The 130,866-nt window shown below is 41.2% G+C and overlaps 1 long non-coding RNA gene across 2 annotated transcripts; it reads left to right on the top strand.

The window, feature by feature from the left end:
- Positions 1-24,516: 24,516 nt before the first annotated feature.
- LOC133249710 (uncharacterized) lies at positions 24,517-98,477 on the top strand. 2 transcript variants are annotated; one of them, XR_009737068.1, is made up of 3 exons: positions 24,517-24,985; positions 94,770-94,873; positions 98,232-98,477. It is a non-coding gene; the product is annotated as an uncharacterized LOC133249710 (long non-coding RNA). The 2 variants fall into 2 exon arrangements; XR_009737067.1 differs by having other exon boundaries at positions 94,770-94,960.
- Positions 98,478-130,866: the final 32,389 nt, after the last annotated feature.

The following is a 130,866-nucleotide window of genomic DNA, read 5'->3' as shown; positions in this document are numbered from 1 at the left end:
GAAATACCATGCAAGGAGCCTGGAGGGCTACTGTACTTGGGCTCGAAAAAGAGTTAACATGACGTAACAGTTAAACAATAACAACAACAATGTAGCATTTGCATCACATTCAGTTCAGTTCAGTTCAGTTCAGTCGCTCGGTCGTGTCCGACTCTTTGCTACCCCATGAATCGCAGCACGCCAGGCCTCCCTGTCCATCACCAACTCCCGGAGTTCACTCAGACTCATGTCCATCGAATCAGTGATGCCATCCAGCCATCTCATCCTCTGTTGTCCCCTTCTCCTGCCTCCAATCCCTCCCAGCATCAGAGTCTTTTCCAGTGAGTCAACTCTTTGCATGAGGTGGCCAAAGTACTGGAGTTTCAGCTTTGGCATCATTCCTTCCAAAGAAATCCCAGGGCTGATCTCTTTCAGAATGGACTGGTTGGATCTCCTTGCAGTCCAAGGGACTCTCAAGAGTCTTCTCCAACACTACAGTTCAAAAGCATCAGTTCTTCGGCACTCAGCTTTCTTCACAGTCCAACTCTCACATACATACATGACCACTGGAAAAACCATAGCCTTGACTAGATGGGACCTTTGTTGGCAAAGTAATGTCTCTGCTTTTCAATATGTTATCTAGGTTGGTCATAACTTTTCTTCCAAGGAGTAAGTGTCTTTTAATTTCATGGCTGCAGTCACCATCTGCAGTGATTTTGGAGCCCCCCAAAAATAAAGTCTGACATTGTTTCCCCATCTATTTCCCATGAAGTGATGGGATGAGATGCCATGATCTTCATTTTCTGAATGTTGAGTTTTAAGCCAACTTTTTCACTCTCCACTTTCACCTTCATCAAGAGGCTTTTTAGTTCCTCTTCACTTTCTGCCATGTACAAATAATCTAGAGATAAGTTAAAGTATATGAGAGGATGTGTGTAGGTTATATGCAAATACTATGCCACTTGATATAAAGGACTTGAGTACCCATGAGTTTTTGTACCCATGTAGTGGGGGTGGTGATGGTGGTCTTAGAACCAACCCCTGCAGATACCAAGGGATGATTGATAGTTTCAGAGTGTGTATGGAAAGACAGATGATAAACAGGTAAATGCGATAATTTCAGACACTAATAAATATTGAGTTGGCTTAAAATGTCATTTGGGTTTTTCCGAATGAACTTTTTGGCCAACCCAATACTGTGAAGAAAACATAGCATGGAGGGGCTGCTTCAGAAAGAGTAGCTGTTTATGGGAGTCTGGCTAGAGACTAAGTTTGGAATAGTTGGAAGTATGCAGAACAATGATGAAGCAGAAAATAGGATACCAAAGTGTGCAAACATTCTATTGGTAGAAGAGAGAACAAATATTTTAGAATTAAAAGAAGTGATCTAGGACTTCCTGTGTGGCACAGTGGATAGGAATCTGCCTGCCAGTGCAAGGGACAAGAGTTTGGTCTCCAATCTGGGAAGATCCCACATGGCACAAGGCAACAGCCTGTGCCCCACGACTACTGAAGCCCATGTACCTAGAGCCTTTGCTCTGCAACAAGAGAAGCCACCGCGATGAGAAGCCTGCTCTGCAATTAAGAGTAGCCCCTGCTTGCCTCAACTAGAGAAAACCCACACAAAAGCTACGAAGATCCAGTGCAGCCAAAAATAAATAAATATTAAAAAAAAAAGTTCCAAAAAGAGCCCCAAAGTGAGTCTGCTGGTTTAAATCTGCCAGCCACATAAGAAGACTCTCCATATTCTCCATATATTCTCCACAAGGGCTACCATATTACCCAGCAATTTCACTCCTAGCAATTTCACTCCTAGAGAAATGAAAACGTGTTACACAAAACTTGTATATGAATGTTCATGGTGGCTTTATGCATATTAGCCAAAGGTTGAAAACAGCCTAAATTCTATCAGTTGGATAAACAAAATGTGGCCTAGCCATGTAATGAAATATTATGCAACCATCAAGAGGAATGAAGTACTGATCAGTCCTACAACATGGATGAACCTTGAAAACATTAACCTACAAAGGACCACATATAGCATGGTCCCGTTTATATGAAATGTACAGAGTAGACAAATCCATAGAGATGGAAAGTAGATTGGTGATTGCAAGGGGCTGGGAACCTGTGGGATGGGCAGTGAGTCTTAGTGGTTATGGAACTTTGTTTTATTTTTGGCTGCACTGTATGGCACGCTGGATCTTATTTCCTGACCAGGGATTGAATCTGTGCCCCCTGCAGTAGAAACATGGAGTCCTGTTTCCACTGGACTGCCAGGGAAATCCCCGAAACTTCTTTTGGGAGGGATAAAAATATTCTAAAATTGATTGTGGTAAAAATTGTGCAACTTTGTGAACATACTAAAAACCATTGAGTCATACATTTTTTTAAAAGGGTAAAATTTATGATTATGTGAGTTCTATTTCAATAAAGCTGTTATTGAAAAAGATATGCTGATACCCAACTCAAAAATGTTTCCAGATATTATGATATCTGGGATTTTCTTCAATATAATCAATTATTGAAGACTAAGGTTCTAGATGAAACAAGATTGGCCATAATTTGATAATTATTGGAGCTGAGTTATATGTTTGTTATACAGTTGTCTCTGGATTTTTATATATTTGATATTTTTCATAATTAGCATTAACAATGTATTTTTTATTTAAGAACTGATTCTGGGGTAGTAATTTGCAGGTCATAACCATGAGAATCAGAATGGCTTGGTTAATAGCCAGGTCTCTGGAAGTAGTCTTCATATTTTATTTTTTTTAAATTTAATTTTATATTAGTGTATAGTTGACTTAAAATGTTGTGTTAGTTTCAGATATATAGCAAAGTGATTCATTTATACATATACATATATCCATTCTTTTCCAGATTCTTTTCCCATATAGGTTATTACAGAATACTGAGTAGCATTCCCTGTGCTATACAGTAGGTCCTTGTTGATTATTTTATAAACAGTAGTGTACATTTGTTAATCCTAAACTCCTAACTTATCCCTCTTGCCATGTTTCCCCTTTGGTAACTGTAAATTTATTTTCTAAGTCTGTGAGTCTGTTTCTATTTTGTAAATAAATTCATTTGTATCATTTTTTTTTTTTTAGATTCCACATATAAGTGGTATGATACTCATTTTTCTCTGTCTGAGTTACTTCACTTAGCATGATAATCTCTGGGTCCATCCATGTTGCTGAAAATGGCATTATTTCATTCTTTTTTATGGCTGAGTAATATTCCATTGTATATATGTAGTGCGTCTTCTTTATCCATTTCTCTGTTGATGGTCATTTAGGTTGTGTCCATGTCTTGGTCATTGTAAATAGTGTCTGATGAACACTGGGATGCATATATCTTTTTGTACTGTGGTTTTTATGGATATTTGCCCAGGAGTGGGATTGCTGGGTCATATAGTAGCTCTATTTTTAGTTTCTTAATAAACCTCCATACAGACTTTTATTTTCTTGGACTCCAAAATCACTGAAGATGGTGAGTGACTGTAGCTATGAAATTAGAAGGCGCTTGCTCCTTGGAAGAAAAGCTATGATCAACCTACAGAGCATATTAAAAAGTACAGACATTACTTTGCCGACAAAGGTCCATCTAGTCAAAGCTATGGTTTTTCCAGTAGTCACGTATGGATGCGAGAGTTGGACTATAAAGAAAGCTGAGTGCAGAAGAACTGATGCTTTTGAACTGTGGTGTTGGAGAAGACTCTTGAGAGTCTCTTGGACTACAAGGAGATCAAGCCAGTCAATCCTAAAGGAAATCAGTCCTTCCAATGAATATTCAGCTGAAGCTGAAACTCCAATACTTTGGCCATCTGATGTGAAGAACTGACTGCTTAGAAAAGACCCTGATGTTGGGAAAGACTGAAGGCAGGAGGAGAAGGGGACAACAGATGATGAGATGGCTGGGTGGCATCACCAACTCGATGGACATGAGTTTGAGTAAACTCCGGGAGTTGGTGATGGACAGGGAGGCCGGGTGTGCTGTGATTCATGGGGTCGCAAAGTCGGACACGACTGAGTGATTGAACTGAACTGAACTGATTCTGACTGGTGTGAGGTAATACCACATTAGAGTTTTGATTTGCATTTCTCTATTAAAATGTTGAGTATCATTTAATGTGCTTTTTAGCCATCTGTATGTCTTTGGAGAAATGTCTATTTAGATCTGCCCATTTTTTGATTGGGTTGTTTGTTTATTTCAATATACAGCTTCAATATACCGTTTGTATATTTTGAAGGTTAACCCCTTGTCAGTTGCTCTGTTTCCAATTATTTTCTCGCAATCTTCATATTTTAGATCCTGGTTTTCCTCTTTTACTCTGGGAAAGCCATGTAACTTCTTTGTGCCTCAGTTTCACCATCTATAAAACAGAGTCATAAAACACTCTCACCTAGGGATGTTACAGGATTAAATGAGTTAATATTTACAAAGTGCTTGAAACACTAATACTTGGTAAGCATTATGTATATTTACCTTTTCATTAAAAACAAGAAAGGGATATGCGTTGCAACCATCAAAAAGGGATACGGATTGTAACCCATTAAGTTTAATTTTATGACAAAGAGTTCAGTTTTGGCAACATCATTGCCATCTTGGAACTTGGCTATCTCCTTCCGAAAATCCATTTTATTTGATTAAATTAATTAATTACTTAATTTTTGGCCATGCCACATGGCATGTGGTATCCTAGTTCCCCAACTAGAGGTTGAACCTATGTCCTCTGTGTTGGAAACACGAAGTCTTAACTACTGGACTGGCAGGAAAGTTTCCCATTTCACTTTGTATTTCTGGTATCTTGTGCAAAGGGATGGTGTTAGCACCTGCACCTCCATCCTCTTGCTTCCCTGAGTGTGGGTGTCCTCAGCAAAATGAAATACATTGGTATGGGGACAGGACCATCTCACTCAAGTGAAACTCATTTTGATTGACCACGCATAGTTGATCACAAATGGGATGAATTCTTTCCTCTTTTTAAAGAAAGAACTTTATCTTCCCTCCTCTCTCACTTTAAAATTGAGAATATGCTTTTGCTTTTGAAACTCATCTACGGGGAGACAAGTGCTGCTGACATGCCCCAAATGACATGCTGTTCAGATGCTAATACAGATCAGGAACTGATGGGCGGCTTGTCCTCCTTAGCCTGCTGTTCCCAGACACTTAGCATCATTTGTCAAACGCTCTGGGAATGTGTTTACACAAACTGTGTTGAAACAGGTCCCCTCTGGCTGCCTCTCACTGCTGCCTTACACATACAGTTGACCCTGGCAGCCATTTTCCTGCCTGCCATGCAGTGGGAGGAGAGAGGAGATAATCGTGCTGCTCAGCCTCTCATTATGTTAAGAGTTTTCTGCTTTGGTGCTTGAAAATTCTCTCTCTGCCCTGAAAGCATGCAGTAGCTCCAGTTAGAGGGCCAGGTTCAGGTTTCCTCTTCTCTACATCAGTAAGTACTTTTGGTGTCATTTTTTTCTTGTCAGGAAAGATTTTCCACTGGTTTTTCTTCCGTGGCTGAAGTTGTGACTCTTGGTTCTGACTCTGGTCTTGGGTTGGGTCCATGAATGACCTGCATGGAGACGGTCTTTATTTTGCAGAAGGAGTTATTAACTTTTCCTTGCTATCCACAAACCCACCTCACCCACTTTCAACCCCTTGAACCCTAGACATGCATCCATTCCTTTAATTGTTCAGTAAGCATTATATCTACTACTATGGGCAAGAATCCCTTAGAAGAAATGGAGTAGCCCTTATAATCAACAAAAGAGTCTGCAATGCAGTACTTAGGTGCAATCTCAAAACCAACAGAAGGATCTCTGTTCGTTTCCAAGGCAAACCATTCACTGTCACAGTAATCAAAATCTGTGCCCCAACCAGTAATGCTGAAGAAGCTGAAGTTGAATGGTTCTATGAAGATCTACAAAATCTTCTAGAACTAACATCCAAAAAAGATGTCCTTTTCATTATAGGAGACTGGAATGCAAAAGTAGGAAGTCAAGAGATACCTGGAGTAACAGGCAAGATTGGCCTTGCAGTATGATATGAAGCAGGGCAAAGGCTAACAGAGTTTTGCCAAGAGAACACACTGGTCATAACAAACACCCTCTTCCAACAACACAAGAGAAGACTCTACACATGGACATCACCGGATGGTCAATACCGAAATCAGATTGATTATATTCTTTGCAGTCAAAGATGGAGAAGCTCTATCAGTTCAGTTCAGTTCAGTTCAGTCACTCAGTCATGTCCGACTCTTTGCGACCCCATGAATTGCAGCACGCTAGGCCTCCCTGTCCATCACCAACTCCCGGAGGTCACCCAAACTCCTGTCCATCGAGTCGGTGATGCCGTCCAGCCATCTCATCCTCTGTCGTCCCCTTCTCCTCCTGCTCCCAGTCCCTCCCAGCATCAGAGTCTTTTCCAATGAGTCAACTCTTTGCATGAGGTGGCCAAAGTATTGGAGTTTCAGCTTTAGCATCATTCCTTCCAAAGAACACCCAGGACTGATCTCCTTTAGAATGGACTGGTTGGATCTCCTTGCAATCCAGGGACTCTCAAGAGTCTTCTCCAACACCACAGTTCAAAACCATCAATTCTTCGGCGCTCAGCTTTCTTCACAGTCCAACCCTCACATCCATATATGACCACTGGAAAAACCATAGCCTTGACTAGACGGACCTTTGTTGGCAAAGTAATGTCTCTGCTTTTGAATATGCTGTCTAGGTTGGTCATAACTTTACTTCCAAGGAGTAAGCGTCTTTTAATTTCATGGCTGAAATCACCATCTGCAGTGATTTTGGAGCCCAAAAAAATAAAGTCTGACACTGTTTCTACTGTTTCCCCATCTATTTCCCATGAAGTGGTAGGACCAGATGCCATGATCTTCGTTTTCTGAATGTTGAGCTTTAAGCCAACTTTTTCACTCTCCACTTTTACTTTCATCAAGAGGCTTTTTAGTTCCTCTTCACTTTCTGCCATAAGGGTGGTGTCATCTGCATATCTGAGGTTATTGATATTTCTCCTGGCAATCTTGATTCCAGCTTGTGCTTCTTCCAGCCCAGCGTTTCTCATGATGTACTTTGAATATAAGTTAAACAAGCAGGATGACAATGTACAGCCTTGACGTACTCCTCTTCCTATTTGGAACCAGTCTGTTGTTCCATGTCCAGTTCTAACTGTTGCTTCCTGACCTGCATATAGGTTTCTCAAGAGGCAGGTCAGGTGGTCTGGTATTCTCATCTCTTTCAGAATTTTCCACAGTTTATTGTGATCCACACAGTTAAAGGCTTTGGCATAGTCAATAAAGCAGAAGTAGATGTTTTTATGGAACTCTCTTGCTTTTTTGATTATCCGGCAGATGTTGGCAATTTGATCTCTGTTTCCTCTGCCTTTTCTAAAATCAGCTTGAACATCTGGAAGTTCGCAGTTCACATTTTGCTGAAGCCTGGCTTGCAGAATTTTGAGCATTACTTTACTAGCGTGTGAGACGAGTGCAATTGTGCTGTAGTTTGAGCGTTCTTTGGCATTGCCTTTCTTTGGGATTGGAATGAAAACTGACCTTTTCCAATCCTGTGGCCACTGCTGAGTTTTCCAAATTTGCTGGCATATTGAGTGCAGCACTTTCACAGCATCATCTTTCAGGATTTGAAATAGCTGCACTGGAATTCCATCACCTCCACTAGCTTTGTTCATAGTGATGCTTTCTAAGGCCCACTTGACTTCACATTCCCGGATGTCTGGCTCTAGGTGAGTGAGCACACCATCGTGATTATCTGGATCGTGAAGATCTTTTTTGTACAGTTCTTCTGTATATTCTTGCCACCTCTTCTTAATATCTTTTGCTTCTGTTAGGTCCCTACCATTTCTGTCCTTTATCGAGCCCATCTTTGCATGAAAATTTCCCTTGGTATCTCTAATTTTCTTGAAGAGATCTCTAGTCTTTCCCATTCTGTTTTTTTCCTCTATTTCTTTGCATTGATTGGTGAGGAAGGCTTTCTTATCTATACAGTCAGCAAAAACAAGACCAGGGACTGACTGTGGCTTAGATCATCAACTCCTTATTACCAAATTCAGACTTAAATTGAAGAAAGGAGGGAAAACCATTAGGCCATTCAGGTATGACCTAAATCAAATCCCTTACAATTATACAGTGGAAGTGAGAAATAGATTCAAGGGATTAGATCTGATAGAGTGCCTGAAGAACTATAGACAGAAGTTCGTGATACTGTACAGGAGATAGGGACCAAGACTATTCCCAAGAAAAAGAAATGCAAAAAAGCAAAATGGTTGTCTGAGGAGGGCTTACAAATAGCTGAGAAAAGAAGAGAGGCAAAAGGCAAAGGAGAAAAGGAAAGATATACCCATTTGAATACAGAGCTCCAAAGAATAGCAAGGAGCAATAAGAAAGCCTTCTTCAGTGATCACTGCAAAGAAATTGCAGTGACCAATTTCATGGTGACTGCAACCACGAAATTAAAAGATGCTTACTCTTTGGAAGAAAAGCCATGACCAACCTAGACAGCATATTAAAAAGCAGAGACATTACTTGCCAACAAAGGTCCATCTAGTCAAAGCTATGGTTTTTCCTGAGTCATGTATGGATGTGAGAGTTGGACTATAAAGAAAGCTGTGTGCCAAAGAATTGATGCTTTTGAACTGTGGTGTTGGAGAAGACTCTTGAGAGTCCCTTGGACTGCAAGTAGATCAACCTATAGTCAATCCTAAAGGAAAGCAGTCCTGAACAGTCATTGGAAAGACTGATGCTAAAGCTGAAACTCCAGTACTTTGGCCACCTGACGTGAAGAACTGACTCCTTAGAAAAAACCCTGATGCTGGGAAATATCGAAGGCAGGAGAAGAAGGGGATGGCCGAGGATGAGATGGTTGGATGGCATCACCTACTCGATGGACATGAGTTTGGGCAAGCTTTGCGAGTTGGTGATGGACAGGGAAGCGTGCTGCAGTCCATGGGGTTGCGAAGAGTTGGACAAGACTGAGTGACTGAACTGAAGCATTTATTGGTTTTCACTATGTGTGGAATGCTGCACTCACAGCTTTGGGGTCTCCACCAAAATGAAGAAAGGAGGAAAAGTGGTTCTTGTCTTTGTGGAAAACCAAATTTCTAGTCGGAGAGCTAAAGTGTATATGCAAAAGTTCTCACAGCAAGTTAGCAGTGTCTTTTAGAAAATTCTCTTGCTTGCTTGTAACTCTTACATCTTTTATCAGGCATTGTAATTTTCCATGTGCAATAGAAACTTCCCCTGTATTCTATTCTACTTCTCTTTATTTGAATTCTCCTCTATAAGAAGCAAAGGACTTTATTTTGATCCTTTTGTATCCTTCACCCATCCTGGCACACATGGCAAGTGTGTTTCCCTTCCATCTTTTCTTCCTTTCTTCCTCCTTCCCATCTCTCTCCCTCCCTCCCTCCTTCTCTTTCCTTCTGCCTTCCCTTTTTCCTTTCTTCCATCCTTCCTAGTTTTTGGATTGTGATAAAGATTTTATGTGAAGCATCAATAGAGTTAGGGTTACTCTTTTTGGTTTATCTTCTTCATATTGACTCCCAGTTGCATCCTGGATAGCAGATGCAAAGGACTTGAAATGGAAGCAAGTTTGGCATCTTCAGGAAGAGAGAAAGAGGGCAGAGTGGTCGGACCATGGTGACTGGAGTATGAGTGAAATGTATTTGAAGAGTTTGAATGGTGGCCAGTTCATGTAGGGCTTTGAATACTGTATTAAGTGCAGATATTTTTCCTGTTCAGTGGGAAATGCTGGAAAGTTTTAAGTATGATAGTTCATTTAATTTATACTATTAAAGAATATTCTCATGGCTGCCCAGAGGATAGACAGTAGTGGGGCAAGTTGCACGGGGACCAGTTAAAAGACCATTACAATTCAGGGATGAGATTAGAATGGCTTAATCAGGGTCATAGCAGAGGGTCACATGGTCAGTAAGTGGTGAATAGATACTCACTCATGTCTGATCCATTCCCTGACCAGCCTAGAGCAACAGTTGAAGGCTGTGCAGGATCTCAGAGTGATGATGGAGAGAGTAGTCTCCTGCTGCAACTAGGAGAGAAGCTGCTGGGTTTGAGGCCTGCTCTCATTTTATTTCTCTGTTGTAACTCATGAGCATGCAATTTCATTATGAAAAATTTGAAAAACCAGAGGGAGTGTTTATTTCCTGAAAAATGTCAACAATCAAAATTGGAAAAAGAAGAAATGGAAAATTAGTATTGATGAGAGTAAAAAGATAATTCAAATGTATTGAAAAGACCCAGGCACAGATGGTTTCAGAGCAATTATCTAATCTTTAAAGAATGAATAATTCCATTGTTTTTCAAGTGATTCCAGGTCATGTAAAAAGACAGACATCTCTCCAAATGGTTTCATGAAACCATCATAACTATAATACTGAAACCTATGAAAGTCAGGAAAAATAGACAAATCTCATTTATGATATAGATTTAAAAATTATAAATAAAATGTTAGCAAAAAAATCTGGTATAAGGCAAAGGAATAATACATTTTGATCAAATATTTTTATTTTAGGAATTTAAGGATAATCAATAGCAAGAAATCTGACAACATAATTTTATTATACCAGCATATCATGATTATTTTACTAGATATGGAAGAGTATTTATTTAATAAAAGTTAACTTTCACTCCCAATTAAACTAGATGTAACATGGAAACAGAAGAGGATTCTTTGAGGTAGTACATTTTGGCTGACAACCATTATTTGTCCTATTATTAAAAAATTAAGCTTTCTTATCTTTATGATAAAATACAAGTATTTTGAACTTACTAACCAAGTTCAGATTGCAAACAGTTGGCCAGCTAACCAAATAAATTTTCAAAGAACTAGTTAGCCAGATGAGTTCTTCTTTTTTAACTAACCACCAAGCTCTTTTATGTTACAAAATGCTCAAGACATTCTCCTAATTACTATGATACAACTGTGAAGTGTTAGTTGTTTGCCTGAGAGCAGGACATTGTCTAGACAGAAGGTCAAGGGGATGAATGCAGCCTAATTTGATGAATGACTTTCCCCTGTGTTCCTGAGTCTTTGTTTACACACTAATTAACAGTGTGACTGGTTATTTCCAGTTTATTGCAGATTTAATTAAAATATAACTATGTACCAAAACCTGATAATCCTAAAACCAAATCATAACAGCTATTTCTATTAAAGTTTGGAACCGATTAGAGGTGTCCACTGTCACCATTATAACTGATGCTAGTGATGTGGTGAGACAGTGTGCACCTGCGCACTCAGTCATGTCTGAGTCTACGCGACCCCATGAACTGTAGCCTGCCGGGCTCCTCTGTCCATGGGATTCTCCAGGCTAAGAACACTGAAGTGGATCACCATGCCCTCCTCCAGGGGATCTTCCCAGCCCAGAGATTGAACCCGCGTCTCCTGCATTGGCAGGTGGATTCTTTACCTCTGAGCCACCTGGGAAGCCAGTGAGGCAATAATATACAGTAACTGATGTAAATTTGGGGGAAGAAAATAGTGAAAACTATCACTAAAAAAAACATTTAATTTTATATTGAAGTACAGCTGATTAACAGTGTTGTGATAGTTTCAGGTGGACAGCAAACGTATTCAGCCATACATATGCATGTATTCATTTTCCCCAAGCTCCCCTTCCATCCAGGCTGCCAGGTAACAATGAACAGAGTTCCCTTTGCTGTACAGTAGGTCCTTGTTGGTTGTCCATTTTAAATCTAGTAGTGTGTACATGCTCATCCCAAACTTCCTATTTCTTCCCCCAGCAACCATAAGTTCATTCTCTAAATCTGTGAGCCTCTTTCTGGAGAACTATCACTTTTGCTGATGATACGGCTTTGTATGTAGAAGACCCATGATACCAGTAAGTAAAAACACAAGAAGTAATAAGAAAGTTTGGTTAGTTGACTGCCATAAGATTCTTATACAAGAATCAGTCATTTCCCCTATTTTAATAATAAGCACCAAGTAAGGGAAATAGAAAAATAGCATTTATACATAAGTGACAAAAACTACAACATACTTAGGAATGAACTTTAAAGGAAAAGCATAGGAATACTATGAAGAAAATTATAAAATAATCTTATATGACCTAAAACAAGATATGAACAAATGGTTAAGACAATGTTTTTAAATGAGAAGGAAATGTAAGACAAATGTCAATTTCCCCCAAAGTAGTATAAGCTGATTAAATCTAGATTAGAATACCAAAGGGCACTAACTCTCTGGACTGGAAAAAATTATCTTAAAGTTTAGGAGTAAGAATAGGTGTGTGATAATAATCGAGACAAATTTGAAAACATAGACTAGCAAAGGAGGGACTCTAATCAGATGTTAGAACATCCTATGAAGCCATTCAAGTCACAACAATATGGCAATAGGAATAGGCAAATAGATAAAAGTGGGTCAAAGAAAGAATACAAAAATATATTTTAGTGTATAAGAGAATTTAAAAGGCAAGAAACCAGTATTTTACTATGTTGGGAGAAATTAGAATTACTTCAGTTCAGTTTAGTTCAGTCGCTCAGTCATGTTCGACTCTTTGCGACCCCGTGAATTGCAGCACGCTAGGCCTCCCTGTCCATCACCAACTCCTGGAGTTCACCCAAACTCATGTCCATCGAGTCGGTGATGCCATCCAGCCATCTCATCCTCTGTCGTCCCCTTCTCCTCCTGCCCCCAATCCCTCCCAGCATCAGAGTCTTTTCCAATGAGTCAACTCTTCACATGAGGTGGCCAAAGTACTGGAGTTTCAGCTTTAGCATCAGTCCTTCCAAAGAACACCCAGGGCTGATCTCCTTTAGAATGGACTGGTTGGATCTCCTTGCAGTCCAAGGGACTTTAAAGAATCTTCTCCAACACCACAGTTCAAAAGCATCAATTCTTCGGCGCTCAGCTTTCTTCACAGTCCAACTCTCATATCCATACATGACCACTGGAAAAACCATAGCCTTTACTAGACAGACCTTTGTTGGCAAAGTAATGTCTCTGCTTTTGAATATGCTATCTAGGTTGATCATAATAGTAAATCTAGAAGAAGAGTAAGATTAGTAACCCTAGAAGAAAGATTTGACCCTTACATTATACCATGTACAAATATAATTTAAAAATTTTTTAGTATTGTAAATGAAGAAAAAAATACTGTAATGAAAATTCTGGGAATTTAAAAGTTGTACTGTATATGTATTTTTTTGCTTAAATATTTTTGACTGCATTTACATATTTAATATAACTACCTATTTTAAGAGCATCTTTTATTGATGGTTTCTTTTAGTGTGCAAAAGTTTTTGAGTTTAATCAGGTCCCATTTGTTTATTTTTATTTCCATTACTCTGGGAGACAGATACAAAAAAAACATTGCTGCAGTTTCTGTCAAAGAGTGTTGTGCTTATGTTTTCCTGTAGGACTTTTATAGTATCCAGCCTTACATTTATGTCTTTAATCCATTTTGAGTTTATCTTTGTATGTGATATGAGAAGATGTTCTAATTTCATTCTTTTACTTGTAGTTCTCTACTTTTCCTAGCACCACTTACTGAAGAGACTATCTTTACATCATTATGTATTCTTGCCTCCTTTCTTGTAGACTAATTGACATATGGGCATGGGTTTATTCCTGGGCTCTTAATTCTGGTCCATTGATCTATGTGTCTGTTTTTGTATCAGTACCATGCTATTTTGATTACTGTAGCTTTGTAGGATGGTCTGAAGTCATGGAGTATGATACCTCTAGCTTTATTCTTTTTTCTCAAGATTGCTTTGAAAATTCTGGGTCTTTTGTGGTTCCATCTAAATTATTCATTCTAGTTTTCTGGGATTATTCTAATTCTTTGAGAAATGTCATGAATATTTTGATAGGCATTGCATTAAATCTGTAGATTGCTTTGGGTAGTACAGTCATTTAAATAAAATTCTTCTAATCCATGAACATGAGATATCTTTCCAATACATCTATTAATTTCTGTATTTATAAATTAAAGACCATGATTTTACACCAATATATTAATTTCCAATCCAACATCACAGATGTAATCTAGTTTTTTTTCTTTTCCATCCTCATTTAAAAGTTTAATTGTTTAAATTCCTTTTACACATATTTTTCATGTGAATTTTGAATAATATGTTTTCTAGTTTTCCCATTCAGTTATTTGCCATCTTCAATCAGAGAGACTGAAAAGAAAATTTAAAATTAAATATTTATTGTTCAAAATGTACAAGCTTAATTAAGCATAGAGGAAATTTAAATGCTCATTCAAATTGATTTTTTGTTTAAGTTTGTAGAATTTATGGTTCTGAAGTTATTAAAGCTGAAAATTTCATGAAGACTTCAGGAACATCCTTTTTTTATTTGATTAATCCCCCTTATGCAATCAATTTCTCATCCCTGCCATCATGCCCACTCCTGTGTGATGCCCTGTTCCTTGGACCCATCATTCCTATGCCAGGCTCCTCTTCCACAGGGATGCCCTGCTCACCCTGCTGGGACTCTGACTCCCTGTGTCTCAAGGTGGAGGTGACCTCTTACCCTGCCTGTCCTTCTTATCTTCCTAAGATGCCACCTCCATCCTCTGGGCTACCGTGTCCACCCTCTCCCTAGTCCTGAGGTGTAAACTCCTATATCTCTTAGAAGTGGGCTCATCTAATACATTTAGAACTGAATTATTTAGGAAAGGAAGACAGGGGGAAAATGGAAGTGAAAGGAAGAGGAAGAAGAGGAATAATTTGTTTTTAGCCTTCTATCAGTTTATTCAAAGATATAAATTTCCCTCTGTGTACTATTTAGATGCATCTCATAGATTTTAATATATGATACTTTCATTGTCATTTAGTTATAAGTAGCTTCTAATGTTTTGTTTAACCCAAGCTTTATTAATTTATTTAAATAAATGAGGCTTTCAATCAAGCTCTGTAAAATGAAAATCTAAAAGTCATTTTACTCTTTTTCCCTAGGAATGTTAAATGCCAGTGATCCCCTTCTGGCTTAACAAAGAAAGTCAACAAGTATTTATATCTTTAAGATGCCATTTTAAATATTATCACCAGGGCAACACATTATAAAATAACCCATCAGTGTTATAAGCCTCTTAGAGATGAGGAACTATTTCCCCAGGATATAACAACAGATTCTGAAGTCTGGATGTCATATAAATCTTTGTTAGATTAAAGTTGTCAGGTGAGTTTTATGATGCAGAATATTCTGTGCTTCTCTGGCAGCTTCAGGGGGAAGTGGAAATATTTACTTCTTATTTTGTAAAAACTTTTCACCAGAATTAAATGAGTCTCTACTTTTTCAAGGCTAAATGTTAAAAATGTATGAAAAGAAAAAGAGACAGTTCTGAAAAGCACCCAAAGTCAGTTTGGAATGGGTTATATAAATTTCATATCTACTTTACTATTTTAATTTTAATCTGAGAATTAAGTGTTCTATACTTTTGCTCTTTGTTTCCTACTTAAGCTATTAATTTCTGAAAATGATGACTTAAAAATTTCTAAGTAGACTAATTTATTACATTGTTGTCTCAATTCTTGTTCTATATGTTTTAAAGCTTTATTACTAAGTACATATATATTCATGATCATTATATCTTCTTGGGCCCTAGTTCCCTGATGCTAATATGTGCTACCCCTATGTATCCTGTATGTTGTTTTTCATATTATAATATTCTTTTTTGTCTCATATTAAAATCGCTATATTGAATTTCTTCTGGTTTATATCTTTTGTTTAAATCCTCTGGTTTATATCCTGTTTAACTCTTCTCATCTCTTTTAAAATATTAAAAAAAATTGACCCACCACCTGACTCAAGATCTAAAATAGTAATAATTAAATCTGCCTAGTACTTCTCTTGGAGAAGGCAATGGCAACCCACTCCAGTACTCTTGCCTGGAAAATCCCATGGACGGAGGAGCCTGGTAGGCTGCAGTCCATGGGGTTGCACAGAGTCAGACATGACTGAGCGACTTCACTTTCACTTTTCACTTTAATGCATTGGAGAAGGAAATGGCAACCCACTCCAGTACTCTTGCCTGGAGAATCCCAGGGACGGCGGAGCCTGGTGGGCTGCCATCTATGGGGTCGCACAAAGTCGGACATGACTGAAGCGACTTAGCAGTAGCAGCAGCAGTACTTCTCTTCCCCACCTTCCTATCCCATTTACCTCTTTCCCTCAAAGATAGTAGCTATATCATTACTTTGTTTTAAAAAATTATTTTATCACATGTACATAAACAAAGTGTTTTTTATTATCTGATTTTGAACTTTGAAAAGAGTGTACACACTGCATGTAGTGTTATGGGACTTGCTTTTATCATTCAGTACCATGCTACTCATATTCATCCATATTCTGTGTTACTGCAGTTCATTAATTTTTACTGCTATAAAGTATTTCACAATTTGAATATATCATCCTATCAAAGGATTTTAACTTTTTTTTGCTGTTACAAGCAGTGCTATCACAAACTCTTCCTGTGCAAGAATTTCTTTTGGGCATATACTTAGGAGTGGTATTGCTAAAGCATAAGTTATGCAAATATTCAACTTGGGAAGCTGATTTTATTTTGTCATCTATCTATCATTTATCTGTGCTGCATACAAAATGCTGTATGTAATAATCACTTTATTTTCAATCTTTTCACATCATTGCGCTTTCAGTATGCTTTCAGTATGACTCTTATAAGTAATAGTTGTTTGATTTTTTCCCCCCACAATCTAAACCAAGAATTCAATTTATGTAACTTATTATTTAGAACTTCTTGCTGTTTTATTTTATGCTTTCAGTATTTTTTTACTTTAGGCTTTCTGATGAGTATGCAGTATCTCATCATGGTTTTAATTTAAATTTCCTAATGGTTAATGATATTAAAGGGCTTCCCAGGTGGCTCTGGTGGCTCAGCTGGTAGACTCCACCTGCAATGCAGGAGACCTAGGTTTGATCCCTGGGTTGGGAAGATCCCCCTTGAGAAAGGAATAGCTACCCACTCCCAGTATTTTGGCCTGGAGAATTCCATGGAGTATATAGTCCGTGGGGTTGCAAAGAGTTGGACACGACTGAGCAACTTTCAGGCAGCTCAGTGGTAAAGAGTCCTTCTGCCAATGCAGGAGACTCAGGAGTCACAGGTTTGATCCCTGGGTCAGGAAGATCCCCTAGAGAAGGAAATGGCAACCCACTCCAGTATTCATGCCTAAAAAATTCCGTGGACAGAGGAGCCTAGAGGGCTATAGTCTATGGGGTTGCAAAGAGTCGGACATGACTGAGTGACTGAACACAATGCTATTAAACATATTTTTATCTGTTTATTTGCCTCCTGTGTGTCTTCTTTGGTGAAATGTCTCTTCATGTATTTTGCCAATGTTCTAACTAAATCTGGTCTGATCTGACTCATGTGCTTCCTCACTCAGTCATGTCCAACTCTTTGTAACACCATGGACTATATAGCCCACCAGGCTCTTCTGTCCATGAAATTTTTCAGGCAAGAAATACTGGAGTGGGTTGCCATTTCTTTCTCCAGGGATCTTCTCAACCCAGGGATTGAACCTGTGTCTCCTGTGTCTTCTGCATTGCAGACAGATTCTTTACCTGCTGACCCATCTGGGAAGTCTCTAACTGAATATTTTTTTATTTTTGATGTTTGTGTTTTCTTTACATATCCTAGACACCCATTCTTTGTCAAACACATGATTTTCAAATATTTTCTTCCAATTTGTAGCTTACTTTTTCATCTTTTTAACTATTTCTTTTATTTATTTAAAATAAAAACTGGGTGCTTCACACAGCAGAAGTTTTTTTAAAGTTTAATGATGTGCAATTTATCAATATTTTCCTTCATGGATTGTGCTTTTGGCTTGAAGTCTAAAAACTTGTTGTCAGCTCTAGATTCCAAGGATTTCTTCTTTTTTCCTAAAAGTTTTTGTAGTTTTATGTCTTATATTTAAGTCTGTGGTTTATTTTGCTTAATTTTTGTATAAGGTGTGAAAATTAGGCCATTATTTTGTCTGTGAATATCTAATTATTGCACCACCATTTGATAAAACAACTGTCTTTCCTCCACTGAGTGTTTTTGCACTTTTGTAAAAAATCCATTAGATATATTTGTCTACATCTATTGCTGGATTGTGTTTTCTGGTCCATTAGTGTATGTATCTTATCTATATATACAATAGATCTTGCTGAAATGTTTATAGGAATTGCATTAAATTTATCTTTTTGGGGAAAATTGACATCTTTACTATGTCACGTTTTCCAGCCCATGAACATGGTACGTCTGTATATTTCTTGAGTTCTTTGACTTCTTTCATTAGTGTTGTGTAGTTTATAGCATGGTTTGCTAGATTTATACCTGAATCTAAGTTTTTGAATGATTGTCAGTGTTACCATATTTTTAAATTTTGGTGTCTATGTGGTCATGCTAGTGTGTATAGAAATAAAACCAATTTTCAATATTCTGTACTCTGTGATCTTGCTGAATGACATACTAGTTCAAGGTCTTTTAAAAAATGTTGTAGATTCCTATGAAGTTCTTTTTCTTGAGTTCCTTTTCTTCCTTATTGTAATGGTTAGAACTTCCAGCACTATGTTGAATAAAAATGTTCAGAGTGGACATTTTTGGGTTATTCCTGATGTTAGGTAAAAGCATTCAATCTATTACCATTAAGTATAATGTTAGCTATGGGGTTTTTTGTTAGATGTTCTTTATTAATTTGAAGGTGTTCCCCTCTGTAGCTATTTGTCTAAGAGTTTTGATCATGAATGAGTGTTGAATTTCATCAAATATCTTTTATGCATTGATTGATATGATCATATGATTTTTCCTCTTAACCTGTTAATCTGTTGGTCTGCACTGACTGAATTTTGAGTATTGAACCAACCTGTATACCTGGAGTAAAATCTACCTAAACTTGTTGTATATGGGCTTCCCTAGTGGCTCACATGGTAAGGAATCTGCCTGCAACGTGGGAGACTAGAGTTCAGTCCCGTCATGCACTGTGATGGGACTGAACTGGGGTCAGAAAAATTGAATTGACGCCTGAACTGGGATCAGAAAAATCCCCTGGAAAAGGGAATGGCTACCCACTCCAGTAATCTTGCCTGGAGAATTCCACGGACAGAGAAGCCTGGCGGGCTCAGTCCATGGGGTCCCAAAGAGTTGGACATGATTGAGCAACTAACACACCTCCATACACACACCCCCACACATCCACACACACATCCACACACACGTTGTATAAATCTTTTTTGCATGTTAATTAATTATAAATGCTAATATTTTATTAAGGACTTTCATGTCTATATTCATGAGCAAAATTTGTGTCTAGTATTTTTTTTTTTTTTCGTACTGATTTGCCTGGTTTGGCATTAGGATAATTCTTGCTTCCTAAAATGAAGAGTTTTCTGTATTCCAGAAGAAATTGTATAGGTTTAGGGTAGAATTTTCTAAAAAGTCTGGTGGAATTCTTCAGATAATCCATCTGTGTTTTAAAATAGACTTTACTTTTAAGAGCAATGTTAAGTTCATTGTAATATTGTGCAGAAGTTCAGTTCAGTTTGGTCGCCCAGTCATGTCCGACTCTGCGACCCCATGGACCACAACACGCCAGGCCTCCCTGTCCATCACCAACTCCCAGAGTCTACCCAAACTCATGTCCATTGAGTTGGTGATGCCATCCAACCATCTCATCCTCTGTTGTCCCCTTCTCCTCCTGCCTTCAATCTTTTCCAGCATTAGGGTCTTTTCCAATGAGTCAGCTCTTTGCATCAGCTGGCCAAAGTAATTCGAGTTTCAGCTTCAACATCAGTCCTTCCAATGAACACTCAGGACTGATCTGCTTTAGGATGGACTGGTTGGATCTCCTTCTAGTCCAAGGACTGCAAGAGTCTCTCCAAGCACTCTCAAGAGTCTTCTCCAACACCACAGTTCAAAAGCATCAATTCTTTGGCACTCAGTTTTCTTTATAGTTCAACTCTCACATCCATACATGAGTACTGGAAAAATCATAGCCTTGACTAGACAGATCTTTGTTGGCAAAGTAATGTCTCTGCTTTTTAATATGCTGTCTAGGTTGGTCATAACTTTCCTTCCAAGGAGTAAGCATCTTTTAATTTCATGGCTGCAGTCACCATCTGCAGTGATTTTGGAGCCCCCCAAAATAAAGTCAGCCACTGTTTCCACTGTTTCCCCATCTATTTGCCATGAAGTGATGGGACCAGATGCCATGATCTTAGTTTTCTAAATGTTGAGCTTTAAGTCATTTTTTTCACTCTCCTCTTTCACTTTCATCAAGAGGCACTTCAGTTCTTCTTCAGTTTCTGCCATAAGGGTGGTGTCATCTGCGTATCTGAGGATATTGATATTTCTCCCGGAAATCTTGATTCCAGCTTGTGCTTCATCCAGCCCAGCATTTCTCATGCATATAAGTTAAATAAGCAGAGTGACAATATATAGTCTTGACGTACTTTTTCCTATTTGGAAAGTCTGTTGTTCCATGTTCAGTTCTAACTGTTGCTTCCTGACCTGCATACAGATTTCTCAAGAAGCAGGTCAGGTGGTCTGGTATTTCCTTCTCTTTCAGAATTTTCCACAGTTTATTGTGATCCACACAGTCAAAGGCTTTGGCATAGTCAATAAAGCAGAAGTAGGTGTTTTTCTGGAACTCTCTTGCTTTTTCAATAATCCAGCAGATGTTGGCAATTTGATCTCTGTTTCCTCTGCCTTTTCGAAAACCAGCTTGAACGTCTATAAGTTCACAGTTCATGTATTGGTGAAGCCTGGCCTGGAGAATTTTGAGCATTACTTTACTAGTGTGTGAGATGAGTGCAATTGTGCGGTAGTTTGAGCATTCTTTGGCATTGCCTTTCTTTGGGATTGGAATGAAAACGGACCTTTTCCAGTCCTGTGGCCACTGCTGAGTTTTCCAAATTTGCTGGCATGTTGAATGCAGCACTTTCATAGCATCATCTTTTAGGATTTGAAATAGCTCAACTGAAATTCTATCACTTCCAATAGCTTTGTTCGTAGTGATGCTTCCTAAGGCCCACTTGACTTCACATTCCAGGATGTCTGGCTCTAGGTGAATGATCATACCATCTTGATTATCTGGGTTGTGAAGATCTTTTTTGTACAGTTCTTCTGTGTATTCTTGCCACCTCTTCTTAAGATCTTCTGCTTCTGTTAGGTCCATACCATTTCTGTCCTTTATCAAGCCCATCTTTGCATGAAAATTTCCCTTGGTATCTCTAATTTTCTTGAAGAGATCTCTAGTCTTCTCATTCTATTGTTTTCCTCTATTTCTTTGCACTGATCACTGAGGAAGGCTTTCTTATCTCTCCTTGCTATTCTTTGGAACTCTACATTCAAATGGGTATATCTTTCCTTTTCTCCTTTGCTTTCTGCTTCTCTTCTTTTCACTGCTATTTTTAAGGCCTCCTCAGACAGCCATTTTGCTTTTTTGCATGTCTTTTCCATGGGGATGATCTTGATCCCTGTCTCCTGTACAATGTCACGAACCTCTGTCCATAGTTCATCAGGCACTCTATCAAGTCTAGTCCCTTCAATCTATTTTTCACTTTCACTGTATAATCGTAAAGGATTTGATTTAGGTCATACCTGAATGGTCTAGTGGTTTTCCCTACATTCTTCAATTTAAGTCTGATTTGGCAGCAGAGTCCCATATACCCCCTGCCCTGTACATGTATAACCTCCCGCATTATAACAATCTTCACCAAAGTAGTACATATGTTATAATTGACAAAGTTACATTGATACATCATTATCATTCAGAGCCCATAGTTCACATTAGTGTTCACTTATGTGTTGTACACTCTGTGGGTCTGGACAAATTTATAATGACATATACCGAAAAACTATAGTTATCATTGCCCTAAAAATTTATATGACTTACCTCTTCATCCTTTCCTCCTCCTTAACTCTTGCAATCCCTGATGTTTTTACTGTCTCCATAGTTTTACTTTTTCCAGGATGTCATATAGTTGAACTCATATAGTATGTAGAATTTTCAGGCTGGGTTATTTTACTTAGTAATATATATTTAAATTTCCTCCATGTCTTTTCATGGCTTATAGCTAATTTCCTTTTTAGCACTGAAAAATGTTCCATTGTCTAGATGTATCATTCAGTTTTTGATGGATATCTTGATATCTTCCAAGTTTTGGCAATTGTGAATAAAGCTGTCACATTCATCTGTGTAGAGATTTTTGTGTGGACGTAAGTCATCAATTCCTTTGGATAAGTACCAGAGTGTGATTGTTGGATCCTGTGGTAAGAGTGTGTTTAGTTTTATTAGGAACCACCAAACTATTTCCCAAAGTAGTGATATTTCTTTAAGTTTTGAAATTGTGAATTCAATTTCCTTAATAGTTATAGGGCTATTTAAATTGTTTCTCTAATAGTGGATGAGTTGTGATTTCTTCTTTCTCTGTCCGCTCCATTCTGCTATGAACCATTCAATGACTTTTTATTTTGGTTTTTGTACTTTATAATTCTAAAATTTGCACTTTTTTTATCTTCTGTATTTTTGCCAAGGCTTATTTTTGCATTTGTTTTAGTTGTGTTAATAACTCTTTGATGAAGCATTTTTACAATGGTTGTTTTAAAATCCAACATCTCTGTCATCTTATTTTTGGCATCTGCTGATTGATGGTTTTCATTCATTTTGAGATCTTTTTGGGTCTTGACATCATGAGCAATTTTCAATTGTAACAAGACATTTTTGTGTTATGTCATGTGACTCAGGATCTTTTTCAAGCCTTCTGGTCTAGATAGTCTTTTTGACACTGTGCTGTGGATGCCACCCTATTGCTTCTCACTAGAGTTGGGAGTCCAGTTCTCCATCTGGTCTCCATGAGACCCAAGGTGCGGAGGAAGCTTTTCTTTACTGCTGGATGGTAGTGGGAGTTTTATCACCCAACGTGGTCTCCACTGACACAGTGGTGGGATGTCTATGTTATTAGTGGGTGATGAGGAAAGTTTTGACTCTCCACTAGGAGATACTGCTGATACCAGTCCCTATGGGGAAGATGGGGATACCTTGTTACCGCCAGGTGGATGTGGAAGGTCTGACTCACTCACTGGCACAGTGTGGGAGAGGGCTTGTTATTGCCTGGCTCTCTAGTTGGCTTTCTACCCCTGGTGGTGGTGTTGGGATGCCTCATTACAACCGTGTGAGGATGAAAGTCTAGACTTCCCACTTTACATCTGCTTACGTCTGCTAGCATGGATGGTGGTGGGGCCACAGTATTTTTTGTCGCATTTGGCTGGACTACAGTGTCATTGTCTAAAAGTTTTCTCTCTTGTTTGATTGCCTCTTTCCTGGTCCTTTGGTAGAAAGAGCAAGCTTTTGTTTTATTTTTATTTATATATTTGTCTGTTCTTATTGGTGTTTTCAGGTTGCTCTTTTCTTCAACTCCAAATCTAGGGTATATGAGGCAAAAAGAAAACCCATGAAATTCACCACTGTGTCATTTTTTAGGTCATGAGGCCCCTAGCTGGTCTACCTTCTCTCCACATTTCAGTCATTTTATAAAATGTTCATTTTATATCTAATATCCAGGATTTCTAGTCATACTGACTGGAAAGAATAGAGAAAATGATGTCTACTCCATTCTCCCTGAAGTGGAGTCTAACATTTACATTTTACAGAAAAGTGGGCTGATATTGAAAGATGTTAATAGGTTTAAGGTAACACGGAAAGTGAGAGAGAGAGCAGGATCAAATTCAGGCTGTGTAGTCCTGAATGTTAGAGTTGAGGAGTCATCCTTTTCTAGTATCTTTTCCAATACTTGAATCCTCTCTCTAACATCCCTGTCAAGTGATGTGAAGCATCAAGTGTCAAGAGACCATGCAAAAAAATTATGTGACTCCTAACTTCCTGCCGCTTGTACCAAAACATGGACCCTCGCTGGGCAGCATACATCTCAGTTTATTGTATGGGATAATAAACCCTGTTATTTGATGTTTTCATAATTCCTACTCCTGTGAAAAGCACAGTGTTGGTAATCAGTAGCTGCCAGTTGACCTTGGTGTTAAATCCCAGTGTAGAAAACTCTAGGCAAACACTGTCTGAGATGTATGAGAAAGCAAGTATGGTCAACCTCACCTTTTCTTCTGTATCTGTCTCTCCACAGTTCACTTGTCTTCTCCAGTGCAGAGGATATTGGTGGTACTCTGCTCAACCCCCTGGGGTACCATTTTACTGTTTTTGTGCACCACCTGGGTTTCCTGTGCTTTCCAAAGACAGTATTCATAGCCTTTCTCTGGACTTTCTGGCTCCCAGAGCCCGGTTTTCCTAAAAGGTATAAAGCTGAGAGTACATGGGAATTATGTCTCCTGGGGTGACATTTAACTAATGACATTTGGGAGCAGACAATTCTGTGGTGAAATCTTATACTCTGATTTCCTCTCTGGGAGCAGGCTGAAGCTACTCTCTGCAGGATTGTGCCCAGGAGGATGTTGCTGCTTGGGTCTCCTTCCCTTTCCCCTCCCATCCCTGCTTCCTTCCCCTTTCCCCTCCCATCCCTGCTTCCTTCCTGGTTTCCCTTGGGAGCACTTCTTTAATAAATCATACAAATCCTCTTCTCAGGGTCTACATCTGGGGAACCTGACCAAAACGACCATCAAAGAAATTTCAAGGTGGACGCTTGTCCACGTGTTGTGTGAGGATGGTCACTACCAGTTACTGTGGTCACTACTGAGGAAGAACAGGGAGGAGTCATGGCCAAGTTGCCTTGATCTTGTCGTTATGGAGACAAACGTGCTGGGCTTTGTCACAAGGCTGCTCTCCTCCAGGTATGATGTTGCTGTGGAAACACAGAGCCTGAAGCCTCCAAGAACACTCTGTGCTAATCCCAGCTGCTTTATCCATCTGCTTTGTGTCTCAGTAGCAGACAGAGCCCAGAAAGACGGGAGGCTTTGACCATATCTCTGTTGAACCCAGTTTTCTAGAGAGGGGCCCCACCCCTGGACTTTTTCCTGGGTGAGTGAGCATCTTGGGGGTATTTTAAGGTAATATTCGCTAAATTAGATGGAAACAAAATCTTCTTGCGCTGTATGGTTTTCAAAATGACTACCGGGATTTGCACTTACTGCATATTTGTTTCAATCTACATTCAAGTGGGTCCGTCTGAGATGCAGTCTTATTTTGAGCTTGTAGATTCTTTTAGTATTAACTTCCCTGTTCCCAGATGTTGGAATAACGGTCCTAACTCATGGTTAATGATTCCTGTGGTCAAGAAAGCAAAAATTTAAGCACATAGATATGGGTTATGTTGTCTCTACATGATGATGGCGCTGATGCTGGACTCTGACCACAGGTATCAATGTGGCCTGAGGCTGTCTTCCCAGTGGGTGACAGTGGTTCTCAGTTACAGTGCAATGTGGTAGATACAGCCTCATGGTTAAGAGCATGGGCTTTGGTGTCTTGGTATGAGCAGCAGCTATAACAAAACAATATAGACTAGGTAGCATATATTACACATATTTACTTCTCACATCTTGGAGGCTGGGAAATCCAAGATCAAGGTGCTGGCAAATTTAGTGTCTGATTAGAGCCCTCCTTCTGGTTTGCAGATGACTGCCTTCTTGCAATATTTTCACACTGGGGAAGGAGAGAGGACTATGGTCTCTTCCTCTTCTTATAAGGACACTAATCCTATCGTGGGAACTCTAATCTCATGACCTCATCTAAACCTAATTATCTCCCAAAGGCCTCATTTCCACATACCATCACATTGTGGATTAGGGCTTCAGTACGTAAATTTTGGGGGGACACAGCATTCAGTTTGTAGCAGATGGCTTTAGGTTGACTCGAGTTAAGGAGAGCATCATAAAAAAAGAGATCTCTTTTACTGTAAAAAGTTATTTACTTTGTCATTTAGAAATGGCAATGACTGTTATGTTCATTATTATTGTTTCTGTTGTTAAAATCAAATTTTGCCAATGAATTAGATTCCCTGATAGCTCAGTTGGTAAAGAATCTGCCTGCAATGCAGGAGGCCCTGGTTTGATTCTTGGGTTGGGAAGATCTTCTGGAGAAGGGATAGGCTACTCACTCTAGTACTCTTGGGCTTCTTTTGTAGCTCAGCTGGTAAAGAATCCGTCTGCAATGCCAGAGACCTGGGTTTGATCCCTGGGTTAGTAAGATCCCCTGGAGAAGGGAAAGGCTACCCACTCAAGTATTCTGGCCTGGAGAATTCCATGGACTGTATAGTCCATGGGGTTGCGAAGAGTCGGACAGGACTGAGCGACTTTCACTTCCACTTTCAAAGTTAATTCCTGACATTCTGTTGCCTGCATCTCTTAGAGACATCAGCTAGATCTGGGAGTCCACATTAATTTTCAGAAAAATGAAGCAATATCAGTTAGGGTTCAGGTGGGAAAAGAAATCATTCTAGATATTTCAAACAGAGCAATATTTAATATGGGGAATAAGCTGCCTACAGAAATTGATGAGAGGAATGGAGACACCAAAGTCAAGAGGGCAATCACAGGTATGGTCCATCCAAAGGGCCAAAGAGATTCTGATGCTTCCCAGTGGTCAGGAACTGATGGGAAACTACTGCTGGTCTCAGAGCTTCTCTGTAGGCCTAAGGGGGTGAATTTCTAGGAAACATGGAAACTATTTATTAAACCCCCCTGTTTATGATGCCCACCATATCTGCTAAAGCTAGAAGAGGAAGAAGGGTAATTCTGTCCCCATTCTGCCTTCTCTGGCTTGCTTGAGTGTTGTAGACTAAACCATAGCCAGTACCCTGCTGGCAACTGAGTATGTGACATTTAGTTCCCAGTCTTTCAGCCTTTGTGATTCAATGGAGAACAGAGAAGGGAGTGCAGAGTGTACAGGGCCAATAGACAATATTTGGTGGTGGTTCATTTTATATGCCTAGTCTCCAACATCATAATTTTATTTCTTGGCACTTATAATTGTGAATGGGATTGTGATGTTTGTGAATTGGATGTTTCTAACTAGGGTTCTGTAATTGTACTTTTGCCCTTATGTGGTTTTATATACTGAATACAGAAAATTCATATTTATAAGCACAATGGATTGTTTGATTTTAGGTCAACTGAAAGTCAGCATGTGTGTGTGCTGCATGATAAGTCGCTTCAGTTGTATCTGACTCTGTGTGACCCTATGGACTGTTGTCCATCAGGTTCCTCTGTCCATGAAATTCTCCAGGCAAGAATACTAGAGTGGCTTGCCATGCCCTCCTCCAGGAGATCTTCCCAACCCAGGGATTGAACCCCGGGTCTCTTACAGTCTCCTGCATTGGCAGGTGGGTTCATTACCACTAGCACAACTGGGGAAGCTCCAAAGGCAGCACATACTTAATTAAAGCTGAGGACCTGAGACCCAGAGATTACACTTGCCATTCACCATCTGGGATGGTAGAATAACAACAGCAGTAATGATACTGATAGAGACTTTCCTGGTGGCCCAGTGGTGAAAACTTCATGCTTCCATCATAGGGGGTGCAAGTTTGATCGCACACACCGTGGGCATGGACAAAATGTGAAAAAAAAAAAAAAGTGACGATGATAATTACAGCTACTGCTTGTTTTTACTTTTGAATTTCATTCTAGGTGCTTTACATCTACTAACTCATTGTCTCTCACCACAGTCATATGCGGTACTATTCCCACCTTACAGATGAAAACACTGAAATATCAAGAGGTTAAATAAATTTCCCAATTTCAAATAGCAAAACAGGATCTGAATCTCAAACTAGCTTTTAAGTACTACAAAACACACAGAAATTCTGTTACACATGGTTTTTATTCATGTTTTACTTATTCTAAATTATTTTATTGTGGTCTACCAAATTATGAGTTTTCTCTGACTCTCCCTTCTGTTCACCCTTGTATTTTATGATAAAATTAGTGGTTAAAGTTTATTGAGAGCTTTCTATGCTTCAGACCATGCTAAAGGATTTGCAGGTAATATATCATTTAATACACAAGACAGCTTTATGAGACCTGGAGAGGTTAAATAATCAATTTAGCATCCCACAGTAAGGAAGTGGCAGAGCCTGGATTCAACCTGTAAAATTGCACTGACTGGCCAATTCAGTAGCCAACAGCCAAATGTCATGACTAAGCACTTGAAATGTGGTAAGTCTGAATTATGATGTGCTGTAAGTATAAAGTACATACTGGATTTCAGAGACTTTACACTGTGGTGCATCTGGGAGATGCTGTGCTGTGAAATAAGACTCAAAACCTTGCTTCCAGCCTCAATCTTTTCCTAGGAGTTCATCTAAGAGTTATTGAGGCTACTCAATAGAGACTGGAGAAAACTGAGTGAAAGGGACTTCAGTTGGAGGTGGGGCGAGCTTGGGCGGGGGTGGGACACTGAAAAGAGAGAATACACTGCATTTCTTAAAAATGCCAATGGCATTTTGGGATTTACATAACAAATCAGTCTTGCTGGAAGGATGTGTTGTAGTTGATTATTATTTACGACAAATCATTCACCCTGAGTTGCCAAAAGGGTAATTATGGAATGGATGCAGGACTGTTTCCTACAATGCAAGCAGATAGTACAGCTGGGTCTTAAAGGGGAGTGACACCAGGGCTCTGAAACCTACCAGGGACAAAGGAGGCCACTCTTTCTCTCTTGCCTACTCTGGCAACTCAGTTTCTTTTTCTGCTTTGATGTCTTTTTTCTATGTTGACTGGCTTTTTCTTCCTCCCAGCATGTGATGGAAAACCCTTGATTGACTGGAGTTGCTGGGTCCCCATTCAAAATTAGCTAAGTAGGAATCTGATTTGTTGGGCTTTGCTCAAATATTCTCCTCTAGTCTGAACAATGAGTCAAAATAAGCAAATTAAATAATATGACTGCTACAGAAATGACTGCCTCTCTACTTTTTCCCTGCTCCTCTACCATACATGGGTAACTTTCTTCACTGTCCTGCCTCTCAAAATATTTTAAAGAATGCTTTTATTGCTCCATAATCATGTCATAGCTGTTAACCTAGTAAAGCAATATAGTTAACTATTTTATTTAAGGATGTTCCCAACACAGGTGTTCTGAGAAATTCTTTTGGGTTTGGTCAATACAAATTCTGTTTATTGTTTCCATCTTTTATGTATAAAACTCAATCAGACTCCATAGCCCTTTTCTCTCTATTTTCCCAGTATTCTTACATTATGTTTATATATGAAGATGGTTTTATGACATTTTATCAGTTTGTCTTTAGATAGCGTGCAGGAAGGCAAGGATATGTTTTGCTTGTCTGTACCTTCCTAATGCTGGTGCATAATTCACTTTCCATAAACATGTATGAATGAAAGAAAGAATGAATGGCACTGCATTTTCTTTCCAAAAAGACAAAGAGTTTGTATTTTTGTATTCTCAGTGATCCTTTTCTAACCTACCAGTATTGATTTTTAAAATAACTTGTGTGTTGGTCTGTCTTTCTTAGGTGGAGAAAATATTCACCTAATTTTTAAATACTCAAAATTCATTCATGTAAGTGATGAGACTTGGCAGTTTCATTGCACATTCCCTCTGGAAGGACTTTTCTCAGTGGGGATTACCCCTATAGCTATGCTCTACAAATGGTTTCTCTGAAGGGAGCCTTTAAACCAGAGAACACTGATTCAATCCCCCTGTGGATCTCTGTCCTGTGAAAGGTTTCTGAACTTCCTGTGAAAGGTTTCTGAACTGTATTATACAACCATCTGTTATGGTCTGGTCTGGCTACTCTAAGCCTTCTTCTCAGCCATGTTCCTGGGCATGATTATTCCCCAGAAAAATTCAGGACAGAGTGTCCAATTCAAAGTCTGCTGCCACAGGTTTAGCTACAGAAGTGGATGTTTTGACCTATTTTCTGACTACAGGATCAGATTCTCTGGACAATAGCCAAATGTCTGCTCCATGTTATACTATGGCTCAGAAACAAGAGAAATATGGCACTCTTGCCAATTTTGGAGCTCTGAAGCCTCAACTGTAATTATTAAAAACTATTAACAGTCCAAATTCTTTGACAGTTTAGTGCCACAAAAGTTAAGCTGAACCGCAGTTAATATCATCTCTCTTGCAAGCTTTGTGGTTAAAGAATGAGTTTAACTGCTTCACATATTATACGTAAATTAATTAGGTAGGAATTGCTATAGTATTACTATGAGAAATTGGCTTATTTTTTCCTCAAAGTAAGGAAATTTCCATCTAGACCAGTAAATTGAATTATTTTTCTGGTTTATACTAAATATACAATATTGATAATTGCCAGTGCTCATATACTGTTGAAAGAGGTGGCTCAATTGTTTAAATAGTGAAAAAATGGGTACAGGTAGCTTGTATCAAATGCTTTCTATGAGCTAGGAGTTTTACATACTTTATATTGATTAACATTCCAACATCTAACAACAAGATTTCCCCCATTTTACAGATGAAGAAACTGATACCCTCAAGGCTAACAGTCAGTAAGTAGCATGGCTGGTGTTTGAACCTTCATTTATGTGGTTTTAAAGCTTTTGCTCTTTCTAATTTCCTACGTTATTTCCTTTGCCAGTTCTCCCCCTCTTTTTTATATTAAACTCCTCAAAAATTAAAATATAGAGATTTTATATATATATATAAAGAAGTCTAAGGGTAATTTTTTGGATATGATGAAGATAATTGCATACTTAAAAATATAATTCAAGCTACAATGAAAGGAGCTTCCACTGGATTTATGGCCAAAGTCATAGTGTTCCCAAGCTAGTTATGCATGTCCTGGAAACAGAGAAGGGCACATGGGTTCTTCTGCCCCCAACCCCTGCTGTGTCTCCATGCTGAGTCTCTTGTATGTCTCAAGGTCCCCCTCTCTTCACATCAGGCCCTGATTTCGACATAGAAGACTGTTGAGACTGTGCATTCAGTTTCCTCTGTAGCTCTGCTGCCCTTACAGTTAAATCGTATACCTGAATTTCAGCACAGATTGTAGGATTTCTCTCCCTTAAAATCTTCCAGTTCAATTCAGTTAAGTTGCTCAGTCGTGTCTGACTCTTCGTGACCCTATGGACTGCAGCATGCCGGGCTTCCCTGTCCATTACCAACTCGCAGAGCTTGCTGGTTTGATCTCTTTGCATTTTGGGGCTAGTTTTGGTAACAGCTATTGGTGTAGGCTTGATCCTTTCAAGATCCTTTGAGGAAATGTGTGAAATGTACTCTGGGATTATCTCCCTGAGGAACAGACAAGGGGAGAATTTATTTACTCCTTTTCATTCCCAGCTGGCCAAGAATTGCTTTCTGATGTTAACTCCTTCCCACTTCCAGATGCCTGTGGGATCAGGAGGGCTGGCTGGTCTGCTGAATCTTACGTGGGCTGAGAATAGCAGAGAAGCCTGGGGGCAGGAAATGGGCAGTGTATTGGGGACAGCTGCATCTGCATGTAGTTAGATCGCATCTGAGCACAGTTGATCACATCAGGAATGCCTGGAGTAAAAAGTGCACTGAGAGCATGTGATGTGCGGCACATGTGGTGTCAGATGCAGATACGATCTGTTCTAGGGCTCCAACATATCATCACACAGCTGTCAAACAATGATATATTTCTAAAGTCTGAATTGGTGGTTGGTGGTTTAGTCACTAAGTCACGTCTGACTCTGCCACCCAATGAACTGTAGCCCGCCAGGCTCCTCTGTCTATGAGATTTTCCAGGCAAGAATACTGGAGTGGGTAGCCATTTCCTTCTCCAGGGCATCTTCCTCACCCAGAGATCAAACCTGGGTCTCCTGTATTGCAGGTGGATTATTTACCAACTGAGCCACCAGGATTAGTTGGCATCAAATCATACCACGATTAGGCATTTGTGACACCATCTTGGCTGGGGTACTCTAGCTCTTCCTCAGTTCCTCCCTTGGAGCATTCACCAGTGTGGTACAGTAAGTCCCCTACATACAAATGAGTTCTGTTCTAAGAGCACGTTTGTAAGTCCAAAAAAGTTAGCCTAGGAACCCAACTAACATAATTGGCTATATAGCACTGTACTGTAACAGGTTTATAATACTCTTCACACAAATAACACAAAAACAAACAAAAATAAACACAAAAATAAAGAAAATGTTGGTAATCTTACAGTACAGTAGCTTGAAAAGTTTAGTAGTACCAGCTACATCACTGCTTTTGCACTTACTTCCGGACATCCTGGACTTGAAATAAAGATATTTTACTACTGTCCTCTATGAGTAAGTGAGTGAGTGAGTGAGTGAAGTCACTCAGTTGTGTCCAACTCTTTGCGACCCCATGGACTGTAGCCTACCAGGCTCCTCCATCCATGGGATTTTCCAGGCAAGAATACTGGAGTGGGTTGCCATTTCCTTCTCCAAGAGATCTTCCCAACCCAGGGATTGAACCCAGGTCTCTGCATTGCAGGCAGACGCTTTACCATCTGAGCCCCAGGGAAGTCCTCTATACAGCACTGTAGGTACATAAAAGCACAACCCCTTGTAGAGGACACATGCACGAGGCAGTGCATGCCAGGCATGTGAACTAACTTAAGTGATCGGACATGCAAATGCACTTTGCATCTTTGAAAGTTAGCAACTTGAAGGTTCATAGGGGACTTACTGTACAGGTTCAAGGTCACGTCGAACACACATATCTGGTTTGGTTCAGTTCAGTTCAGTCACTCAGTGTCTGACTCTGTGACCCCATGAACTGCAGCATGCCAGGCTTTCTTGTCTATCACCAACTCCCACAGCTTGCTCAAATTCATGTCCATTGAGTTGGTGATGCCATCCAACCATCTCATCCTCTGTTGTCCCCTTCTCCTCTTGCCTTCAGTCTTTCCCAGCATCATGGTCTTTTCCAGTGAGTCAGCTCTTTGCATCAGGTGGCCAAAGTATTGGAGTTTCAGCTTCAGCATCAGTCCTTCCAATGAATATTCAGGACTGATTTCCTTTAGGATTGACTGGTTTGATCTCCTTGCAGTCCAAGGGTCTCTTAAGAGTCTTCTCCAACACCACAGTTCAAATGCATCAATTCTTCAGCACTCAGCTTGCTTTATAGTCCAAAAATATCCAGTGCTCTATCTGAACTAAGACTTATGTACATTCCTGTGGCTAATGCCATGTACCTGTTTTTGACATAAAACTTATGTGGTTGCTGATGCTTTCTGAGTAGTGGTATAACGTGTGCTCCTCTCTGGGTCAGAGGAGGTAGACATAGACTTAATTGAACTCCAAGTTGTGAGAGAACCCAGAATAAAGATGTATGGCTCCAGTGATGGGGGTGACTTTCAGTCCGATCTACTTTGGGGACATTTTTTTTTTTTTTTACAGTATCATGCTCTCGGCAGAGATAAATGGGAAGGAATCAAAGTGGGAGAGTAAGTGTTGCTTGTAGTTGCTTCATAGGTGATTCTGTGACACCCTACCCATTTTCCACTGAGAACACTGAAGTGAGTTAATTTGCCCAGTAGTTATCTGGCATTTCACAGGAGGGTTGGCATCTCTTACTGCTCCATCAGATGCCCACAACAATATCCAAGGCCAGGAGAGGCCATGTGGAATGAAGGCGGCTGCAGACAAAGCTCACGGAACACGGAGTGGTGGATTTGATTAGGAAGTGGGCAGGATGCTTGCACAGACTTACACATTAGTCAGTTGAAAAAACCCTCAACTGCCTTCGTGGCCTCTTAGGTACAAGGTCTCCTCAGTCCTCACCGCTAAAAGAATGCTTTCCTAAAGCTGATCTTGAGGCTGGCGGCAGGCCATCGCTCCACCACAGACCATCTGCGTGCACTGGGAGTCCTGCCTGCCATGTACCCAGCTGGGGTGGCCTCCTGGGATGCTTCCCTTGGCAGGAGTGTCTTACAGCTGGGCTGATTATTAGTGAGTTTCTGAATTATTTATGTCAGTGCTTCCTTTCATTAGTGTGAATTGTCATAAATTGGATATAATCAGAATGATTTAGGTTTGAGGAACAATAGTGGGGTTCCACTTTTAGTTTAATATTAAACTTGGGCTTTGTTATTGCTCTTAAACCTCCTACCAACATTGTTAGGAGAAAGCCATTTGGTGTGTTGGAAGACCCTAAACTTGGAATCTGGAGACCCTGTTTCCTGGACCTGCTCTCTTGCCCTGGACTAGCCTGATAACACCTTGTGATCACCTGTTTAATGTCCTGATCCTTCAGTTGAGCTGAGGCCCAGAGAGCCTAGTGGTAGAACTAGAATGAAAAGCCAGGTGGCGGAGTTCCCTCTTTGTTCTGCTCTAGGTGATCTTGTTGACCTGTTGGGCATTTACTTGTCAGGTCATAAGCTAGAAGGCAGCAGTCTGCAAACTGGAAGAGAGTCCTCACCAGAAACCTACCATACTAGCACCCTGACTCAGACTTCAAAAGTGAAAGTAAAAATCACTCAGTTGTGTCTGATTCTTTGCTACTGCATGGTCTATACAGTCCGTGGAATTCTCCAGGCCAGAATACTGGAGTGGGTAGCCTTTCCCTTCTCCAGGGGATCTTTCCAACCCAGGGATCGAACCCAGGTATCCATCATTGCAGGTGGATTCTTTACCAGCTGAGCCAGAAGGGAAGCCCAAGAATACTGGAGTGAGTAGCCTATTCTTTCTCCAGAGGATCTTCCTGACCCAGGAATTGAACTGGGGTCTCCTGCATTGCAGGCAGATTCAAAAACTGGGAGAAAATCAGTATCTGCTGTTCAAGCCACCCAGTCTATGGTATTCTGTTATGGCAGCCTAGATAGACTAAAATAGGGGCTAGACTAGAAAGGATTGACTATCAGAAGTGCAAGGCAACTTGTCTTAGCTTGAATTCTTCCAAAAACATCCTGAGAAAGGATTAGAGTAAAAGCAGTTTGTTTGGGAGAAGAGTCCAGAAAGCAATGCTGAGAGTGTGGGGAAGTGAGATAGAGGAAGATAGGAAAGCCAATATGGATTATTTCTATGGGCAACTGAACTTAGTACTCCTGGGTACACTCTGAAAAACAATGTGGAATATGTCTTGGAATTTCCCTATTTAAAGCCAGGAAAACTGTGATGGTCATACAGCAACTCACCATTTCCACAAAGACATCAAGTTCCTAGCACTTCTGGCTGGCCTGGCATGTTCCAACCTGGCAGCAGGGGTCCTGGGTCAGAGAGAGCCACCAGGGAAAGATGTGTAGCAAGGTATGCATGGGAACTGACTCAGGTCACCTCCAGGGTGGACTGAAAGGATGAGAATGCAGCATAGATGACATCTGCTACAGCAGGACTCTCACACTTTAAAGTGGACACCGAACATCTTGTGGGGGCGGGGGGCAGGGGGGGGTTCTTGTGAAAGTACAGTCTGTTTCCTAGGTCTAACTGGGACCTGAGAATCTGCATTTCTAAAAAGTTCCCCATGATGACAAAGTAGCAAATCCATGGACAAGGTTTTGAGTAGAGAGTTACAGACTCTTTCATGAATTCAGTTCAGTTCAACATGTATTTGTTGCTCACCTGTTGAGCTGGATCCTGGGGCTTCCTGTGCTTGTCATGGGGACTAGAGAGATCAGAATATGGTACCAGCAGGGCCCTGTGGGGCTCCTGGGCACAAAAGCCTTTCTTTGGCCCCCATTTCTTGATTACAGAAAATGGGCTTTATTTTGGCCTCCATGACCTTCCCTGAGTTGCAGCAAGCAGGTTCAAACAATTGCTAATTAGGGAAGGGAGGGGATACAGAGACAAGGGAGGAACAATCAAAAGAAACAGTAGTGGAGCCTTGGGTTCTCCCTCAAGGGATATACATAATAGTATTTTTGAGCTATTTCGCAGATACTGGAACCTCCACCAGGTGGGAAAAGTTACTGTGCCCCTCACAAGCACGCAGACCCCAGACCCATTGGAACCAGAAGGTTGATGATGCTGATTCCCACTTACCTCACCACCAACCAATCAGAAGAATGTCCCTGAGCTGATTACACCCTCTTTGAACCATTACTGTAAAACTCCTCACTACCCCTCCAAGTGGGGACACGGTTTTGCAGGCGTTAGCCCTCTGTGGCCTCTTTGCCTCGCAAAGCAATAAAGCTATTCTTTTCTATTTTACCCAAAACTATGTCTCCAAGATTTAATTTGGTAGTGGGTGTGGGGGCTGGATTTGGTTGCAGACAGAAGGGTCAAGTGTTGCATGCATTTTACAGTTTATCTATCCTGTTTCAGTTGTCCAGGATTGGAAGTGCCCCCTACATATTTGTATTAAGAAACAGGAGAAAGTACAATTCTTTCTGTCTCTTGGACAGAATTTTAGCCGATAAAAATAGTAAAACCATTAGCATAGATTTACCTTTAGGTATGCTCCCAGTGTCTTAGTAGCAGCCTCTCTGGAACCATGGGAGGGCTTTCATAAAGCCATTGCTCACTTTAATGTTTTAAAATTTAAAAAAATTTAGAGTTTTAACCAAAATAGCAACATTTTTTGTGGTACTTTACAGCTTACAAAGTGCTTTCCACCACATTATCTCATTATGTCCTTTGAAGGCTTGAGAGAAATCATCTACAAATGGCATTTAAAAATAAATGCACATTAGGGCAGGTACATTACACAGCTGGGTACATGATATCCTAGATCCAAGATAATGAAAAATGACCGGGAAGAAGCCTGCATATAAACATACACCATGTCCTAGGGCACTTAAGTAAACTGCACTAGCTGTTGTTGCTGGTTTCTCACTTAAACTTTTCATGAGAGTCTTATGAACATCTTTGTTCTCTGTGCTAATCTTCCAGCTTGACCACTTGGCTTTTCTTCCTATTGAGATTCTTTGGGCCATCTGTATGCCCCACTCTGAAGTCAAGCACCAAGAGTGTGGCTCATACACAATGGACATGTCACCAGGCTGTCAGTTGCTTTGGCTGGACAGTCAATGGATTCAGCCAGTCAGATAAGAAAACGAAAATGAGATGGTAAAGGCTTTCTTTAGGCATCGTAAAATGACCTGGGTATGAAGACCTTTCTAAAGATTTAGCCTCATATACCCAAGAACTCTAATTATACCTATCAAATGTTATCAGTAGAAATTATGAATTCTATCCAATTTATAATTATACATAAATAAAATTGAAGATTCTATCATAATATTCAATGAATTCATTTATAACAACTTCAATAACCTTGAAATATTGAGTGAAAAGGAAGCACATTGATGTCATTCTTGAATATTTTATCAATTATAATGCTTTTTGCTATATGAAATGGAATATTTAATCACACCTAAAAGTTAGAGTTTATTGTTTACATAACCTGAATCTGGAAATAATGGTTCTGAATTTTGTTAATTCAGCAGCACAGTTGATGTGTGGGTTGTGGGTTCTGGGTCAGCTTCTCTGTGATTCTTTTAATTTTAATTTCATGGTCACAAAATGGCTGCTGCAGCTCTAAGCATCATGTCCCCTCACAGCTGAATCTAAACAGGAAGGAGAGTTCTTCCTTTATGCCTTTTTTTTTATACAATCAAGGAGAAAAATCATTCTGAGAAGTCCCTAGTAAGTTTCCCTCAGGCCCTTTTGACCAGAAGGGGTCATAGGCCCACTTGCACAGCAATCACTGGTAAAGGAAGTGGGATTAGCATGACTGACTTGACTAATCATACTTAATCTTCTAGGGCTGGAGTGGGGTCCAAACTTCCTGGAGCACATTGCTTCCTCAAATCTGAACAAAATGAATGTCATTCATAAGGGGAAAATGGAATGGCTTTTGAGGAGGAAAGTAATATTGTCTGATACACATATTTTCTGTTATTTCTTTAGAATTTCTTTGGTTACCTATAATTCAGGGGTTAGAATCAAAGATTAAGATTGAAAATATTACCTCTTACTGAATTCTAAAGATGTATAAAAGTGTTTTGTAGTACAAATTGAGTTTCTTGTTAGTTTTGTTAGGGAAACCACTGTCTGAAACTGCCCACCCTGGCTAGGCTTGACGATAATCATTTGCAAGATTTAGCTTAGAATAGGAGGCCCTGGTAAGGAATGCGGAACAAGCTACCACCAACGGCAAGAATTTGGGAAAGGTCAAAAGAAAGAGGAGACATCAGTCCGCACGTCCTACCAACCTCCCAGAATCCTTCTCGGTGGCATCCATCTTGGCTGAGTGATGAATGTGCCACCAGGAAGGACCCTGAGTCAGAATGATTGGCCAGAGACAACCTGGAAATGAACCCCATCACTATAAAACCTGGTACATGGCAGAACAGTTCTCCTGGGTTCCCTTACCCAGCTGCTCTCCGCCTGGGCACCATTTCCCAATAAAGTCTCTTGCTTTGTTAACTTGTGTGCCTCCTGCTGCTGCTGCTGCTAAGTCACTTGAGTCGTGTCTGACTCTTAGTGACCCCATGGACTGTAGCCCACCAGGCTCCTCCATCCATGGGATTTTCCAGGCAAGAGTACTGGAGTGGGGTACCATTGCTTTCTCCTAGAACAATTCATTTCTGAGTGTTAGACAAGAGCTCACTCTTTAGCCCTGGAACAGGTCCCCTTTCTTCGAATAGCTTGGGTTCCTTATGGAATAGAAACCTTCCTGTACAGAGCTCAGCCTCTGTAGGGTGGCATGTGTCCCCGTCATACTGCTACCTGCCTGGGGTCTTCAGAGGGATAGAGGGAGAAATGGCATGAGGGCTAAAGCTACTGGACGAGATTTTAGGAGGGAATTTTTGGGGAAATTTAGAGTTTGAGGGCGAGTAGAACTGTGGGGAGGAAAGTAGACATGAGGGGAAGGAGGATTTGAACATGTGTGTTACTGTGAGCAGATATCCACTCTCTTCATATACTCAAAACACACAGCTGAGAATGTGGGCTAACCTAGGACTGATGTCTGTTTGGTAGCCTGTGTCTCTTTTCAACATTGCTCTGAGGGTTGTGGCTTCAGTAGGGTACATTCTCATCATTGATAGTAAGGGGTAGGCATAGAATTTTCCCCACAGACCCCATTCCCAACTGAAAGCCTATCTAGATCCATGGGGAGGTTCTATAGGATATATATTCTATATATGATATATGTATTCTGTATATTCTATAGGATATAGGAGGTTCTGTAGGATAGAATGTTGGTACCTCTATGCTCCAGGTCATCTCACATTCCAAGATGGCAGCTCTACAAATGGCATTTAAAAATAAACGCACATTAGGGCAGGTACATTACACAGCTGGGTACATGATATCCTAGATCCAAGATAATGAAAAATGAGCTTTGGCCACTACCTTCACATTCCAACATGCAAGAAGAGAGAAAAGGGAAGAAGTAGAAGAGGCCAAAGGCAGTGCTAATTGGTTTCTTAATGATGATTCTCAGGAACTTGCTCATGATACATCTGCACACATTCCATTAATCAGAATTTAGTCTCATGGTCCATCTAGGCCTTTGGGAGTCTGGAAATGTAGGCTTTAGTTTGATCAGCCAGGTACTTAGCTAAAGATTCTATTACTAAAGAAGAAAGGAAGAATGGATATTGGGGTAACAAGGAAAAGGAGTCTTTTCCAGACTGATATCCCTTTCTATGAATGGGAGATGGACCAGCATTTTATATCTGTTTACTTTTGTCACTTATTTAGTGTTGAATGTCCTCCCCCCACCTCCACTTAGATCTCATCTATCTCCCTAATTCCTTTGTTGTCTACTGAATTTTTTCTCACCTTTAAGCTTAGTTCAATGTCACTTCTTCAAAGGAGTCTTCTTGGATTCTACCAGTTAGAACTAACTTCTGTCTTCCCTAGGCCACTTTTCCTTCTTTCATTATAGCAAAATGTTGATTCTGTTTCCCATTATCAGGAGTTGTTTAGGTTTCTCTTTAGATAGCAAATTTCCTGAGGGCTGGATCCTGGATTTAGTCATCACCAAATCCATAGAGTGCATACATGAAAGAGAAGTAAACTCATGTTTTGTTTAAGCCAATGTACTTTTGTACTTTTAATCACTCACAGCCAAGTGTAATCCTAACTAATGTAAGATTCTTCTCCTTTGCCTTTACAGAGTTGAATACTGCTCTATTTCTGAACAGATGATTATACAGATACCATATAAAAAGGGCTAACACATTAAAAGAAGTTTATGAATGGAAGAAAATTGGGAAATAGTCTTAAATTGGTGCTATGTTCTCAGTTTTCAGTGTTAGAAGGGTTTGTAGGGTGTGGAGGCAGGAAGAAGGCTTTGTAATTTGACATATCTGATTTCAAATATTGCTTGAGTGACTTATAAATGTGTGACCTCAGGTAAGGAAATTATTCTCCCTAAGCCAGAGTTTCCAGATCTGTAAAATGGTAATGAAAGTATTTACTTCGCAGGGGTGTTTTGAGAATTAGGTAGAATGTCTGCAATGAGCCTGGTACTTAGAGGATACTCATTCCCGGGTATTATTATAATCATCATACAGCAGATTTGGAATGATTAAGGTAAAGCTCTATGTTGCCCTGTCCCAGAGCCACAAAGCTGATTACATATGGGTCAGGGGTTCTTGGAAAGAGCTTTGCTACAGAAGGCAAGGAATGTTATTACTGGTAACAGAAATTGAGAGCATATCATTTATACCCCTGTAATTGAGATGAAATTTGGCATATTGACATCAACAATATTCCTCCAACATCCATTTTAAAAGTCTCCAGATGAAAAATGTAGACACAAAAGTACAAGCATTCATTGATGCTGTTAATAGTCATAGCAACATGTAAGATAATAGTAAAAATGATGAAAGTGGCCATTTTACTGAAATGTGGGCTGAAGCGTACCTATTAAATTGAATCCATAGTTAAAACAGCCTGGGTTTTTCATAGTTCTCTAAGGAAGAGCAGTTAAACCCCAGATTTTGTCTTTATTGACAGCAGTATAGAAGTTATACCTTTCACAGACCAAAAACAATCAGTGGACACAGCTGTTAGAACTTCAAGGTCAGAAAAAAAGAGTAGATACTATAATTTTAAGGAAAATTGGAGATGTTTATGTGATGACTTGGTTAAAAAAATGCCTTGTGAACTCCTCAAAGCATATGAGTAACTTTTTTGACTTTGTACTGTGTGAAATCTCCATGAAATTTTTGATACTTTGAGCCTAATACCTAGCATGTATTTCCAGTTTGATGCTGGGAGGGATTGCGGGCAGGAAGAGAAGGGGACGACAGAGGATGAGATGGCTGGATGGCATCACTGACTCGATGGACATGAGTTTGAGTGAACTCTGGGAGTTGGTGATGGACAGGGAGGCCTGGTGTGCTGCGATTCATGGGGTCGCAAAGAGTCGGACACGACTAAGCGACTGAACTGAACTGAACTAATTTAGTTATTGTATTCATTTCCCATTATTGTATAACAAATGACAAATGCCTGTAAACTTGACTGATTATTCTCTCATAGTTTTCATGGGTCAGAAGTCTGGGCACAACTTAGCTGGGTTCTCTGCTTAGGGTCTCACAAAGATATAATTAAGGTGTCAGCTAGGCTATATTCCCATCTGGAGGATCAACTGGGAAAGAACTTGATTTCAAGCTCACCCAGGTTATTGGCAGAATTAATTTCCTGTGGTTGTAGGACTGAGAGCCCTGGTTTCTTGTTGGGGCCTGAGCTACCAGAGACTCAGCTCCTGGAAGCTGCCCATAGTTCCTTGGCACATGGGCTTTTCCAGCTTGCCCACTGACTTCACCAAGTTGCACAAAGAGTTTTAGGGAGGGTCTATTAGCAAGATGAAATCTAATATAATATAATCATGGAGTAACCTGTAAGTTTCACCATATTCAACTGGTTAGAAGTAAGTCACATGTCCTGCCCACAGTCAAAGGTAGGGGATTATAAACAAAGTCATGGACATTAGGAAGAAGGGATCGTAGTTGGTCACCTGGAGTGTGTCAGCCACAATTATCAACACAGTCCTTTGATAAGGCTGAGTAAATGTTCTTACTTCCATTACAAGAAAGAAGGCATTGATGTTCATTTAGAGAGGTTAAATGAGCTCATACTGAAGATAACACAGTTACAAATAACAGGTGGTAAGGTTAAACCCAGGATCCCTAGGTCTTAATTCTACACTCTTGTCTACAAAAAAGATGCATGACCTGAGAATTAAGTTTTGTTTGGGGCAAAATGAGGACTGCAGCCCAGGAGACAGCACCTCAGAGAGCTCTGAGAGACTGCTCCGAAGAGGCAGTGGGGGAAGGTCAATATATAAGATTGGGTGAAGGGAGAGTTCAATGTAATCAAGCACTCATTTTACAAAATGTTTTCTGTTAGTTGCAGGGAGCTGATGCCACCATGAAGTGATTTAGTGCTTTTCTAGATATGAGGAGATGCAAGGATTGGGATCATGAAATCAGTTCCTGAAAACATCTAACTATCTAAAGACCAGTTTCACCAGTTTCCCTAAGTCCAGAGTGCCTCACTCTCCACCCTGAACTCCCTCAGGATGTGTCAAAGGTCATCAGCTGAAGCAGCACAGGGTTCAGTCTCCACAGAGGCAGATGGAAAATGGCAAGTGCCAGTTTGTAGCTGACACTCTAACCGTCAATATCTGTCTTAAGTATATTTGTATCTACTCATTCATACATTCATGCATCCAACCATCCTAGTCCAATGTTCTTTTTACTACATCATAATGCTTCTTGTATAAATGTGAGTAATATTCAGCCAACTCATCTCTTTCAACCCAGCAGAATTATCTCTTTGTCCCTTCAGTGGGGCTTCCCTGATGGTTCAGCTGTTAAAGAACTCGCCTGCTAATGTAGGAGACCCAAGAGGCATGAGTTCAATCCCTGGGTTTGAACTCCAGGGAAGATCCCCTGGAGAAAGAAGTGGCAACCTGCTCCAGTATTCTTGCCTGGAAAATGCTATGCACAGAGAGGCCTGGTGGGCTATAGTCCATGGGGTAGCACAGAGTCGGACATGACTGCACACACACAGTCTTTAGACTTTAGTCTTTAGTCCTTAGGTTAGGGTAGCGTCTTCTGTGGTAAAAAAAAAAACTTCAAAATTTCAATTACTGAACACAAAAAGGGTTTATTTCTTGCTTATATTATATATCCATTTCAGGTCAGTTGGGTTCTTTTATCCACATTTTCTTACTTGATGACCCCAGCTGATGTTATAGTCACCTTGTGAATGCTGCCAGTCCCTACTCTAGAGGAAAAAGAGGGCTCTGGTGAGTCTTGCAGTGGCGAAGAAATGCAGTGACCTGGCAGGGACACATATCATATTTGCTTAAAACTCATTTCAGAACTGGTTAAATGGCTCTACCCAACCATAACAGGGCCAAGAATTCCGACTCAACGGACTTGATCACAATTTTTACATTCTATTCTTAATGAAGTTATTTTCAGCCATTCTAGGTAAACCATTCACCAAAACTTGTTGCAATCCTGGGATCCTAAACCCAGACCCAGACTGTGTAAATTAATGCCTCTGTAAAGTAGAGCAAGTCATTGATAATACCATGATGAATGCCACCAGGGGAGGGGAGGGTGGGGAAATATGATTAGATCCTTAAGTATTCCCCTGGGTGTCTTTCTTCAGAGATACTGTAGGCACTGATCTAAATTCAATTAGCAATCATCACAAAAAAAGGAAACATCAATGGAAAAAATGGATCAAAGGATTAGACATGACTAAACCCAGCAGGAAAAGCAGAGCTGACCATTCTCAAGGTGAATAATTATCTGAAGAAAGGTGAACAACAATGACACAACCCATCAGTTGCACACCCATTTTGGCTCCATGTGAAAGCTGCAACAAGTGAGCTAAAATATTAATGCCACAGTAAGCCATCTCAGAAGAATACTGTGTTAGTACAACATTCTCAGTGGGGAGCCTGCACTGCTGGAGCAAGGTATTAACGAATAAAAAAGCAGCTGGACTAAATACATGTTCACAGCAGAAGGAATATTTTTCATCCCACCACCATATTCTATTTCATTATTTCAGACATTTCTGTCACTTTATGGACTAAATTGTAGTCAACTTTGTTATGTGTAAATTTTATCAACACTATAGCACAGTAAAGAAACTTGCTTGAAAACAAGGACAGTGGTGGATTAGGAGAGGAAAATTCTGGGAATTATCTTCTTTATTAGTAAAATCCACAACCTCTAAGATTTAACCCCAAATAGAGTACGTGCTGGCCAGGAGGTGACTTGATCAAGTAAGCCTCCTTCTGTTCCTGAGAACTTTCACAATTCACATAAACCCTTGAGTTTCTGCAGCATTTCTGGTTCACCCTTTAGGATCTGATTCATACCTAAGCATGCCATGCAATTCACCCCTTTAAAATGTAAACGGTCTTTAGCACGTGGAAGTTGCACAGTTGTGTACGACTCTTTGTGACCCCATGGAAGTCCATAGAATTCTCCAAGCCAGAATACTGGAGTGGGTAGCTGTTCCCTTCTCCAGGGGATCTTTCCAACCCAGGGATCGAACCCAGGTCTCTGGCATTGCAAGTGGATTCTTTACCAGCTGAGCAGCAAGGGAAGTCTTCTGAATATTGGAGTGTGTATCCCTTCTCCAGGGAATATACTTGTTTTTAGTATCTGCTAAGTCACTTCAGTTGTGTCCGACTCTGTGTGACCCCATAGATGGCAGCCCACCAGGCTCCCCCGTCCCTGGGATTCTCCAGGCAAGAACACTGGAGTGGGTTGCCATTTCCTTCTCCAATGCATGAAGTGAAAATTGAAAGTGAAGTCACCCAGTCGTGTCCGACCCTCAGCGACCCGATGGACTGCAGCCTTCCAGGCTTCTCCATCCATGGGATTTTCCAGGCAAGAGTACTGGAGTAGGGTGCCGTTGCCTTCTCCGTGTTTTTAGTATATTCACATATATATGCAACCATCATCATAGTCAATTTTACTTATTTATTTTGGGGGCACTGTGCAGCTTGTTGGATCTTAGTTCCCTGACCAGGGATTGAACCTGGTCCCTCAGCAGTGAAAGCTCAGAGTCCTGACTACTGGTCTGCCAGGGAATTCCCACCATAGTCAATTTAGAACATTTAATCATCTCAAAAAGAGAGTCTGTATCCTTTAGATACCATTCCTTATCTCTAATCTTCCTTCCCCACCCTAAACAACATTTATACACAAGTGTTTGTGTGGACATATGTTTTCATTGCTCAGAAATATACACCCAGGAGTGGAATTGCTGGCTCACATGGTAATTCTATGTTGGATCATTTGAGGTATTACCAGCTGGTTTGTTTCCCAAATGGCCACATCATTTTACATTCCCATCTGCAGCATATGAAAGTCCCAATTTATCCATATCCTCACTAATACTCATTATTATCTGCCTTATTTGATTCCAGCCATCCTAGTGGATGTGAAGGGTATTGATTGTCGTTTCCATTTGCATTTTCCTAATGATTAGTGGTGTTGAGCACCTTTTTTAATGTGCTTACTGGCTATTTACTTCCTTAGCGAAATGTCTATTGAGATCCTTTCTCCATTTTAAAATTTGGGATTTTTAAAAAAATTATTGAGTTGTAAGAGTATTTTATATATTCTAGATATAGTCACTTATCAGATATATGATTTACAACTATTTTCTCCCATTCTGTGGGTTGACCCTCTGATTAATGATGCTTTTGGTTTTTCAGTTCCATAAATTAGCAGAATTAAGCAGAAGAGGCCCTAATATCCTTTGTTTCTCTCTTTTTATGTATTTCTCCACCTCTGAAGTCTAGAGTCAGGCAGAAGCCTTTTGATCAAAAAATACTTAATCATTTTTCTAACCCAGGGAAAGCATAAAACCTAAAAGACAAACTTTGGGATCAAAAGAGGCTCATTTCAGCCTGGTGCTTTGCATAGGCCTTCCTGGTTGGAAAGGGACACAGTAGGGGAAAAAAATAATTTCTCAGTACCCTTCAAATTTTATCTTCAGAACATGGATACAGATTTGTTTGGAAATTCCCAGAATATTCAAACCCCTTTTTTATTACATTATATTTGTGAAACTTATGGATTGTGACCAGATTAGATTGGTTAATCACCACTTGATTGCATGAGCAGCAAGGAAGGGGAAAATAATAGACTTCAGAATAAAACCCCAGGACAAAGGAGGAATCCCAACAGCTCTGTCAAGTATATTTACCCAGTTCGACCATTTATAAGGTAATTCAATAACCAGATTGTGAGCACTGGGAAGTGAGAGGCTCTGTAGGCTGCTTTTGTGGAGGTGCTGGGGTAGAATTGGGGATGAGCATGCAGGAAAGCCTTGGAGTCCACAATTCATGACAAAGGAAGTGAGAAGAGAATGTAGCAGGGATAGAGGAGGGGAGAATGCATTCAGGGCAATAAAAGAGGCACAAGACACTGAGTCATAGGGATTGAAGAAATCCTAGCTGAATGGGGTCTCAGGAACAAGCTCAGGAAGTTCTGAAAAGCTTCAGCATATTAGTGGAGTCTTGAGGTGGTGTTGGGATTTCTAGAGGTGGAAATAGAGAGGGAGAGAGAGTACTGCCAACATTTGAAGAGTTTGAAGGAGAGGATTGTGGGTTGGTTCAGCTAGAATCCAGGGTACCTGCATGGGAGAGGCTGGAGGTGAGGTTGGGAATCTGCCTGTCTTAGAACAAAAAGGGCTGTAAACATTAAAGAACACTTGCCCCAAATTTCTGAGGCCACAGGGAGCCACTGAGTGGTTAGCAAGGAGCATTTGGTAGCTGGCTGCAGGATGAGTGGAGAGAGCCCGGATACAGGGCGGCAGTGAAGCCTTCTTTGAGGACACTGTGTGGGACCAGTGTGAGATCAGGCTTTGGTGGGAAAAGACAGCCCTTGTGGAATGACAGGCTGCTGAAGCTCAGCAACTGAAACAGGACATACTCCCTGGCTGAAGCTGCCACCCTTGTTATCAGGAAGGTGGCAGGTACAGAAAAAAAGATGACGGCAGATGGAAGATAGGCAGCATCCATTGTCCCGGTGCTCAAAACTAATCAAGCGTATTAAGTCACACGGGAGCTTTACAATCAGTGCCACGGCTTTGAGAGTGCCAGTTGGCAGAGCACAACAGGTGATGGAATAAACTGCCTGCAACTGGCTGTGCTGAAGCGGCCACCTCCCGGGAGGACCTTCCCCGGGAGATGGGCGGTGGGGCGTGGAGGGGAGGAGAGGCAGGAGGTCCCTCTGCCATCTGAGAGGCCTACACCTCACCTCGAAGCTGCAGGAGTGACATCCGCAACTCCACAAACTGGATCTCTGTGAGAGGGCCACAAAGCACACCCTTAGCTTCTTCACCTGTAAAATGGCAGGTATTTTGAGGACTAAATTAAATAATTCATATGCAGTCCTTGGCAGGCGCCCTCGGAAAGTAGCACTGTTACCGTTCCCTAGGGCTGCTCTGGGGACAGTGTGCCTGTGGGGTTTGGGGGAACCCTTCATTTCAGAGCCCTGTTCTGTCTCTGGAAGGTGTCAGGACACCTTGCTGTTTTGTGTTTGAGGCTGGAGTGCCGAGGTAGCCTTGTGAATTGATGTGATGCTGACTCAAGACTTTCAGGCAAGTTGCTTTATCTACCGTGCGACCTCTCCTTGCCTTCCTCGGTGTGGTCTGACTCTTGTGTTTCCTATTTCTTGGCTTTCCTCTCCCCAACATGGAGAAAGGCTGGCAAGGCTCAGGGATCTGGGAACCTAATCTGGGACCCAATCAGCATTTGGTTGCTAATTAGAGGGGAAGAAGAAAGTAGAAAACATTTTGGAGAGACATAGAAAGTCCAGGGAAACAGTAAAGCAGGTACTCAGTTTTTTGGGGGACCACACAGGGAATTTGGGCTGCTTGGGTACCAGGAGACTAGCCAGAGTCCTTCTTTCCTTGTTTTGCTTCCCTCCATCCTAGCTTCTATGGGAGAAAGAACCAGACAGACCTTGCCTTGCAGCAAACTCTACGAGGGAGAAAGGCATGCACACAAATGCCCCCTACGGGGAGGGATGATTATCCTAGAAGAGACTCAGATGATGTGATCTGTAGTTCAGAATGGGGGGCAATGCTGACTGGAAGGATTTCAGAAGGCTTCAAGGAGGAAGTGACAATGAGCTGGGTTCTGAAGGATTTGTAAGATTTAGAGGTTAAGTAAGTTAAAGTAAGTTAAATTTGTAAGTTAAAGAGGAAGGTAACAACTCAAAAATATATTGAAAGGAAAAAAATGATGGTTGTATAAAGGAATGAATCCTTTATTTTGGTCAAATTTCCGAGAGTGTGAAGGGAACAGTGGGCCAGATTAGGAAGGAGTTTGGAAACTAGGGTGGGGATTTGAGGCTTTAGACTATAGTGATAGGGAGCAGGTGGTGCTATCAGCAGAATTGTTTTAGGTAGATGAATCCATTCACATCAGGTAGAATGGGTGAGTAAGGGCAAGGGAACAGGGAGATGCCTTAAAAGTATTGCAATGGTCCAAGAAAAGCTAAGGCTATGAACTCAGTACTGTTAAGGAGATGAAGGGTGTTAGAGATGAATGGGGTTGGTGCTATGGAGTCAGAATGAATAGAAATTGGAAACTGATTGAATATAGGGGCTTAAGCAGGAAAGAAAAAATCAAGAATGACTTTTCTCCCTTTTTGCCCCTGAGGTTGTCCAACTCCACTTGTTCCTTAAGGGTACTGGTCCCTCTTGGATGAACAAATAATTTTATAATCTTCCTCTTCTGTGGGCTCCATCCCACTTCCCTCCTCCATCCCCACTCACCACCTATTCTGATGATGGTGTGAAAATCTTTTCCCTTCATCTTCATAGTCACATACAAAGAAGTGTTCTGTTTATATAATGGACTAGGGCAATTTTACTGTCACCTTTCCTGAGGATTTTGCATCCAGAAAGGATTTCACAATGCCATTTACACTGTGGGAAAAGGATCAAGTTTTTATCAGTTTTCATGCTGGTACATGGGTTATTAGGTTGATAAATTTGGTAGGGTGGAAAGCAGAGGGAAGAGGTGCTTGGGGGTATTGCTGACAATAGACTTTGTGAGTGTGATGGTTTTTCACTTGTTTGCTGTGATGCTTCTTTCAGAACCATGCTCAGTTAGACCTGGGGCAGCAACTGCTTGTCTGGATTGACCCACCTGCCCAGTTTCCACTGGAATACTCCCATTTTCCACTGGAATACTCCCATTTTCTAACTCCACTGGGGTCTTGTTTGCAGCCATTTGGTGACAAACAATAGGCCAAACATCTCTCTTCCTTTGAAATTTCTCATCAAACTTTTGGGGGGTGCTTCACACAGGTGCATTCCTCAGTCTGAGTCACGGCCATGGCTCAGTGGTTGGCCCCACATGCCTTCTTCATTCTAAGATCTACATGGAGAAGCTGCTGCAATCTTGGTCTCATAGCAGAGGGAAGAAAAGCAACAAAGGATGGACCTATGCAATGGCTTTCAAGTTTCTGCTCAGAAATGGCACATCACTTAAAACAGTTTCTTACCACCTATCACCTTGTCTCAAAGATAATGCTACATAATATATATTTTTTGTTCTTATAGCAAGTAGCCATTTCTCTATTTTTTAAAAATATTTTTTAATGTGGACCATTTAAAAATCTTTATTTAGTTTGTTACAATATTGTTTCTGCTTTATGTTTTTGTTTTTTTTTTTTTGCCCCAAGGCACATGCCATCTTAGGTCTCCAACCAAGAATTGAACCCACACCCCTTGAATTGGAAGATGAAGTCTTTTTTTCAAAAAATGTATATACTTATTTACTTATTTGGCTGTGCTGGGTCTTTGAGTTTTCCTCACAGCTCAGTTGATAAAGAATCTGCCTGCAATGGAGGAGACCCCGGTTCGATTCCTGGGTCGGGAAGATCTGCTGGAGAAGGGATAGGCTACCCACTCCAGTATTCTCGGGCTTCTCTTGTGGAACTGGGTCTTAGTTGTGGCACGTGGGATCTTCAGCCTTCATTGCACCATGTGGGATCTTTCAGTTGCAGCAGGCAGGATCTTTCATTGAGGCATGCAGGATCTATTCCCTGACCAGGGGTTGAAACCAGGCCCCCCTGCATTGGGAGCCTGGAATCTTAGCGACTGGACCACCAGGGAAGTCCCTGAAGGCGAAGTCTTAACCACTGGACTGCCAGGGAAGTCCCAACAACCCATTTATTTATGTGTCAGCCTTTTTTAGGCTATATTGCAGTGGCAACAACCCCCATATCTTAGTGGATTTCAACAACGAAGTTATAATTCTTGCTACATGCTACACCAATCCACCAACTCTGGGTCAAAGCCAGCTCTTAGCTTGTGACTCTGCTCAATTGTCTTCTTCATTCTGGCTTCCAGGCTGAAGGAATAGCCCTCTCTTGGAAGAGTACTCTTTGTGTGTGGTGTGATAGAGCACAGTTTTCTTTTCCTCCTGCCCTCTTTCCTTATGGTATTTCCATCCTGGAACATTGATCTGTACCAGTCTGGGATAGTGGAAAAGGGAATTTACCCAAAGTGAAAAGATTTAGAATCTCTGTTGGCATGATAATGCCTTTAGTTTTGCTACAAAAGTGAGGGATGTTAGGAGAACAAGGGTTTTCTTGTGAATGTTTCACTCTGAGTCTGGAAGCAGGAAGTTCTTTTCTCTCATCCCCTTCACCTCCAGAGGGACTGAATATGTGGTATCTCTACCCCTCCTGTAGTCCCACTGCTCCAGGAGTGAGGGGAAGAAGAAGAATTCTAGAAGGAAGGAAGTGTGTTGAAGAGCTTCTTTCAACAGGGAAGGCAGAAGATAAGGGAAGGAGACCAGAGGCTGGGTTCTCTGGTATCCATCTCTGATGAACTTAGAACCCAGGGGAATAGCTAAAAAGAGCTTTTGCCCAGTCTGCATTGCATGTGTATGTGTGTGACTATGAATAGTATGGCTTCTGTTTGCAGACGGTTGTATCTTGTTACCTTTCTTGCTTCCTTAGCTACGGGCATACATACATAAACCCAGTGCATCACACAGATTTAGAAGTAGGCTCCTCCTTTGGTGGCATGATGGAAGATGCTACCATCCCCCCACTCAGCCACTCTGCAGAATTCTGTAACTCTGAAAAATGTACACTGACTAGCTGAAAGATGAAGTCATAATCCTTTGGTTTTAAGATCACAGAACCATCAAAAATGACTTCTAGAAAAAAATACTAGAGTTTTTTTTGTCGTTGTGGTGATGGTGGTGACTGGATAATGAGGTGCAATTATAACACCATCCCTTGGAGAATTGCAGAAAAGGGAGAACATGTGCTAGAAGCCAAGGAGTCTCTTCTATGTAGTTTATGCTTTGATAAAGATAAGTAGGGCTTCCCTGCTGGCTCAGATGGTAAAGAATCTGCCTACAATGCAGGAGACCCAGGTTCAGTCCCTGGGTTGAGAAGATCCCCTGGAGAATTGAATGGTTACACACTACAGTATTCTTGCTTGGGGAATTCCATCTACCATGAGAAGGTATCTTTTTTTTTTTTTTTTGGCCTCATCAACAGGATCTCTGGCCACTAAAGGGGTCTCATACACTCAGTATGTTCAGAGAAGAAGCCGTCTGTAGACGTGCTGGGTTTGGAAAAGAACCATGAATAGATCAGTTAGGAAACTGAATGGGGAGGAGAGAAACCACTCTTCTCAGGCTGAGGAAGGCTTCATGGAGGGCTTCAGCAAATGAAACCAAAACTGGAGGCTTGAGTTTGTTTTTGTGGACTTGTAGGTAGTGAGGACGTGTCCTGTTTTCTTGCAAGTGGATAACATGATGGATCCTGGGCTTTTGAAAGGGAACCAGTGTGCAACTGTGTGGACTTGTAATCCTTTACTTCACAATGTCCTGTGACGAGGTGTGTGGTCTGGGAAACACGGAACTGCGGCAAGGCAGCCTGGAGGGTTGAAGAATTTCTTTTTCTTCCTGCCAGCTGCCAAGTCTGGGAAAACAGGATTTTTTCTTCCCCACTGTGTCTCCTTCAGAGAAACGTGTATTTCGTGGCTGTAGGGGGAAAAAAGAGAACATTCGTTTCTACCTCTTACTTCTGTGGAGATGTGTTAACTTGCAAGGAGGAGGAGGTGGCATCTTTTTTATGAGGATTATCCTGGCAGCTCGGGGCAGCACATAATGAAGGGGATTTGCAGATTTGCTGTTGAAAGCTGTGGATATCTTTGCATACTGTTCCCAGCTGAGAGAAAGCTAGCACTGGCTGCTACAAAGGTCAATGCCAAATTTAAATGCATCTTTTTTAAAAAGATCATTTCCATAGCATTTTATTCACAAACATTGAATGACTTTCTGTTTCTTGCGGAAAATAGTCATTAACATTTTTATTTCTCGCTCATGGGTTATAATTATGTTGTTATAAATATGGACACTTTAAAGAGATCCTGCTGAAGAAAAAATGGGTGTATTTTTGTGCCCACTGCGGAGAAAACAGGGGTGACTGATCTCACTCAGCTGTGATTTCAAATAATTGGCTTTGTATTTGAGGTGGGTAGAAGAGTTTATGTCCATTTAGCCAGAGTTTTGAGCTATTAAAAAGAAAGTGTAACTATAGAGTTAAAAATTTGAAGATAAGTGTCATAATTCAAATTGGTTATAATTATTTTTAGGCTTCCCACATGGCGCTAGTGGTAAAGAAGTGCCAGTGCAGGAGATGTAAGACACACGGATTTGATCCTTGGGTGGGGAAGATCCCCTGGAGGAGGAAATGGCAACATACTCCAGTATTCTTGCCTGGAGAATCCCATGGACAGAGGAACCTGGCGGGCTATAGTCCATAGGGTCGCATAGAGTTGGACACGACTGAAGCGACTTAGCACATAATTATTTACATGAAGATGTGTATGCAGTAGATTGGACACTTAAAAACATAGAGATGTTCGTTCAATAAAATCATATGGGAATAGCAAACATGCAAGGTCGATCAGAGAGAGCTGCTGTGGTGGGAGGGAGGCTGGATGCTTAGAGCCAATCTTTTATTAATATTATTATTATTTTTGGCCACATGACTTGTGGGATCTTAGTTTCTTGACCAGGGATCGAACCTGTTCCCTCTGCAATGGAAGGGTGGAGTCTTACCCACTGGAGCCCACCAGGGAAGTCTGTAGAGCCCGTCTCGTTTGTCGTCCTTCCTGAACTCTGGGGTGACCACTTGGGCAACTCTCTGGTATCCCTGGAGTTCTGAGGATCCCAGTGTGAACACACTGGGTTGAAGAGCAGGTTTTCTTTGAATCCCAAGCCTGTGGCATTTGGCCAATACCCCCCAGGTCCTGAGGGGTGACACGAATCACTTGGTGTCTGGGCACAGTGAGTGTGAGCCCTCCTGTCTGGTGTGTGTGGGAGTCCCAGAGTTCCAGCACAGACTGGGATTCTGGGGCTGAATGTGGGGGTGGAGAGGGGCCCAGCCACAGCGGCAGTCCTGGAGTGAGGGGAACTGGGGACAACATCCTCTGTGCAGGGCAGCCCAAGGTCCACAGGAACTTGATACTGAGTATTGCTCAGTACCATGTACAGAGGGGTTGAGAGTCAAGGATAGAGTCTGAAATAAAGGGTCTACACTGGAAGTCAGGTAGGACTGGACTAGAGTCTGAGAGCGAGGACAGGAGGCAGGAGGTAGATTTTGGAATACAGGGAGAATGCCCTTATGGGGTTCTGTGGCCTTGCAGGGAGGGAGCTGAAAGGCCCCGGGGGTCGGGAGAGGGTCCTGGCTGTGGGACGATGTGGGTGGGGCTTCCTTATCCTATGGTCAGTTGGGGTCTTGAACACATTGTGAGCCAGCCCTGTGAGATGCCTGTCTCACCTTCCTCCTCTATCTCACTGACTGAGGGTGGGGTCTGATCACAGATGGGCTTCAGAACTTGTCTTTGACCAGAATTCAAAGTAATCCCCCTAAAATTGAATATAATTTAACAGTCCTGAATAGATCAAGTGAACACCAGTGCTGTCCATTTCTATAACATAGAAGTCTGTGTCATTGGGATTTTAGTCTTTTGGCGGCTTTTCTGGCACTGTCTTATGGCCTCTGTATGGTCCCGGGGCTGCAGCACCCATCTCATAGCCTAAAGTTACGTGCACACATGCAAAGACCCTCCCAGGCCTGAGAGGGGGCATGCCTGCTGGGAAACATGAAAGTGGCCACTGTCCATCCTGCTGTATGCCTGGGAGGGTCATCACCCAGGACAACCAAAGAAGGGGGAGATGGTTGAATGCGGAGGAACAAAAGCTTATGAATCTTCTTTCTACTTTGGGTTTATGAATTATTTCATTTTATGAATGTCTTAAAAAAGCAGGATCCTCCACTAAGGCTCAACATGACAGACTCCAGGGTAGTTGAAAGCCTTGGTCTTTGAAATACAACCACTTGAGCCTCTGTGATAAGCTCAAGTTTCTCTTAATGAGTTCTTTATCCTTCTTGCTATCTGTGGCTTACATAAAACTGGAGACAACCCTAAAAATCGAGAAGTTGTTTAAACGTGAAACTAGAAAGCACTAAATAGAATTTTAAATTTAAAGGGACACTATAGATAGATCTGTTGGCAGTTTAAAGGATGAGGGCTCAAAGCCTGGAGCCTGATATTTCCTGTTTTTCAGGTCTGGGACCATCTGCAGTAGCTATTTGAGGCTTCTGGGGTTATTTTCCAGAACCCTCTGGGACTAGGGGGGCTGAGGAGTATCTGAATAAGGAACAGATTCCTCAGACATTGGCTGTCTAGGAGGTTTGGCTGGTCTTTGACTAGTTGGGGTCATATTTCTAAGACCCAAGTGCTGTAGGAAAGCTTGAATAGAGACCCCAAATCTCAGGGACCCTCTGGAGTTGATTGACACAGGCTTGTCCAGAGGGGACCAAGTTTAATCTAAAATCAACTAAGTTCCAGGAAACTCAGAAGGGACAGGAATGTCCAGATAACCTTGATGAGATCTGAATTCTGTTTCTCAGACCATAGGCTACAAAAAGATTTGGGATAGAGTTTTTAAAATTCACATGGCAAATTGATGGCAGAGTCAGGTTTAGAGCGCCTGGCTCTTGACTGAGTCCTGGTTCAGTCATTTTTCATGTCTGTGATGCTACCTTCATCTCCACCTGGCTAGTATGTACCCCAAGTTTGCCTTTGTAGGAACCATCTCCTCTCCCTCCCTCTCTCCCTCACTTCCTCTGTCTCTCTCCTCCTTTCATCTTTCCTTCCTTCTACCTTCAAGCATTTGGCACTCATGTGTCTGGATCTATGTCATTTTTAGAAAGACGAAGATGAGTAATACACAGTTTTGCTATCTTAAAATCTTAACTTCAAAAGAAATCTGTCAATAAAATGGAGAAATCTTCACCTAAGGACTTATGAGATCAAGGGTCTTCCTAACCATTATCCTATTATCCAAACCATTATTCCTATTATCATTTTCCAAAGGTTGCACCCAGGAGTCTAGAATCAAGTCTAGAACCAAACACATAAGTCTTTTCCTACAGGATGGTACTCTTGATAGGGTCATAGCATGCGTGCGTGCATGCATGTGTACTCAGTTGTGTCTGACTCTTTATGACCCCATGACTGTAGCCCACCAGGCTTCTCTGTTCATAGAATGTTCTAGGCAAGAATACTGGAGTGGGTTGCCATTTCCTACTCCAGGGGATCTTCCTGACCCAGGGATTGAACTGGCATCTCTTGTATTTCCTGCACTGGTAGGCTGGTTCTTTACCGCTGCACCACCTGGGAAGCCCCTGATAGGGTTGACCAAGTCTCATTTCAGCTTGTTTCTAATTTTAGGAAATGTTTCAACAGGAACCCTGTGTTCCAGAAAGGAGGCTGATTGAACTTCTCCCTCACCTACCTAATCACCATGGCTCCAGCAGATAAATGACTGGAAGTGGCAAGGGACAGTTGAATGTTGGAAAGAGGGAGGTGGGTAAAGGATTGGGCAGCTGTAGGACAGAGGAGACAAGCCTGGAGCCATGACAGAGTGTCATGGCAGACATTAGGGACACGAGGCAGAAAGTTCTGATAAGGTCTTAGCATGGATTCTGAGAGCCGTGAAGCATGAGTGGGAGCCATAGTCAGGAGCCAAGGAGGGAGCAGAAGCTGATGGGCAACACAAGCTTGGGTCGGAGTCAAGTGTACAGCAGCCATGGTTGGCCCTGAGCCAGAGTTATGGTATTGAGGAAAGACTGGCTTCAGGAAAGGTTTGTATTCTCACCTGTGGCTCAGTCAGATCCAGGATGTGAATCGTCTCAATGGAGAGCCATGGAGCTAAACAGCTCATCAGGCTGCCTTCCAGCTTTTCTGGGCTCCCTGGAGGTTGTCATGGCTACTGGCTTATTAAGAAGGAGATGGAGATGGGGGTCCAGGGAAGGCATCAATTTCACCAAGTTGCTTTTGCCTCCCCCACAACTCACATCATGACTGACTGTAAAGAGAAAACTCTTCGTGGGCATTTCATCAGAGAAGTAATTTCAATCCACTTACACGAGGTGACAGAAGAGCCAGTGCATAGCACAGTCACAGGCCCGCAATTTGAGAGATTTGTTTAAGAAAAAAAAGAAAAAAGAGTCTACAGAGTCCTCCTCGCCCAGTAAACAAAAATGTGTACAGGTGGATGTGGTGATGAGAAAAGCCCATCCGAAGAGAGCATTGAAGAAAGGCTTTTATTAGAAAAGGCATTTCCTTAAGTTATAGCCATTATCTGGGAAAAAGTAAAAGAAGAGAGAAGTATGGCCCTTAAATTTCTGACTCCAGTCATGACGATACAGTTACTTAGGGAAGAATGATAAAATCCGTTTGATATTATGGGAGTAAAAGAACTATTTGGTGCAGTCAATAATGTTAGAAAATCTCCAGCATTTGTCTAGGCATTGGGTAGACAGGTTTTTAAGTTTGATCTCCTTCCACAGCATCTCTCTTAATAAAATATAGCAGCTGTATTGTTCTGGGAGGAGGCCTATTGTCTCCCACACAAAATCCATCATACTGACTCCAGATAGGGACCCTGCCCTCCAGGTGTGTCCTGAATCATGCAGTCAGACAGACAAAGTCAGATAAACAAGAAAAGCCTTGATGGGGAGTTCCATGGTTAGATGGGATAAGGGAGGCGGGTATTTTCTCTTCCTTGAGTTGGCCCATGTGCCTGCCATTTACCCGTTTTTTCTTGCTCTGCTCTGTATCACAGGGAATGATGTCTCTAGATAGGTTCAGCCAGTGGGAGATGCTAGCAGATAATTGTAGGGCAAGGGGAGGGGAGGAATCAGTTGTTTCTTCTCTTGCTGTGTCCTGAGTGAGGTGCCTCTCCTGTGAGATAGCTTCCTTCATGATGCCCAGCTTTTGTATATGGTGGCCCCCACCCTGGCCCAAAGTCCTCCTGTGGCTCGTGTTTCTGGGCTCTGATGATACCACATTCTTATACAATTTCTCCTGCTCCAGGGTGGTAGCAGGCTTCCCAGATGGCTCAGTTGTGGGAAAAAAAAAAAATCTATCTGCCTTTGCAGGAACCATAGGAGAGATGGGTTTGATGCCTGGGTTGGGAAGATCCCCTGGAGAAGGAAATGGAAACCCACTCCGGTATACTTGCTTGGGAAATCCCAAGACAGAGGAACCTGGCAGGCTACAGTCCACCAAGTTGCAAAGAGTTGGACACGACTGAGCATGGATGCATTTACTATTTTTTTAAGGTGGTAGTGGATTCCTGGGCTTCCCTGGTGATACTAATGGTAAAGAACCTGCCTAAACTGCAGACTTGAGACTCGAGTTCGATCCCTGTGTTGGGAAGATCTCCTGGAGAAGGGCATGGCAACCCACTCTGGTATTCTTAGAGAATCCCATGGACAGAGGAGCCTTTGGGGCTACAGTTCATGGGGTCGCAGAGAGTCACATACGACTGAAGTAAGTTAGCATGCAGTGGATTCCTGCTGTAAGATGGTAAGAAATGGTAAGTGGTAAGAAATGCCTTACCATTTCTTCTTTACTTCCTAGGCTCTTCTATTACTTGTTTAATCAGTCCCCTCAATTAAATTTCCTCTATTTCTAATATCCAGCGTAGTTTCTGGTTTCTTAAGAGGCACCTATCTGATGGTATTTGTTTGGTCTGGCGGATACTGAGAACATAGACGTTAAGCCATCAGCCTACAAAGCCCTGTGTTTTCTGGCTCTGCTCTAGTGTCCTGACTTCCTCACTTGTAACTTTCCTTCTTGCTCTCTCCTCATCTGCACATTAATCTCCTTTCTGTTCAGTGGTAAGTCAAATTCATTCCTTACTCAGAGCATTTGCACCATTGTCTTCTCTGCCTAGAAATCATTGCCCAGATCTATATGAAAGGCTTTGTTCTGGAATCAACCGGATGTCTAGCTTCACAGTTTCAATGGGTTTTCTCTGAGGGCTTCTCCATTGGTTTGGATAATCAAGACTTTCCCAAATTAACTGCTTTGCACATATTGTTTCCTAAAGGAAAATCCACAAAGACTTGTTTTTGGAGAATCCACCAAATGTATTTGAGGTTCTGTTTTGTTTTTATGACTCTTCAATAGCATAGGACTTTGAAGTCTGCATGCACATCAGATGGAACTGTCAAATTTCATGCGTTAACTGACCTTGCAGTTGTGAAGAAAAAAAAAACTACATTTTGTTTTTAGCTTATATTTTCTAGATATATTGTGGAAGGTCTTTGTTTTGATTAAAATACATTTGTTGGAGAGCAGCAAAAACATTTGACAAAACTTTGTTTTTAAAGGATGTACAGAAAGCTGTGGTCAGAGGAGACCAGAAAGGCTCCTCTGATGGAGCATATTCGGTCTGAGGGTTCACTGTGAGATTTCCATACATCTGGAAGCAGTCGTACTTTCAAAATGCAACTGCCCTTTGGAGAGGGCCTATCAATTCTTCTCCTGGTTGTGGAATTAGTATTCATACAATTAACTGTCTTTCTGGCTTTTGAGTAGATCGGATTCTGAGGACACTAAGAGTTTAGAGGGAGGGGTAAAGGAAAGTAGGGCTGGTTTCTTAGAAACAGGGGCTTATCCAAAACAGGCTAACCAGGGCACATTGGGGGTTGTGTGCACGTGTGTGTATGTGTGTGTGTAAGGATGTGTATATCTGTGCGCTTGCATTCCCTTTGAGTGAGCAGTGCCCAAAATGGTAGTGGGTAGAGACTAGGGTTCTTCTTTTACCATTTTGCTCAGTCTGTCTCTAGAGGATGTTGTCTTCTCTAGAGCAGGGGTCCCCAAGTCTCTGGGCCACAGACAAGTACCTCCTGTCAGGTCAGCTGTGGCACTGGGTTGGAAGTAAAGTGCACACTAAATATTATATGCTTGAATAATCCTGAAACTATCCCTGACCTCTTCCACTCTCACCCCAGTCCATGGAAAACTAGTGTTTCATGAAATCGGTCCCTGGTACCAAAAAGGTTGGGGACCACTTCAGAGGACTAAACATTCTGGTCTACGGAGAATGTGTTTTATTTTATTGCCTCTTGCCCTCCTCCCTGAAACAGAAATTCTGCATTGGAAATCCTTGAGTTTGATAAAGAGAAGAACATTCCTGGAATGAAAAGAGCTAGGTTTCTCACTCTGTTTATACACCTCGGTGAACATTTATGTACATTAATACAGTAATTTACTCAAGTGATTGTTCATGAACATTAATAATAAATATGCAAATCTCATTCTTGAATTTACAGGTACTGGTGGAAATAGTCAAGGGCTAACCTGGTTGTTTATGAAAAAACTTCTATTCTTGTATACTTTATATGCATAAATGAACTTAAGTGTACTGCCATCCATCCGGGAAATCAAGATGATATGCTATCAGCAGGCCCAAACTAGATGGCTGTTTCAATATTCAACCTGTTTACTTTGGGGAAGAAACAGCTGTTCATAAAGCAATTTATATTCAACAGGTGCACTGTGGCTCTGACTAATGGACGTGACAGGTATGGCGGAGATGATCTGTAGACTGTCGTTCTGCCATTGCGTCCTGGACCTTGCAAGATTTCTAAAGAAAATGTCATTTACAAACAATTTTAAAGATTTTTTTGTGTGTTTTTAATGGCTGTTTGGTTGATTTTCTGGAACTAGGACATGATTTACATCTAGCTAGCAATCAAAACTGTATTTTTATTTTTATTACCACCTATATAGTAACTGGATGGAGAGAGAACAATAGGCTTATTCATTTTTGGTTCTTTTCTCCTTGTTGAATTAATGCATTTCATGTAATTGTTTTTTCATATACTGAAGTTCAGGAAACTTATTTTAGTGATTAAAGTGGGATGACAAATGGCAGTTTAGTTGAATACTGACGTATACCCTGAAATTTGTAACTTGAGGAGACAAGCAGAAGGACAAAATTCCAGCATGCCAAGAATGGTGGACTAAAGGCTAGATTGAGCCTGCAACCTTGTTATTGTTGAACCACTCTGCTGACCTGGACTGCATTTTCCCTGATTTCCTATTGTGGTAGCTAAATGTCTGTTGCATGAACTCTGCTGCTTGAGGTTGTTTTTGTAGACAAATGCATTCCTAACAGATCTGATTTCTCAAACCCAATTCCTTCCTGCCCATCTCTCCTCTCCTGCCCCTCTTCTTATATTCCCTCAGTTAATGGCATTCACCAATTGCCCAATCTCAGGAATATTTCTCAATTTCTTTCACTTATGTACCTACTTCCTTGACAGTAGAGACTATTTCTGGTTCATCCTTTCAAATACAATGCCTCACACACAGAAGACACTCAAAATATGTTTGTTGAGCTAAATTAAAGCAACTAGATAGTTGATTTCATGGATTAGCACACAGATGCTGAGTAAAGTGAAGAGTATAATCTTGGGAGATGTTTTATTTAATAGGCTAGGGTGAGTTTTGATAAGCCAACCTTGCCTCTTACCCTAGAATAGTTTCTATCAACTAATGTTTTTTTGCCTTTTTAAATTATATTTTCCACATAGACAATGTTGGATGAGCACTGTCATATTTTTCTTATTGGATCCTTATTTAAAATTTTTCCATGTTGAAATTCCCCTCTCATGACATTTCTGCTTCATAAATCAGTGCTGTTGATTGTTACATCTGGTGTTGTACATTTACCCTGGCATTCTGCATCTTCATCAAGTCTTCTGCCAATGTCTGCCCTCTTTTTTTGCATTAATTGATTATATTAATCTTATTCTCAGGATCTTTTGTAAGTTCTCTATCTTTTTATACATGGGATGAAGAGAAAATACGTGAAGGGATTCACAATCTGGTGGGGAAATGGATAAGACATCAGATTTGTAGTGGGAAAAAAACTCCAGGGTTTATGTAGCAGCAATTTCTGTATGTGTGATGTTAATGAAGTCAAGAAACTCAGTCAGTTTTATTTATTTACAATTTTTAAAAGTTGAAGAATAGTTGATTTACGATGTGTTAATTTCCGGTGTGGAGCAAAGTGATTCAGTTATATATATCTATTCTTTTTCAGATTCTTTTCCATTAGACATTATTATAAAATATTGAGTATAATTCCCTATATTTTACATTAGGTCCTTGCTGTTTATTTCATATATAGTAATATGTATATTTAATCACAATGTCCTAATTTATCTCTCTCACATTTCCCCCTTTGGTAAACATGTTTGTTTTCTATGCCTGTGAGTCTATTTCTATGTTGAAAATAAGTTCATTTGTATCATTTTCTAGATTCTACAGATAAGCAATAAAATGTGATATTTGTCTTTGACATTTCACTTTGTATGATAATCTCTAAGTCCATTCATGTTGCTGTAAATGACATTATTTCATTCTTTTTTATGGCCAAGTAATATTTCATTGTGTGTATATACCACATCTTCTTTATCCGTTCCTCTGTCAATGGTCATTTAGGTTGCTTCCATGTCCTGGCTATTGTAAATAGTGCTGCAATGAACACTAGGGTGCATGTATCTTTTTGAGTAACTGTTTTCCCCAGATATATGCCCAGGAGTGAAATTTCTAGGTCATATGATAGCTCTTTTTTTTTTTAGTTTCTTTAAGGAACCTCCATGAAAAAGTTGGCTTCAAGCTCAACATTCAGAAAACTAAGATCATGGCATCTGGTCCCATCACTTCATGGGAAACCTGCCGGGGTCCAGCCTCGGCTGATCCAGGGAGTTCAAAGTGGGGACGGCGTTGGCAAGGATCAGGATACAATAGCTTCAATTAGATATTAATTAGAGATGTAAGGAGTAATAGAATGAGGATAGCTCAGTAGGAAAATTCAGTGGAGAAAAGAGGCTGAGTAGCTTGGTTTACACGGGGACCAATAAAATTTCAAGACAAGAAGCTTGCACCACTTACGTAGGCCGCAGGCGTCCTTCCGTTCTCCCGAAGGAGAGGAGACACTGAGGCCTCCCCGGTCGGATCTTAGAAGCCCAGGCAAAATTAGTAAGCTTGGTGGGTTCCGCGCTCCAGATGGAGACTCAGCCAGAGTGAGAGAGAGAGCAACATGGGGAGACCAGTATTTCGAGAAACTGATCCCAATTCTTTATTTTCCATGGTCTACTTTTATACACTGAGATGTTATGCAAAAGTCACGTGGGGTCAGCAGTCCTGACTTTTATCAAAGTCAGGTGCTTCATACAAATGTATACAGAGGTCTTAGGGGTGTTACATCATCTTCTGGCCAGGGGGGCCCGCTGACAATTTATGACCCTCTCCTTGTGACAGCGGTCAGTCAACCAGGACACTTATTTCTCCAGGGGTGATTATTCTTAAAACAGATGCCACCCAAATAAAGTTACATTCCTATAGGGTGAGGGTATAGTGGGTTTTGGTTAAGGAAAGAATTCACTTAGCCTAAGGTCTGACGTGATTAATATCAAAGGTTAATACTTATTTCTTCTATATATTCATTAATGTGTGTAAGGGCAGGGGATATGGAGACTTAGCAACAAACATTGGCTCAACAAATGAAAAACCCTTCACCAATACAATTTCTAATCAGCCCAATATACTTATAGTTTTCTAACTTCTCTAAAGAACCTGTTTTTAGAGGGTTTAAAGCATCTCGTGTCTCTCACGGTTGGGAAGCTGTGAGCAATCACATGTGGCCGGACAAGCCTGTCAGGCAGGCCAGAGAACCTTCAGAGGAGTTTGTAGGTTAAAACACTCTTGTCATGCCCAGGAGTTTTTATTAACTGGAGCTCTAAGTTAACTCCTTCTCCGAAAGAGGTGGTGGGGGACAGCCCCCCGTAAAGTCAGAGGTGTAGGTGAGAGCACAAAGTAGTAAAGTAGGCAGGCTCTGGTTATGGGGGTAGATGCTCGAGGTTTTCCAGGGGGACTCCTGAGGCTCGATCCCGCCTTTGCGTATGTCAAGCCTCCTTCCTCATGACCTTTGCCATGGGCGGAGTACCTCACCTGGCCCCCAACAGGAAATAGATGGGGAAACAGTGCAAAAAGGCTGACTTTATTTTGGGGGGCTCCAAACTCACTGCAGATGGTGACTGCAGCCATGAAATTAAAAGATGCTTACTCCTTGGAAAGAAAGTTATGACCAACCTAGACAGCATATTAAAAACCAGAGACATTACTTTGCCAACAAAGGTCCATCTAGTCAAGGCTATGGTTTTTCCAGTAGTCATGTATGGATGTGAGTTGGATAAAGAAAACTGAGCGCCGAAGAATTGATGCTTTTGAACTGTGGTGCTGGAGAAGACTCTTGAGAGTCCCTTGGACTGCAGGGAGATCCAACCAGTCCCTCCTAAAGGAGATCAGTCCTGAGCGTTCATTGGAAGGACTGATGTCAAAGCTGAAACTCCAATACTTTGGCCACCTGATGCAAAGAGCTGACTCATTTGAAAAGACCCTGATGCTGGGAAAGATTGAAGGCAAGAGGAGAAGGGGACAACAGAGGATGAGATGGTTGGATGGCATCACTGACTCAATGGGCATGAGTTTGAGTAAACTCAGGGGGTTGTTGATGGACAGGGAGGCCTGGCATGCTGCGGTCCATGGGGTCTCAAAGAGTCGGACACGACTGAGCAACTGAACTGAACTGAACTGATACTGTTCTCTACAGTGGCTGCACCAATTTATATCCCCCAAAACAGTGTAGAAGAAACCCAATCAATTTTGTTTTCTTACCTTGGGTCACCGACTCAATGGACATGAGTTTGAGGGACTTTGGGAGATGGTTAAGGACAGGGAAGCCTGGTGTGCTGCAGTCCCTAGGGTCACAAAGAGTTAGACATGATTTAGCGACAGAACAGCAACAGTATTTAAAAAAGGAATCAGAGTTACATCTATCCTGTTCAGCTCACAAAACTGTTGTGAGAATCACGAATCCTGCTTACATCATGTGTCTATTCTAGGATGCAGTGACTTGCACTTGAACCACAAAGATAGAGCAAGATTATCATAGAAGGAGAGAAGGAGCCACAGTGGGAGAAAATTTGGAGAAATAATAAATAAATTTCCCAGAGAGCTAGCTTATAGAAACCAGCCATACCGAGACATCTCTTGTGCTTGAGAGGAGTGGTCAATTTATTCTTTTCTATATTATGTGATAGAAGTTACTAGAAGATGGAATGGGAGAATAAATTGCTTTCAGCAATTTGAAAACCCTTGATAAGTTCCAAGTCCTGTTTAGTTTTTCTTGGGATGGCTACACTTTAGCTCTTGACCTCAGAGTCCAAACCTCTGTAGACCTTTGTCCAAACTTTTCATGTTACAGTAAAGAAACAAAGGGAAATGACTTGCTTTAGATCTTAGGGCTAATCAGGCCTGTCCGACTCTTTGCAATTCCATGGACCACACAGTTCATGGAATTCTCCAGGCCAGAATACTGGAGTGGGTAGCCTTTCCCTTCTCCAGGGGAATCTTCCCAACCCAGGGATCGAACCCAGGTCTCTCACATTACAGGTGCATTCTTTACCAGCTGAGCCACAAGGGAAGCCCAAGAATACTGGAGTGGGTAGCCTATCCCTTCTCCAGGGGATCTTCCCGACCCAGGAATTGAACCGGGGTCTCCTGCATTGCAGGCGGATTCTTTACCAACTGAACTATGAGGGAAGCCCACTGGTAAAGAACTCACCTGCAAAAATGCAGGAGACCACAAGAGACTTGGGTTCGATTCCTGGGTCGGGAAGATCCCCTGGAGGAGGGCATGAACAACTTGCTCCAATATTCTTGCTTGGAGAATCCCATGGACAGAGGAGTCTGGAGGCTACAGTCTATAGGGTTGCAAAGAGCTGGACATGATGGACGTGACTTAGCACACATGCAATCAATGTATAATCAGGACCTAGAACTCAGGTCTCTTAGCTGCTGTGCTGAGAGATCCAACCATGTTACAATCATTTGTAATATATTTCCTAGTAATTCATTACTAGAAAGAGTTCAAGCACCAAGAATTTTTGAAAGACTTACTTTTTCATTTTAACAAAAATGAGAGAAAATTCTTGTTTATCCCTATAGTCATGCTCATACCCTTATTTATGGTCCATCATTTTGTAAAGAGAAGGAACAGTGGTGGGGATTACATTCCGCGTTGGGTGCATCCATGAAAGTGCTTTGCCTGTGTGAGCATCAGTTGTGTCCCAACACAAAAGGTTTAAATATCACAATGTCACATCATGTGATGTCAAGAGAGCCTCTGAGCATCTGCCCTTCTGTGATTTATTTTTCCTTTAAAGGGAAAAACGTGACTTGATTTTCCCTGGACATAGTGTCGGATGGAAAAGGACACTATGCCCTAGAACACCCACTACTCAAGAGGCATCCACTAATTATTCATTTCCCTTTTTTCATCTGGAGCCTTGGCTCTCATTGGATATTTCTGCTGCAAATTTCTGCATACTAGTTTATTCATTTCATCGTACTTTCATTTCTTAAAAAATATCTCTGAGCTTATATGTGTCAGATACCAAGAGGTATAGGTAACCAAATAAAGAAGTAATCTGCTGGTGTTTATACTCCTCTACCTTTAGTTTCCCAAAGTGAGTACAAAATGATTATTGTTATTAGTTTTTTTCAAAATAGTGGAACAGTATTAAGACTCTAGTGTGCTATTATAATGATTAGCCTTCTTTGGCAAGCTGCGCTGTAGCACACATGGGAACACGCAGTGAAGTCAAGTACATTTCAGTGGGCCTTCAGTAACTATTGATAACGGTGGTGATGATGATAGTGATCATAGCAACAGAATGACGTCATGATGGCACCTTGCAATTTGTGGTAAACAATGGAAATTACATAGCAACTTCTGTTGTTGTCATCTTCCACACAAGTGCCTGAAAACATTAATTAACTGGAGAGATTGCTGCAAAGTCTCTTGGCAGCAGACAGCCTTTAATCCAGGTAAAAAGTAGAAATCAGTATTAACAGGATGTCTGGAATAAACCATTAATTGTATGAATTACAGTGTTTTATGGTTATTATCAATCTCCAAAGAGGGACCTCTTGGGGGATAAACATCTCTGGAGGATTTCAGGGTGAGGTTAATGTGGTACAGAGAACTGGACAGGGTCAGTGTGGACTCTAATGTTTGATCCAGCATCCATTAAGCTGCGTCTCTGATGACTCATGATGGCACTGGATCCCAGTGGTCCAAAGGCTTTTGATGTCATTAGCTACTCTGAGGCTGTGGGCAACTGGTAAGAGGACTATGCGTCAAGTGCAAAGGAAGAGTAGCTGCTCTAATTGTGTTACCAAAGAATTAGATCTGGATCTGTTGCAAAACCTGGGGCTTGTCTGTTCCCATCTCACGTAATTATTTATTGGAGGGACAGATGAATGCTTGCTTCACAGATGACTATGGTAATAGGATCCTTGGCCAGCCCAACAGATTCAGATTTTATACACAAATCTGTAAAATCTTATTTAATGTGTCCTGATGTGGCATTTTGGCCAATCACATTTTCTTTATACTCTGAATGATTTCACACAGGGGAGCTACTTCAAATCATATGTCAGGCAAAACAACATCACTTATGAATCTCTTCTCCCAAGTCTTGGGCAAGAACCCGTTTTCCTCAAGTTCAGGCCTCTGGAGTATTTATTTCAAATTAAGACTTGAATAAAGAAGTGAAATAGTATCAATATTGTTTTGTTACTTGCCATATCTGTCTTCTGCAGGGATGGCCAGGGGTGGTAAAAGTGAGGGGTGGAGATTGGCAAAGCAGGAATTGATCAGTTTCGTTGGGGGTTGGGGGAGTTGTGGGCTGAAGTCTGTGTTGATGTGGGGTCAACTTACTGGCCTGAGAAGACAGTGTGAAGCAGTCCAGGTGTCTCTCAGTAGGGAAGGGAAGAACGTCTAGACATAAATTATAACACACCTTTTTTTTCTCAGAAAAAAATCATTTTACAATTATTCCATGTGTTCCCACAGCTCAGATGCCTAGACCTCACCCAATAAGCTCCAACAGCTGCCTGGAGGAGGCAGTGAATCTTCATAATTACCATTGAATGTGGGGAGTTTTTACCCATTTTTAAAGAAGAAAATACTGGAGAAGAGACTTTACAGGTGGTTTGCATGAGTGATGATGCTATTTAATCCTCCAAACACACCTGCGATGTAAATTGCATTCTTAGCTTCATTTTACATATGAGGAAACTGAGGCTTAGAGATGTTACATCAATTACCTGAGGTTTCACAGGCACTCCCTTCAGTTTTCCCTGAAAGCCTGTCCTGCTGGATCCTTGGTTGATCCAGATGGGGAAATGAGGCTCAGAGAGGTTCAGTGAATTATTCAAGATCACACAGTATGTAGCAGAACTAGGATCAAGTTTAGGTTAAATATTTCTAAGTTCAATTCTAATGCAGTGGTCTTCTGTTTTTCTCATTCTTCCAAACTTGAAGAACATCACTTTGCAGAGTGGCCTCAATGGTGGCACCCACATCATTTGAAACAGCCCCCTGAGTCTGATATCTTTTTCAACCCATATTCCTTAAAACACAGAAAATTAGGCCAAGCTTAAAGACTAGAGTTTTATTGGGAAGGGTAACTGCAGGATACTAAGTGGGGAAAGGAAGGTGAGGCAGGAGGGATGTGGGATGAGAGAACACAGCCGGGCACTCACTCATGTGGCAGGTTTCTAACCAAACCATAAAGGACCGCAGCCCCTCAGACGAAGAAGGAAGAAGAATTCTTCTGACAGCTCTTTCCCATTTTCTGTCTCTTACGCCTACTGTTTACCCCATGAAACATTAACTAACTCCCCTGCAGTTCTGGGTTTGTTACCTGGCTTCTGCAGGCAGCTGCTGGAGACGTTAGAGCTTTTGCGGATCTGGTCAGATTAGATCTGGGCACCTGAGCCATTGCTTCTAGCTGAGTATGACCTTCACCTGGACAGAGGCCAAGATAGCCAACAAAGCTGGCAGGCGAAGTGGTCAGGGGTCCAGGAGATAGATGAGGCTGAACAGATCTGGGGAGAAACATAGCTGTGTGTCAGACACTGTCAGGCTATCCTCTGGCTCTCATACCATAGCAGTGGGCCTTCTTATAAGACCGAGGTACTCTCACTTTGTTCCTGAGAGGGGAGGTAAAAACTCTATTTCTCACAGAATCCATGTCACTTGCAATCTTCTAAAAAGGCTAAAAGTGGGTTAGTCAACTGGGCTACTAACTGTAGCTAATCCCAAGGACATAAATGATACCCATCACCAGCCTCTTTAACCACCCATTTTAGATTTCTTTCTCCTTAGGCAAGCACGCTGGCTGGTCTCAGTTGCTGTCTGGTAGGAATTCCAGCTCTTCCCTCCCCAAGTGGTCTGAGTGCATTGGTACTTTGTGGTCTTTAGGAGTTACCATAACTGTCCATGAAGAGTTATTACTAAGCAATGTGAGTACTAAGAAATGACCTCCTGAATCCCCTGGGTTCAATAAATAATCCTTTCATCTTATTGTGTAGTTGTAAACTGAATGCCTTGCGGTAATCAGTGCTGATTACATCAGCAGGAACAGCAGTGGTGCCATATTGAGGGCTCAACGCTGGTCGCTACCTCTGGGGGATGATGGCTCAGCAGTGGCAGTAGCTGGACTTGTCTTGGTGGGAGGGAACCTATGTTTCTGAACCCATGGGGAGCTGCCATCCCTGCCACCACAGACACTTGGTTCACTTCTGTTTCCTAGTCTTCTCTTCTATAAAATGAAGAAAATAAACACATCCACAGTGTAAGATTTTCTGAGGATTAATAAATTAATGTGTGTAAAATACTTAGAAGAGTGCCTAGTATAGCCTAAGTGATTTTCAAGTGTTTGCTATCATGACTTCTCCTCCCCACTCTTCTTCTTATCATTGTTATGCTAAAAGTCAATATGAGTGGGACAAATGGAGAGAGTAGCATGGAAACATACACACTAACATACGTAAAACAGATAGCCAGTGGGAATTTGCTGTATGACTCAAGGAACTCAAACTGGGGCTCTGTGACAACCTAGAGGGATGGGATGGAGTGGGAGGTGGGAGGGAGGGGAATATGTATACCTACGGCTGATGTGTGTTGATGTATGGCAGAAACCAACACAATATTGTAATTATCCTTCAACTAAAAATAAATTTAAAAAGTCAGTGTGTTTCTTCTTTTTTTCCAGTTGTATTTCAAAAGATCCTCTTCTGTGATGGAACTAGGCCTTAGAAAGAGGGTAGATATATACCATACCCACAACTGGGAGTGGAGGAGAGGAAACAAATTTTATCAATAAAAGAAGCATTGGCAAGTCAATATGTAAAGTAATAGGAAAGACTATGATACTTTGTTAGGCCCTGGAATGTATAGCCATTAATTTGCTTAAAAGCACTAATGAATCTAGATAGTCAAGGGTAGAATTATAAATGATTTTTTCTGGTAAGCTTGATCATGAATGTATTAATCATTTGAATATTCAATGATTTATACGTTTGGAGAAAGACACCGGGAAGCTCTAGAACACTGTTAGCTTCTTCTCCAACTTTCATCATTATTTATTGTTTCTATTGTCAAGTGGAGGAAAAAGTCAAGGTACTCTTTTATTTATAAAATGATGTGATTAAAGATAGCATGCTAGATAAAAAAAATAAAAATGATGTGATTGATATATTGCAATGTTTGGTGTAGTACATTGTGAAGAGGTTCATGACAAGTTAAAAAAATCAGGAGATAAAACTTTATGCATTTAAGATGCACTTTATACATTTAAAACAAAACTAGAATTTTATTTCATGGTTTTATTTAGAGAGGAATTGAAATTCAAGAATAAGCTCAGCATGTTGCCATAGATGGAAGAGATAGGATCAATTAGAGGATCAATTCGCTGAATTTGATGGCTTGTTATTACGTGTATTCATGGAAGAAAGCAAAGAGGAACTGAAGAGCATCTTGATGAGGATGAAAGAGGAGGGTCAAAAAGCTGGCTTAAAACTCAACATTCAGAAAACTAAGATGGCATCCAGTCCCATCCCTTTATGGCAAATAGATGGGGAAAAAGTGGAAACAGTGGCAGATTTCATTTTCTTGGGCTCCAAAATCACTGCAAACAGTGACTATAGCCACGAAAATAAAAGATGCTTGCTCCTTGGAAGAAAAGCTATGACAAACCTAGACAGTATATTAAAATGAAAGATCACTTTGCTGACAAAGGTCTATATATTTGAAGCTATGGTTTTTCCAGTAGTCATGTATGGATGTGAGAGTTGGACCATGAAGGAGGCTGAGTGCTGAAGAATTGATGCTTTTGAACTGTGGTGCTGGAGAAGACTCGAGAATCCCTTGGACAGCAAGGAGATCAAATCAGTCAATCCTAAAGGAAATCAACACTGAATATTCATTGGAAGGACTGATGCTGAAGCTGAAGCTCTAATACTTTGGCCCCTCGATGTGAAGAGCTGACTCACAGGAAAAGATCCTGATGCTGGGAAAGATTGAAGGCAAGAGAAGGGGACGACAGAGGATGGGATGGTTGGATGATATCACTGACTATCAATGAACATGAGTTTGAGCAAACTCTGGGAGATAGTGAAGGAAAGGGATTAGATTTAAGTTAAAATATATTGGCTTCCTTGATGGCTCAGATGGTAAAGAGTCTGCCTGCAATGCAGGAGTCCTGGCTTTGACCCTTGGGTCAGGAAGATCCCCTGGAGAAGGAAATGGCAACCCACTTAAGCATTCTTGCTTGGGGAATCCCATGGACAGAGGATTCTGGTGGGCTGCAGTCCATGAGGTCACAAAGAGTCAGACACGACTAAGAGACTAACCCTAAGATACATTAACTTCATGTTGTGGTTGGTTATATAAATGATTGCAATTCTTCTTTCCTGTATGCATGCGATTTTGCAAAGTGACTCATGGTTCTCCATCAAGAAGTAAAATCTATTCCCACTCCTTGAATATGAACTGGTCTTGTGATTTGTTTTAATAAAATGCACTGAACATGATGGTGTACCACCTCCAAGCCTAGATGCTAAGAAGCCTTTCTCATTTCAGTCTCTTTGGAAACTTCTAACCACCATGTGAAACTTCCCCCACCATGGGGGAATAAGAGGCTTTCTAAATGACTCATGGTCCAGTAGCCATGGGCATAGGTAGCCAGTCACCAGATATGTCAATGGGACCATCCTGGATCAGGCAACCTGCAGAAGCAAAATTATCCAAATTTGACTTGTAGCCGTTTGCAGCTGCAAGAGCAAGTCTGGCCAATATCAGAAGAACCAACTTGCTGAGCTCAGGCCAAATTGTCTACTGTAGAACAGTGTGAGAAGTAAATGGTAGTTGGTATCAGTTTTGGAGCAAGAGCTAACATTCACTGATCACTTTCTCTGTGCCAGGTACCATTCCAAGTGCTGTACAGTTATTGGTTCACTTCATCCTGGTAACAACCCGGTGATGGGGTTCCAGATGAAGGAAGGAGCCTAGGCCCTCTGTTGGTCACAAGCAGAAGTAAAATCTCAGCAAGACTCATTATCCTGTTCTCCTTCCCCCTCCTCGTTGATGATGAAGCAAAGGCCAAGCTGGACAAAGCCAAATGTATTTACAGACCTTCTCATTGAGGTTTCTCTAAAGTGGGGTTGGCAAGTTTTTCTTATAAAGGGACAGATAGTAATTGTTTTAGGTTTTGCAGGCCTTCCCTGCCAAAACTACTCAACTCTGCCTATGTTGTGTGAAAGCAGCCACTGGCAGTATGTAAACAAGTGAGCCTGGGGCTCCAGTTAAACAGGTGGTGGGCTGAATCTGGCCTGTGGGTCATGGTGTATTGAGGCCTCCTCTCCCAGAAATTAAGCCTTAATGACATAAGGCATCTATTGAATATAATAAATTAGCTTATCTTCTATGCATCTAGCATGTTCCCTAGGTAAGTACCATCCTTGGGAGAACTGAGAAAATTTTCAGTAAGACTTAATTCTCTTGCAGAACCCCAGGAGAAGGAGCCCCATGGTTGCTGGTTTTGTCTTGTATCTGGCTCTTTTTGTGGCTGTGGGTGACTGGTAGAGCAATGGCTAATATTTTCCATGTTTGCTTCCAATGGAAGGAAGGGATCCAATCCCAGGAAAGTGAGGAGGGATTTTATTCCAGAAGCCCAGCAGATTTCTCTTGGTGTCTCAGCTCAAATATGTCACCTACTCATTTGAAGCCCAGCCCTAGCAAGATGATGGGACTACTCTGATTGGCTGGAACTAAGCAGGCCCTGTCCGTGAAACTGCAGTTGGATCAAGTTACTTAATGGCTACCTGGTACCATTTCTAGTTTGCTCTCTCACTTGTATTATAGTCTTCTGTACCTCAGAAATACCTTTTTTTCCTCAGATGTTGAGCATATTGCTCCATTGTTTTCTTGCTTCCAGCAGTGTTGATATGAAGTGTAATGTTAATCTAATTTTTGTTGTTTTGAAGTGTAATCTTTATTTTTTATTTTGGATGCTTAAAAACATCATTGTTCTTATTGTCAGATTTTATTACAGTTTGACAAGGAGTTGGTCTTTTTATTTTTCCTCCTGCTTGGTACTCAATGGATTTTTTCTACATATAGACATATCATTTGGCTCAGGGAAATTTTCTTCCTTTTTTTATTTTAAAAAGATATTTCTATTTCTTAATTCTGTCCCTTCTCACCTTTTACAATTTCCATGGCATGGATATGAGGGCTTCTCTTCTCTTTTCTCCTTGTCTTAATTGCTGTATGGATTGAATTTGGCCCCTCTCCCCATATTCATATGTTAAAGTCTCAAACCCCAGTACTTCAGAATACGACCTTGTTTGGAAATAGTGTTATTGAAGATACAATTAAAGTTGAGATCATATCTGACTAGTGTTCTTATAAGAAAGGGGAATTTTGGACACAGATACATAATAGGAAGAATATCATGTGAATTTGAAGGCAGAGATTTGGGTGATTCATCTATAAGCCAAGGAATACCAAAGGGCTTCCTAGATGGCACAGTTGTAAAGAATCTGCCTGCCCATGCAGGGGATGCAGCAGGTGTGGGTTCAATATCTGGGTCAGGAAGATCCCCTGGAGTAGGAAATGGCCACCCACTCCAGTATCCTTTTTCCCCTCAACTCCAGTATTCTTGCCTGGAAAATTCCATAGACAGAGGAGCCTGGCGGGCTACAGTCTATGGCATCACAAAGAGTCGGACGCAACTGAACACACACGCCTGCCCCTACCAGAGGTTGCCAGGAAACCAACAGAAGCTAGGAGAGAGACATAGAACAGATTCTTCCTCATAACCCTTAGAAGGAGTAACATTGTCAATAATTTGATCTTGGAAGTCTAATTTCCAGCACTGAGGATAAATTTTTGTTGTTTAAGCCATCCAGACTGTGGTACATTATTACTTCACCTGAGAAAAATAATACAACTGTGTTGATAGTCTCCGTTTCTTTTGCTGTTTCACTGTGATACAGAATTCCTCAATCACCTCTCAGAACTCATTAATTTGCTCTACAGCAATGTCCATTCGGTCTGTTATTTGACCATTTACATTTTCATTTCAAGATCTGATTACAGATCATTTGTTCCTATTATATGGGTTACAACAAACACAGTTTTTCAAAGCTCTTTTCCTTTGAGATGTATTAGATAGGATGGTATTCAGTTTTAAGCAACAGAGACCACAATAAACTGTAATTTAAGCAAGTAATAGGTTTGTTTTCTCATGAATTAAAAAGTCCAGTTAATGAGCATCCAGGGCTGTCATCCAGGGATTAGACTCCTTCAATTATTTTGTCTTACAGTTTTGAGTATGGGACTTGATGCTTATGGAGGTAAGGGGTAGCTCTCACACTTTACAGCATAGGGTATGCATTTCAGTCCATAAGGGAAAAAGATCTGTGTAATAAGAGGACAAGGAGAGGGAGTGAGTCTCTTGAGATCTAGGTCTTCTGGAGGATGTGGTATTTGTGATGAGAAGTTTACCATCTCCAGGGGATTTTCCCAACTCAGGGATCGAACCCAGGTTACATCAGTGTGGGCAGATTCTTTACCTCTGAGCCACCAGGAAAGTCCATATCACCTTATGACTGGGTGGGGTGAATAATAGTATTGATGCAGAGGTTAGTATTATTTTTCATCTGAAACCTGATTTTAGAAATATAGCTTTTTATAACTCTTCCATGAGTTTTTGGTCTTTTTTTTAGAAATTTAAAATGTGGATCCCTGGAAACATCTTTGCACGCAGTACCTGAAAACAGTTTTATTTCTACATTTATTTGTATTTTTAAAGAAGTTGCTCTTGATCAATTCTATTATTTTACTAATTCATTGACTTCTGCTTTTATAAATTTATTTCTTCTTATATTGATTTAAAAAAAAATTGATTTAGACACGACTGAGAGACTTCACTTTTACTTTTCACTTTCATGTATTGGAGAAGAAAATGGCAACCCACTCCAGTGTTCTTGCCTGGAGAATCCCAGGGATGGCGGAGCCTAGTGGGCTGCCGTCTATGGGGTCGCACAGAGTCGGACACGACTGAAGCGACTTAGCAGCAGCAGCAGCAGCAGCAGCAGCTTTTTCTTTGCTTCTTTAGTTCAATGCTTCTTTACTGTGAGTGTTGATTTTCCTCTCTGACCTAAGAATTACTTTGGAAAATAACCTTTAGTTTCTAAGCGGTTAAATTTTCTCTCAGTTTCAAAACCTTAGCAATTTTTTTGCATTGTGAATAAAGAAGTTGTCTTAGACAGTTCTTACTCTTTGAAATTTATTTAATATAAAAACTTTATTTGTAGTATAATATGTGACAAATTTTTATATTTTTTTCATAAGATTTGAAAAGTAAGTTGTATTGTCTAGAGCTGAGGGTTAGTTACCAGCACTGAAATGAAACTTACTAATGACAGAATTTAAATCACCTTTATCATTATTTTTGCCCAGTTGGTTTATGGAAAATAAGAATGGTAAGTGAAATTGTTCTACTGTTATTAAATTTATGTGACTCTATTCTTGCCTTTTAAAATATATTTTTCTTTATATAAGGAAGGTTAATGGAAATAATATCTTTAATTTGAGTTATAATCTTCATCAGTATAAAACATTTGATTTCCCTTGAGTTATTTAAAAACACTTATACAGCCCCAATTTTATTATGATAAACATTTTTTGTAAAATTTTGAAATAATATAGATTTGCATAAGTAGAAGCCAAGATCTTCTTGTTGCTCCAAGAATTTTATTCCCCTGATGTTCCATTATTAAAAGTCAGTTGTATAATCCTCCAGACTTTAAAAAGCCATATATCAGTAGTTATTTTTTCGTATTATATAATCTATTTCTGAAATTCAACAATATGATATGGATAGCTGTGTCATTCATTAATGGCTACCCATTACTTAATTTTATAAATTTACCACGGTTTATTTAACAATTCTCCTTTGAATGTCTTTAAGTTAGCAAATTTTTTTGCTATTATAAACAACTTTAGATCTTGAATTCTGTTTTTGTCTGATAATAATTTTATGAAACTCTATTCTCTGTTTTCACGAGTCTGATATAGCTTTGCCATTCATTAAAAAAAAATACTGCTTTTGAAAGCTTACAAATATGCTTTTCTTAAGTTCTCTGTTCAAATGTCACTTAGTCCATGAAGACTTCCCTAAGCATGCTTTAAGAGATAGCTTTTCCCTCCTCCCCTCCTCCACCTACTTATGCTTTTTTTCCGTGTTTAATTTTCCGCATGATGTTTGTCAACAATTGACAATTGTTTATATATTTATTGTTATTGTTTGTTCCTTATTACCCCCTCTAAACTAGAAGGCAAGCTCCATGAGGAGCGGAACTTTATGAGTACAGTATTTGACAAAGCAGTTCCAAAACCTCTTGGATGTTGAGGGGTCTACCTGCTGAGGAAGGATAGTAAGTTGCCCATAGGTGGCGCTAGTGGTAAACAACCCTGCTGCCAATGCAGGAGACATAAAAGATGTGGGTTCAATCCCTGGGTCGGGAAGATCCCCTGGGGGACGGCATGGCACCCTATTCCAGTATTATTGCCTGGAGAATATCATGGACAGAGGAGCCTGGTGGGCTACAGTCCATAGGGTCGCAAACAGTTGGACATGACTGGAGAGACTTAGCACACAGGCTTGTACCTTACCGCCGGTAATCCTAAGATGGTTCCTTGTACTGTAATTCCTTTCTGAACACACCAGTGAAGGATGTGAACATAGCATCCTATCTTCTAAGTCTTAAATCATTTATAAACTTCATGGTGGTGTTTTTTTTTTTTTTTTGTAGTCAATGACAATACATGATGTTGCCTTGAGGTTCATTTTTAATAATATTTTTTCAAGCAGATTTGCTATGTTGTCAGCTGTCTGAGATCCAAGCATCTCTCAACAAGCTAGTAAGCCAGAAATGGTCAGTTCAGGGATTCCAGAAATGACACTGGATTGGGTATCTGGTGGTTTGGTCTTCTCAAACTGAAGAGCAAAGCCACAGCTTACATGGCATATTTTGAGCTGAACAGTGAGACCAACTCACCAGTAGTGAGATGGCTGGATGGCATCACCGATGCGATGGACATGAACTTGGGGAAACTTCAGGGGACAGTGAAGAACAGAGAGGCCTGGCATGCTGCAGTCCATGGGATTGCAAGGAGTCGGACATGGCTGGGCAACTGAACAACAACAGTGAGACCAACACTTATACTTTACAACCTTAATAGTTTTTAATTCAGTAATTTCAAAAAAATAAAGAGAAAAGTTTTACAACTAAAGGGACTCAAGTATTCATTCAACAATTTTTTTTAATTGAAGACTTGTTGCCTGCCAGGCATTATGTTGCTTCAGTCGTGTCTGACTCTGTGCAAATCTATGGGCTGCAGCCCACCAGGCTCCTCTGTCCATGGGATTCTCTAGACAAGAATACTGTGGTGGGTTGCCATGCCCTTCTCCAGGGCATCTTCCCAACCCAGGGATTGAAACCATATCTTTTATGTCTCCTGCGTTGGCAGCAGGGTTCTTTACCACTAGCGCCACCTGTGAGCCACTTACTATCCTTCCTCAGCAGATAGACACCATGACATCCAAGAGTTTGGGAAATGCTTTGTCAAGTACTGTACTCATAAAAAATAATCAAATAAAATGGAGGAGCAGTTACTACATGTCTAAAAGTCTACTCGAACACAAAATAATACCAACAAGCAGGACTTAGAATTAGTGGGTTTCCTGAAGGTAAAACAGTTCATTTGCTGATGAACTGCATGCTGTTGAAGAAGTAAGCTAATGGATGAGCATGATGGTGCAGGTATTTCAGCATGATACCGACTGTAAGGATGCATTTCTTATGCTGCTCCAGGGGAGATGCTGAAATAGCTGTGCATCCAATGAAAGCTAAGATTGCAAATAGAATTTCAGAGACTATTTTGAATATCAAATTCAGAGACTATCTTAAAAGTCAATTATGGTATTCTACTGCCACATTTTTAGATCCAAATTAAAGTAGTAAGTTCATGCATAAAATATTAAAAATAAAAAATAAGCGAGAGCAAAAAAATTTCCTTTGCTTCTGAAAACGTTCAGAAAGCATCTTCTTCAAGCAATGCACAGAGATTCTGTTTGTGAGGTGGCTTCAATGAAATTGCATAATTACTGTTAACAAAAGCTTGAAGTCCAGAAGGTGCAGCAGAGACAAGACGACTTGAAACCAGTTGCTACTAGAGGGGAAGGGCAACATTATTAAGCAGCAGTAGCCTATTCTGACTAGAGGTGGCGGAAAATATCTTCCTTTTTTGCTAACCTAATTGATATCGTCAAGTGTGTGGTACGTTGACCACACATAGGAGCAATTCAGCAGTCAACAGAGCTAAGAAATGTTTATTTCTGCACTATCCTGCCAACGTTACACATTTGAGAGGTAATATTTTAAGCAATGAGATTGAAGTCATGATTCAGTTTATTTTGTGGAAAAATTTTCAGATATATCTTTGTCTCAAGAATTTCATTCTGTGATGGTGACCATATCACAAATGGTGATCCCACCACAGATGGTGACCCCAACTTTGGTTTTGACTGTATCTGAATATTAAGTTCCAGCTTGACTCTTCAGTATTGGGCACACAGATATATTTGTTACATTTCTATTGACTTGTGAATAGATACAAAAGAGCAGCCAGAATTCAAGGACTATGTAGCACCTACCACCGGATTTAAGAAAAAGAACAACATGTTATTAATAGTCAGTGGTTTCCTCATCCAGTCCCCTTTCCCCAAAGGTATCCACTCTTCTGAATTTTGCATTTATCAGTTTCTTACTTTTCTTTACAGGTTTATGATATATATATTAACATCTCTGAACAATATAGCCTTAGTTTTGCATGTTCTTACTTTATATAAGTAGAATTATGTTTTTGTTTTTCTGTAACCAAAATTGTTAACATTGTATCTGAGATTAATCCATGTTGTGACGTTTATTTTCTTGGCACTGTAGTATTTGGCAGAGGATGAGATGGCTGGATGGCATCACTGACTCGATGGACGTGAGTCTGAGTGAACTCTGGGAGTTGGTGACGGACAGGGAGGCCTGGCGTGCTGTGATTCATGGGGTCGCAAAGAGTCGGACACGACTGAGCGACTGATCTGATCTGATCTGATAGTATTTCATTGGATACACAGTCCATGTTTTATTTATTCATTCTATTCTCTATGGACTTGTTTTGATTTTTAAATATTTTACTCTTACACACAGTGTTGCTATGAATATTCTTTGTTATGTGTCCAAATGCACAAATGCGAGAATGTTTCTCGTGTGTGTCTGGTGTGCAGACAATGAAGGAGTAAGAGGTTGGAAGTCAAGTTTTATTTTCCTCATATACATATCCAATTGTGTCAGCTGTCCTCTCCCCACTCTACGAGTGCCGCATCTATAATATACCCAGTGCCATTTATGAATGAGCCCATGTCTAGTGACTGTTCTGTTACATAGGTTTATTTGTGTCTTGGGGCACTGATACAATACTAAGTCTTCCAGTTTGTAAATATGCTATATCTCTCCATTTATTTAGATCTCCCTTCCTGTCTCTCAGTGAAGCTTTATAAGTTTTCCTATCAGAAGTATTTACATTTTGTTCCTCTGGCCCCATGAAGATGCCAAAACCACTGTTAAGCCTCTCAGTTGAGTCTGAAAGATTGGCTGACATGCATTTGGCAAAATGCCAGACACATATCATTGAATTTCTATTTCTTTGTAGATCTTGGCTTGGTAATTTGACACTCTCTTTTTAGCTTTTTGATACTTCAAAGATCATGGTTTTTATGTTTTGCAGAGTTATTTTAGTTTCCTTCAGCAAGATAATTGGCCCAGATTACCCAGTCTGCCACCACTAGAGGAAGTCCCTAAATCTTTTTGTATTTGCATCCTCTAGATCTTTCCATTCTATCTCCTTTTCTCTTCCCCTCACATTCATGGTTTATCTCTTCTGCACCAAGCTTCACTTTATCGTTTGCTTCTTTCTTCCTGTTTGCTTAAATTTCCTTCAGCTTCTCTAATGGCTTTTCCTCTCCTCCCTTTCTTTGTATTTGAGTTAAAATATAGCTTATTTCAACTTCAGCTTCTTCAGCGTTACTGGTTGGGGCATAGACTTGGATTACTGTGATATTGAATGGTTTGCCCTGGAAACGAACAGAGATCATTCTGTCATTTTTGAGATTGCATCCAAGTACTGCATTTCGGACTCTTTTGTTGACCATGATGGCTACTCCATTTCTTCTGAGGGATTCCTGCCCGCAGTAGTAGATATAATGGTCATCTGAGTTAAATTCACCCATTCCAGTCCATTTTAGTTTGCGGATTCCTAGAATGTCGACATTCACTCTTGCTTATGGCAGAAAGTGAAGAGGAACTTGCTTATGGCAGAAAGTGAAAGTGGAGAGTGAAAAATTTGGCTTAAAGCTCAACATTCGGAAAACGAAGATCATGGCATCTGGTCCCATCACTTCATGGGAAATAGATGGGGAAACAGTGGAAACAGTGTCAGACTTTATTTTTGGGGCTCCAAAATCACTGCAGATGGTGACTGCAGCCAGGAAATTAAAAGATGCTTACTTCTTGGAAGGAAAGTTATGTCCAGCCTAGATAGCATGTTCAAAAGCAGAGACATTACTTTGCAACAAAAGTCCGTCTAGTCAAGGCTATGGTTTTTCCAGTGGTCATGTATGGATGTGAGAGTTGGACTGTGAAGAAGGCTGAGCGCCGAAGAATTGATGCTTTTGAACTGTGGTGTTGGAGAAGACTCTTGAGAGTCCCTTGGACTACAAGGAGATCCAACCAGCCCATTCTGCAGGAGATCAGCCCTGGGATTTCTTTGGAAGGAATGATGCTAAAGCTGAAACTCCAGTACTTTGGCCACCTCATGCAAAGAGTTGACTCACTGGAAAAGACTCTGATGTTGGGAGGGATTGGGGGCAGGAGGAGAAGGGGGCGACAGAGGATGAGATGGCTGGATGGCATCACTGACTCGATGGACGTGAGTCTGAGTGAACTCCGGGAGTTGGTGATGGACAGGGAGGCCTGGCGTGCTGCGATTCATGGGGTCGCAAAGAGTCAGACATGACTGAGCGACTGAACTGAACTGAACTGATAGCTTATTTCATGATCAAGTAAAACAGAAATGACCGTGGTGGAAGCTAAGAACATTAGCACTTCCCTCAAAACAAAGCAACATAACCACAATTCTGCCAGGATTCAACTGTAAAGCATGTTCATTTATCACGTTCATGATTCAGATGATAAAGTAGAAAATCAGGAGACAGTGCAAGTATTCAGAGAACTTGGCTTCAGGTTAGGATAGATTTGGACTTCTGTCTCTCTCTACCGTTTGTAGCTGTGGAAACGGGCAGATCTAAGGACTGGGATTAATTAGTGTAAGCTGACCTCTCTTCCTCCTTTTTGTTGGTTAATAGATCGGTGTTTTTGCCTATCTACGGTTATGTAATTGCCCGCTGCTCTTTGTATTCCACAACGAACAGAAGGGTTCCATTTTTCTAAGAAAAGAAAGATCACTGCATTTACTTTATCTGAAGTCTCAACTGGTAAATATTGTTGGCTGTCAGATGATTTGGGTCCTTTGAGTTATTTTGAAGTTTGAAATATCCAGTTTTGTTGGATTTGCTGATGGCACTACATTACCTAATTAAGTAAATGTCTGTCCTTTGGTATTTTTTTGGTTGGCACTAGGAAAAAGAGTTACGGTTTTGATGTAGGAGATTTCTGGGAGAGCTCACTGAAGATGAATTACAGAAGATTAAGGGTGGAGAGGAGGAGAGGACTTTTGAGAAATTAACATTTCAGGAATTGAGAATGATTACAGCTCTTGCCAGAGAGGTGTAACTTATACACAAAAGATCGAATTCTGAAAATTTATATATGCATTTAGTTTTAATAGTGTAATCACATTAAAATTCCCAAAGGATCCTAGCACATAAAGAAACCTGGTTGTAAATTTTTTTGTAAAGTGAAATGTTTCTTCTTTTCTTATTTTTAGAATATAAAATTCTATTAAAACAAATGTTGTATGGACTTGAAATGTTAGCTATTAAAAATATACTTGAAGTATAAACATATTATTCATTTACCAAGGAGCAGATTTTTCTAAAACAGACCAGGATAAAAAAGTAGCATATTGTTACCTACTTGAATTCTGGCATGTGTATTTTTCTAAGGCATATATTTTAAGCCTAAATTTTAGCAGATCAAGAATTTAGGTTTTCTTTTCCTTCTCTCCCCCTGTCTCTCTTTCCTTAATTTAGCTCTTAGTTTTCAAAGCTGGGAACGCCCACATTTTGATTCTTCCCTGTGGACAGCCTGTGTATGTAGTACTGTGTACAGATAGCTACAGAAGAAGCATAGATGTCATCATAGTCTTATATAATATCATATGTTTAAAAAAATTACTTCTTTCTTCCATTTCCTTAAGATTGCTGGGGAATTTGTACAATCTAGAGTAAGTACACTAAGTACTGAAAGTATAGTTTTGTCATTTTAGGAAGCTCAATTCCAAATTTCAACTTGGCATCCCATGTCTTCTTTAGACGTATATGCCAGTCCAGCACATTTTGTTCATAGCTAAACTGACGGTGGGTGTGCGTGCTAAGTTGCTTCAGTTGTGCCTAATTCTGTGCGACCCTATGGACTGTAGCCTGCAGGGCTCCTTTGTCCATGGAATTTTCCAGGCAAGAATACTGGAGTGGGTTGCCATTCCTTTCTCCAGGGGATCTTCCAGATGCAGGGATTGAACCTGGGTCTCTTGCATTGCCTGCAGTTTCTTTATCAACTGAGCCACCTGGGAAGCCAAATTGACAAGAGGTATGCTTAAATAAATTACCATTCTCATTTCAACTAATATCTCAGCAAGGACATGTGATTATAAACTAGTGGAAATATGAAAGTGGGAATTGGTGTGGGTAAAAGGATAGGGTATAGGAACATTTTATATCTTATCAAGACAGGAGTATTGACACTTCAGACTGAATGGAATCTTGCCTTTGAAGTTGGCCTTGAGAATTGGAAGCTCTCTGGGAAAGAAAATATAAGCTCTGGAATCCAATTGTGGTGAAACGAAAAGATAAAGGTTTGATCCACTCTGGTGTTTACAAAGAACAGATATTGATGGCTAATGGCAACTCTTTTTCAGAAGGTCACTTCTGAACTCTTCTGCCTCCTAGAAAGTGATATTTATTTAAGAGAAGTTTCATCTCTACAGTACCCTGCCTTGTGTTGTCAATGTGTTATTAGGAGTTTTCCACTACAGAGAACTATCAAGAGAAAAAGACAAGGATGATCATGCAGCCAAGAATAATGTTCATTTACTTCTTTTCTCCAGATCCCTAAAGTGCTACATAAATAGGACAAATAAGAGAAAGAATGCTGATGATTCCTACTTTAACTGCACTTGGTGGCAGACAACAGTTTTCTTTGGACCCCTTCAAGGCCAGAGTATGCAGCTTTATCACATCTGCTTGCATTACTTACATCAACTGGTATCATATAATTTTATAGGCCTTGTAAACTCCCTTTTGGTATGGCCTAATGAAGGCAGTGTGAAATGCCAGGGAAGATATTTCAACTCGTAATGAGGATGAGGACACACAAAAAGAATGGAGGTCCTGCCTTGCGATTAGTGAGGCTGACCTCTGAAGTCCTCACTCTCTCAGAAGTAAGTGTTCCTCTTGGATTTGATTCATAGTGAGGGAGGGTGTTCGGGCCTAGGGGACAATGTCTTTGATTCTGTCAGTGACTGGAGAGCGCCCTTGAGATGTACAAGGTAAGGGCCAGTGATGCTGAAAGTCCTGTGAAATAGGAGGCAGTCCCACAAAGGAGGCATTTTCTGCCTGAAGTGCAAATTACATTCCTCTTGAGGAAAAGACAGCAAGGACTGCAGAAACACTTTGTTTTCACATTGTCTTAGGTACCAGTTCTGTGTAGTAAACAGTCAGTCCCCTACATATGAACCTTCAAGTTGTGAACGTTCAAAGATGTGGACGTGTGTTCCATCAGTGTCAGGTGTGACTGAAACTGCAGCCCGCCCTCCATCACCTACTGCTGAAGATCCTTCAGCTCTACCGTCTCCCACCTCCTCTCCCTCCTCCAGTCAGTAACTCTTCTTGCCTGTTCATCAAGGCCAGCCCCTGTATGCCAGCTGTTGTATTGTACTACTGTACTTTTAAAGGTACTGTACTGTAATATTTAAAATATTTTCTTTATTTTTTGTGTTTGTTTTTTATGTATTATTTACATGAAAAGTATTACAAACCTATTATAGTACAGTACTATACAGCTAACTATGTTAGTTGGATGACTAGGCTAAATTGGTTGGACTTACAAACAAATTGGACTTACGAACGCACTTTCAGAATGGAACTTGTTCATATGTAGTGGGGGGTGGTGGTTATTGTTCCTTGAAACTTAGTGGGTTAAAACAGCAATGTTTTATTATTTCTCATGATTCTGTGGGTTGATTGGGCTCAGCTGGGTTGTTCTTCTCCAGATGGTGCAGCTGAGGACATTTGTACAGCTGCATTGAGCTGGGAGCTCAACTGGGCTTGGAACATTCAAGATGGCTTCCCTCTGTTCAGAGTTTTTCTCTAAGTGGCTTCTCCTTATTCTGTAGTCTAGCCTGAGCTTCTTTATGGCATGGTGACTGGCTTCCAAGAGATTTTCCAGAAGTGCCCATATGGATGCTACAAGACCTCTTATAGGCTAAGCTTGGAAACCACACATCACTCTGTGTCATTCTACTGGTAAAAGCACTTCCTAGAGTCAGCCCAGGTTCAAAGGGATGGTAAACAGAAGAGAGGAGCAGCAGTCTCATTGCAGCAGCCATGTGGATGGGAGGATTTGTTCTAGCAACTTAAGAAAGGATCCTTCAACATATGATCACATGTGATTCTCTATGAGGTAGGAATTATTATCAATCACCTTTTACAGAAGGTTGACCTGAGGCTTTCAGAGGTTAGTGACATGCTCAAGACTATACCACTGGTAAGTGGTCGGACTCAAAGCCTGGTTGCCTCATCCAAGATTCTTTTGTCTTCCTATTTTATTTTCTATTTTTAAAATTTAGAAGCTATTTCTGATTTAGACAAAATGAGTGAGGCTTGTGCATGCTTCCTAATCAGTGGCTATTGAATATCTTCTGGACTTTCATCCTAAAATGTCTTGCAAATTGCCCATGGCCCCTATGCTGTTGTGTCCTCTTTAAGTCCAACTTCCTTGGACTGTGTTTGAAGCTTTGAACACTCCTCTATTCAAATGATGACACTCTTTCCCCTATTCTGATCTTGGCTAATATTGAACCAGAAAGCAGCTAATATAATCTGACTTGAGTGTTACCCAAGTATAGGGAAACAGTAGGCAGGATATTTCCTGCCTACTAGGCATCTGTTTTTCCTCCTGGTAACAGAATTCCAGTTTTCTGTGGGGAATCCATTTCTCCCTTCCTTTTATTTCACGTGGCTCAAATGGCACTGAAGGTAAACCCTGCTGCAGGAGTCGGCAGGTGTTGAGGCCTGGCTGATCAGAGGTTTGCATTTCTCTTGTTATAGTCATTGATTCACAGGTGAGCGCATGACCTGGACTAGGACAATGATAAGCCACTAAAATTAAATTCAGTCCAGAACTTTTGGAGGGAGATACAGAGAATAAACATTTTCTTTTCTACTAGAGTTTCTGGGTAAAAGAGAGAGAAGTCCAGAGAGAAGATCTGCTGAGAGTGATCTTGTCCCTGCAACGTAAGAGCATTCAGGAGAATAAAGTCTGGAAACAGAGGGGAAATAATGATGGGGGTGAAATGGTCCAACAGCATCATTTGAGGCTCTGGAAAGGATCAAAGCCAGATTTTCCTCTGGATTTTTCAGGATGTTAGCCAAAAAATCCCCCTCTTTTTCTTCAACTAGTTGAAACAGAGTTTTCTATCAACTGCAATGATAAGAATCCCAATTGATAGATTATTTGGGGTGACCAAAAGGACTCTGAGAAAAACACCCCACAATAAACATGCCTAGGAAAAAGCAATAACAATTCAGGACTTCCATTGTGACTCAAATGATGGAGATTCTAAACATGTAAAATATCATGTATGAAATGAGTTGCCAGTCCAGGTTTGATGCACGATACTGGATGCTTGGGGCTAGTGCACTGGGACGATCCAGAGGGATGGTATGGGGAGGGAGGAGGGAGGAGGGTTCAGGATGGGGAACACATGTATACCTGTGGTGGATTCATTTTGATATTGGCAAAACTAATACAATTATGTAAAGTTTAAAAAAAATAACAAAAAAAGAATTGCTTTCAAAAAAAAAAAATAAAGTAGTATAATGATAAAACTCCAGGTTCAGTTCAGTTTAGTTCAGTCCAATTCTCATATCCATACCTGACTGCTGGAAAAACCATTGCTTTGACTAGACAGACCTTTGTTGGCAAAGTAATGTCTCTACTTTTTAATATGCTGTCTATGTTGGTCATAACTTTTCTTCCAAGGAGAAAGCGTCTTTTAATTTCATGGCTGCAGTCATGATCTGCAGTGATTTTGGAGGAACCAGAGATCAAATTGCCAACATCAATTGGATCATCAAAAAAGCAAGAGAGTTCCAGAAAAACATCTACTTCTGCTTTATTGACTACACTGAAGCCTTTGACTGAATGGATCACAACAAACTGTGGAAAATTCTTAAAGAGATGGGAATACCAGACCACCTAACCTGCCTCCTAAGAAATCTATATGCAGGTCAAGAAGCAATTGTTATAACTGGACATGGAACAACAGGCTGGTTCCAAATTGGGAAAGGAGTATGTCAAGGCTGTATATTGTCCCCTGCTTATTTAATTTATATGTAGAGTACATCATGAGAAATGCTGGACTGGATGAAGCTCAAACTGGAATCAAGATTGCCGGGAGAAATATCAATAACCTCAGATATGCAGATGACACAACCCTTATGGCAGAAAATGAAGAAGAATGAAAGAACCTTTTGATAAAAGTGAAAGAGGAGAATGAAAAAGTTGGCTTAAAACTCAGCATTCAGAAAACTAAGATCATGGCATCTGATCCCATCACTTCATGGCAAATAGATGGGGAAACAGTGGAAATAATGAAAAACTCTGGGTATATACTGGCAAGAGTGACATGAGATCAGGAATTCTATTCAGAAGAAACAAAACAGCAGTAAGTGCTAGTATACTGTAGCCTACAGGCAGCTGAGATTATGAATTGTACATTCTATTTACGAATTCAAGATTTCTAGTTCATTGCCTTGTACATAGTGATTACTAAAGCAATAAGAGCAACAACCCTAAACCCTAATATGTGGGACAGAGAGCCTTTCCTGAGGAGATGGAAAATGGGTTTTTCCATCACTTGCCAGCTCTGGTCATTGCTAGTGCCTCCCTGGGGCATGGGAGAAGGCAATGGCACCCCACTCCAGTACTCTTGCCTGGAAAATCGCATGGACAGAGGAGCCTGGTGGGCTGCAGTCCATGGGGTCGCGAAGAGTCCGACACGACTGATCGACTTCACTTTGACTTTTCACTTTCATGCATTGGAGAAGGAAATGGCAACCCACTCCAGTGTTCTTGCCTGGAGAATCCCAGGGACGGGGGAGCCTGTTGGGCTGCCGTCTATGGGGTTGCACAGAGTCGGACTCGACTGAAGTGACTTAGCAGCAGCAGCAGCAGCCCTGGGGCACAGGCTGGAGAAGACTTTTGAAGCTTGGTGTAGGCTGTGGGAAAGGGTGAAGAATATAGGTCAAACCTGTTGTTCGGTTGCTCAGTCGTGTCCGACTCTGCGACTCCATGGATTGCAGCACGCCAGGCTTCCCTGTCTGTCACCATCTCCTGGAGTTTGCTCAAACTCAAGTCCATGGAGTCAGTGATGTCATCCAACCATCATATCCTGTGTCATCCCCTTCTCCCCCTGCCTTCCATCTTTCCTGCATCAGGGTCTTTTCCGATGAGTCTGCTCTTCTCATCAGGTGACCAAAGTATTGGAGCTCGGTCAAATCTACCCAGCTGAAAAATGTTTTCTGCCATTGTATTTGGTTGGCTTGAGTCAAGTAGAGACTGAGTCTCAAGTAACCCTTGGAGGCCTGATGTACTCTTTCCAAATCCTTATCCTCTCTGCTGTGATCTTTAGAGAAGGCAAAGAGTCACACGTCAATGTGAACTTGTGGGATGTACTGATGGTATTTGTCAGAACCTCGTTGGAGTAGTTAAGATAACGCTCTCTACTCCAAGTCATCCATGTACTAATCCCTGGGACCTCTGAATATGTTATGTTACATGGAAAAAGGGAATTAAGGTTGGTTACAAATTGAATGAAGACTACTGATCAAGAACGTATAGACACTATTCTGGTTTATCTGGGTGGGTCCAATGTGATCACAAAGGTCCTTAAAGATGGAGGAGAGGCAGATGAGGAGGTTGGAGTGATTGTGATGTGAGAGAGACTTGGCCTGCCATTTTGGCTTTGGAGACAGAGGAAGGGGACCATGAGCTAAGAGACTGGAAAATACAAGGAGATAGTGTCTCTGCTAGAGCTGAAGAGGAGCCTACAAAAGAAGGCAGTCCTCCTGAAACCTTGATTTTAGCCATGTGAGACCCATGTCAGAGTTCTAATCTACAGAATGCTAAGATAATACATTTGTATTGTTTTAAGCCACGAATTGTGCCCATCTATTTGTGACCCCATGGACTGTAGCCCACCAGGCTCTTCTGTCCATGAGATTACCCAGGCGAGAATACTGGAGTGGGTAGCCATTCTCTTCTCCAGGGGATCTTCTTGATACAGGGATCAGACCTGTATCTCCTGTATTGCAGGAGATTCTTTGCCAATTGAGTCATCACAGGCCATTTTAACCAACTAATCTTGTGGTAATTTGCTATGGAAAATAGAAAACCGATACAGATTTCCTTGCCATGAGAGAAAACTATAACATGGTGTTTGAGTCACAGGATCAGAGTTGAATGGGATCTTGGAAGGCTTTGCTGCTGCTGCTGCTAAGTCACTTCAGTCATGTCCAACTCTGTGCGACTCCATAGACATAGAGTCCACCAGGCTCCCCCATAGACATAGCAGCCCGCCAGGCTCCCCCATCCCTGGGATTCTCCAGGCAAGAGTACTGGAGTGGGTTGCCATTTCTGTCTCCAATGCATAAGTCTCCTTTACCATATATTTGATAAGTGGTCTTCCAGGCTGTGAGAACCTATTAGCAATGGGAATTGCCAATATCCAGAAGGTAATTTGTCCAATTTTTGAATGATTTGAACCATCAAAGTTCTTTCCCATACAGCAAAAGCAGAAATGAGCTTTCCTATAGCATCATTTCTTTAGTTTTGGCTTTGTTTTCTAGAGTTGCACAGAAATTTATCAAGTATCTAGTTTACAAAAGATAGTCCTTTAAGTATTTGAAGATTTAAGCATGAGTCCTTAAAGGGTTCTCTTTTTCTGACTGAATATCTTCATGTTCTTCTTGCAAATTTGATGGCACACATCCCCTGGTGACTAAAACTGCAGTAAACACTGCAGATGCGGCTTGATCAATAGAGTATCTGCAGAGGCTTCATTATCTTCTTTGTTATGGACATCACACCTCCACATTGCCTTTCCTGCCAGGAGCATCTCTATCATGTGCCCAGTGCTGTTTAAATAGCTCTTTCTCCTGCCATGATGGACACCTCTCTTTCCCTTCCCCAGAGCTCTGAATGCTCTTCTCTACATCTACTAGATTCCTGATATGTTTATTCTTGAAACATGCCCTGGTTTTCATATCATTCCTCTTCCTGGTCTCATTCTTTGTGTGAGCTGTGCTTGGACATGAAGCAGAAAAGAAGCTACAACTGATCCCATAATGTAAGGGAAACAGCATGGGTTGTGTAGTCAGAAACCTGGATTCAAATCCCAACTTTCTGTTCTCCTGCCTCTGAGCTGCAGGGCAAGTTTCTTAGCCTCTCATGAACCTCAGTTTTCTCATCTGGAAAAAGATGAAGAATCATTCTTACTTGAGGCTCGTGGTGAGGATTAAATGAGATTGCCAATGAAATATGCAAAATATAGTCCTTGGCATGATTTACTGCATCTTCTCTCCAGCTTTCCCCACTACCTCCTACTTTTTTCCTCCTTTTCTTCATACAGTTAGAGAACAGTAAGAAATTGAGCCTCATGGGCTCAACTGAGAGAGTCCAGAATGATCATCATTGTGGGCTGGAGCAGAAGCGGACTTCTGGATGGCAGGGACTGGGATCAACCTTGCAGGTTGAGTGGGGGTCGGGGAGGGGGCTGAATACAGGGACGAGTAGGAAGGTTTGTTCTTTGACTTTGAAAGTGATGTTCATTTTTAAGCTTTCTGGAGATGAAGGCAAAGCTGCTAGCATTTTATGTAGGAAGGAACATTTTGTTTCTAACTCATTAGTTTTGAAATCTAGTTGAAAGGAGTTGAGACATGATCTGACTGCTGTGATGAGACAAACATGAAACAAAACAAACCACAAACAGGCTGAGGCTTAAATTGCCTGGTTCTGAGCAGGGACTCCGCTGAGTATTTGTAAGCTAGAAGAGTTCATTTTGTGCTTCCTTAGGGAAACTTTTTTTTTTAAACTTAGCAGGCCTGGTTTGGGTAATGAAGACCAGACAACTGATGCTACCAGGTCACCAGGGTGGTGGAAAATCAGACTCAGGAGAGAACACTCAGAATGACCAGGGAAAATGGGTTCTGGGAAAGTTCTGTTATTGAGAGGAGCTAGACTCTATAAGCCTATCAATGTTTAGTTTTTAAGTTTTCCCAGAATTCATCTTTTTATATGGCTTGGCAAGCAATTATTTTATTTTTTTCTTATGAAATTATAATCTGGGACATCATTTTGAAAGGCTTGCCAGTAGCTATTCTTTGGTCTGTTCTGCCTCCGCTTGTTTTATTTTTAACCCTCTCTTGATTATTTCTAAACCCCTTAATCATAAAAGCTCATTTTCTTTTATTAGGAGGGATTTATTCACAAGGCTAACTCAGACATACATGGAATCTTTTAATATACATTACTGAATGCTGACATGGTTCTGCAAGATTCAGAAATGCTTTCTGATAACAATGCTCAAAATATATGGAAAAATAAAGAAGCTCATACCTAAGCTCATAATTTGAATCAATTTAGTTTTATATATACTGAAGAAATTCCCTTGACAATAACAACGAACTCAGCATCCACGGGACTGACAACAGTGACCTCTTACTAGGTACCAGGTGACAGATTAAGTGTTAAAGATAAAACAAGAAACATGGTGGCTCAGTGGTAAAGAACTCCTCTGCTAATGCAAAAGACGTGGATTTGATCCCTGGGCTGGGAGGATCCTCTGGAGAAGGAAATGGCAATCCACTCCAGTATTCTTGACTGAAGAATATGATGAACAGAGGAGCCTGGAGAGCTACAAAAGAGTTGATCACGACTGACCAACTAAACAAATGTTAGGAGAGGCCTCTGTCCTCAGAAAATTATGTTCCATTATGAAAGTTCATCTCCCTGATACCATTAGTGAAGAGAAAATAAATGAAGAAATTGAAAATTGTATAAATATTATGATGAAAGCAAAAATGAAGAATAGATAGAAATGAACAAATTCTGCCATGGACTGAATGTTGGTATGCCCTGTCCTTCCACTCCCACCAAACTCACATGTTGAAACCTGATCACCAATGGAATGGTATCTGGAGATGGAGCCTTGGGAGGTGATTAGGCCATGAGGGCAGAGCACTCACAAATGGGATGAAGGCCCTTATGAAAGAGACCCTGGTGAGCTCACTCTCAACAAGTGAGGACACAGCCAGCAGACAATCATCTGTGAACCAGTGAGTGGGTTTTCATCAGCTGCCAAAGCTGGCATCTTGATCTTGGACTTCCCATCCTCCAGAAATGTGAGAAATAAATTTTGTTAGTCACAAGTCACCCAGTCTGTGGTACTTGGGTTTTTGTAGGCCAGACAGACAGACAGGCTGTGATGAGAGCACCTACTGGTAATAAAGTAGACAAGAAGAGCTTCACTGAAGATTAACATTTAAGCCACAACTTACAGAGAAGAAGGAATTTATCTTTCAAAGCATGGGTAGAAGAATACTCAGGGCAGAGAAAATAGCATGTCCGAAGGCCCTGAGGCAGGAAAAAACTTGGCATATTCAAGAAGCTGAGAAAAGGCCAAGGGGCCTGGAACACACTGAGCGAGGAAGGAAAATAAATTGTGCTGGAGAGATTTCATCAGGTCAGTGATGTTTGAACTGATTCTACCTTAATAACAAATACCGCTTCACTTTCTTCCCATCCATCTGGCCCTTACAAATTTCCCCCAACCCTTGCCAAGCCAGGGGAATGAAAGTATCAGCCCACTGCAAACACTGTCAGCCTGTCTGACTTCTGTCTCTGCCACCCAGCGTTGAGGCTGTGGAACTTTCATCTATAAAAATTTCATCTCAAAGCCTAAGAACAAACGACTTCCAGTAGCAGCACTTTAAGGAGCAATTGCTTAGGACTCTGGGACTCAGTCTCATATTTATCAATGGTCTAGCTCTGGTTTTGTGCCTGTTCTGATAAATAGCTTCTGCCTCTTCTTGAAGATCTGGTCCCAAACAATTTTTGTCAATGCATTCATTCATTCAATTAATTGAAAATTACGTGTTTATTGAGGGGCCTACTTTAGACAAGACACTGCCTTTGACCTTGGGAATATAAAGATAAATCAGATGGCTCCTTCCCCTGGGTCCTGGCAGGGTAGAGGGGAGGCAAGTGATGTGCTGGGTGCACAGGTAGGGAGCATAGTCTGTGGGATTCAGGGAGGGCTTCCTTGAAGAGGGGCAAAGAAGTAAATTTAGCCAAGCATGGGGACAAGGTGAGATGAGCAAAGTAGACAGTGGGGTGGAGCCTTCCCAGCAGAAAAGATGGCAGGAACCAAGAAGACAAGAAACAGCATAGTGTGGTGAACTCTTAGGGCAATAGACCCTTTTGCCATGTATCTGTGACGTCAGGACTGGGGCTTACGCTGCTGCCCCGGAACCCAGTTGTGCACCTGATCTCAGGTCCACTGACCTGTGCAGACCGCCCTGGGGCAGACTTGGTGCCCTTCATAACCTGCTCTGGGGCCTCCTGTGGTTATCTTCTGCCCACTTCTGTGCTTTGATCCTGCACTGCTCTCCCTCCCTGCACTTCCGAGGTGATTTCCTGACGCCTGGGATGTTCTGTCCTCTTCTTGCTATCAACAGGTCATCTAGGGGTTGAGTTAGAGGGGCTGTGACCCTGACTCTACCCCAGATGATGCTTTTTTTGGGTTCTGAGGGTGGGAAGAACACAGCTTGTTGACAAAGGGTTTCCACTGGCCTCTTGTGGTCTCTGCTCTGGGCAGGGTCCACTTCCTTTTAGAGTGATGAGGGTGAGAGGAGAGAAAGGCAAAGAGGTCATGGGCAGTGTGACAGTAACGGAGACCATCTCTGCCTTTAGAGCAAGAAAGGGTGATTACGAGAAGCTAAGGGAGGAAAGCAAAAGGCCAGGATTAAACTAACAGGGAAGCTCACTGGGTGTGTTCCCCACAAAACGCGCAAACAAAATGACCCCTGGGGTTTGGCCAGTAGAGATGCAGAGGTTGGAAAACCCGAGCACAACTCTGTAGCACTTGACTGGCACTTTTCCTTCACAGAAATGCCCAGGAAAGAGATCCTGGAGAGAAAGCTCTGGAGCAATCACTCTGAAGGCAACACAACAGGGAGGAGGAAGTAGGACCTCTTGAGCAAAGTAGACTTTTGGGTAGATTTGAGTGACAACAGATGCTTTTGCCTTCTTCATCCATTTGCTTCTTCCTTCTTTTGCTCATTAGTCTGTTTATCAAGATCCATTCATTAGCTTTTGTGCCTAGCACTGTGCTAGGTTTGGGAACTGTATCTGTTAGGGTAAGAGCCAGTTTCTCTTTTTAAGTTTTATTTTTTCCTTATTAAAGTATAGTTACTGTACAATATTATGTTGTACAGTATTGTACATACTGTAAAGATATTGTATATATTGTACAGATGTATAATATGGTTATTCACAATTTTTAAAGTTTAGAATCCTTTTGTAGTTATAAAATACTGGCTATCATTCCCGTGTTGTACAATATATCTTTGTAGCTTATATTATACCTGAGAGCTTGTGCTTCTTATTCCCCTCCCCCTAGATTGTCCCTACCCCTCTTCCCTTTCCCCACTGGTAACCACTAGTTTGGGCTTCCCTGGTGGCTCAGTCATAAAGAATCCACCTGCCAATGCAGGAGGCGTGGGCTTAATCTCTGGGTTGGTAAGATTCCCTGGAGGAGGAAATGGCAACCCACTCCAGTGTTCTTGCCTGGGAAATCCCATGGATAGAGGAGCCTAACGGGCTACAGTCCATGCATGGGGTTGCAAGAGTTGGACATGATTTAGTAACTAAACAGCAACAAAGAAAACCATTTGTTCTCTGTATTTATGAGTCTGTAAGAGCAAGTTTCTTGACCTCATAGCACTGATGCACTGAATGGGTATACATGTGTTTGTGTATGTAAAATGTGATCAACAGCACAAACAAGCCATCCAGTGTTCCCTGGATGCACATAGCTTGGACAACTGACCTCCCCTAGGGATCCAGGAAAGCTTTCTGGAACACATAATTGTCAGGCTGAGCTCAGATAGCACAGAAGGTGGGGAAGAACCAGCAGGGAGAGTGCTCTAAACACCAGCTGTAATGTGTGCAATGCACTACTCGAGAGGGGCATGATTCTTCAAGGTCATCCAGGCATTATGGCTTCTCATAAGGGAAGTGATGTTCGGGTGTGGTTTACCACTTCTGAGGATCGAATGAGTAACAGATGCTGTAAGAGAGCCCCAGGTTGGTGTAGGAAGCCCTCCGGTGCACCCAGTGAAGCCCCTCAGATCTCACTGATTTTAGCTTCAGCAGGGAAACTGGTTCCACAGAGTGCATATCACTGGGGGTGGGAGGGTCTGAAATCCCACTTTGAGCTCTCAACCTGGGTTTTTCCTCACCTTGCCCAGGTGCCCTCCAGCTGCAGCAGGATCTTGCTAAAGTAGGTGTCTCTGGGACCAAATTTCAGCTCATGAGACTGGAACGACGGATAAACTGCTCCGCCATCTTCCAGGTGGGCCCTTCTGGGAGGCAATCTGTACTCTTTTGCATCAGCGATCCTGATGCAACTGAACCCCAGTTGCTCACAGCAGTGACCTCGGTAATGAACTTTTGCATTGGCTTTCCCTCCTTTTCTATTTCTCCCCAACCCCTCTCTCCTGCTTCCTGGGATCACATGTCAAATAAGCCACCTGTGCTCAGCTCCACCTCAGGGGGTGACCCTGGGAAGCCCAAATTTACAGAGTTGGACACCTAAAGTCAAGTGAAACTTTCCTTAACTTTTTTTGAAATAAATATTTTTACAGCTGATTAACAATGTCTTAATAGTTTCAGGTGGACAGCAAAGGGACTCAGTCATACATATACAGGTGTCCATTCTCCCCCACATGGACATCACCAGATGGCCAACACCGAAATCAGATTGATTATATTCGTTGCAGCCAAAGATGGAGAAGCTCTATACAGTCAGCAAAAACAAGACTGGGAGCTGACTGTGGCTCAGATCATGAACTCCTTATTGCCAAATTCAGACTGAAATTGAAGAAAGTAGGGAAAACCACTAGACCATTCAGGTATGACCTAAATCAAATCCCTTACAATTATACAGTGGAAGTGAGAAATAGATTTAAAGGACTAGATCTGATAGACAAAGTGCCTGATGAACTATGGATGGACGTTCGTGACATTGTACAGGAGACAGGAATCAAGATCATCCCCAAGAAAAAGAAATGTGAAAAAGCAAAATGGCTGTCTGAGGAGGCCTTACAAATAGCTGTGAAAAGAAGAGAAGAGAAAAACAAAGGAGAAAAGTAAAGATATACCTGTTTGAATGCAGAGTTCCAAAAAATAGCAAGGAGAGATAAGAAAGCCTTCCTCAGCAATCAATGCAAAGAAATAGAGGAAAACAATAGATGGGAAAGACTAGAGATCACTTCAAGAAAATTAGAGATACCACGGGAACATTTCATGCAAAGATGTGCTCTATAAAGGATAGAAATGGTATGGACCTAACAGAAGTAGAAGATATTAAGAAGAGGTGGCAAGAATACACAGAAGAACTGTACAAAAAAAATCTTTATGACCCAGATAACCATGATGGTGTGATCACTCACCTAGAGCCAGACATCTTGGAATGTGAAGTCAAGTGGGCCTTAGGAATCATCACTATGAACAAAGCTAGTGGAAGTGATGTAATTCCAGTTGAGTTATTTCAAATCCTAAAAGATGATGCTGTGAAAGTGCTGCAAATTTGCCAGCAAATTTGGAAAACTCAGCAGTGGCCACAGAACTGGAAAAGGTCAGTTTTCATTCCAATCCCAAATAAAGGCAATGCCAAAGAGTGTTCAAACTACCCCACAGTTGCATTCATTTCACATGCTAGCAAAGTAATGCTCAAAATTCTCCAAGCCAGGCTTCAGCAATACATGAACCGTGAACTTCCAGATGTTCAAGTTGGATTTAGAAAAGGCAGGGGAACCAGAGGTCAAATTGCCAACATCCATTGGATCATTGAAAAAGCAAGAGAGTTCCAGCAAAACATCTATTTCTGATTCTTTGACTATGCTAAAGCCTTTGACAGTGTGGATCACAACAAAGTGTGGAAAATTCTGAAAGAGATGAGAATACCAGACCACCTGACCTGCCTCTTGAGAAACCTGTATGCAGGTCAGGAAGCAACAGTTAGAACTGGACATAGAACAACAGGCTGGTTCCAAATAGGAAAAGGAGTATGTCAAGGCTGTATATTGTCACCCTGTTTATTTAACTTATATGCAGAGTACATCATGAGAAATGCTGGGCTGGAAGAAGCACAAGCTGGAATCAAGATTGCCGGGAGAAATACCAATAACCTCAGATATGCAGATGACACCACCCTTATGGCAGAAAGTGAAGAGGAACTAAAAAGCCTCTTGATGAAAGTGAAAGTGGAGAGTGAAAAAGTTGACTTAAAGCTCAACATTCAGAAAACTAAGATCATGGCATCAAATCCCATCATTTCATGGAAGATAGGTGGGGAAATAGTGGAAACAGTGTCAGACTTCATTTTTTTGGGCTCTAAAATCACTGCAGATGGTGACTGCAGTCATGAAATTAAAAGACGCATGATCCTTGGAAGGAAAGTTATGACCAATCTAGATAACATATTAAAAAGCAGAGACGTTACTTTGCCAGCAAAGGTCCATCTAGTCAAAGCTATGGTCTTTCCAGTAGTCATGTATGGATGTGAGAGTTGGACTATAAAGAAAGCTGAGCTCTGAAGAATTGATGCTTTTGAACTGTGATGTTGGAGAAGACTCTTGAGAGTCCCTTGGACTGCAAGGAGATCCATCCTAAAGGAGATCAGTCCTGAGTGTTCATTGGAAGGACTGATGTTGAAGCTGAAACTCCAATACTTTGGCCACCTGATGCGAAGAGCTGACTCATTTGTAAAGACTCTAATGCTGGGAAAGATTGAAGGCGAGAAGAGAAGGGGACGACAGAGGATGAAATGGTTGGATGGCATCCCCGACTCAATGGACATGAGTTTGAGTAAACTCTAGGAGTTGGTGATGGACAGGGAGGCCTGGTATGCTGCCGTCCATGGGGTCGAAAAGAGCTGGACATGACTGAGTGACTGAACTGAACTGAACTGAACTGATTCTCCCCCAAACTCCCCTTCCCTCCAGACCTCCACAGAGCATTGAGCAGAGTTCTCTGTGCTATACGGTAAATCACTGTTGGTTATCCATTTTAAATATAGCACTGAGTGCATGTCCACCCCAAACTCCCTGACTGTCCTTAACTTTTCACTGGGTTCTTCTTTATCAAATGCTGTATCTCGTGTTTCTGATGCACCTGTGATGCCACCTACTCAAAGGAATGTTCTGCCCATCCCCCTTCCCAGTTTGCAGGTGAGTGAAGCTAAGGCTTAGCCCACTTCAAGTAAAACCCAGGATTAAAGCTCAGGATTTCTGATTTCAAATGAAATACCTTCTGGACTGCTCTCTTTGGCAATATCATGTTCTTCTCAGGAGAGTGATCCATTCCGTGGACCCATTCCCTGGGTTTTATTCTCCTCCTTTTGTCAGATGTCATCCCTTCAAGGGAATAATACAGTCAAAGGTGAAGCTTTTGAAAATGCTACCCGGTCCTCATTCATGATGTTTTAGAATTATCAATGCATGAAAAGCCACACCATTGTTTTAGAGAGCTCAAAATGAGAATCCAGAAATCATTGTTTCAAAGAAGTCAGTTCCCACCCCAAATTCCAGCTCCTGAGACTGTCGTCCCATACTAAGACTCAGTATTGTGATGATATTTTTAACACACCTGCTCCAGTTTAGAGGGGTGCTCTAGATTTCAGATGGGGTCTTTGTGTTCATATTTTCCAGGAGAAGAGCAGCAGTTTCCACCATGCTGAAGACATGCTGAACTCCTTCCTGGGCTGATTGCAACTGGATCTGAATGGTCCAGCTTCTTGTAAATTCTCATCAGCAGTATTACAATGAGGTATTCCAGGTCTGCTCTCTCCTTTTTCAAGTCTGCCTTAAATGCTTGATTTGCACTAAAGGAAAAGAAAATCCCCTGACCTAACTAGTATATCAGAAAGAAGAATGAAGTAGAAATTTTGGCTCTTGGGCCATTCTAGTTTGTCATTTTGTGAAATTAGAGACAGATGGGTGCTGTCTGTGTTGTGGGAAATTCTGTCCTACATTCCAGCCAATGCTGGGAGTTCTGGAAGAGGACAGAGAGGGGAAGGAGAAAGCTATTTGGACAGGGAAGAATATATGCTAATTCTGTGACAAAAATAGCATCAAATCTGCAAACATTAATTTTCAGCAAGTCTCATTCTTAGCCTGTGTTTTTCCCTTTTCTAGATTTCACACTAGAAAGGGAATTTAAACTGGTCGCTAACGGAAGCAGATTCAGAGGTCATCTGGCTTGTCTCTTACTGCAGAACATCAATTTATTATAAGCTCTAGGAGGCAGAAAGGACCACTGATGGTCAAATAATCAACCTATATTGAAGGCAGATCCTAACTAATTTTGAGCTGATCAGATTGTTGCTCCAAAGACCCAGTTAAGCAGCAATATGTGGGAGATGGGCTGTTGTGTGCAAAGAGTTGAGGTTTGCAGAAGAATGGGGTCCAAACTGCAGGGTTTCCATAACATAGTGGTGTGAAAGTGAAAGTGTTAGTCGCTCGGTTGCGGCCAACTCTTTGTGACCACAGGGAGTGTAGCCTGCCAGGCTCCTCTGTCCATAGGATTTTCCAGGCAAGAATACTGGAGAAGGCAGCCATTCCCTTCTCCAGGGGATCTTCCCAACCCAGGGATTGCACCCAGGTCTCCATAATTGCAGGCAGATTCTTTACCCTCTGAGCCACCAGGGAAACCAACATAGTGGATCTCTCTACAAACAATCCCATCTCTTCTAACAGGCATCCTGAGACTTCTGGGATCTTGTTCTGGGCTGAGGTGAAAGGGATCAGGTAGATTGCCGTGTTGGAGTGAGGAAAGATACAGTTAGAGAGGTGTTGTAGGGGGCCTGGCAAGGTACTGAGGAAGCTCAAGGAGCATGGGTTTAGGTAGAACCCAAGCATTAAATGTTGAAGATCCAGGGGCCTTGATGTCACTGAAGCAGGGTCTGGAATGGTGTTGACATGGTCCCTGCCAGGAACAAGGCAGTTAGATTTATTTACAGAACAAGTGCTTAGTCGCTCAATCGTGTCCAGCTCTTGCGACCCCATGGACTGTAGCCTGCCAGGTTCCTCTGTCCATGGGGGTTCTCCAGGCAAAAATAGTGGAGTGGGTTGCCGTTTCCTTCTCCTGGGATTTACAGAACAAGGAATGGGGGTAAAAACAAATCAAGGTTTGTTTGCCAGTATTGACTGAAAGAAGAGAAGAGAAGTCTTCACAAGAAAAGACAGAGGGTTGGTTTAAGGTCCAGTTACAGGGAGAGTGAATCAGTCTCCATGGAAAGCAAGTAGAAAGTTGTTATGTGTCCTTGGTCCAATTTTTTTTGAGCCTCAGTTCCTCATTTGTGAAATAGACATAAAAATTCTTCCTGTATTTCATGTGTGTCTGCTTAGTTACTCAGTCATGTCCAACTTTTTGCAACCCTTTGGACTGTAGGCTGCCAGGCTCCACTGTCCATGGAATTTCCCAGGCAAGAATACTGAAGTGGGTTGCCATTTCCTTCTCCAGGGGATCATCAGTCCCAGGAATCGAACTTGTGTCTCCTACACTGCAGGCGGATTCTTTACCAGCTTAGCCATCATGGAAGGAATTAAAATCAAGTGGGATCATTTTGTAAACAATAAGATGGTTATATGAAGTTCAGTGATGTCTCATCATTTACAAGGGGAAACGGCATTCCTATGGTGAAACACATGCTTTATTGGCTAGGGGATGGGCTCTCACTCTGCAGCAGATCCTAAAGGGGGTTTCTTGATTACTTCATAGTTCCAATCATGAAATTTTTGTGAATTCATACTAATTTTCATAAATATCATATTATAAAGTTAAAACATAACTTTCCAAGGATAGAGACTTTCAGAATGGGGTTAAAAACTATTGACCTTTTGTCCAGGAAAATACCTGGGGACAGGATAGTTCCTTCTTCACCATCACTGATGCTTAGATTAGGCAAAACTAGGCAAGTAGACTCTTCTGCAGAATTCTGACAACCCTGGGCACAGTGTGTGATGAACAGGCCAAGGAGTCGACCATCTGGGGTAGGCAACATTTGGGTGGACTCAGCACATCATCCTTGCAGGAAGAACATAAAATGAAAGACAAGGGAATTTTCAGTAATTGTTGTGAGACTCCTGTGAGTCCCTCCTAGGCACTTGGGAAAAGCCTGACCACTAGCAAGGAGCCACCATAAGTTGGGCTTCCCAGATGGCACTAGTGGCAAAGAACCTGCCTGCCAGTGTAGGAGATGTGAGATGTAGGTCTGATTCCTGGGCAGGGAAGATCTTCTGGAGGAGGAAATGGCAACCCACTCTTGCCTGGAAAATGCCATGGACAGAGGAGCCTGGTGGGCTACAGTCCATGGGGTCACAAAGAGTCAGACACGACTGAAGTGACTTAGCACACACTCATGTACCGTAATACATCACACAACCTTGAATGATATTGGTAGTTCTTTGAAAAAGACTACTTATATGTGAAAAGAAGTCTTCCTTAGGGAACTTACTGGAAATAATAGCAGGATATCATTCTTTCATGATGTCTCTCTTGAAATATTTCCCTGCTCTTTAATTGGAGGATTTGCAGTAGAAAGCAGTAGAGATAAAGGATTTGGTTTTGATCTATAATTCAGGTGCAAAAGGGGTCCTAATGATACCTGAGAAGCCTGTGTCACTTCTGCTCTTCCTGATTTCATCTACTCTCTATAAAATAATAGGCTTTCTGGAAACTGGTCATTAGAAATCAGAAAGTTCAAATACATCATAGCTCCTGTTATAGATCTGTTTTTCATTCACAACTCTTCTGACACCAAAAGTATGGGTTTTTCCCCATCATCCAACCCTCTCATTTTCTGCAGATACCAACAGGGTATCCAAAAATTTGCTTTAATTCTGACACTAATTACCTAGAGTTAGCACAGACGTGGTAAGTTAAGGGCTGTCACACAAGACTGCTCTCCACTTCAGAGCTAGTCATAGGTCCCCAGGTCACTCAGACTTCTGTCCAACTTGGCTGAAAATTTGAGGTTTCCATGACCCCCTCCTCAGATTTGATAATTTGCTATTGTACAAATCATAGAACTCAGGGAAACACTTTACTTATTATTACTGGTCTATTATAAAGGATATTATAAAGACACAGCCCTTCCAATGAATATTTAGGGTTGATTTCCTTTAGGATTGACTGGTTTAATCTTGAAGTTGTTGGATGGTTGGATAGCATCACTGACTCAATAGACACGAATTTGAGCAAACTCTGGGAGACAGTGGAGGACAGAGGAGCCTGGAGTGCTACAGTCCATGGGGTTGCAAAGACTCAGACATGACTTAGTGACAGAACAGCAGCATAAAGATCCAGATGAACAGCCAGATGAAGAGGTATATAAAGAGAGGTCCAGAGGGGTCCTGGGTTCAGGAGCCTCTGGCCCTGTGCATTTTGGGATGCACCACCCTCCCAGCTTTCTAGGAGGCGCTAGTGGTAAAGAACCTGCCTGCCAATGCAGGAGAGGTAAGAGCCATGGGTTTGATGCCTGGGTCAGGAAGATCCCCTAGAGGAGGACATGGTAACCCACTCCAGTAATCTGGCCTGGAGAATCTTATGGACAGAGGAACCTGGCAGATTATAGTCCATAAGGTCACAAAGAGTTGGATATAACTGAAGTGACTAAGCACATAGGCATCCTTCCAGCACATGGATGTGTTCACCAACTCAAAAGCTCTCTGAAGCCTGCTGTTTAGGGTTTTTATGGAGATTTCAATACGAAGGCACAAATAATCAAATCATTGGCCATTAGTGATTAACTCAATCTCCAGCCCTTCTCCCTTCCCCAGAGGTTGTGTGTGTTGGGGGGGTGTTACCCTAACTGCATGGTTGGGTCATCTGGCAATCAGCCCCCATCCTGAAGTTATATAGGGATCCATCATGAATTATCTCATTAGCATAAATTCAGGTATGGTTGAAAGGAGCTTATTATAAATAACAACAGACACTCCTCTCATCCCTAAGGAAATTACAGAGGTTTTAGGAGCTCTGTGCCAAATATTTTGCTTATTAATATCTTATTTCCCTACTTAAAATTAGTTTGTTAGTGTATAATTGTTAGTAAAGATATTGAAAATCTACACTAAATTTAATATATATTTTAGAAGGTAGCATACCATTGGGCTTCCCAGGTGGCACTATTGGTAAAGAACCCGCCTGCCAATGCAGGAGACATAAAAGATGTGGGTTTGATCCCTGGGTTGGGAAGATCCCCTAGAGGAGGGCATGGCAATCCATTCCAGTATTGTTACCTGGAGAATCCCATGGACAGAGGAGCCTGGCAGACCACAGTCCATAGGGTCATATGAAGTTGGACACAACTGAAGCAACTTAGCACACATGCATGCAAGGTACCACTAGTCATTAATATCTTATTAAGAATTATTTAGTTATACTGTCTTAGAAGGAAAAGAAACTTGAGAATTTGATGAGGCAGATTTCTGAGGAAATATTCTAAACTTAGCAGGAGACTTCTTTGGATCTCCTGTTAAGTGAATTGGTAGAGAGACTTCATTGATCATTGGTTGATCAATAAGCTAGTCACAGGGTGGGTGAGAGGATGAGGGTAGGATGCATGGGTATTAAGACAAATATGATATGTTTTCTGACTTTAACAAGCTTGCGCACAGTAGGAGAGCTAAACAAATAAAACTATAACATTAAATTTTATTTTAAACAGATACTTTCAGTATAACATGATTCAACAGGGAAACACACAGGCACCAGGTGTTGTAGGAACCAAAGGGAAGCCACTTAACCCGGTCTGTGTGTTTCATGGAGTCACAAGAGGCTTCTACTATGGATGAACCTGACTCTGAGTTTTTGCTTGTTTCTTTTTATAAAGCAAGGTTTATCAAGGTAGCATTTACACACAGTAAAAATTATATTTTTAGGTATACAATTTTATGAATTTTTACAAATGCACATAGATACATATTCATTATCCCAATCAAGAGATAGAGTATTTCAGTCCCCTTAAAATGTTCCCTTAAACCTTGTAGTCAAACCCTTTCTTCCATACGCAGCCACTGGCAACTCCTGATCCAACTTCTATCCCTATGGTTTTGCCTTTTCCAGAATGTCCTATAAACGGAATCATGGAGTATATAGCCTTTTGTGTCTAGCCTCTTTTATTCACCACAAATGCTTTTGAGACTTATCCATGTTGTTGCATGTGTCAGTAATTTGTTCCTTTTTACTGCTGCATAATATGTTCCATTGTATGCACATATCACAGTTTATTTATCCATTTAACAGTTGAAGGACTTTTGGATTGTCTCCAGTTTTGGCAATTATAAATAAAGCTGCTACAAACATTTGTGTCCAAGTCTTTGTGTGGACATACTTTCATTTCCCCTGGATAAATGCCTGGGAGTGAGATTGCTGGGTCATATAATAAGTATATGTTTTTAAGAAACTCCTTGTTTCTACCAGTATGAGAGCCCCAGGGTATAACAGGAGAAGCTTATCATTCAGTTCAGTTCAGTTGCTCAGTTGTGTCCAACTCTTTGCAACCCCAACAGCATGCCAGGCCTCCCTGTCCGTCACCAACTCCCAAAGCTTGCTCAGACTCATGTCCATCGAGTCAGTGATGCCATCCAGCCATCTCATCCTCTGTCGTCCCCTTCTCCTTCTGCCTTCAATGTTTCTCAACACCAGGGTCTTTTCCAATGAGTCAGATCTTCACATCAGGTGGCCAGAGTATTGGAGGTTCTTCAGCTTCAGCATCAGTCCTTGCAATGAGTAGTCAGTACTGATTTTCTTTAGGATGGACTGGTTGGATCTCCTTGCAGTCCAAGGGACTTTCAAGAGTCTTCTCCGACGCCACAGTTCAAAAGCTCAGTTCTTCGGTGCTCAGCTTTCTTTATGGTCGAACTCTCACATCCATACATGACTACTGGAAAAACCATAGCTTTGACTAGATAGACCTTTGTTGGCAAAGTAATGTCTCTGCTTTTTAATATGCTGTCTAGGTTTGTCATAGCTTTTCTTCCAAGGAGCAAGCATCTTTCAATTTTATGGCTACAGTCACCATCTACAGTGATTTTGGAACCCAAGAAAATAAAGTCTGTCACTGTTTCCATTGTTTCCCCATTTATTTGCCATGAAGTGTTGGGACAGGATGCCATGATCTTAGTTTCCTGAATGTTGAGCTTTAAGACAACTTTTTCACTCTCCACTTTCACTTTCATCAAGAGGCACTTTAGTTCTTCTTCACTTTCTGCCGTAAGGGTGGTGTCATCTGCATAGCTGAGGTTATTGTTATTTCTCCCGGCTTTCTTGTTTCCAGCTGTGCTTCTTCCAGTCCAGCATTTCACATGATGGACGGGGGAGCCTGGTGGGCTGCTGTCTATGGGGTCGCACAGAGTCGGACATGACTGAAGTGACTTAGCAGCAGCAGCAGCACTCTGCATACAAATTAAATAAGCAGGCTGACAATATGCAGCCTTGACATTCTCCTTTCCCAATTTGGAACCAGTCTGTTGTTCCATGTCCAGTTCTAACTATTGCTTCTTGACCTGTATACAGATTTCTCAGGAGGCAGGTCAGGTGGTCTGGTATTCCCATCTCTTTAAGAATTTTCCACAGTTTGTTGTGATCCACACAGTCAAATGCTTTGGCATAGCCAATAAAGCAGAAATGGATGTTTTTCTGGAACTCTCTTGCTTTTTCTTTCTCTCTTGCTTTTCTGCTTTTTCTAAACCCAACTTGAACATCTGGAAGTTCTCAGCTCACGTACTGTTGAAGCCTGGCTTGGAGAATTTTGAGCATTACTTTGTTTGCATGTGAGATGAGTGCAATTGTGTGGTAGTTTGAACATTCTTTGGCATTGCCTTTCTTTGGGATTGGAATTAAAACTGACATTTTCCAGCTTATCTTTATGGTGATGCAAAAAGAAGTAGAGAAGATATCTTTGGCCTTGTGCCATTTAGGCTGAGATCTGAAAGAGACAAGGAGTTTTTCAGGCAAACAGGCAGGGGGAGAGCATTCCTGGCAGAAGGTTATGCATGCACAAAAGTCAGCAAAGAGGCTTTTAAAAGTAAGGATGCAAATTGTCCCTTGTATGTGTCATGATGAAGATTCTGAGTGACATTTGCAGGAGTAGATTCAGTGGGGGTACTGTGGGTGGAAGCAAATTTGTCCGTGTTTAAGACCAAATAGAACATGAAGAAGTGGAGGTAGATGTCTAGAACATCCTAAAAAATGTTAGCCAAGAGTGAAAGGAGAGAAAGTGTGGGATCTAGAGGTAGTACATGGGGTCTAGGAGAGTTTTTAAGGCTGGGAGAGACTGGAACAGGATGAGGAAATGGTTATAAATGCAGACCAGGGAGATGGCAAAGAAGGGACTTGGCTTAGAGGAGAGTGGAGGAAATAAAACCAGGGCAGCCTTTGACCTGGTTGTCTGACACTGCCTTCTTAGTACTGCAGGGAAGAAAGACAGGTGTGGAGACAGCAGGAAGCTGAGGTAGTCGTGTCCGACCTACTTCCTACTTATTATGAAAACCGAAGAAGACACAATAGAAAGGAAAGTGGATTCCAGATAAACAGTTTAGAAGTTCTGTTTAAGCTTCTTTTCAAAAGGCAGACTCATAGAACTATGCAATAGGTTTATATTAAAAAATCAGCACAGGTTTTGGGTAAATATATATAAGTATAATAAAGTATGTAATAATCACTCACAACCCTAGAATACATTAATGTCTTTTGTTGGATTTCTTCCAATCATTTACTTATTCACTTTTCATGTAATCGAGATGATACTGTGTGGGGAGCGATATGTAAATATCTCATTCAGGACATTATTATCTTCAATTAATATGTCACTCGTTACTTTATGCACATTAGACTGCAACTCCACAAGGCCAGTGACCATACTGTCTTGCTGACTGATCATAGCTTCAAGTTAAGACTGTGACTTGCACATGTTAAATGTGTCATATATATTTATTCAATTAGTCTGTATATTCATTAATATTACAGTATGAGCATTTCTCTCATGTTATTAATATTAAAGGCATTTGAAATGATGTCACAGTGTTTCTTGGCATATACATACTGTCATTTATTTGATAATTTCTTGTTTGTCAGAGGTATAGTTAGCTCTTACAGTTGGTCTGATGATGTTAGCTATGGTAGTGATAGCTATTTTTTACTGAATGCTTGCTGTAATAAGCATCATTACTGTATTTTGCACACATTGTTTCATTTTATTTCCCGAACATCCCAACTGAGTAGTATTATTATCCCCAGTTTGCAGCTAAGGAAAATGATGTTGAGAGAGATTTAGTAACTTGCTTATAATCTTAAAGCTAAGGAAAGTTATAAGTGGACCTGATCAAGATTTAGTAACTTGCTTATAATCTTAAAGCTAAGGAAAGTTATAAGTGGACCTGATCCATTGAGATCGTTGACCTTGCCAAGCCTGTGCTTCTCAGTTCTTCTCTGTGGCCTCTGGGCAGAAGCTATCTTGTGTGATTCAACTGTTAAACATTTAACAAACACCTATAACACGTGAAGCAACGTGTGGGCACGAGTGAGGTAAAGATAGAAGAGACAGGTGACAGTCTTGGACCACCTTCTGGATATAGATGGACATATGTGTGAGGTGCACACCAGAAACAGAGAGAACAAAAATGGAACTCCTGCTCCCTAGGAGGTTCAAAAATCTGACTAGATTTAATTATGAAAAGTTTGGTAGGGTGGGGAGGAGGTCCAAGAAGGAAGGGATATATGTATACATATAGCTGATTCACTTCATCATATAGCAGAGACTAACACAACTGTGTGCTGTGTATGCTCAGTCGCTCAGTCATGTCCAACTCTTTGTGACCCTGTGGACTGTAGCCCACCAGGCTCCTCTGTCCATAGAATTTTCCAGGCAAGTGGGTTGCACCACTCCAGGGGATGGAATTCGAGTCTTCCTGCATTGCAGGTGGATTCTTTATCATCAGTTTACTGGACATCATTTTTGTGCTGGGCTTTGTACCAGGCACTGGGGACATTGAGATAAACTGGTGCCCTGAACTCATGAAGTTCATAGACCAGGGGAGAATAGGGCTTTAAATCAACAAATCCACATGTAGGGAATAGTCTAAAAGGGCACAAACCATGGACGAAGGGAGCATGTGGCAAAAATAATGAACCTCATCTCCAGGGTTGGGGAGAGTCTCCCAGAAGTAGTGTCATTTCAGAGGATATTTGGAGATAAGTAAGAGTGAGCCAGATGAGAGAGGAGAGAAAGACAGCCTGGTGGGAGCATGTTGAGGGAAGGCTGAAACCTTCCAGGGAAGAGGAACAAGGGCAGGCAGACCGAGGGACAGAAATCAGCCCAAAATGACCAGGACAGAGGGAAGACCATGAACAGGGTGCAGGGAATGGAAGGGAAGGAGAGCGGGGAGCAGGAGGGGCCAGATGGTGCTGAGCTGGGAAAGTCACGCTTGAGTTTTTCTCTTTATCCTAAGAAGCAATGGGAATCCATAGGGAGTATCACAGTGGGGTTGGATGTGGTCAGATTTGTAGAGAGAGTGGTGAGCTGATTGGAGGGAAGAAGAGAGTGGGTGTGAGATGAAGAGGTTAGATCCTAAGGGTTGAGATAGGGGATGGGCTAGAGTGGATTGAGTGATTGTCTGAAGAATGGAATATGCGGAGAGGAGCTCATCCCTGACTCCTTGAGCAACAGAGTGGGTCTGGGGTCATTTACTGAGTTGCAGAAGAAGGGAGGGTAAACTTCCCTGGTGGCTCAGATGGCAAAGAATCTACCTGCAATGCAGGAGACCAGGGTTCAGTCCCTGGGTCAGGAAAATCTCCTGGAGAAGGAAATGGCAACCCACTCCAGTATTCTTGCCTAGAGAATTCCATGGAGCCTAGTGGGCTACAGTCCATGGGGTTGCAAAGAGTCGGACACAACTGAGCGACTAACACTTTAACATTCACTTTAACATTTTTTTCACATTCAGGGAGGTAAAAGTCCTGTACTCAGTTTTTCACTGAGATGGGGAAAAAAGAAGGGGTTTGAAGGGGTAATTCAGTTCAGTTCAGTCGCTCAGTCGTGTCCAACTCTGCGACTCCATGGACTGCAGCATGCCAGGCTTCCCTGTCCATCACCAACTCTCGGAGATTGCTCAAACTCATGTCCATGGAGTCAGTGATGCCATTCAACCATCTTATCCTCTCTCATTCCCCTCTCCTCTTGCCTTGATGCCATGATCTTAGTTTTCTAAATGTTGAACTTTAAGTCAACTTTTTCACTTTCCTCTTTCACTTTCATCAAGAGGCTCTTTAGTTCTTCTTCGCTTTTTGCCATAAAGATGGTGTCATCTGCATATCTGAGGTTATTGATATTTCTCCCAGCAATCCTGAATCCAGCCTGTGCTTCATCCAGACTGGCATTTTGCATGATGTACTCTGCATATAAGTTAAATAAGCAAGGTGACAATATACAGTCTTGACATACTCCTTTCCCAATTTGGAACCAGTCTGTTGTTCCATGTCCAGTTCTAACTGTTGCTTCTTGACCTACATACATATTTCTCAGGAGGCAGGTAAAGTGGTCTGGTATTCCCGTCTCTTTCAGAATTTTCCACAGTTTGTTGTGATCCACACAGTCAAAAGCTTTGGCATAGTCAATAAAGCAGAAATAGATGTTTTTCTTGAACTCTCTTGCTTTTTCAATGATCTAGCAGATGTTGGCAATTTGATCTCTGGTTCTTCTGTCTTTTCTAAATCCAGCTTCAACATTTGGAAGTTCTCAGTTCACGTACTGTTGAAGCCTGGCTTGGAGAATTTTGAGCATTACTTTGTTTGCAAGTGAGATGAGTGCAATTATGGGATAGTTTGAGCATTCTTTGACATTGCCTTTCTTTGGGATTGGAATGAAAATTGACCTTTTACAGTCCTGTGGCCACTAGTGAGTTTTCCAAGTTTGTTGGCATATTGAATGCAGCACTTTCACAGCATTATCTTTTAAGATTTGAAATAGCTCAACTGGAATTCCATCACCTTCACTAGCTTTGTTCATACTGATGCTTCCTAAGGCCCACTTGACTTTGCATTCCAGGATGTCTGGCTCTAGGTTAGTGATCACACCATCGTGTTTATCTGAGAGGTCATCCTCCTGAGAGGTCACCAAAAATAATGTTGAAAGGTTCCTGCTGGATTGCAGCTTCTAGGTCACTGGTGACCTTGACAGGAGCAATGTTGGTGGTGGGGAGGCAAGAAGAGATCTGGGCGGGTGGGGTCCTGGTGCCCCCTTCCCAGGAACCAGGGGAGGTGGGTCATTAATGCATGCGGGCAGGCATGAGTTGTGGCAGCTGCAGTCCTGGAGGAGGGTTGTCATGAATTTTCCTGTTGGCCATTATAATTTTATGGGGGTAATTTGTTTTGCTTTGTGACTTTTTAAGAACTAGCACTAAAAGAAAAATGAGAGACTTTACAGGGACAGCTTCTTTGACAGCTCAGCGCACCACGCATACCCTGAGAAAGTTAAGGCTTAAAGGGTATGAGAAAAACTTACAGGCAATTTATCAGTTGTGCTTCAAGCTGTGCATAGCGCAACAGACTAACGGTGTGTTAATGCCTTCCCGCAAGGCTGCCATTCACCTAGTCGTAGAAATGTGGGGATAAAAATGGTCTGTGAAGTGAGAAACTCAGTCAGGGTATACAGTAGGACTCTTAGAAGAAATGACCCTGGCACTCATGACAAGCTTCTGGCTTTTTATTAAGAATCATTCTTCAGAGAGGCCAGCTGTATTCTTAAAAAATTGCTGGGAGCAATGCTGTTGGGGCTGTGCATCAGAGTTTCAGAGGGACTCTGTCTTGTCTCAACAAATGAGAATTGCTGACCTGGGTGAGTGTATTTATATAGTTGCTCCTAAAATTAGGAGAACTGAAAATCTCAGATTAATTTTTTTCTTGACTTTGGTATGCACCATAATTTTTCCCCTTGAATGTTAGTTTTTCTAATTATGTTCCCTTTAGCCTAATAAAGGGAACATTCCTTCCATTGCTCCTTGGAAGAAAAGCAATGACAAACCTAGACAGCATATTAAAAAGCAGAGACATTACTTTGCCTACAAAGGTCCATATAGTCAAAGCTATGGTTTTTCTAGTAGTCACATACGGATGTGAGAGCTGGACAATAAAAAGTACTGAGCACTGAAGAATTGATGCCTTCAAACTGTGGTGTTAGAGAAGACTCTTGAGAGTTCCTTGGACTGCAGGGAGATCAAACCAGTCAATCCTAAAGGAAATCAGTCCTGAATATTTATTGAAGAACTGTTGCTGAAGCTGAAGCTCCAATACTTTGGCCACCTGATGTGAAGAGCTGACTCATTGGAAAAGACCCTGGTGCTGGGAAAGATTGAAGGCAGAAGGAGAAAGGGAAGACAGAGGATGAGATGATTGGACTCAAGGGACATAAGTTTGAGCAAGATGGTGATGGACAGGGAAGGCTGGCATGCTGGGGTCCATGGGGTGGCAAAGAGTCAGACACAGCCGAGCAACTGAAAAACAAATAGCCTAATATTGAAATGGGCTTGTTTGTCTAAACACAACTTTTTAGGCTGAGAAAAAGGCAACCCAAGAGCTCCCTGGATGATGAGGGAAAGTCAAATTGACTGAAGTTTAAATTTTTTTGTAGAGATTCCACATGTGGAAAAATTTATAGGCAGATGATCTAAACTTGACTGGGCAATGGGTGGGACCATCCAGGAGAGACCACAGAATATATAGGAGAGGTGACAAAGATCTCAAGAACCAGGTACTGAGCTGATAGCTAGGGTGCAAGGGTGTGCCCAGACTATGGTCCAACCCAGTCAATTATTTTGAATGTCTTGCTAGCAATGGGTTACCCAGGTGGCGCTAGTGGTGAAGAATCCGCCCTCCAACGCAGGGGACACAGAAAAAGCGGATTTGATTCCTGGGTCAAATCCCCTGGAGGAGGAAATGACAACCCACTCCAGTACTTGCCTGGAAAATTCTATGGACAGAGGAGGCTGGTGGGCTACAATCCATGTGGTTGCAAACAGTTGGACACAACTTAATGATTGAGCACACATGCTCTAGCAGTGAAGATGGTTGGTGATTAGTTTAGTCTCTAAATTCCTACATAAGTTCTATGGGCTCATTCATTGTCATTGTCATTGGTTTCAAGTGGTTTGTTTAACTCTAGGTCTTCATATTATTTTAGCATCTGGGAGTATGAATTAATTTAAGACACACAGGATAGGGGAAGCAGAGGTCTCTGCTGAGGCTGGAAAATCCAGCCAAGGTCACCGGACTGGAAAAGGTAAATCCTCATCCCAATTCCCAAGAAGGGAGGTACTAAAGAATGTTCAAACCCTTGGACAATTGCACTCATCTCCCATGCTAGTAAAGTTATGCTCAAAATCCTCCATGCTAGGCTTGAGCATTATGTGAACCAAGAACTTTCAGATGTTCAGTTTGGGTTTAGAAAAGGCAGAGCAATCAGAGATCAAATTTCCACCATTCGCTGGATCATAGAGAAAGCAAGGGAATTCCAGAAAAACATCTACCTCTGTTTCATTGACTGTGCTAAAACCTTTGACTGTGTGGATCATAACAAACTGTGAAGAACTCTTAAAGAGATGGAAATATCAGACCATCTTATGTGTCTCCTGAGAAATCTGTTTGCAGTCAAGAAGCAACAGTTAGAACCATATATGGAACAACTGACTGGTTTAGGATTAAGAAAGGGGTATGCAGAGTCTGCTTATTGTCACCCTGTTTATTTATTTATTTTTTTAATTAATTAATTTATTTTAATTGGAGGCTAATTACTTTACAATATTGTAGTGGTTTTGCCTTACGTTGACATGAATCAGCCATGGGTGTACATGCGTCTCGCATCCTGAACCCCCCTCCCACCTCCCTCCCCATCCCATCCCTCAGGGTCATCCCAGTGCACCAGCCCTGAGCACCCTGTCTCATGCATTGAACATGGACTGGTGATCTATTTCACATATGGTAATATACATGTTCCAATGTTATTCTCTCAGATCATCCCACCCTCACCTTCTCCCACAGAGTCTAAAAGTCTGTTCTTTACATCTGTGTCTCTTTTGCTGTCTCGCATATGGGGTCATTGTTTCCATTCTTCTAAATTCCTTATATATGTGTTGAAATACTCTATTGGTATTTTTCTTTCTGACTTACTTCACTCTGTATAATAGGCTCCAGTTTCATCCACCTCATTAGAACTGATTCAAATGCATTCTTTTTAATAGCTGAGTAATATTCCATTGTATATGTATCACAGCTTTGTTATCCATTCGTCTGCTGATGGACATCTAGGTTGTTTCCATGTCCCTGCTATTGTAAACAGTGCTGAGATGAACATTGGGGTACACGTGTCTCTTTCAATTCTGGTTTTCTCAGTGTATATGCCAAGCAGTGGGATTGCTGGTCACCCTGTTTATTTAACATATACGTAGAGCACACAATTCAAAATGCTAGGATGAATTACAAGCTGGAATCAAGATCACCAGGAGAAATATCAATAACCTCAGGTATGTGGATGATATCACTCTAATGGCAGAGAGCCAAGAGGAACTAAAGAGTTTCTTGATGAAGATGAAGGAGGAGAGTGAAAAAAACTTGCTTAAAACTCAATATTAGAAAAACTAAGATCATGGCATCTGGTCCTGTCACATCATGGCAAATAGTAGAAAAGGTGGAAGAAGTGACAGATTTCCTCTTCTTGGGCCCTAAAATCACTGTGGATGGTGACTGCAGCCATAAAGTTAGAAGAGGGTTGCTTCTCGGCAGGAAAGCTATGACAAACCTAGACAGTGTGTTAAAAAGCAAAGACATCACTTTGCTGGCAAAGGTCCATGTAGTCAAGGCTATGGTCTTCCCAGCAGTCATGTATGGATGAGAGAACTGGACAATATACAGGAAATGGCACTGAGAAATTGATGCTTTTGATCTGTGGTGTTGGAGAAGACTTTTGAGAGTCCCTTGGAAAGAAGGGAGATCAAACCAATGAATCTTAAGGGAAAACAAGCCTGAATACTCTTTGGAAGGCCTGATGCTAAAGCCAAAGCTCCAACACTTTGGTCACTGATGCAAACAGCTGACTCATTGGAAAAGATCCTGATGCTGGGAAAGATGGAAGACAGAAGGTGAAGAGGGCAACAGGGGATGAAATGGTTAGATGGCATCACCGATTCAATGGGCATGAATTTGGGTAAACTCCAGGAGATGGTGAGGGACAGGGAAGCCTGGTTTGCTGCAGCTCCTAGGGTATCGAACAGTGGGACATGACCTGGTGACTGAACAATGACAACAAGAACAACTTGGGTGGAGTGGGAAAGATTGAGACTAGAGGCCCTGATTATTAGCAGTCTTAGCTATGAGGACAAGGCCCAACTCCCTAAGTCTCTAAAATATTCTGTAGCTATGGAATTGAGGGACAGGAGTGAACTAGAAACGTTTTCTTAAATGTGAGTCACTCCTGAATCTCAAAGTGAAAAACTTTGGATTTTATTCTAAAATGCTATCTTCTTAAGTAACTTTCTAAATGATTATCTCTTTTAGAATTCTATTGAGCCCAGATATTTTGTTGTACTCGAAAGAACCTCCATGATGAAATTAGTTTCAGAACACAAACTTGAAATTGAGTCCTGGATTTCAAATGGGAATAGGTTTAGCCGCCTAAGCTAGAATAGAAACTTCACCCCACTGTTAACACTTTTCCTTCATAATCTTTCCTTTAAAGCCAAGCTCTTTAAGGAGAGGAATTTCCATACATTTGTCAAATGCCGTCAAATGGAAAAATCCTATCATAATCCTAATGAAAGTGAAAATAACACCAACTTTCAGGTTAAGCAGATACCCCAAACTCTGAACTATAAATTTCATTGCCAGAAAATGACCTGATACTCAGAACTCAATAGTTTTGGGAAACTAATAAACATCAAATGCTACCACTGCTTTGTAGTTTGACTAACTTTGCAATCTGTCTTACAGTTGAATGATGAGATCTATTTTATATCTAGTTGCATAAAAAATTAATCCTCAAGAAGATTTATTCATTAAGAAGCTTATTCAGACACACTTTAAAATTGAATGTCTTACTGAGAAATGGGAATTGGGTTAAGCAAGAAGGTGACAAAAATTCTAAAATGCTTTTTATTTAAAAATTAAAAGTTTTTTGTGTCTACACACAAGCATACATGTAGATATATGGAGAGAAGGGAGGGGGAAAGAGAGAGGGCATGTAGATTAGAAAAGAAGTAAGCAAGCCAGCACCACAGGTAGAGCGAGTTTGCAGGTGCACATTAATTGCCAGTTTTCTGAACTGTATCCTTTATTCCATCAAATCATTTGCACAAACATTCCTTTAGTCCTCCTGGGCTCAGTGACATTAGGATGTATTTTGAGAACGTGCAGGAGACTAGCCTTGTCCCCAGTGGTCTCTGGGCTAATGACTTTGGATGATTTCCCTTAACCCTTCTCCATGGTGATTCTGGAAAGTGCCACATTATGCCTCTTTGCTGACATTCTGCCTTCTCTTCGTAATCGCTTCCTGTTCTGTGCTCCTTTGTCAGAGACTCTGAAGCCAGATGAGGAATAGTAATTGTCACTAATCTCCTAACTTGTCCTCAGAGGACCAATGCTATAAACAGGCCTCATATTCCAAATACCACATTATGTATTTCTGGTGCCAAGTAATGTACTCAGGGTTTAAATATAATGCATACCTTTCCAAATGGTGGGAATTAAGGGAGAGTTTGATGTATTCAACAAACACATAGGCATTTTAAAAGTTGGACCATTCAGGGGTACAGCAGATGTTGCTCAAATAGGAAGAAATATAGGGGAAAAGAGAGCCATCACATTTCTTACTCTATTAAAAGAGTCATTTTCTACCTGAGAATTGTAGAATCAGAGGGTTGCAGGGGGTACTTTTGAGAACACCTCTAAACTCACATTCAGTGCACCAGCACCCTGGTTTGTTTTTTTTTTTTTTTAAGAACAAGAATACTCCCTAGAAACAAAGGCTTGAAAAACAAAGACAAAAGTGCCATATCTAAAAATCAGAAGTGACAGTTTAAAAAATGAAACTGAAAATCTGGCTTCCTGGAAAGATTGATCAGGAGCGTTATTCCAGAGAGATTTTGCAGGTAACTCTTGAAAAGATAATTTCTTTTCCTATGGTCAATTCAGCAGTCATAAGTAATTGGATTTCTGTATTTTACCCCAGAATCTGGATAATTTGAGAAAAACTTTAGCTATTTACACAGTCCTGATCTAGACCTATTGCTGTTAATAATCTCTGAATAGTAATTTTTTTTTACCTCCTCAGTTGGGCATATGGCAGAAAGTGAAGAGGAACTAAAAAGCCTCTTGATAAAAGTGAAAGAGGAGAGTGAAAAAGTTGGCTTAATGCTCAACGTTCAGAAAACTAAGATCATGGCATCTTGGGAAATAGATGGGGAAACAGTGGAAACAGTGTCAGACTTTATTTTTTGGGCTCCAAAATCACTGCAGATGGTGATTGCAGCCATGAAATGAAAAGACGCTTACTCCTTGGAAGGAAAGTTATGACCAACCTAGATAGCATATTCAAAAGCAGAGACATTACTTTGCCAACAAAGGTCCGTCTAGTCAAGGCTATGGTTTTTCCTGTGGTCATGTATGGATGCGAGAGTTGGACTGTGAAGAAAGCTGAGTACTGAAGAATTGATGCTTTTGAACTGTGGTGTTGGAGAAGACTCTTGAGAGTTCCTTGGACTGCAAGGAGATCCAACCAGTCCATTCTGAAGGAGCTCAGCCCTGGGATTTCTTTGGAAGGAATGATGCTCAAGCTGAAACTCCAGTACTTTGGTCACCTCATGCGAAGTGTTGACTCATTGGAAAAGACTCTGATTCTGGGAGGGATTGGGGGCAGGGGGAGAAGGGGATGACAGAGGATGAGATGGCTGGATGGCATCACCGACTCGATGAACGTGAGTTTGAGTGAACTCTGGGAGTTGGTGATGGACAGGGAGGCCTGGTGTGCTGCGATTCATGGGGTCGCAAAGAGTCAGACATGACTGAGCGACTGAACTGAACTGAACTGAAACTTGCTTTTATTGGCTTGAAATGCTACTTTGTCTCCATGAACTCATTTTCATTTGTTTTCAAAGCTTAATGTTTTTATTTAAGAAATCAGTTGCTTCCTGAAAAATGTGAATGTAGTTAGACTTCCCCTATCCAGTACTAGTTAAATCTTTTGGTTACTGAGATCAGATTGTGGATTTGATTGTAGATAGGGTTTAAGATGTCTCACTTAAACATTTCCACTAAAGGAATGTGTCCATAATGAACCAGCGCTCTATACTAGTGGTGGTTTAGTTGCTAAGTCGTGTCCGACTCTTGCAACCCCATATACTGTAGCCTGCCAGACTGTAGCTCATCTATCCATGGAATTCTCCAGGCAAGAATACTGGAGTGGGTTGCCATTTCCTTCTCCAGGGGATCCTCCCGACCCAGGGATTGAACCCTGGTTTCCTGCATTGCAGGCAGATTCTTTACCGACTGAGCTACCAGGGAAGCCCGGATTGTCTAACTAGCTTTGCATTTTCCATCCTGGTCTTCCACCAGTCCCAGGCTACACCTGTACATACTGATACTCATGTACTGTTGGGCACAATCCTCTGCTTTGCAGGTTAAAATTTGCTTTACTCTCCATTGCCTCCCATTACTTTACATTTTTTGATTTATTTATAACCTGTACTACTCCACTTAACATTCCAAGGAAGATAATGCCATTCATAGGCCCTGACCTACTGGGAACTCATCTCAGGATGTTATTAATACAACATATGCACTGATCATAAAGGAAAAGAGTAAACAAGATTTTCAACCTCAGCACTATTGACATTTTGGTCTGGATCATTCTTTGTCGCAGGAGATCATCCTGTATACTGTAGGATGTTTAAGAACATCCAGACCTCTATCCACTAGAGGCTAGTAACAAACCCCAGTCATACCAAACTGTTTTTGTTTGTTTTGTCCCCTGGAGGGCAAAGTCAAGCTATAGTTGAAAAACACTGGGCTAAGAAAATGTGAATGGTTTTAAGGAATGCATCATTCTCTCCACCGTGACATCTCTACCATCTAGAAGAGTTCCTGGTACATGCTAAGGTTCCGTGATACTTACGGGCCTTATTGTACAGAGGACGGGATATGGTGTATCATGTGAGAGTGATAGAACCTACCAGCTTCTGTTTTTCTGGCTTACAGTGGATGCTCAAGTAATATATTTATTTTTTCAGTGACTACATAATGGATGAATGACTGAGTGAGGGAATGATTGTTCCACCTGGGATTCTAGATCTTTAGGGGAAGGAAGATCTAAGCTGGGTGTTACTAGAATTTAGTGATTCTTCAAGTGGGAGTCAGCGTCCTACTCTCTTTAGAAACCTGTAAATGCGATAGTGAGATGTTTACTATATCATAGCTATGGCTGCAGCGAGCAGGGTCTCAGTAGCCCTTAAATCTCTCCAGTTCTACACCAGATATTCACCCTCAGGCTCTGTCCGCCCCTCCCCGTATTAGTTCTCATGCACAGATGAAGGCAATTTTCTTTAACCGGAGGTCTGTGACCCATTATTGAATTCTGAAATTTTGATTGGGTGGGTCTTGACCAGCATTAAAAAAAGTACAGAACCAGGATAAAACAGAAGAGAAAGTATTAGAGTATATTACATGCTGTCTTGGTAAGTATTGTCTCTTAAAATTTTTGTTTCAGTCATTTTGTGTTTGTCTAGGTCCTGGGTTGTGCAGTAAAAATATTGTTTTTGTGGCCCCTTTCAGAAAAGTTTGAAAGTCACTTGCTGGTGAAAGTTCCAGGTACCCAGTTAACCAGAGTGGAAAGCTCTCTCTCCCAACAGCTGGACTGATAAATTTAGGATAAGAGAATGATAAGAACTGTGGAGAGCAATATGGAAGAGACCCTGGCCTTTGTGGGCAGTGTCTGCCCTCACGATAACATGAGAGGGCACGGCTGTCTTTCGGATTGAAGCGGTGAATTGTGATGGGAAGTAAACTCCATGTTTAAGCCTAGAATTCTAGTGAAAGCCGTGTCTGTTCCTTTTGTGTGTTCTCTTTTAAAGTATAAAAAGAATACAGCTGTTCTGTCTGCAGAATTTCTTTTCTTGGCTCCATGAAAAATGATATCAGAGCATTTCATTGGTCTTCTATTTACCCAAGCTGAAGGAGTTCAGTGTTTTATTAGTGTGATCAAATGTCCCTTACAACAATATTGACTCAGATGATGGCGAATGAAGATATTTCCTCTAAGCTAAAATCCTGTCACTCATGACATTTAGAACAAGTATGAGCTAGCTGGAAATGCCTCTTTTAACATTGCCGACATGAAGAACAAGTGGATTTGAAAAACATATGTGCTCTTGATGGGTCTTTTTCCTATGTAAAAGACAATTTATTTCAAATTCAGAAAGTGATTGATTTTATAGACAATAAAATGTTATGATTAAATTACATAAAACCAAGTACTGGTATATTACTCACAAAAATGATGATAACCACATTTCCCTTTTTACTTTATTTTAAAAGCCAAAGGAAAAAAGAACTACCAAAAAACATACAGAATTAACAGCCAGGAACATTATAAAGGAGGTGTCTGGATTAAGCAAAGAGTACTAAAAAAGACATTTGCTAATTTGAATATGCTCTTCTGAAAGTGTCTACACAAAGCCAGTTTTTCTTTAAAAATGTGCTCAATACTTCCAAGACTAACTGGATCCTTGATTTTGCATAAGTTTCCAAAACCATCATCAGTACCAGATAGACTTAGGCCTTGAACATCCTCACCAGGACCACAGTTTAGCCCTGAGAAAACTTTTTCTGACCGATTTTTGGTTCCCTATCCTAACTTACTTCCAGACCCTCTGTCTTGTTTCTTTGGTCCCATCCTTTTCAATGCTATCTCATCTCAGTCCTGATCTACAGCACTTTCTCCTAACTATGATCCTAATTGTATATTGTCCATTGACTCATTTTTTCATTACCTCTTTTGGATTGTATTTTTTCCAAATCTACCATATCTCCAGGGGCTTTTCACATTTAGACAGTCTCCTTGTGGATGGCATTCCTGTAGGGCTCATTCTCTACTCTTGTTGCTACTGCTGGGGACAACTTAAATACAGTAGGGGAGTAAGACTTTCCCTTCTTTTTTTACTAGATTCTTTGGCTGGTCTAACAATAGAAAAGACATAAGACAGGTTAACAGGAGAGAAACAAATTTAATTTTGGTACATTTGGGAGCACCATAAAGATAATGAGACTCAAGGGCAAGTCGGGCAGTTAAGGATTATATCTTGTCCTGAGCTAAGGGGTATCTGGAGCTTTAGAGGGGAGGAGAGTCATTCACATGATGACAAGAAGAGGAAATATCCAGTAATCAGATGTTTTCCCTGCCATGTAGATAGGTCTTTCAGATAAAAAGTTATCTCTTGTAATGGCCCCTGTCTAAATTCTTTTAGGCAGTTAAGGGAGAGGTAAAAGTTTTTCCTGAGTCTGCTGGGTCTTGATTACTTTCAGTTCAAAATAATCCACACACCAAAGGGACATATTTTGGGGTGGCATATTGTATATCCCTTCAATAGAAAAATATAAGTACATTTACAGAAAGTTTTAGAGCACCAAGAGAAAGAAAATATAGAATGTGTTGAAGGATAGATTGTCAGATGATATAAGTGCTTATGGATAGAAAAGAAAGCATGTAGACTCTTTGTTTTGACTCTGAAAGCACTCTGGGGTCAGAGAAAGATAAAAAAAAATATGAAATCAAATAGACTATTAAAAAAGAAAGAGATTTTCATAAATCATTTGTATACAAGACAAAGATGTAAAAATCAATGATCTTTCTATCTTCTAGTAAAAATCACCCCAAAATGGAAATGGGAAAAATGTCCCATGTTTGACATAGCAACAAGATCTAAATAGTGCTTGGCAATAAAAGTAACAAAATAAAGGACCTATATAAGGAAAATCATAAAATTGTTATTGAAAGACATAAAGCAAAAACTGAACAAATGGAAAGATACACCATGTTCTAAGATAAAAGGGCTTAAAATAACAAATATCAATTTTCTCAAATTTAATAGATAAATCTACTATGCTCAGTAAAATTCCAAAAGGGATTTTCTTTTTAGAGTTGGATAAAATGATCTTACAGTTTATATGAAAGGATAAATACTCATCAATTGAGGAGAAACTTTGAAAAAGAAAACTAACCAAAGAGTGTTGTCTTCTCAAGCATCAGGTCATACTATAATGCCACAGTAAGCAAATCAGTGATACTGGCAAAGGAATAGACTAATAGTTCAGAAGAGTTGAAAAGAGAAACAGGAGGTAGAACTGAGTACATATAAAAATATGTCACACTCATCTGAAAAGTATATTTATTGCATGCCTATTCTATAGCAAATTTTATTCTAGGCATGGAAAAATTAAGTATTGCTATTTAGAGAAGAAAGGATAGATTATTTAGAGCTCTCACAACTGATCATTCATGTAGAGGGAAATAAAATTAAATCTCTCTTGCATCATATACAAAAATACATTCAGCGTCAAAGCATAAAAAGTTAAAATGTGATACTCATATGACTATAAATTGAATGCAATTCAAAGATTTATGTAACTTATGAGTGAGGGAGCCAGCAGAATGGTAAAACTGGTTCAAAAGCATTTGGAGAACAGAGATTTAAACAATTAGTCGAGAAAGGCAGGCTGGAACAAGCTTACTAAGTTAGAGACAAGAGTGGTTAATGTCCTATAAGGAAATAAAATGGTGACTTGTTTTTTCTGTTGGACAAAAATAATTTGCACATCTATTGGAGAAAAACCTACACGTTAACATGAAAAGTTGAAGAGTCTGGATCTGAATTAATAGTAAATCACAAATCAAGAATGGCACATCTCCTCATCTCTAGGACCTGGAGAATTAAATAATCCTTAATGAGTCAATGCAAAGAGCCAACTCATTGGATAAGACCCTGATGCTGGGAAAGATGTAAGGCAAAAGGAGAAGAGGAGAAGAGGATGGCAGAGAATGAAATGGTTATATAGCAACACTGATCAATGGACATAAACATGAGCAAACTCTGGGAGATAGTGGAGGACAGGGAAGCCTGGCATGCTGCAATCCGTGGGGTCACAAAGAGTCAGACACGACTTAGCAACTGAACAACAAAATAAGCCCATTTGTGCCCTCGTATGACAATAAAGGGACACGCAGTCATTCACTTGCTGTATTTCCAAGTTTTGGACAATTTTCCTTAATACCATATGGATTGAAATTTTAAATGTAGGTAATAAAACAGTTAAAAAAATTACTTGCAAGAAAAACTAAGAAACACGAACATGCACATTTTAGACATGAGAAGATTTTAATCAAGACTGGACGTTCTGAGGTTATAAAAAAGGATAAACTAAATAAAAGTGAAAAAGAAAACTGCTTTTGCATAGAAACAGATACTATAAACACAGTCAATAAATAAAAAATAGATTTTGAAAAATACTTGTTAAGAATGAACAAAAAGTTAATGCAAAAAAGAACTCTTACAGATTGACAGAGGAACAGTTCATGGGAAAATGGACAAAGGATATTCAGAGGCAATTCGGGAAGGAATGAAGTTGCTCAAACTCACCAGAGCCCGGGGAGATGCAAATTGAAGTAACAAGGTGATGGATAGCCTTGCGCCTAACAGAATGTCAGAACTTTAAGTGTGACATCGATTCCTGTGGCAATTTGGGAAAAGAATATTCTCATACTTTGCTGATGGAAATGTAGATTGTTACAGGTTTTTTTTTTTTTTTTTTTGGAAAAAAAAAACTAGAAATACCTGTTGCAATTAAAAATATATATCCCTTGATCTTGCAAATCTTAATTCTGAGACTTTTTGAAAGAAATGCACCAGGACTTAAGCATATGTGCTAAAGCATATTTCTAACGGCATTCAGTGAGTAAAAGCTGAAACAAAATGAATGTGTGTCACTAGGGCAATGGTGAATAAATTATAGAACATTCATCCCGTGTAATATAATGTTCCATTAAACAAAAAGGAATTAGACACACATCAGGTGATTGGAAAGGATTTCCATGAGTTATGGTTGCAGGAAAAAAGCAAGGTTCAGAAAAGTCTGTAAAATATGATCTCCTTATAAAGCAAAAATGTATTCCCTGCCACATGTTTATATAGAGAGATGCTTACATATACTTGTATAAGCATGAAGAGAAATGTAGAAAGGTAAATATCCTAAGCTGTTGTTATGGATAACAATGAGGGAAAGAGAGAAAACCAAGCAATATAGAGAAAGAAAAATTGAAAATAGTACATTAGAAACAACTCTAATATGATCACATCGATGCATTTATAGAAAACCACACTTGAGTATATGTAAAAGAAAAGTAAAAAGCTTCTGACTTTCATGAGAGAGAAAGATATTTACACAATAAGTATTCTTTTTTTTCTCTTTTAAAATGGAAACATAATTGATTCACAATGTTGGTTAGTTTAGGTGTACAGCAAAGTGATTTAGTTATATATATATATATACATACACACACACACACACACACATATATATATATAAAGATTCTTTCCCATTATAGGTTACACAATAAGTATCCTTAGAGGAAGAGTAAGATCTGGAGAAAAGAAGAGATGTATAACTCCTGGAACTGGGCACTCACAGTCAAGTTCTGGGGATCCTCAGAAACATGTGGGAGAAGGACATCTCTTGGTTAACAGTCATATTAAGCCCCTCAGGCCGTGAGTTAAAGCTGTGGCATTCTCCTGAATGTGTACCCTGTCTGCTCCTCCCCAGTAAGTGTTTAGACACCAGAGACAGAGGAGAGATGAATTCCTCTGCCTAAAGAAAGAGGTGGAGGGGCTTCCCTGGTGACTTAGTGGTAAAGAATCTGCCCATCGATGCAGGAGACACAGATTTGATCTCTGATCTGGAAGGATCCCTCATGCCAAAGAACAACTAAGCCCATGCACCACAACTATTAAGCCTGTGCTCTAGAGTCCATGCTTCAGACACAAGAGAAGCGGCCTCAATGAGAAACCCATGCACTGCAACTGGAGAGTAGCCCTTGCTCTCTGCGACTAGAGAAAGCCGGCTCACATCTTTCTCTACTTCTTTCTTGCATCTTCTAGTTCAAAGACCCAGTGCAGCCAAAAATAAATAAGTAAATATTTAAAAAAATGAAGAACTGGAAATTTGGGAGTGGAAGATGGGTAGGGATTCTGAAAGGGGAGGGTCCTAAAGGAAAGCAAATCTATGAGGATGGTTAAGCGACAGGCAGAGCAGGAAAGGACTCAAATTCGAGATACCTTGAGCTGATTCAAAATCACTTTGGTACAGTGCCCTGACAAAAGATGAGATGGTTGGATGGAATCACTGACTCAATGCACTTGAGTTTGAGTGAACTCTGGGAGTTGGTGATAAACAGGGAGGCCGAGGGTGCTGCAGTCCATGAGGTCGCAAAGAGTTGGACACAACTGAGCAACTGAACTGAACCAAACTGAACAGTGCCCCCTGCTTCTGACACAGGTATATCTGTGTAGAGAGTGCAGCACCAGAAGGTAGAAAGCAGCTGGATGGATAACAAGGTGGGGAGATGGAGTAGAAGTGGTAGGCTGGTGTTATTGGTCTTGCATTGTCTTAGAAGGTCTAGGAAATGTCTTAGAAAGTCAAGAACAGAGCACAAAAGCAACAGAAGTTAGAATTTCTTTGGGTGGAATAATCTTTTCTTGAGATTACTGTGTATACACTCAACTTCTTTCCTCTGTTCCTCCCTTCCTTCCATCATCCCTCCTTCCTTCTTTTCTTTGCCAGATATTATGATATCACATCATGATAGGATATCAGTCCCATGGGATCCCATCAGCATGGGATACAGGAAATAAGACCCTGGGATTCCTGTCCTGGAGTTTACACCCTGTCAGAGGAGACAAGGATATAAATAGTGGTTTATAACTGTGGTGAGCACTGTGATGAAGTCTTTGAATTTATGATGGGGAAGGTGGAGGTCAGGGGCAGTACTCCTTGTCAGTCCCACTTGCCAGCCTTTTTACGGAGACTTTAAGAAAATGGGACAAAAGACTGGGAAGATGGGGAGGACCGAGAAAATAAACAGAGAAGAGCTTCGAGGTATCTGGATATAAGAATGCGAAAACAAAGTTGCAGTCTTGCCTAGGACCTCTCCCAAAGGGAATCAGAAGGGCCCATCAGCTGCCAGCATTCAGTCACTTCTCTGTAGTTGGATTTACTGGCCAAGCCCCCTGATCTGGGGAGGAAGGAGGAAAGGCATGGTTATTGTGTACCCATGGGGTGCCAAGCACTTCACTTAGGTTAGCTGGTTTTCCTGTCTGTGAGAAATACTCTGTAAGGTAGGTATCCTTACCACTTCTTACTAGTGTGAAGGATTAAAGAAAAACCTGACTATTTATGCATGCTTAAAATCCTTCTTTGTTTTTTTTTTTTTTTTTTAATGCTGATTGCTGGTTAGCAGCTGGCCCTTTGTTGTGCTGATGGATGAGAAGTAGAGGGAGGGTCAGAAGAGGACACGTGGAGCTGAGTTGCACAATAAAGAACATAGATCCCAGGCGGTAAATATCAGAGGAAAACCTGGTCAGGGTGGAGGAAAGCCAGCTGGGGCGGGGATTTTTGAGGAGGGCAAGGAGGAAACTGCAACAAAAACAGTGAGGCACAGGGCATCTGTCCATGTGCTCTGCCAGTGGGATACGCCTCCCCGCCTTGCTCTCTATCCTGTAAGATCAACATCCTTCTTCAGTGCCTTGGGACTTGTGTCTCTTTAAGATCCTGAGATGAACCTTAAGTTGGTACAATATGGCCAATTTTATTCAGGTTCCAGATGGGGAAACTAAGGCTCAGAAGACTTAAGCGATATTCCAAACATCATTTTGAGGCAGGAGGTAGATGGACCTCCCACAGTAGGGTAAAGCTATTGGAGATTTGTTGCAGGAAGGGGGACCCCTTCCAGGGCCCGAAACTGGGCTCTTGTCTAACACTTGGAAATGAATTGTCTGAGGAGACACATGTGCTGACAAAGCAAGAGATTTTACTGGGAAAGGGCACCGGGGTGGAGAGCAGTAGGGTAAGGGAACCCAGGAGAATTGCTCTGCCACGTGGCTAGCAGTCTCGGGTCTTATGGTGATGGGATTAGTTTCCGGGTTGTCTTTGGCCAATCGTTCTGACTCAGAGTCCTTCCTGGTGGCGCACGCATTGCTTATTAGTTCCGTATTCCTTACCAGGATCTCCTGTTATAAAAAACTCATGCGAATGGTTACTAAAGGGCCTGACCAGGGTGGGCGGTTTCAGTCAGTGTGCTTCCCCTAACAGATTCATTCCCTAAGGATCGGTAACTCCAAGACGAGAATCCGTTCAGTTCAGTCACTCAGTCGTGGATGAGAATAGCAGAGCAATTAAGGTGAGGAGGCTAGGCCCTGCCCAGACCACATATTTCTCCTTCTTGAAGTCAGGAGACCTCCCTGACCACGCATGCGCAGAAAGGCTCCTTGGATGCCAAAGGGGAGTTATGCCAAGGGATGTTCTACCCAGATGCCTTTTCTGTAAAATCCATCTTGGCTAAGAGATGTGTGCACACATGGGAGGATACTGAGACCTACCAAATAGGGACTGTGAACCAGGCAAATCATAATGATTGGCCAAAGGAAATCCCCCCAAAATACCCCATAAAAGTGATTCAAACGGCCATGAGGGCGAGACTCAGCGACTCTCTCTCCCTGAGTCTGCCCATTCGTCTATCCACACGTACTGTACTCTTTTTCCTCCTAATAAATACTTTATTTGCCTCACTACTTTCCATCTTTGTCGGAATTCTTTTCTGCAAAGTCGAAGGACCAGCACCTTGTCACTGACTGGTGGCTAGGATCTGGTGCTCTCACTGCCATAACTCGACCTCAATCTCTGGCTGGGAACCCAAGGCCTGCTCCAAGTTTCTTCTTGGAAAATGAGGCATGGAGTAGGCAGTCGCCACGAGTTCTTTGAGGGAGAACAAGCTGACTTCTTTTCTCACAGGCTAGGCTGTTAACTTCACATCAGTTAGTCCTTGTGCCTTTTGATTCCTCGCTTTCTTGTCAGTGGCTGCTGGAGGAGCTGGAACTAGTCCTGAGATGCCGGACTGGGAGGTGCTCCCCCACAGGGGTCCTGGGAGGCCCAGTCCTGCCTCTGTTCTCTTAACATCAGAGGAGAACAGCTCTGAACAAGCTCTTTCTCCCCAGAAGCCCCTGCCTGCCAGGTGGCCTGATTTAGGCAGGAGGAAGATACTGCATTTTACTATCCCCAGGGCCTCTCAGAAAAAAACTGCTGAATGCTGTCAAGAGAACACTCATTTCCTCATTTTACTTCTTTAGAAGGAATACTGCTTTTCTGATTTTAAAAATAGCACAGGTTGATGGTAGAATATTTTGAAATTCAGAAAAATACATTAAGGAAAAAAACTAAAAATTTCTGCCATCTCACATTGAGAAATGATCCTTTTTAGCATTTGGCACATACAGTTTCTGTTAACAAGCATTATGTAATGCACAAACGCATGGTGCTCAGATGCTCAGTCGTGTCTGACTCTTTGTGACGCTATGGACTGTACCCCTCCAGACTCCTCTGTCCATGGGATTCTCCAGGCAAGAATACTGGAGTAGGTTGCCATTTCCTCCTCCAGGGGCTCTTCCCAACCCAGGGATCAAACCTGCACGTCTTATACCTCCTGCATTGGCAGGTAGATTCTTTACCACTAGCACCACCTGGGAAGCCCATACAAATACATAGTTTCATTCAAACAATTGAACCAGGATGTATTGAGCATCTGTGGTATGCCAGGCACTGTGTTCAGATAAAACTGTGAATAAGGTGAAGCTTCTGCTCTAATGAAGACTGTACCAAGCTTACATTTTTATAACATGCTTATCATAGTATAGCTATATTTAGTATCCTGCTTTATTATTATTATTTTTTTTAGCTGCACCATGAGGCTTGCAGAATTCTTAGTTCCCAGACCAGGGATGGAACCTGGGCCCCGGCAGTGAGAGCATGGAGTCCTAACCACTGGGGTTTCATCTGGGTGCACGGGCTTTCTCTAGTTGTGGCACAAAGACTTCTTATTGCAGTGCATGAGCTTAGTTGCCCTGTGGCATATGGAATCTTAGTTTCCTGACCAGGGATTGAACCTGCATCCCCTGCATTGGAAGGTGAAGTCTTAACCACTGGACTACTAGGGAAGTCCCATATCTGCTATTTTAAATTGAACATGATCACCTGAATGCTCCAGGATCTCTAACTAGTCTTTACGAACATCACATGTAAAGCCTACATCTACGGCCTCTTATGAAGGCTCCTTCCTTTGTCTAACCCCTTTGGTTGAATAGGTGGTTCTGTCTTCTTCCAGAGCCAGTTCTTGGCCACTGTTACTTTTTCCAGGGATGATCGTCTGAGCCAAGCTGGACCAAACAATGTCTCATTCCAAGAGTTTTGAACATTGCATCAGGGAGACTAATTAGCATTTCCAGTTTGGGAATGGAGATAGGAGACTTTTGAGGATTCAGCATTTAGTTCTCTTGCCAAGCTGAAGTAGGAGAAAATGTGATGACCTAGATGGGTGGAATGGGTGGGGTGGGAGGGAGGCACAAGAGGGAGGGATTGTATGTATACATATAGCTGATTCACATGGTTGTATAGCAGAAACTAACACAATGTTGTAAAGTAATTATACTCAAATATATATATATAAAGTAACCTAACAGGTAAAAGAATCTGGGAAAGAATAGGTATGTGTATATGTATAACTAAATTACTTTACTACACTTGAAACTAATACAATATTCTTAATCAACTTTACTCCAATATAAAATAAAAATTAAAAATAAAATAAAACAAAAAAACACAGATAACCATAAAACTTGAGCTAACTCTGGGAGATAGTGGAGGACAGGGAAGCCTGGCATGCTGCCATCTATGGGGTTGCAAAGAGTCAGACATGACTTAGTGATTGAACAGCAACAACCATAAAAGACTACAGAATTCTTTGAAAGAAATTTAATCCCATGCAACTTAACTCACGTTAAAAAATAATAGCAAGTTGCTGAAATTCTCACCTAATTACTTCCCTAAAATCATAGTTCATTAAAAAATGAGAAGAGAAAGAGGGAATTATTATCACCCTCAAACAAAATAGTACTGGTGGTAAGAAATCAGTTCACCTTCATGGAGTCCAGTGGACTCTTGGCAGACCCATGCTTGAGAGAAGAGAGGTTGAAGAACAGGATTTGAAAACCATGGTGCTACTGGATTTGGCTTTAATCAGAAATCAGCAGCTGTTGATTTCAGGGCCTTCATTCTTCCCTTGCTTTGCTGCCCATCTGGCTATATACAGAAAGAAATGTATTTCATATTTTGCAAGAGCAGACTTTATATGTACAAAGCCCAAGTGCGCAGATCCTTGTCTCTGTCACAAATTCTGGCTTAAATCATTGTGTATAAACCCCTCTGTCCCAAGTGTTCCCCTGGAAAGTTATTAGCAACCCCATAGATGTAAGGGGATCCAGGAAAGGCCATTTTCTTTGTGATCACCTCATTTCTTTGAATGTAAAATGAGTGGGAGACTATCAAATTACTTAATAAGTCACGCAATACATTGCTGCTGTTTAAAAGTCCCTTAATCATGTGGAGTTTTCTGATGCTGTGGAAGCGTAGGGGGTGGGGGAAGAAAATCCCCACTGATGGGAAAGGAAGAAAAAAAAACGACAGCCCTGAAGGTTCTAGGCAGCCCGGGGAGAATTAGGCGTTTCTAACATGGAAGGGCTTGTGGAAGAGGATTAGGTGTCTGATCTTACTTTCTGAGCAAACACGCAGGAGCAGCTGTAGGAGGGCAGCATCAAAGTCACAGCGGCAGCCCTGTGACCAGGCCACACGGGGGATGTCACAGTCCTAATGAGTTCCATACCCTTCTACAGACACATAGCAGCTTCTTCCGGAGCTAGAGGATTTGATCCTCTTACCCCATCATCAGTAGACTGTGTTTTGTCCTGTGGAGAGGATACGGAGATTCCTACGCCAGGTGATGGGGCTGCGCAAGTTAGTTTGCAGGGGTCTCGGCATTTCCCACTTCCTGTCTTTTTGGTGGCCTGCAAGACCCTGATCTCTTGGTTTGTTGTTCTAGGCTTCTCAGAGCAACAGAGCCAGTGACCGGCCCATGTCCCTGGCCCTCAGATTGATGGACTCAATCTTGGGGGCAGAAGAGAAAGAGTTCCCCCTGCATGAACTCCCCAAATTCTGTATTTTAGGTCTGTAACTGGGCAATACCCTGTTGCCAGGAACCAGTATCTCTATATGTTGAAATTTTTTCTGTTGAAAGTTCCAAACCTAGTTCAAACTGTTGTAAGCAAAAGAGGGAATTTGTTGCTTTATTTAAGTGGAAGGTCCACAGGTGGACTCTCAGTCAAGGCTAAATCCAGGAGTAAAAATCATGTCATTTAGGAGATATCACAAGAAGGATCCGATGTAGGCCAGGCAAAAATAGTGGATGCTTATCAGTGTCTCTATGTGCTACAAAGGCCAGTGAATAAGACAGGCAGGAGTTTAGAGCATACAGGAGATCAACATAAGTGTGCAGTTGCAGTACGGCATGATAAATGTCAAGATGGAGAATTACAGCTATGAGCACAAAGGAGGGGTAAGCAGCCCAGTATAGAATAAAGGACAAAGTGTGTGTTAGAGTTAGATGAGAGGGGATTGATGAAAGGGGTTGAGTGGAGTAGGTGACAAATATCTTCTATCTCTTATGAAAATGCCATCTAAGAATGATGGTATTTTCTAAATAAGAAATAAGGATGTATTGTATGATAAGCGAGAGAAGGACTTAACACTTAGCAAGAGAAGGACTGTGCCATTCAGGATGTATAGACACTATCTCCCTTCCCTCTCTTCTGCTATTAAAGAAATAAGCCGCCAATCTCATAAGTGGGTCCTACTGCCAGTGGTGAAAGAAACTAACAAAATTTGAGCACTAATCAGGTGACAGATGCTTTTCTGTTGATCCCCACTACCATCTCCAATTTGTAGACCTACATGAAACAGAAAGACAATAATCAAAACAACCCTAGCAAGCACAAACCATGAGAATTCAGAAATTTAAGCAACTTATTTAAAGTCACACAGTAAGCATAGGAGCCAGGAGTCCAACCTAGGTGTGCCTGCTTCTGCATATACATT

The sequence above is a fragment of the Bos javanicus genome, chromosome 6 (genome assembly GCF_032452875.1).
Source record: "Bos javanicus breed banteng chromosome 6, ARS-OSU_banteng_1.0, whole genome shotgun sequence".
Classification (NCBI taxonomy): domain Eukaryota; kingdom Metazoa; phylum Chordata; class Mammalia; order Artiodactyla; family Bovidae; genus Bos; species Bos javanicus.
The sequence above is the reverse complement of the archived record's forward strand: the minus strand, read 5'-3'. Positions and strand labels throughout refer to the sequence as shown.